This window comes from Nuphar pumila, chromosome 8 (assembly GCF_984573655.1).
Source record: "Nuphar pumila chromosome 8, dmNupPumi1.hap1.1, whole genome shotgun sequence".
In the NCBI taxonomy this organism is placed as follows: domain Eukaryota; kingdom Viridiplantae; phylum Streptophyta; class Magnoliopsida; order Nymphaeales; family Nymphaeaceae; genus Nuphar; species Nuphar pumila.
Genome location: NC_143256.1, coordinates 120,307,989 through 120,449,850, shown reverse-complemented (window position 1 = coordinate 120,449,850; position 141,862 = coordinate 120,307,989). Strand labels below are relative to the sequence as shown.

Sequence of the window (141,862 nt, the reverse complement as noted above, 5' to 3'; positions counted from 1 at the left end):
GATTCGAGAGGTTCGACTTAAAGGAGCAAAATAGATTCGATGGAGAGAGTTCAGAAAAGTCTTCTTGGAGACACACTTCTCTCAGCATGCTCGAGACCGAAAGTAATAGGAGTTTTTGGAACTTACAGTAGAAAATATGAGTTTGGTGGACTATACTACCAAATTTTAGAGCCTAGAGCGCTACTGCTCGAACTTGTTTGTGAATGACATGGGTAGTGCAAATAAGTTCATTTGGATACTGAAGGATGAACTTAGATACCAGGTGATGATCAATCGACTTTCAACTTTTCATGATGCGATTGAGGCAGCTACTATTTTGAGCGAGGAGTAGGAATGATCCAAGGAAGGACAAGCCAAGAAATCAAATGGGAATGGTGGAGGCCAAAAGCAACAATTTTCTAGTAGCAAGGTGCAACAACTATCATTCAAGAGACAAAAACACTTCACATCATCTGAGAATAAGCAAAAGTGTTGAAAATGTCATTGTGAGGGACAACAAGGGTGTAGCTAGAGGGCCTCCCGAAACAGTTAATTTTTTTTTTGTTTTTTTTTTAAAAGCCCAGTCCTAGCCCAACCCTGATTCCATATGAAATAGATTTTTATCCATTTTTGTAGCCCAGTCCAGTCCTAGCCCAGCCCTGACTGCAGCAAATAGTTTGATTTGTCCATATGAAATAGATTTTTAATAATAATTGTAGCCATTTTTTATTTTATCTCAAAAAAAAAAATCGAGGGCACTGCACCCGAACCCCCGACTATCGCACAAATAAAATTTTTTTCCTACACACCTGTTTGCCCCCCCCCCCCCCCGACTATCGCACAAATAATTTTTTTTTCCTACACACCTGTGTTTGCCCCCCACCCCCTCACATGAATCCTAGCTACGCCCCTGCTTGACTCAAGCTCGTTGAAAAAATAAATGAGTCAAGCTTGAACAGAAGTCCAGGCTCGGTGTGGATAAATGAGCCGGGCTTGATCAAGTAGTTGAGCTCTATAAGACTCACATTAGAGTATATATATAACATATTTGCAAATTAATTGATGAAAGTTGTTGTCTCTATAGTGATTAGGGTGTTGGTTTATTTTCTAAGAGGTTTTGACTTCGAACTTTACTTTTTGAAAATTTTCCTTTCTTCAACAATCCAGCAGGTTTTTACTGTATGTATATTTTTTGGGCTATATTTGAAAACCCATGCTCGGCTCATGTGCATCACTACCCACCTGGGGTTGAACTCGCAGGGCCGGGCCGTGGTCCAGTTCTCTCTGTAAGGGTTCCTTGTCATGAAGAAAAAATTCATTTGTATAGGATAACATGGTAAATTTAGCTTCATATTGAACATGAACTCGGTGGGGTACTATTTACTTAAAAAAATATAAATTTGCTATTCATATGTACTTGTAATATAATCCAGCAGAGAAAGATTACCCATCTCATCATTTGACATAGAATTGGTTTCATCCTACGTTCAATCCTAGCTGTCAAATCAACGGTTAAGATTGGTCCACATTTTCACCCGGATGTGTACTCACGTGTTTCAGCTGCTGGCCAGATTGACAAAGGATCGAACCCATCCTATGTCAAAGGATCGGATCCTTTTTGGTAGAAAAGACCCCCTTTTTTGGTACATTTTTTTTTTCACTTTTTTTTAGATCTGACATTATAAATGTGATGCATATAGTTTCTTTAATAGAAAACGGGTTTTGAATAATGTTTTTGTTATATATATGTTGGTTTTTCAAGGGCTTCAAAAATCAACGGCCAACAATATATATACCAGAACTTCATGTCTTCAAAAAAATCATATTTTTAAAGATTTTCCAAAGAATAATCCCTAATAAACAAACCTATTACATGTATGAGTTCAGATTGAGCTGACACAACTTGCACCTATGATTTTCCAAATAGATTGTACACAATAGATAGTTGCAAATATATATCCTTACTTAAAGGTGTCAAAACTTTGGGGGATTTTTAAAAAAAAATTATTCGTGGTGGATATATTAATTAGGACCAAATATTTAGTGGACATTTGTAAATTCCTAAAAATATAATTGATGGTGAAATTAAGAACCATTGATTTGTCTGCAATATTGGTTCGTCGTCATGGTAGGATAACCTTGCAGTGCATAGGACTTGATAAATATATAGTAATGCTACGGTGCCCACAGAGTACCTACTCCCATAGAGTAGAAATCATGGTTGTAGGTTGTATGTTCTTAATTAAACCTTATCGATATAGCCAACATAGTTTATTTGATAGGAATCATATACTTTGGATCATGTTTTTTTAACATAAAAATAGAATTTTTAAGTAATGAAATTTTGATACATTATGAGCTGTTGATTTTTAAAGGTTGCTATAATCACATGATTCAAAACTTGTTTTCTACTAAATAATAATGCTTATAAATACATAGGGTCTGATCAACAAAAAAAGATTAAAATTTTTGAAAATCTAAAGTTAGGTACTCCCGGAGCACCTATATATATATATATATATATATATATATATATATATATATATATATATATATACACTTTGTTATGCCCTTTCCTTCCACTATTAAATAGGATGATGCATCATGGACACTGTTTGGTCAAAGGACCATGTAATAAGTTAGGTGAAAGTTTCACCTCTCACGCCCAAATAAAACAATAATAATACCAAAATTAAGTTATTTATTAGGTTGATGTTCAACATACCAAACATTAGATTCGTTATATCAACCACTTGATGTAGATACTTCCTAAAAATACTACACTACGTGTTCTCTCAACATTTCTAAACTGAAAATTTTGATTGGAAAATCCAGAAATTTCTGTTTCTGGATATTTGGTGTCATCCAATTAGGTTGCTTTGCTAATACACACAACTTCTATGCTCGGCTGGTAAACAAGGGAAATGAACCGAACATGGGCTTGGCTTGGCTCGGGCGAGCAGAACAGAGCTCAACCTTATACGAGTCCGAGCTGGCTCATAGTAAAAGATTTGTTTTTTTTAATAGGATCTACAGTAAGAATGGAACCCCTGACCTGCTAGTTACATACACATTATCCAACTAGTTGAATTAATATGTTCTTTTAGAAGTAAATAATGCATAAATTTTATATGTTCATCTACATGAGCTGAACCAAGTCAAGCCAAACACCCATGGTTCATGTTTGGTAAACTCCGTGAACAAGCTCCGTACAAAGAATCGAGCTGAGCTGCGAGTTGCCAGATTTGTTTATCAGCCCTAATTTTATATCACGAACTCGTTCACTTTCTCATGAGATGCGTCTAGGGAAAATATCATCATATATACAAATAAAATAATATATATATATCAGCTAACCACTTTTTTTTAGCTAGTCGGGCTTTGAAAGGGTTTTTTCCATGTATTATTTAATTCTAGCTATACAGATGTGTTCTACACAGTAGATTTACTAGGAAACAACATCATTTTTTTTAATGAAAAACATGATTTTTTAAGCCTTGAGTATTTAGCAAAATCTTAGACTGCAGATTTTTTAAACCTTATAAAAACCTAACTGCATTTCGGAATTGGATGATCCAAGAGTCGATTTCTATAAAACCAAGCATGTAGAATGCATATGTATGGTCAGGTTTACGAAAAACATGAAAAAAAAACTTTGAAAGCCCAGTTAGCATATAGAAAAGTGATTAGCAGCTACCACCTTTTCTCTCTCTCTCTCTCTCTAATGTCACTGCATGCCTGCTGCCGCGAACCCTATCCGATCATGGACAACTGACTGTTTCTTGGAGTGCAGGCTTCAAGGTGTGGCGTAGGTTCTTCTTTGAGGAGTGGTGGCTTCGCGTGCCAGACTTTCAGCAGCTGGTCGGACAATCGTGGGCTCAACCTGCTACGGGATCTTGGGCAGCCATTCGCATTCATGCAAAGCTTCTTCGTCTTCAGCAACGTATTAAGGAATGACTCAACTTTAATAACCTGAACAAGTTCAGGTTCATCGGCCAGTAGGAAGCTGAGCTCTCATATCTAGCCCAACGTCAGGTCGATCGTGTTGGTGTGCCGAGGGTCAAGTGCTTCAGTTGCAGGAGCGTATTGTCGTCCTCTCTGCCCTTGTTGCAGAATGGAGAGCACTAGATGAGTTTAGATGAAAGTTGAAGGCCAGAGTTGTATGGTTGGCTAATGACGATGATAATACATAATTTTTTCACATGAACGCATCAAATAAATACAGTAAGAACTGGTTACTCTCGATCGAGATCGATGGATGCCAGTTTGGTTAGCAAATTTGGCTGCCAGCTATTACTTCTTATTTCTCCAGGCTGTATTCGGCCGACTTAGGCGTCTGGGGGGTTATCGACGATATGAGCTATAAGTGGTTGGAGGTAAACCAATTTGTTTTTCTGCAGGGTTGATTCACCGAAGTTGAGATTTCTAATGCTATTAGCGAACTCTCGAGATGGAAGGCCCAAGGCCTTGACGGTTTCCACGTCGACTTCTTCAAAGCTTTTTGGTTAATTGTTAAAACTGATCTGCTCCACTTGTTCGATGAATTCTATCGTAATGCAAGGTTGCCTAAACCATATCATGTGGCAGTCATCTCTTTGATTCCTAAGAGGCAAGGGGCGTCAGACATATCCAACTTCAAGCTGATTTCGGTGATGGGTGCTCTGTATTGCATTGTATCTAAGGTGTTGGGTAATCGGTTGAGCGCTGTCATTGATCAACTTGTCTCTCCGAACTAGGGGGCTTTTATTGCAGGTTGAAGTTTGCAAGGGTCTTTTATTTGTGCAACTAAGCTTCTTCACTCTTTACAGTCGACTGAAGCACCGTACTTCACGCTAAAATTAGATTTTTACAAGGCTTATTATAGTATGACATAAGCTTTTTTATTGAATCTCTAACAAACATGGGGTTTGACAGCAGGTTTATAGCATAGGTTAAGGAGTTGGTCACAAAATCTGTATCGTCAGTTCGCATCAATGGACTGAGAGGGGAAGAATTCAAGTTGGCTAGAGGTGTGCGACAAGGTTGTTCCCTAGCCCCTATCCTTTTAAATATCGCGACAGATGGTTTACCTATTCTCATAAAAATGGCAGAACAAACAGACTTCTTGGATTCCTTGGGCATTCCTGGTTTTGTTGGTCACATAATTCAATATGCAGACGATACTATAATATTTGGTCATGTGAATGCTAATCAAATGTCTAAGTTGTGCTTCATTATTAAAGTCTTCACTGCAATTCCAGACCTTCGCCTGAACGAGAGTAAGTGCGCTCTGGTCTTACTCAATGCTGACCCTCTTCTCCAATCAGCTGCTGCAAGGATCTTCAATTGCCCAATATCCGACCTTCCAATCAATCTCTTGGGTCTATCGTTGCACTCACTACAGCTGGCAGAAACTTCATCTTGGATGTCTACTATAGAGCGGGTGCAAGGGAGATTGCAGTCTTGAAAGGCCCAATATTTATCTTTTGTGGGACAATTGATGTTAATTTGCCATATTTTGGCCCGATTACCAGAGTTTCGCATGAGTATGTCCATTATACCGACAACAATAGAACAAACGATTAACCATTTGCTTTCGCACTTCCTTTGATCTGGGAATGTGTCTCATAAAAAGTACCTGCTTGTTTCTTAGCAACAGATCGTTCTCCCAAGGCAGTGAGGCGACTTGGAGATTCCGGCTCTGAGAAAGAGGAGCATCGTTTTAGTTTTGAAGTGGGCCTGGGTAGCTTCCACATCTCAATCACCTTGGGCTACGTTTGTTAGGCAAAAATATGGTAGTCTACCTGACTCCCTTCTTTTGACGTCCAGTTCAGTGTGTCATTCATCCCTCTGGCTGAAGTGGCAGAAGACACTTCGGTCCTTCAGTGGCAGGAATCTTAGGCCTGTTCATGGCCGCCCGTGGCTTCACTGGGCCATGGAGAGCGAAGATAGGTTCTCCATTAAGCAAGTTTATCATTCTTTGTTGTCATCCGGGATAGACTGGTTTTCCACTGATTGTATGTGGGGTAAGGGGCTCGCTCCAAGGGCAAAAGCTTTGGCATGGCTAGTGGCTCTGGATCGTGTTCAAACCCAGATTAATGTCAAGAAATAGGAGATTCAATTTTCCAACATGTGTGTTCTTTGCAATAAGGCAGTAAAGAACATGACTCACCTATTTTGGCTTTAATTGCCCGGTCGTTCTAGACTTATTTTTTCAAACTTGGGGTACACCGTCTGTTCAAACTCGTCTGAGTTCCGTTATTCAGGATCTCTTGCTTGGTCTCATGATTTTACGAAAAAAAATGGAGATTATTGTGGCGGGTATGATTGTTTTCAGCATGGTGGGTGATCTGGACTGAAAGAAACATCTTCTTCAGGGGCATCAAATTTAATTTCGGAAGACTTCACCAACGGGTCATGTCTGATGTGTATCTAGCTCTTCAATTACATAGTAGAGAGGGGGGTTTGATTTGCTTGTACTCTGAACAGTGCACAATCACCATCTAGATTGTTGGTTGTCTTACTCCTATGTTTCTCTCTCATCCAATATTTTGTTGGAAGTATTTTGGTAATGTTGAATGGTGAATGCTCTCTCTCTCTCTCTATATATATATATAATAAAAGTCTAAAAGTAGAAACATACTGCAAAAATTGTCCTTGACATTTTAACATCATAATAAAAACATAATATTTTTCAAAATAAATGCTATTTTCAAAACATCATTTTTTCATTAATATGTTGGCCTTTAAAAATACTGATTTATTTTCACACTACAAGAAACCTGTGGATTAGCGACGACCTAAATCCGTCGTTAATCCGTCGTTAAGCCATCGCTAAACAGTTTAGCGACGGCTTAGCGATGGATAGAGGCCATCGCGAATTTTTGCTCGCTAATTGGCGAAAAACTTATCTGTCGTTAGATCCGTCGCAAATTTACGACAGATTAGCGACGAACATTATCCGTCGCTAATTTGTCGCTAAATTTTAAAAAAAAAATAAAAAAAATTGATCCCTGTCCGGCGGTATTCCGGCAACAATAAGCCGGACTTATACCGCACCCGACAGACATTTCACAGACTTGTATCGTCCTCCGTGAACCGGTGCTCTCCGGCATCGCCGTCCTCCGTGAACCGGCGTCGCCTTCCTCCAACAATCGCTCAGCCTCGTCGCCATCCACCGTGAAACGGCGTCCTCCGAACTCGTCGCCGTCCTCCGTCGTCACCGTCGCCGTCCTCCGACGTCGTCACCGTCGCTGTCCTCCGACGTCGTCACCGTCCTCTGGTGTCGCCGTCCTCCGTGAAACGGCGTCCTCTGAAGTCATCGCCGTCCTCCATTGTCGTCGTCGTCCTCCGGCGTCGCCGTCCTCCGTCGTCGTCATCCTCCGTCGTCGCCGTCCTCCAACAATCTGCCTCATCGCCGTCATGCTCTCCAGCGCGCTCTTTGACGGGGAGAGAGCGGTTTAAATCGCGCGGTCGATTTAAATTTCGAACAAGGAGAGAGGGAAAATTTCGCGCTCAGTTTAAATCGAAAATTAGCAAGGGAATTTTTCCGTCGCTAATCCGTCGCTAATTAGCGATGGATTAGCGACGAAAAAATTCCCTCGCTAAATCCCTCGCTAAAATGGTTTTCTTGTATTGAGAATTAGCGACGAAAAATTGTTGTCGTTAATCTATCGCTAATTAGCGATGAAACAACTTTCATCGCTAATCCGTCGCTAATTAGCGACGGATTCATGAAAAAAGTTTTCTCTAGCTAATTTGTCGCTAATTTGCGACGGAAAAAATTCGTCGCAAATTTCCGTCGCTAATTAACAATTTTCTTGTAGTGTCAAGAATATCAGTAATATTTATGACTAAGGCTGGTAAACTAACCGAGCAGCTCTTAGCATGGATTGGTTTGGTTTGCCTGAAGCTGGTTCATCAATGTCAAGTTTTCTTGTCAAGCTAGACTCATTTAGATGCGCTTATACAGGATTTATGCATCACACGTATTAAAAAACATATGGTAGCTTGATTGGTAATTGGATAGTATGCTTGTAATCCACAGGTTAGGGCCGACTCGTACAAGCTCGAGCTTAGATCAGCTCGCATGAGCCAAATGAGCCAAGCTAAAGCAATGACTTACTTTAAATTAGCCGAGCCTAAAAGGCTCGCGTTCAGCGCATTCGGCTCGTTTAATTACCAACCCTATTTGTGACATGGGTTTCGAGTTTGGTCATGCTTTGATCCAACATGGTTCAAGATCCAGCACCATAAAACAGTTCGTGGAAATTCCACACTTCTAGATCATATCAAGTGGTCAGCGGGACCCTGTGTCAAGGTGAAGGCCTAGGATTGAATCTCGTTGATGAATTGGGGATGTTGTTGCTTTATCATGATTGGGATACATCAGGCTGGGTGGTTATGTCCTTAACCCAGAGTTTTACCTCACTAGGGATGGCAGTGGACCCGGGAGGGGGTGGAAGACAAGGTCTCCACCTCCGCCCTATCTCAAAATCCGGACCTCCATCCCCATAACGGTTTGAATTTTAACTTTCATCCCCGCCTCCATCCCCGTTTCATGTCCTCCATACCCGGTCCAAATGGAACGAGGTGGGGTGGGGGCCCATTTCACTTCAGTCCATTGCCATCTCTAAAGAAAGATTGAGGACGGGGCAGGGCAGGGCATGGCCGGGCAAGGCAGGGATCCGGACGGGAACGGGGCGGGGAAAGGCGTGGATTGGGACGGGGACGGGGCAGGGAGGGGGAAAGCGTAAGTCCATCCCCGCCTCCATCTCTGCATGGGTTTTGATTTTAACCTCCATCCCCGGTCCAAACGAGGCGGGGCCCCATTTCTCTCATGTCCAGTGCCATCTCTATACCTCACATGGAGGCAGGCCCATTAAGTGACCCAGTTCTCAGTGAGATTCACTCTTTGTTAGAAAACATACCAAGTTTTGCTGACTTAAACTAGGGAATAGTCTAAGTTAGGTCTTTGACCTTTCCAATAATTGTTTTAAAAGACTTGGGAATGCCAATGAAGCTTATTATGAGTCAAATTCGGAAACGGATCCTATCATTTGAAAATAGGATGAGTTTCATCCTAACCATCCAATCAATGGTTAGATGAATCTGTTGGATGGCTAGGATTGAATGTACGATGGAATCCATCCTATTTCAAATGATGGGATCATAAATTCTACCTGACACCCTTGACATCAAAGTTTGTGAGTCCTACACAGCAAGGTCTTGGCTGTTTGAAAAGGACACTGATATTTATTAAGAGTATGGTACCATGTCCCTATCTGTGGATGTTTACCATGTGACTCTCTTCCCTCTCCACAAAATGGACGTGTCCTCTTTTTTTTTTCCCTCATTTGATAGGATTCTAGTGGTGAGCACCAGATCTTGACACTTCCTAAGAAAATTCTGAAAAAGATCTCAAATTTTGGGGTTGGTGTGAGCTTATCCATGTGGTTGTGCACTCGTCAAATGGGAATCAATTTTCTGAAACATTCATCGGTTGTAGCGGGTAGGATTGACAATAGATCGGGTTTGTACCGGGTATCCGAACATGGCTCAAACCCGATTCTTAAGTATGGGTATAAAAAATGCCAACCAGGATAATATTCGGGTCGACTTGAACCTAGTCCAAGCAATATCTGGTCCAAGTTTAGGTTATAATTTTTGCCAAGTACCTGACCCGACTCAGCTTTTTTGCTGGGCACCCAACCCCACCCGAGTGTTTTATATGCTTTTTAAGTAAAAGTAAACTTCTGAAATTATATGGATCTAGGTTTGTGATTTCATTTTCATGATCCCACAAAACCCAAACCCAACACTTTGTTATTTGGGCGGGTTCGATCGGCCGGGTACACCTTGATGGGTCAGGTACCTGACCCATTTGACAGCCCTAGCGCCGGGTCATTGAATAGTTATGTATTATGAACATTCTCTCAAATATTATTACAACTCTATAAATAAATGTACATATTGGGCATCTTTCGCCCCAAGGGTTTTGGTGCAGTTGATGGGGCCTTGGCCACTAAAAGGTGGTCAGGGTTCCATTCTCATGAGCATCAGGCCATTGCCTTAATGAGTGTAAGGGATAAGCCTTTGCTCAGCTGAAGCTTGGTGACTCCCTAGGGGCAAGGGGTGCCCCAGCAGGCTTAGCCAGAGTGACTAAGTATGAAAATAAGAAATCTGTGGCCATCTTTCTTACTTAAGCTCCCAAGTACATATTATGGTGTACACACAAGTACCCACCAAAGTGACACATTATCAGTACCATGGAGCATGTCATTATCTCTTAGTCAAATAACCATAATTCTCTCGTGATGCAGTAAAATTTACAAAATGTTGTCAGTATCGGTATCCGACCTGAATCGTTTGGCCAAAGATTCAGCTGTATCGGGGCTCGATACCGATACTTAAGTGAATCATTCTATACAACAACAACAACTACGCCTTCATCCCAAAACAATTGGGGTCGGCGATATGAACCAAAAAAAGTGAATCATTCTATATCGGCCAAAATATAATAAAAAAACATTACATGTCACCAAGTGAATCATTCTGTATCGGCCAAAAAAAAAAAATTTTTATTATGTGTCAATCCAAATGTGACACGTGTTAAAATCATTAAATAATATTTTAAAAATATTAAAAAGTAATTTATAGATTTTTACATTTATTAAAAAATCACCATTTTTTTTAAGGCAAGCTGGGTTTAAGCGGTCCCCTACCAGAACAACAGCCACCCCATGTGTCAGAGGGATTTGATCATGGGCCTTAAGCTTGACACAGGACCCCACTCACCACATGGGATATATACCACCTCGGTCAGCAGGGTGACGTGTATCGATGAGCTAATTCAAGGGTGATGTGTATTGATTTTCTGCCCATACTTATCAGCCAATACACAACATTGATATTTACAGCTTTAACAGTTGGGTTTTGGAGAAGGAACGGGTGTCCTAGAACCCAAACCAACTACTTAACTGGATTTGGGCAGTGAGAATGGGGTGAGCAGAATCGAAAGTATGGATTGGATCCATGTCACTCAATGGTTTTGTTTGCTTTTCACATAGGAAAAATGGGCTGGAGTTTGTTGCTTCCATTTACCATATACCATATGTGAATTCAACCTACTCTCTAATCAAGCCCATAAAACTCTTTGCAGAATGGCACAAGCTCACAAGGGCTTCACTTTTCTAGCTTGGGTAGTTTGTCACTTGACATGGGATGACCATGGTTTGAAACCCGGAGGACAACCCTTGCCGCAAGGTTGAAGCTGGGTGTATTCCTTGCGGGGCAGGATGACCGGGAACGTCGTTAATGTGCAGTCGGTATTGAGGGGTTTTTTTTTCTTGGTCAAGCAAAAAAAAAAAAGTGAATCATAGTTAGATTATGGATTATCATAAATGAGGAGTAACATGTAAATTCATGCAAGCTTAATGTTCACTAATGAAAATGAGATGCTTAACTGGAAAGAATTTTCCAGCTAGGAATGGTGAAGCTACCAATGATTATGAACAAAAAATAGAGAGCATGTTGACGCCTTTGTCCTACCTTTATATGTTTCAATTAAATATCAATAAATAAATCTGCATCCATGTGATCAAACTCTTTACAGGCCATAATCTAAAGTTTTAAGCGTTATAATTAACTATGGTATGTCAACAATACTTGAGGGTACTCAAATTTAGTTTAAATAAACAATTAAATAAAAAAGGCTACTTTTTGTAGACTTTTCTATATAAAGATCAACACTTGCCGCCCCCCCCCCCCCGCGGCTAATTTAAAGAGGAAAAAATAAAAAGTAATAAAAGAGAAAGGGGATGATTATACCCTTTTTACGTTAGGTCTAGTTGAGACTTTTCAAAGATCATACTTTCAAGTATTTTTTTGCTCGATTTGTACTTTTGGATATGTTTATCATTGGTTACTTCATAGACAACTTGTATTTGATTAAGATTTTTTTTGCTAAGATGTGTATTTTAAAGAGGTAAAAGAAACAATAATTGATATTATACTAAAGTTTGATAAAAAAATATTTACTTTTACATCAAATCAATTTGAAAGAAAGCTTGTTTCTTAGTAAATAAGCAATGACAAAACACATCTAATGGTTCAGATAGAGGAAAAAATACTTGAAAATATAATTTTTAAAAGCGGACGATCCCCTTTCTCAATAAAGAGTGAGAAATTAAAAGAAGACTAAACTATCACACATGATTAGGGGTGGCAATTTCTGACACGACCCGCCAACCCGCCTCTTAGGCGGGTTCGGGTTGGGCTTAAGCCAACCCGTTTAATAAACGGGTCGACCTGTGTAACCGGTTTATTAAACAGGTCGGGTTCGGGTTGGGGGTATGCCAACCTGCCAACCCGGCTGACCCGTTTAATAAACGGGTTAGGCGGCTGGGTCAACCCGCCAACCCGACCCGCCAACCCGTCTGCCCGACCCGTCAACCCGTCAACCTGCCAACCCGATCCGTCAACCCGCCAACCCGACCCGCCAACCTGACCCGTGAACCTGAAAACCCGTTTACCCGACCCAACCCATTTATTAAATGGGTTGGCGGGTCGAGTCGGGTTCGTGTTTGCCACAGCCGACCCGTTTAATAAACGGGTCGGGTTCGGGTTGAGGTATGCTGACACGCCAACCCGCCAACCCGACCCGATTGCCACCCCTACACATGATCATGTGAAGATTCTTTTTTTCTCGTTTATTACGTAGGAACATTACTTTGGAAAACCTACACCGGGTCGGGAGACCTGACATGCTGAAAAGTCTTCATCGAGCCCTGCCTATCAAACTCTCAGTGTTCTTGAGTTTGAATGCCTTAAGCCGACCCACCTAGCCAGATGTGCAGAACTCTTATAGTCTCACATGATCATGCAAGGTTAAGTATTCCCTTGCATGATTTGGGGCGTCCAGATGGTCCCAATTGAGTGTAGTGTTTACAAAATTTTAAGATGAATAGCCTTCCAATGACTCCTTAGCAACCAGGGTAGCCAAAGCATTGACGGGGCCCACCTAGGACAAACATTTACGTTTGGTTCGATCACATGAGATTCAGATTCTCATACAAATGAGAAAGTGAATCTCATTTGCACAAGCAACCAAAAGTCAAAAGTACCCTCATGAGAAAGTGAATATAATCTGCCTTTGCAAACGAGAATCGTTTTCTCATTTGTGTGAGATTCAGAATCACAAAAGACCTGGTGAGATTCACTTTCTCATATAAATGAGAAAGTGAATCTCATTTGCACAAGAAACAAAACGCAACCAAACGTACCATAAATAAAAGAAGGGAAAGATGCCACTCGTTGTGGGGCTTCCCTGTACCAGAATTGATCCATCGTATGGAGCCCAACCATGTGCCTACATGATGATGGCCACGTGTTAGCACCAGCCTTTTCTGTAGTCTCTTTCTCATTTTGCCAAGCAACAATAATCATCCAGTTTGGCTCAGCAGTAAAAGATAACCGGACCAGCTAGCAAAGCACCAAAGGTCAAAAACAAACCATGAAACTCAAAGCTTACCACCCTCATACTTTATAAAAAGTTGGTTTAGAAATAGGTTATTAAGGGTTGAACGAGATATAACTGAATGGTTATGTCCAACTATCATAACTAAAGGGTCGTGAGTATAGTTAATGTTGAGAAGCATGGCATAAGCAAATAAGAAATGACAAGAACACAAGCACAGAATGATATAAAATCAACAGACAAGTTTGTTATAAAAGTTTTATTATTTTTTAATATTAAAAACATAGAAAGTGAGGAAGAGGCAAGGGGAAAATGTTAAGTGAAAGGGAAACGATTTGGAAAACGAGGAGAAAAAACAAGCTTCCCACTAAAGGAATCAGATTTTTCATATTTCGAAAATAGGTTTTCCAAAGTTTTCCCTCCTTTCAGGGAAGCGAGGAGTTTTCCACTTCTGAAGTGAGCTTTTCCACGTAGCAAGAAGCTTCATTCCAATCTATGTCATATGGACATGACGAAAAAGAGAATTAAAAAAATACATTTTTATGCAGTTTTTCATCAAGAATAATAATATAAAAGAAAAAGATGCAGGCTTTAACTTGAAATATACTTGTGACAGTGTTCTAATCCTACAAAGATCATCCTCCAACATAATTACCATTATCATTTTGAAGCCTTAATTATATGGTCGATAGTTCGACTGCCGACCATGATTCGGATCTCTATAGCATTCAATAGTGTAAATGCTCACAATAGGGCTGTAAAAGGGTTGGACCCACATTGGACCTGAATGGGTCTATGGGACCTGACTTTAAGTGCTAATATCGGACTCGAACTCGGTCCCAGTTCAACCAAAACTGGCTTATGCACATCAAAACCTGGTTCCAATTACAAAATAGACAAACCAAACCCAGTCAAATCTTAATGTTCTATATTTTTGTCAAAGAATAGTCGGTCTTGATAGAAACTCATGTCGGACACAAGTCCAATGTGAAGGTTTGGGTCGGAAATCCAACTGACCCAAGCCCATTTAATCAAGTTTGATAAAAAAATAATTACAAATCTGCGTCCGGTTAACCAATCAGGTCGGGTCCGGTCTTGCTTGAACAGATTCAGATCGGATTCCGGTTCCTAACATAATTTGATTTGGTTCTTATACACGTTCAAGAACTAAGGCGTCAGTGGGGACACACTTAAGACGTGAGGGAGGACCATCCTTAGAAACAGGCCCAACCCAATTGTATGATTTTGAATAAACATGCAGAAGGATTTTTTTTTATATACTAGAAATGGATCTGATTCAGACCATCAACTGGATGGGGTTCGGATTACATTTCTGTTTATACAGCCAGACTCCGATTCGGTTTGAGTTTTTTTATATTCAAGTACGAAACAACCTACATATGAGTTGCTCTCGGTCATCAACAGATCCGACCCGGATCGAAATCGGGTCATACCCGACCATCAAACAGCCTTAGTCCGAACCGTTATTTCTGTTAAAAAGAAATGGCAATCCCGTAAATCCGGTGAAACCTGAACCTGGTTCCGTAGATTACGAAGGCGATCCAGCTGTCACTCTGTCACCATGTATTTAGGAGTAGATGCCCGTACGAGCGTGCAGTAAAACTAGAAAAAAACGAGCGGTACAAAAAGACGAAAATGTGCCTCAGAGAGAGGAAAACCTATCCTGTCCAAACCTATCGTCGACGACAATACGGCAAATGCAGAGGGTAATTTCTTGAATTAGTAGGCGTCACCTTTTTTTTACTTGTCCGGGACACGCCGATTGAAAGCAAACCAAATCAAGAAAACCCAACAAATTTCCTCCGACTTACCGAATTTGTAAGATCTCGAACAAAGAAAATCTCAAAATATGCATCTGAAGTTTCGAGATAAAGGGGTTTAACAATAAAAAAGAAATGCAGAAAAAAAAAAGAACTGTAATGCTCAATCATCTCAAGAAGACGAGATCTCCGCCAAAAGAGATGGAAATCAAGTCCTAAGCATCAAGGACTATAGGGGGATGGTATATTACATATCTGGACCCTAAGATCCAGAGAGAAGTTCACACAAACAATGACATACAAGAATGATAACAAATATCAAATGGAAGAGAAGGAAAAAATACAGAGATAAAAAGTTTATTATATGTATCCACGAGAGCAGAGATGAACACTCAAACGTCAGAGAGACCGCGGCAACACGAGAGAAAAGGAAGAAGAAAGAAACAAACCAGAACTCGTTATTTCCTACACCGTCTAGAAAAAAATGAAACACAGAATCGTCATCCCTCCCTCCATCCGATCATCAGTCGCTTCTGCACACCGCTAGAACAAACGAAAAGACGCACTCCTCATCCCGAACGAACGAACGATCATAGAATCAAGCAGAAAAAGGGCGGGAGGAGAAGGATCCATCCGAGCCCTAGCAGAGGAGGTTCCCGAAGAGGAAAGCGGCGAGCGATCCAAGGATTCCGACGGCGACGGCCGGAGCGTAGGTCGAGGCGTCGGAGGTAGGGGCCGGTGCCGGAGCGCCGGCGGCGGAGGCCGTTCCGATCACGGCGGTGGCGACGAAGATGGCAGCAATGGCGGCAACAGCGAACCTGGATGACTCCATTTTTGCTTCGGAAACGAGAATAAGGTGAGTAGAGAATAAGCTTTTCTGCAAATTTCGTTCTCTGCTGTGTAGTGGAAGGAGAGAGAGAACAGGAGCGAACGGCGAGGGTTTGGATAGGGAGGTTAGAGGGCGTTTTATAGCGGCGAATCTGCCCGAGGGGAAGAGATGGGATACCGGGCAGGCTGCCCGTTGAGCAATATGGCGCAAGGGAAGGGCCTCAACCCCTCCCTTCTCGATTGGTTGCCCGTCGGTTTGACAGGTTGTCTGAACGACTGGTGCCATACAGCTGGCGCCCTGTGGGGCCCGTCTGTACTGTCGTTTTAACTAACCCCTCCTGATTGGCTGGCTTGCCGCTTGCTCCCTCCAATTGGTTTCTCCCTTTTTTTTTCCTGGTTTTTCATTCCTGCTGTTAGTTATTTTTTTTTATTTCCTTTTTTTCTAATTTATTTTTAGATTTATATCCCGAAGAAATCGCACCCACCCAGCACGAAGACCTGGTCAAGGTAGCTCAGCCTGCCGTACCTACCGGTGTGGCATAAAACCAATGTTGTCAGTATCGGTATGGGCCCAGTCCAACGATTCAGCTGAATCAGCCGATGGCGATACTAAAGTGAATCATCCAAAAAATAATAAAAACATATTACATGTCAATAAAAAACGTGGCACATATTCACGTCATTAAAATACTATTGAAATAATATTTAAATTTTTTAAGACTTTTTAAATTTATTAAAGAATAACCGATTCAGAAGTGATGAATATCCATTTTTCTACCGATACGCACCACCGATATTGACAACATTGCATAAAACTCCGAGGCTAGGACCCTGCCCCGACCACCCCTTGGTAAGGCAGGGTGTGTCTGTAGCTTTGAGAGATGGGCTAGGTAAGGCAGGGTGGTTGTGAAGCCCCACTTGGGTGGAATTGGAAATATGTTAATTCAGTGAAAATGTAAGTGGATAGGGCTTGGTTCGGATTTAAGCATTACTGAACAAAACCTAATCAGGTTCAGTTTTGGATTTGAATCCGAATGAAGAGACGGTAATATGATCTCATTCGGATCCAATTAGTTAATTGGATATTTTATATGTAATCAGGCCGGATTATCCATCGGATTTGGTTTGGATCTGGGATAGGATGCAGAACTATGTATCAAATCTAAATCTGACTATTAATTGGATTCTACATTAGCAGATATTCAACCCAAACTCAATCCATTGACATCCCAAGTAATTCTGCACCGTGACACCAAGTGCAAGCACCCTAAGTTGAGGTAACCCAGTTTTTCAAGAAGGGTTTGATTCAGCCTTGGTATTGGACCATCAATCCCCTCACCTATAGATTGTGCAAACAAAAACAGCTGACTTAGTTCTTTTTCTTTTCTTGTATATAGAGACCGATCTACATACCCCCTCCCCCCAGGTAAAAAAAAAATCTGACCCCCTTAAGAAAAAAATTTGGTTTATGTTTGGGCCCCAATAAAAGTTTCTCGGTCCATTCCTAGGATTTCAAAAATGTATAAAAATACCATAAATAAATGAGAGTTACAATATAACATCCACATTAACAAGCAAAATTATACAAGTAATATAGGTGGGGGATATTTTCAAATATGATCAACATGCAGGAAATCAGATGGCTCTAATGCAAAGTCCTAAAGAAATAAATTTTTGAAAATCATAAAAAAGCACAGACTTGCATACATTGTTTGCATTCAATCACTAGATTGAGGAGGGTTGTATTCTAGACCTAAGTCTAAGTGAGCATGAATAAATTTCCTCAATTTGGTCTTACCAAACCATGCTTAATCCTATATGCATTTAATGTCAGTTGGGTTTAATTCTTAGTTTCTATGAAAAATGCTAGGTCAGCTATACCCAAGGGGTTAGCTTAGTTGAAATTACAGGCCTCAACTATCAGAGGCTCTCATGGGTGTTATCTTCCTTGTGCAAGCCGAAGCAGGTGGTTCCCTGAGGTCGAGGGGTGCACAAAGGTTTACATCCCTGAGGGTGGTTTTCTTGTTTTTAGCTTTAAATAGTATAGAGTTGTATTTATAGACAAAGCTTATTCAGGGCATATGAATTAAAGTTGAAATTTTAAACCTTGGATTTGGATTTGGATTTGGACTTGTGTTTAGGTTTATTCATTCTTGAACTTTAACCATTTTTTTTTAGTTTTTAGGATGTTTTCTCCCCAAGTCCTTTAACCAAACCATTTATATGGATATGTATGTTTTTATATTTATATATAAAGTAGGCATCACAGCTATACATTGGTGGCAAACCATTTTATGATGGACCCCATATCTGTTGGATGATTTTTACATTTATTTAAAAAGTTGTATTTCTATTGTTGATAAAGAGTTCTTGTTTTTTGTATCTCTTTTTCGAACTTAGTTTTAGTGAGTTAATATACGTTCACGCTTGCACTCAAACGGATCTCCTAGTGCTTTGTTTGTTAATATACGTTCACGCTTGCACTCAATCGGATCTCCTAGTGCTTTGTTTGGTTAAAACAGAATCATATATTAATCATGGCATTATTCACTCTTTTTTTTTTTTGTAAATGATGTATTTTTAAAGTTAAATTTGGTGTCCTTACACGACCAAACCGGTATTTATCAGACAGACAAGGGAAGAATTTTTTTTGTTAGGCAGCACATGATCCTAATTTTTAAATTTTAATTGCTTCTTAGCAAAATAACTAATCTTCTTTGGAAACACCATCTAGTGGGCCCTTTATTGGCGTGTTAGAAAAAAAAATCGTTGGTTTGTTGAAGTATCATCATTCTTTATAACTGCTACTCAAAAGAATTCTACAGATCGGTAGCTTAATAAAGGAAAAAGAAATAAAAAGAAAAAAAAAACAAAGGCAAAGTAGCTAAACGAAAAAAACAAAAGGAGAGCCAGTGCGGGTAGGTCTCTGATCTCGGGGGCAGTTTCTTAGTGTAAATGTCAAAAAAAAAAAAAAGGAGAATGGCTGGCCAGAAGTAGCCCACCAATCATTGCATGCGATTAGAGGTGTCAATGGGCTTGGTTTACCCGGACCTGACCCGAAACAAACTGTATAGGGTCTGGGTATGGCGATAAATAAGAAGGCCCGATTAAGAACTGGGTCTGGACCCGAAGGACCGATTAATATATGGATCCAGGTATAGTTTGTGAAATTTTATACCAGACCCAGACCTGACCCAAGTTTCGATTAAGACCCATAATTTTTCAATGTAAAAGTGATAAAAAAAGTTATAGTTTTACCGGGTTTGGTTTATGTAGTTTTTATCGGGTCCAGGTATGGTTTTTCTTATAGTGGACCCGATTAGACCCGGTCCGGATCTTATACCATACCCAAAAATCTGGTTTCACCTGGGTTCGAACCAAACCCGACCGTTGACAACCCCTACATGTGATACAAAATTTGGGACTCTGTCACAGGGACACACCATTTTGGTGTCGTATCCTAGGTTACATTTTTGGACATGCTTGGACATGTTTTACACGGACACTGACATGTACAGACGTATGTTATATTAATATTTTTAATAATTTGTGAATTGTTTTAAATAACATAATAACATTTTACTAAGAATGCATATTTTATCGATTAAACATTAAAATTTTGCATTCTCATGTCCTTTTTTTTTTATAAAGTTTGTGAATTTATGCCTACTCGCTTCACATGTTGAGTGGAACCCGCATCTCTGTGACATGGTTGCCACTTAGAGGTTTTCATGGGTCAGGTTTGACCTGGACCGACCCGTCCCAAACCCTATAGGGAGAGGGTTTGGTAATAAATAAGAAGGCCCAATTAGAATCCGGGTCAGACCCGATCGGGTGGAGCCGGGTATCTTTTGTGAAATTTCATACCAGACCTGGGCCTAGCCCGAGTTCTGATTAAGATCTGCAAAATTTCAATATAAAAATGATAAAAATATATATTATATTACAGGGTATATATGGTCTGAGTCTGATTCATGTAATTCTTATAGGATCTGGGCATGGCTTCCCTTACAATGGGTCCGAGTAGATCCGGATCCCAACCACCATCATCTCAAATCACGGAACTCATTGTGGCTCCAATTTTTCTTTTGTGTTACCAACCTTTTTTAAATAAAAACAAAATTCAGGTAGCGATTTGAGCAAGTTGTTATTAATTTGTGTGGCGTTGAATATGTTGAATATTGTATGATTTATATACAGTCTACAGTGACATTGCATAGTTAGGTTGGTTTGAAAGTTTGCATGACATTGATGTAATGACACAAAGATGATGATCTGTATTACGCGTGAAGGCTGATGCTTTAGTTAGCTGACAAGATGAAAGAAGGATGCATGGTTAGGTATCTGCTAGTAAAAAAAGATATTACCTAAAATGATGATGTCAATTGCCACAGGTTTGATAATTTTATGGCATCAAATATAATATGTATAGCTTAAGTTCAAAATATTGCAATATTCTTTAGAACATTTTTTATTTTATTGTGATAGTCGTGTTTTTTATTTTTTTTAAAATGGTATTTTGTGTTCCTTTTTTTACATATTTTTCTTAATTTTTAGATTTATTTAATGTTACAGGAAAAATTGCAATTTATCGTGAGAATTTGGCTGTCGTTATTTTTCCATTTTAGATGTTGGTTACCCCAAACATGGTTCGAACCCGAGACCTTGATTTTCAATGACATGACTCTGACTAATGCAGCTGTCTTATTGGACACTGTAGGCGTCGAGGATACTTTTGACTGAGAGGAACCACGGTCATATTGCATATAACTTTTTGCCGGTTATATTTAATCTTTACCGCACATCTTACTTGTTTATTTTTTAGGGTTTTTTTTTTACTCGGAGAAACTACCTCAGGATCACACACCTAGTCGCGGTGACTCTCTGCCTGCCGTGCTTCGTTGTTATAGAAGCGAAAAACTCCAAGGACTTACCCGTCACCCCGGCACCTAGGGGTGGCAATCGTGTCGGGTTGGCGGGTCAGCATACCTCAACCCGAACCCGACCCGTTTATTAACGGGTCGGCTGTGGCAAACACGAACCCTGCCCATTTAATAAACGGGTAACCCGACACGACCCGCCAACCCATTTAATAAATGGGTTGGGCCGGGTAAACGGGTTCTCAGGTTCGCGGGTTGACGGGTTGGCAGACGGGTTGAGGGGTTGGCAGACGGGTTGGCGGGTTGATCCGCCCGCCTAACCCGTTTATTAAACGGGTCAGCCGGGTTGGCATACCCCCAACCCGAACCCGACCCGTTTAATAAACGGGTTAGGCGGGTCGACCCGTTTATTAAACGGGTTGGCTTAAGCCCAACCTGAACCCGCCTAAGAGGCGGGTTGGCGGGTCGTGTCATGTTTTGCCACCCCTACCGGCACCTATTTTTTGGGTTTTTGTTGAGAATTTTTTAGAAACTATTTTAGTTTATCACAACATTTTCCTTAGCCAAGAAAATCTCAAACCAAGATATGTGACTAAGTTTGAAAACCCAACCTTTTTTTTTTTGACAGGCAAGCTAGGTTAGGCAGACCCCTGCCAGATATCCCTTAAGCCCCATGCGGCAGAGGGATTCGATTGGAACAGGACTCGGCTTACCACATGGGATACCACCTCCATGGTTTGAAACCGCAACCTTACCTATGAAGGCTTGGTCATTAATATAGCAATTTTATCAATACATATTAAAACAAAGAGATGGTCGATAGATTCCAATAATTAGAAAATAATCTGCTTTAGACTGTTGAAACATAGCATCTAAAAAAGCTTTTAAAAGTATAACAAACCAGCTCCTAGAGACTTGTTTGAGGCCACAAAGTGACTTATTAACTAGCATCGCTCCACTTGATAGAAAACCAAGGCAAAATATGCAATACATAAATATAAATTTTCTCATCTAAATCATCAAGATTGTGCACATCAAACTGATATAAAGTTCATCTTTTGATAATTATATATAATTGCAAAAACTGCAACAAACTATAACCTTTTTTTTAGGAGGGGGGGTGATGAATGCCATTATATTGTGTGTATCCTTTGGCTACTAACCTGCATTTATATCGCTCAAATCTTAATTTTCAATTTGGCTTTGCGCACATTGTGCTTCAATAAGTTGTTCACCAAGTGGCAAAGAAGTGATAGTCTATGGCTTGATATATATGCTCTCAACTTGAAGGGCAGTATTAAGAAAAAATATCAAACCAAATTGAGAAGTTGAACAAATAGGATGAATCATGAATGGATTCAAGTCTAAATGCCAATTTTTTTATCATATATCTAAAACAAAAGAAAAGCTTCATAAGTGACCATGAGCCGGTTCATGTGATCATATATATGGAAACTTCAGGAAAATGTTTGATGAAATGTCAAAGAGAAATCCTATGGATGCCAATGTCATGATACTACTCGCCCCTGATATGTGTCGTAGGTGACGTAAAATCAAGCAGTTGAAAGACCTAGGAGAAATGTGGATGCCAATGTCCATGGTAGATGATAGTTGGACACATGGTGTCAACAGTGTTTTTTCTTATTATCGTATGAATACGACCCCGCAGAGCGGCTTTTGCTAAAACTCGAGCGGTTTCCTGAAAACTAGCTTCTGATATGAAACTTTGAGTATTCAGAGATGCTCTCGTTATTCCCAATAAGACGGCTCGGTAACAAATAGCCTTTTCCAAAGCACGACCTGCTCGTTCTGCTCGCAACAATCCGATTAATTAGTTCCCCGGGTGAAAAAACATTAGACATTCCATCTTCTGATATTTGATATCATGGTTTGCTCTTGTATCCTATCCAGCTATGCTCAACAATGAGACTAATGAAATATTCCTTCTTATCAAGTTTAAAGAAGTACGTAGATCTCAAGAGTTACCCTATCATGTCCTTTTTTAACTTAATATTTTTTTATCAATATCGTCAATCCATGTGCTCTCATGTTTGTTTTGATCACAGGTTGCTGTAGCTGTGAAAGTGATTTATGTGATTAGCATTCTCAAGCATTAACTTTCTCATGTTTGCTTTTAAGTTGTGAATTTGACTTTTGTAAAAATCTATCATATAAGAATGTGCCAAGTCATGTCAAATACTTTCACACATTTTCAGCAAAGCATTAATGCTTGTGAAAGTTTTATACGCCGTTAGACTTATATAAAACTTTCATAAGTTTTGAGGCTTCAACATTCACAGATGGGAATCACATTCACGAGTTGCATGTTTGCAATGCTCCTGTAAAAGTTCTCTCATGTGATTCAAAATCACAAGAAACCTATAGAAGTTGCAAAATCACAAGCGTTGCAAAGATGCAAGGGTCCTTCTGTTTCATAATTCCCACGACAGAGCCTTACTTTCATAGAAAGGGGTGCATATTTCTAAAAGATTCTGCCAGCTCAGCCTTTTCATGAGAAAGAGTTACGTAAAGATTTACACAAAAAGTCGTACGTGAAGGCTTTGCTTGTTTGGTATGAGCAGTTAGTGCAGGTAACCTTGTGTTAAATGTTGCAAGTTCAAAACCCAATGGTATGAGTTACATAACTGGTGGGGGTCTACCTAAGCCCAGCTTGCCTATAAAAAAAAAATGGTAGGGGCAGAAAAAACTAGGGCCCAATGTGCCTATGGCACTTTCTCATTTTCATTAATGGTGGAAAAGTAAAGGAATAGAAAAAGATTTGTCAGCTCAGCACTTTCCCATGAAAATGGCATGAAACAAATGAGCCTTAAATGTCTTAGGAAACATAAATGTGAAACAAGTCATTTTTTAGGTCATGTGAAATGGAAAACATGTATTGTGTGTGTATACACAAACTAAACTTGTTTATTAGTTGATCATAAAATATGTGATACATTTATAACTATAAAATGATCACACAAATTTGTGAATACTCCATGTAAACGTGTGTATGTTGCAGTTTCTTTAATAAAATAACAAATGTCATAAATAAAATGCTTAATTAATGCAATATAAGACTGTAGGCTTAAGCAAGTAGCCGAGGAAAGTTAGCAGGCAGGGTGAGTTGTCCTTTGTTGTGTGAGCCTCTAGGGTTGCATTGTGGAGAACCACTGCTGTGAATTAGTCAGAATGTTGCCACCATAGTGACAAATCTTGCGAGATCTATAAAAATCTCACGAGAAATTACCTAAAAGTTAAAAACGGTAATTTCTCGTGATATTAAGTTTTTTGTCAAAAACATAAATAGCACATTTTAAACATGATATTTATGTTTTGTCAAATATTTATCTTGAAGTTTTTTTTTTATATTTCTTTATAAAATATATTTTTATATTTTTAATTGATTTTTTATTAACGAGATTTTGCCAAAAAAAAAAAAACAAATTCTCATGATCTTTTTGCTGCTGATATTTTGCTGTTTTTAACTTCTGTCACTATGATTGCCACTGCCCCTAGGGGCAGCAGCTATCTTGTCATGGGAAGCAGATCAGGTCATTCTGAACATGCGCGTTTTTGCTCATGCCGACATCGTGGCCGTCTGTTTGCATTTTGGATGAATGCCACGTGGTTTTGTTGAGCTTTTTAAAATGCAAATCGGATGGCCACGATGTCGGCATGAGCAAAAACGCTCATGTTCAGCATGACCTGATCTGCTTCCCTTGTCATGAGTTTCTATGGCTCATGGCAATTGCATGCCTATTAGAATCTTTTTAAGTGTCTCACAGTTACTGTCACCCGTTTGCTATGAGCCTAATTGGTAACTGATGACATAGTATAGGCAACAGATAAAACTCCAATTAGTGGTAAAATTAAGCTCAACCTCTAGGGCTTGTTTGATGGCGCGCCGATGAACCATCGGCGGACGTTTTTGTTTTTCTTCACAAATAATCAGGGAGAAATAGTCACGCAGAAGCTGAAAAAACATGAAAGATTTCTTCTGTCCCCCAAAATCCTGAAAAAATACTGCAGCGAGACTATTTGTCAGCGCCATCAAATGTGTCCTTAGGGTGTGTTTGATTGTACATCCCACGTGTTGCGCAGGACACCATGAAAATCAAATTTTGGACGCGGCGAACGTGCGAGACGCCTGAATTGCCTGGTATCATGAGCCACATTTTCATGCTTTATGTACTTGCATATCATATGTTTTCTTAGTGGAGAATTTACCCCTTCCTCATTACAACTGTACTTAAAAGTTTGGGGACATGATTTTCTTTTTTATCGCCATTCACGTTTGTCATTGTTACATGCATAGTTACCAGATGAAGAAATGGGATACAAGGAGCAATCCACGAAGCAAGTACTGAAGATGTTTTTATTTTTTTTTTTGGAAAGACAAGTTGGGGGTTTCGCGTAGGGGTGTCAATGGCTTGGGTTTGATCCGGACACAATCTGTACCAAACCCTATAGGGTCAGGGTTTGGTGATAAATAAGAAGGCCCGATAAGAATTCGGGTCAGACATGAAGGATCCGATTAATATATGGAGGCGGGTATGGTTTGTGAAATGCCATACCAGATCCCAGATCCAATTAAGTTCCGTAATTTGTTAATGTAAAAATGATTAAAAAAAATTTATTTTGCCGGATTCATGCAGTCCTTATAGGTTATGGGTATGGTTTCTCTTATGGTGGGTCCGATTAGACCTGGGTCCATACCTGGTACCATCATCTCAAATGAGGTTTCTGGCTCTACCTGAATCAGAACCAAACTCGACCCGTTGACACCCTGATCCCATCCCACTACGCCAAAATAGGGGTGGGCAACAGGCCGGGCTGCCTGATAGGTACCAGGCCGGCCCGTGGGCAATCGAGCGGGCTTGAGTTATATATTAATTTTTTAACAATATAAAAATTTTAAAAAGTAACTATTACTAACTTGGATAACTATTATTATTTACCTAATTAGTTGCATGAAAACTTGTTATTTGTTAATTATAGCTATTTACCTAATTAGTTGCATGAAAACTTGTAATTTGTTAATTATAACTATTTACCTAATTAGATGCATGAGAACTTGGTATTTGTTAATTACTACTATTTACCTTTCTTACATAGTGCAGTGTCAACACGGTGCATGATGCTCTGTCCTTTGCAAGAATTTCTAGGCATTAAAATAACATGGGTGGATGTGGATTTTGCATCCATGGCATAAAACTCATGGTTGAATCTATATATCTCTTATTTTGGAAATATCATAGCATGATACAAAAAAGGCTTCTAAATATTTTGTGTTATTTTGAATTTTATGTTTTTTATTTAATTTATTTTTTTATTCTAAAAATTAATGTATTAATTTTATTTAAAAAAATCCATAAATGGGTTTGGGCCAGGCCAGACCAAGATTCACATTGACTTGTTGGTCCAATGGGTCGGGCCATGGGATTCTCTTCGAGCCCGAGCCCGTTAAGAATCCAATCAAAACCCTGTCCGTTAGTAAACGGTTCGGGCCAGACCCAGCCTGCTTCACAAATGGGCCAATGGTCCGGGCCATGGGCTTCTCTTCAAACCGGAAACTGTTAAGAACCAGGCCAAAACCGCTGGGCCGTTGATCGGCCCGATGCCCACCCCTACACCAAACCTTTGGGGCACATTTGTATTTATGGTTGACTAAGTAAAAGAAAATTTTTGTTGAAGTAACTATGCATTCACATGACCATTAAAAAAAATGAAAAGAAAATAAAAGAAAAACTATAGGCCCAACACCACGGATGCACATAAGGTCATAAGGTTAGTATTCTATAATGAAATTGTTATCTTGGAATGTTTGTAGCATGGGGCATGGTGTAAGACCTATAAATTTTTTGAAATTTTAATACAATAAAGAAGAATTTAAATGTGAAAATATTGATTTCTATATTTAACTTAGCTAATTAATGTTGTTTATATTTTTAAAATATAGAGTTTTGTATTAATTAACCAAAAAGATTAAACTAGTAATTATTTGCAAAATAATCTTAATTGATTTAAAACCAAGGCCTAATTAATTTTAGAGTAGCTAATTATTTTTTAATTATGGCTTAAGCTTTGATTTCACTTGAGAAAAATATATTAAAATATTTATCTAAAGTTTTTGACTTAATTAGATTAGATCAAACTAGAAGATCCAAAGTAGAAAGAAAGCAGTAAAATAGAATTTCAGAAAAATAAAAACTCAATATAGAATTTTAGAAAAATAAAGACTCAAAATGAAATTTTAAGAAAAATAATCATGAATTGAGGTTGTTAAATGAAATATTAATAAATAATAAAATAAAGAGAAAAGGTAACTAAGTAGTTAAGATAGTTGGATTAGAACTAAACCAAAAGTACAAGCAAGAGGGGGGGAGGGGGACGATTTTTGCTAATGATGGCATTGGGATTTAAAATCTAAAGTGAGTTTCACTAATCCCAAGATGAAACTCCAAAATATCCTAGGTAGAACAAAAAAAGTAGAGAACCTAGAATCTTTAGCTTGATGTAGGTTTTCATATTAGACTACAAGATGAATCTCCAAAATATCCTACATGTGATATAGAGGTCAAGGGTTATGCATGGGAGAAATTTTTTTAGAATTGAGATGGATAAATCTCAACCCTTTATTATTTTAAAAAAATCTAAGTCACACATCTTTGATATAATCATTACCTTAAGCCTATAAATACCTCATCAAATTGCAAAGAAGAGGCATCCAAGAGTTCACAAACTCTCTCTCTCTCTCTTTTATTTTTTTCTCTCCCACAATTTTAGTATTCTTCTCATCTTTCTCCACTTTAGTGTAGTGTAGGGTGTCATTAAAGAACTCTACTCTATACCAATAGTGAGTTGAAAGTTTCAAAGTGAAGTAGATCAAGCCTAGTTGCAATCATAAGGTAAGTGGATTTATGTTTTATGCATATTGAAAATTATTCAAACTCTTCTCTCTCTTATCCTCTTTTTGTCCTCAAACCATACAAACATATGTTTCATAATACATGTGGATATGACAAATGAATTTATATGTTATTATCCATTTTCTCTCGTATATATATTTTTTCTTGAACCCTACATGATTTTGGCAAGGTTCATGGTTCAAATGGAGGAGCACCAATTCTAATGGTGTTTTCTCGTTTCAAGAACCATGATCAATTATGAAAAAAATTTATTTGTTTTTAGGATGTCTTCATTCTTGAAAATTCAAGCATCTCACAAATTCTAATTTCTCTCTAAGCATACTTAAAGAATAATTATGTTTTCCACTAAAAAGTAATTCTTGAAAATCCATGTGAATGTGGAAATTGAAACTTGATTTCATGAAAATTCGTGTGAAGGTGATAAGATTCACAAATGAAAAATGCTTTATTGAAAAAAATTCATGTGAATGAGAAAATTCGAATTTGGGTTCTCAAAATTCGTGTGAATGAGATAGAATTCACAAGTGAGAAATGATTTCTTGAATGTCCATGTGAATGAGATAGAATTCAAAAAAAGAAAAATGATTTCTTGAAAACTCGTGTAAATATGAGAAGATTGGAATTGATTTCTCAAAAAATTGTATGGATGTAATAGAATTCACAGTGGAAATGTTTTCTTAAGAACTCATGTGATATAGTTGAAATTCATAAATTGGAAAAACGACTTTAGTGGATATCATGTCTAAGAAAAGCTATCCTAGACTTACTCTAATTCTTGAACCTTTGATGAAAGTAAGTGGCTAAATTGAAAATGAAGTGTTTCAAAAAAATGAAATGTGTATTCAATATACTGTTTTCAAAACCTATTTAAAGATTTTTACTTTCTAAAATTCAAAACAACAATTAGGTTTTTAAAATGCATTGACAGATTTGAAAACACTCAAAGCTTACATGTTTGAGGCAGGACAGACCCAGTCCGGACCGCAACGTGAACCAAACTAGAACTGCACCACAAACTATTCAGGTATGAACCAACCATGGGTTCAAACCTGGGTCAATTTGGTTGGCACAGACCCAACCGAACCAAGTTCGGCTGGTCTGTGCCGAGCCAGCCTGAACTGGTTGGACCGAGTGGTTTGGTCCAGCCAAGGTTTAAACCCTGGTGTTGTCTCGTCTAGACTAGCAGTCAATCGTTTCTTTCTTTGAAAAAAATTCAGAACAAAGAAAAGAAAAGAAAAGAAAACAAAGAAGAAAAAGAAAAGATTTACGAATCAAGAAACAGTTCAAGAAATCAATATCGTTTGTCTTATACAGCAAATTACCTTGTGAAAGTTTTAGTCTTCCAAGACACAAGAATAGCATCACTAGATGCTCATACACTTTCGAAATTAAGTGTTTAAAGAACAATGCAATACGAAAAGAGAATTTTTATTGCTATATGATTGGGTGTGATTAAATCAATGGTGTATGATTCAAAAATCAAATACGTATATGATTCCAACTCATGCACAATGATGTTGCACATATAGAGGCTTACACACATCTATACATAGACTTAAGACAATGCAACTTGAAAGAACTTACGGGTCTATGCGTGTGAAAGATGCATGACCAATACTCTTATAATGCTTATGACAAAAGTTATGCGACATTGCGCTAACTATGCTTATGAGATTCGCTATATGACAAACACTCACGGGAATCATATATATATATATATATATATATATATATATATATATATATATATATATATATATATATATATATATATATATGCTCACGAATGGGACGAATGCATATTGACATGGAACAATATACTTATGCTTGACATCGACACATTGAGTCATAATGTCTATGCATGGGTCGAGTGTCATATGATAACACTTGTATTGTATTATGCTAAATTACCTATGAAATAGTAAGGTGATGCAAAAAGGAGAAATGCATATGAGATATACATGCATAAGTAGCATATGTTGCATAAAAGTCTGTGATCATGATATTCATGTTTTTCAAATGAGATTATTGCCTCTAAATTTGACTATGGTGTCTTTATAAAATGATATGCATAATACTTGAAAGTAATACTTCTATTTGCGTCTGAACTGTTATGCTATGACTTGATGCATTGAAGCATGATGAACATCATTTGAGTTATGTGTGGTATGAGATAACTTTGAAATGCATTAGTGATCTAATGAGAGATTGGGTGGGCTACGACCTCACACTGTGAGAGGAAGTCTCACTATATATATAAACAATCATACATTTAAAATCATAGTTATCGCTTTCACAGACAAAGTGTTCATTTGAGAAGCACGTGATTTGGGTTAGGCAAGACCTTGTCATGACATACTGCCCTGCGAAGAGTATGAGGCTATTGAGCTTAATTATCTCATAAAATATGAGAACATGACTACTAACTACTCATAATGAAGATGGAGTGGCCCACATCACCCATTCATACGTTGGTTCCACCTGAGAGAGGGTGGTTCGGTATAACCCGAGTGACAAATGTCGCATGTAGGTGTTAGCTACATGTCATACCGACTTCAAAAATTAAGAAGCAGAGGCAGCCTTAGACCTCCGTCACTTAGAGTCAGGGGGGTCCAGGTCACCGAACAAATGGTAGGCCTTCGTTGCTGTAGCGATAGGGATTGCAATCCAGGTTATCCTTGCATCGAATATCTATCGGTACTTTGGAGGCTACGGGCTTGGGTTGGGATCCGGTCAGTAGGTACTACGACAAATATACAATTTGCATAATGAACACCATAGTATACTCTAGCTGACACGATGACAAATACCTATGTGTACCTAGAAGAGTAAGACTATCGAAACATAATAATATTAACTCTGCTAACTTATTAACATAGTTAGTTGTGATTAATTTGAGATTATGATCATGTTATTCATATTGTTATTTCATTATTGAGATTATAACCATGTCATTTATGTTGAGATTGTAAACATATCATTATATATTTGACATTATGATCATGTTAATCATATTGATATTACATAATTGAGAATATGGTAGAGGTTTTGATTACTAGTCATAATGCATGATGATTAAGTTCGCTTTTTGGTTCGCAAGTGTTTTGACCCTGTTTTATAGGGCGCAAGTGACGAACAATGATGCGGTGCGAGATCTCAGTGTGCAACGAGACCCTGATCCAACCTTCCCTAACTACGTTGTCGATCTTGGAACCAGCTATCAAGTATCTCATTTTAATGAGATATTTTATTAAACATTTGGGGATGCATAACATTTAAAACTATTTGAGGCCCCTAAAATAATATTTACTTCCTTTGGTTTGTGAGATGAATCTCAATTTCAAATACGTAACTTATTTCTGTAACCCACCGAAATTGTTCGACTTTTAAAACCCAAACTATTTTCGCTGTGCTATTTAAAAAAAAATAGAGTTAAAATTCTACATTTTCAAGTTGAAAATTTTAGAGAGTTACATGTGGACTACTATTAGACTTGTTTCAAAAGATGAGGTCCCATTGCCTGAAAACTAGTAAGAACCATCGGATTGGTTTACGATGATTAACAATACAAATGCAGAATTTTTAATTGATTGGACTGCCTATAAAATAATAATAATAATAAAATTCTACAATCCAAAAGGTCTTTATTTGTCATTGTGCTATGAAAGTCAAAAGATAAAAAGAGTACAGTTTTCATTGAACAAAGCCCTAAAGGTCCAAACCAGAAAAAAAAAAAAAAACCGGAGGCCCAGTAAGAGTTCTCATGTGAATTCTCACCCTTTCATCCAAAACACACTCATATCCTAACCTTGTGTGAGATGGAGAATTTACCTATGCATCCATGAATTAGGCTGGCATCTAAACTTATCCTATCTTTCATTTGCTCACTCACTGGAGGAACACTTCTGTACCATGGGATTGTTAGGTACCTCTGAGTGCTTCAATTGCATTATGAAATTGAAGATGGTTTGACTTTTCATCAAAACCATAATCATTAAAATTTTGATGCTGATTACCCGTGGGTTTTGAACTTGTGACATCCCATCAACTTGGTGACATTCACAAGTCGCCCCTACCAGATGAGTGGAACACTTATGGGCTTTCAATAGTTTTTTTTAATGAATTGTTTTCTAGGAAATGCTTAGTAGGATTAGGACAGAATACAACCAATAAGAAAAGTAGCACAGGGGCCATCCACAGATTTTTACAAAGTGAAGCTACTTAAGTTTAACATATCAAGGCGCAATGTACACCAAAAGAATACCTATATAATGCAATCCATACATAAAGGGATAAGAAGCAACACTACCATGAACACATTCTTATAGTGGATCTAACACGATTGCAGGTATATTGGCAACACCCAGTGATTCTTGGATTTTCTCAATATCCTATGAATGCAAATCACGATCACAGCAGTTTCTCAAGTTTGCTCAAACATGACAATGCAAAGCTGTGATTGTGATTCTCACTCGAGAATGCTCATCCCTTAAATCTTGTGATTCTTGGTCATAAGACAGACCTTGTGACCAACACACACACACACAGCTTATACTTGTTAAGATGTGATTGCTCTTCCTACCTGTGATCAAAGCAAACATGCCCTTCGAGTTTAACGTGTATATATAAATATGTACAGACTCTAAGATATGTTATTCACAATGCTAAAGACTCATTTTAGATCAAGCTGCATCTCAGAAACCATTATAGTAACCTCCAAAGCTAATCTGTGCACCTGTAAAAGGAACTCTTGCAGCTGAAAGCGCTTGGTTCAATCTACCGGCATGGTGAACCACTTGCTTAATCCTCTGCAAACATAACGTAAATTCATTCAAATGGATCCGAGAAAAAGAAGATTAAATTTTTTGGGCACATGTTTAGAGTAAACAGAACTTCAGGACTCTAAACGTGCTCGTAAAACCAAATTAGGTCTCTATGATTAAGATGGACAACTTGCAAACTAATAAAAAATTAGGATATTGTACTATAAAACATGAAAATGAATGGGTAAGCAAGCGATTACATAGATCATCAATTCATAAGCAAATGCTCATCAGGATTTTTCTTTTTTATGACGAGGTACCTGCCTAGGAACAGAGGCCATAGATTTCAAAATTATCAGTTGCTTTGAAAATGTCATGTTTTTATCATGATACTCGTGATAAAAATAGTTTTTTGCTGTATTTTTATATCGTTAATATTTTTATTTTAACATCTTTTATCTTTTTTATATTTATATATATGACAATATTTTCCCAACATTTTCTCAAAAGACCAAAATTTCCAACTTCCAAAATATTGTGAGATTTTCCGCCTTTTCCAAGAGCAAGATTTTGTGGCATTGGTTAAAAGTGACAGTTTGGTCAGGTAGAGAGACTGAATCAAAGGTGATTGGCTACCCAAGTTGGGTATTTCCAGCCGTGTGGCAACCTGCCAGGTTCGGAAGACGTCACTGCAGCCACCATTTAGGTCAGGTCCACCCAGTTGTAGAAAATTTCCTGCACCAACTTGGTCCTGTATATACAGGCTTGTTCTCCAATATGCAGGGATTGGTCCCGATCAGGGTTGAGATCAGGTGATACCACCAATGGTGTATTTTTCCAGAACATGGATCTAATAATTGTACTTTAAAAATGGATGTGTAACCCATTTGCAAAAGTAACTGGGAGCAGCCCATGAGAGCTCTCCTTCATGTTAGGCTTGACCATAGTTTGTCATCTGACACAGGACAACCGCAGTTCAAAACTCAGTAAGTTTGAAGCTGAGTGTTTCTCAATAGGTAGGGGGGGCTTAAGGGTTTTACCAATAGGAAGCCTGCCAATGCATGGTAGATGGAGTACACGGATCCCAACATCTGACATAGGATGGGTTCAATCTTAGCTGTCCTAGATGTGGTCTGAGATTCTCGAGAAATGCTAAGATGGGTTGCTCCAAGATGGAGATCACACCCATCTCCAGAAATGCTAAGATGGGTTGCTGTATGGGGGGTGCATGATGCAGTAGCGCTGCATTTTATGTACACATTGATTATTTACCCTCTTTTTGATCTAGCGAGTTTTGTATGCTCCATGACCAAGCACTCATGTGGCAAAACTCACATAGTCCGATATAAAGGATCCCTCCGATTGCTTGGAACGATGTTCCCAATTGAACAAACCAAGACGCCTTGTGCAAAATATGGAGAAGGTTAGAGACACAAACCGAGTCATCAGCATAGGCATTAAATTGAGGCTTCTGGTTCTGCTGTTGGTGGTGGTGGTGGTGCATATGCCTCTGGCGACCAAGAATTATGACGCAGATGGTGGCAGCGGTCATCCCCAACGAACACAGCGCTCCCATTCCCGTCACTCTCCACCCCCAAATCCTAAAACCCTCATCATCACCATTCTCTTCTTCAGCTAATGGATCGTTGGCAACACCCACATCTTTCTCGCCCCCAACAACCAACTCAGAACCATCTTCAAACTCATCCTTCCCATCGAAGGACTCAAGAAGCAGAGGCCCCTTGCCGGTTTCCGGCAGGGCCGCCGCGGCTTTCATGTCGACGAATTTAGGATCCTCCACCCCCTTATCAACAACAGGGATTTCTTCCTTCACCACGCTGCTATCAACAACAGGGATCTCCTTGATCTCTTCTTCCAATATGACCTGTTGGTCATCTTCAACCTTCTTCTTGAGATCAAGATCTCTTTCCTCAAAGTGTTTGATGAGATGGGAAGTAGTGTTTGGAGGAGGAGGAGGGTAGATGAAGTAATTGACATCAACTAGGCCTTTATCATCAAGACCAACCTCTCTAGAGATGAAATCTCTCCCACCATCAAAGAACCCATCCTCTGCCAGCAGTTCCCACCCATCTACATCGATCTCATCTGAAGATGGATAATAGGCCATGGTGGTGGTGGTGGTGCTGCTGCTGCTGGTGGAATAGGGGGTGGGATGAATTAGAGGGTGTTGTTTTGTGAGGGTGGTGGTGGTGGTGGTATTTGACGGAGAACATGAGAAGCCATGTGAAGGAACGATCTATACAGGCTCATACCAATGGGGTCTACCGGTTTCTAAACCGGCGTGTGTGGGGTCTACCGGTTGGGTGAACCCAAATATGGAGGGCCACCTATGAAATTCCAAGTTAGATATTTTACAAGGTTATGGACATTCAGCTTGTGAGGGTGGAACGAGCCATACCATACATTTTCCCTTAAATATATAGTAATAGTAACCCGTAACAGTGGATGAACAAATCGTTCACTGTAACTGTAGATGGGCAAATCATCAACTGTTGGGTCGGATGCACGAGCAATCAGTGGCAGGTGTGCGTTAAGGCCAAAAACAGGCTTTAGCCGCAGTCAAAGACAACTGATAAAACACTCAGATCGATGTGGGGCACGCATTCGACGTGTATCAGACATTTTTTCATCCACTGTTACGAGTTTTCGTATATATATATATATATATAGAGCTTAGGTGCTTGAACATTATGTTTGTGATACATGTTTGATGGGTTTCTCTGCTCTTTCTGTATTTTTTTTTGCAGTTCCACCCCATCAATGTGTTGGGCATGATCGAAGAATCCACACTTGGATCATGTGTTTTCGATGAAAAAAATGATATTTGAAGCTTTGAAATTGATTTTTTAACCTTATAAAAAACCACCCATGGGTCGGAATTGAACACTTCAAAAGCTGATCCTTATAAAATCAAGTACATAGATCATATCTGTACGGTGAGAATTTAAAAATAAAACACAAAAACCTTAAAAACCCATCAAGTATCTCTCTCTCTCTCTCTCTCTCTCTCTCTCTCTATATATATATATATATATATATATATATATAGTCTTTTTCAGTGAGCCAAGGCTTTGCATAGTAGTCAGGCATATATCATGATATTTTCGAAAAAAAAGAGTTGTCAGCTTTTTAAAATGTTCAATAATATTTTGATAACGTCATGAGATTATTATGTTTCACAAATATTGTGATTTTATCATGATATTTTATGTTTCTATTGGACAATATATAGAGAAAAACAGCCTTTTATTTTTATTCATTTTTATATGATTTTTTGTTATCTTTTAGTAATTTGTTTATCCTTGTAAATGTTTTGTCAAGAAAACGAAAAAAAAAAGATTTCTCACGATAATTTGGCTAACGTTATTTTACTGTTTTAAACTTCTACTGCAATGAGTCCAAGAGTAGAAGCTTAACTATGACTAGGGTGCAACTTGAAATCGTGTAGAACTGAACCAACTAAATCTAGATACAAATTGTCAAACATTATTTGTTTTTTTTCAATGTTAACCTTGTGGTCCCTTGGGATTCAAACCCAAAAGCCTTTGATTATGATAGTTCGACCTAGCCATCCAGCTATTTCATTGGACCCGGAGTAGCTCTTGAGTAACAATCTTGCCATAGCTTGCAATGTTGTGAATCGGCCGATTCGTATCGTATCAGCCAAAAATGGATACGAAACTAAACGGAGTTGATTTAGCTTATTTTTAAATAATTACTAAATTTTTTAATATTTTCTTGACATGTGCCTTTTGATTGTTAGAAATTAAGCAATCCAGTTTAGGATCAGAAACGGCCGATTCTTGAGAATCGATTCGAGGTCTGATCCGATTCTGACAACATTCAAGTAACAATATTGTCATAGCTTGACCCAATGTTATCAAATTGAACTACTTTTGTCCAAATTTGCTGGCCTCATGGGACAACCATTATGATCGATTGATCAGCTTAGTGGGACCCGATAAGGACTGTTTCTTTGGCGTTATATTGGCCCTTTGGGAGAGCTTCTCTATTTAGTAAATATAACTTTCCAAAAGAATTACAAGTCTAACTCTTACTAATTTGCATTTGCCATGAGCTATTCAGAAACTTCTATCCACCGTATTAAAAATACACCAACATGCTTAGTTAGGGCATTTTTAATTTCCACTCTTTGTTATTATTTGTTTCTTGCTTTTAGATTGCCTTTTTCAGACTTCAACTTCCATAAATAATTTTTTTGAGTTTTTTTCTTTGTTAATCTTGCATTAACCTAACCTAGCCCACAAGGGCTCCCACTCATCTGGTATGGGCGACTTGTGAATGTCCCCAAGTTGACCGGACGTCACAAGTTCGACACCCACTGGTGGAGTCCCTTGCCACAAGATCAAAACTGGGTGTACTCTCTAGTGGGCAGGGGGACCTCAAGGGTTTTACAAACCAGAGACCAGCCAATGTGCTGTCCGTGATGAAGGGGTTTTCTCTTGAATTATCCAAAATTCTTGCATTAACCAGATAATAATAATACAAAAAAAAACTTGCATTAACCTGATTGGTATCTATGTGACCATTAACTAAACATCAAACCAACTAATAAATTACTCGATTTTTTTATTTTGTATTAACATGAGTTTTTTTAATTTATAACTCTGAAGAAATTGCACCCCACACAAAAACCTGATCGCGTTGGCTCAACCTGTCATAGCTTCGAGGTTGTGCAGGCAGTGTAAAACTCCCGGGCTAGGACCCCTGCCCCGGGCATTAACATGATACTGAGTCCTAGGGGTGGCAATTGTGTCGGGTTGGCGGGTCGACCCGACGGGTTGGCGGGTTGGCAGACGGGTTGGCGGGTTGACCCACCAGCCTAACCCGTTTATTAAACGGGTCAGCCGGGTTGGCGGGTTGGCATACCCCCAACCCGAACCCGACCTGTTTAATAAACGGGTTAAGCGGGTCGACCCGTTTATTAAACGGGTTGGCTTAAGCCCAACCCGAACCCGCCTAAGAGGCGGGTTGGCGGGTCGGGTCAGAAATTGCCACCCCTAATACTGACCAATAAATTGCCTAGATTTCTTGGTTGGGGTTGCTTGTTTTAGACACTGCTGGAATGGTTGATACAAATTTAAAAGTAATCCTTATCTTTTCCCTTGATCTGACAAAATAAAGTAGTCTGTTGGTGATGCTGACCATGTTGGCAGCATGATAGATAAGCCACGTCATGATGAGATATGACCATGATAGACACGTCATGGTGGGGACATGTTGGTAATTTTGCATTTGATACATTATTCATCGGGTATTGGTGTCAAAAGATCCATTCACACCTGAATTAAATCCAATAGCATTCGGGTTTGGTAAATAAGGAAGTCCAATTAAGAATTTGCTAAAACACAGCTTCCAAAGAACATGATTTTTTTTTAAGTAAGCCATTTGGGACCCTGTACATCAATACTTTTTCCTATTCTGACACTACAAAAAAACAGTTGATTAGCGATGGAATTTAGCGACGGAGTTATATCATCGCTACTTAGCGACGGATTAACGAGAGAAATGAATCCGTCACTATATTTGTAGAATTTTACGAAACTAGCGACATATTATATTCCCTCGCAAAATTCGTCGCTAAGTAGCGACGGATTGTGCGAGAGAATATTTTGTCGCAATAAATACGGCAGTTAGCGACGGAATTGCGACGGCTAAAATTCCGTCGCAACATAGCGACGGCCTAGGCGACGGAATATTTTCTGTCGCCTTTTCGTTTTTTGAATTACGATGGCGTAGCGACGGAATTAATCCGTCGCTAAATGTCGCATTACCCCTAATCCCAGCCCTCTTTTTCCTTTCTCCTTTCGCTGCTCCCGCCCGCCGCCCTCTCCCTCCTGCCGCCCTCTTCCTTCGGCCGCCCTATACATCCCGTCGACCTCTCTGTCGGCCCCCACCGTTCGCCGGGAGGCGATCTCCGTCAACCTTCCGCTGCCGCCGCTGCCGCCGCCGCTGCCCGGAGCAACCGCAGGTATTTCACCGTTAAATGGATTGGGGGTCGACCCCCCGCTGTGTCCGGCAGGGGGTCGATTCCGACAGGGTCTTCTCAGGCTGGCACAAGAAGACTCATTCGAATAGTGTATATCGATAATCGACCGTAAGTATTTTGTTTTCAATTATTGCATATCTTTTAAATATTTTATATTGATATTTACTGTGTAACAATTCATATGCAGCACAAGGTTTGAGCCACAAGAAGTAGTACGAGAGATTAGGACTTCACTTCTTCAATATCTACCAGGACCAGTTGCTCAATAGAAAGAGTACCCAAAGGAGGTGTTAGACAGATTGTGGTCCTCATTCATGGTATACAGTTGTTTCTCATAGTTAATGTGTTTCATAGTTAATTTATTTAAGCAATGTCTACAGAATGACTGAAAATATTTATAGGCTTCGAATCGCTTCGCAACTACGGTGGAAGAAAATGATGCAAGGAAGGTGTGGCAGAAGGTGACTGCCAATCGATTTGCAGACATGCTGCACACTATGAAGACTGCAGCAAAAAAAACATCTGGCGTAGTAGATGATCCATTACTGTGGAAGGGCCATGGTCCTATTACTATCAGGAGAGATTACTGGGATGAAATGTGCGATAAGTGAGCGGGAGATGCATTTAGAAATCGCTCTGCGAAGGCTGCACAAAATCGATCGAAGATGCTCGAAGCCCATCTACACACAGATGGATCTAAGACATTTGGGAGCCACTTAAAGAAAATAGTAACTCATCAATATATAATATTACTTTTATAAGTATTATTGCAAACTTGTGTACTAAATCTTTTGTCATTTAACTTCGCAGGAAGCAGAAAAAAGGAGGCAGTGTACCATATAAAGATGTGTTTGTAGAAACACATAAACGGAAGACCACGGGAGTCTTCGTATCAGAGAATGCGAGAACGACAACGGTATGTATTAATTCTATTAATAATCATTGCAATATAGATGCAAGTTATCATAATGTTATCATTAATTATTAATGAATACTTTAAACATTATTTTGTAGGAGGCATATGAGCAACAGATGGTAGAGCGATATGGCGATGACGCTACTCAACATCCATCATTTGATCCTACAGCATGGGTGACTGCAGCAGGTGAACCCAAAAAAGGTCGCATGTTCGGGTTTGGGAGTAATATTAACACTTCACCAGTTATTGGTTCTTCCAGTTACGGCTCACCGACTTCTTGCGCCGACATAAGCTCCAAGCAGCCGACTATTCTTTCCAGTGATGATGTACGCGAGATCATTAATGAATCACTGAATAACTACTTCCAATACACCGTCGCCCCCTTTCTCCGAAATGAGATCAAGGCCGCTGTTCAGGATAGGGGAACTTCGATTCCAGGTCCCTCTCAGGTATAATCACATATTCAGTTTTTTGTCTGCCTTAGAACACATATGAGCATAATCGAATCACATATATAACTTTTTGCCTGCCTAAAAACACATATGAGCATGCTATAATCACATATTCAGTTTTTTGACTGCCTTAGAGCACATATGAGCATGCTATAATAAAATATAGAGTTTTTTTATTGCATTAGAGCACATATGAGCATGCTATAATCACATATAAAGTTTTTTTGCCTGCCTAAGAACACATATGAGCATGATAGAATCACATATAAAGTTTTTTTTACTGCATTAGAACACATATGAGCATGCTAGAATCACATATATAGTTTTTTGACTGCCTAAGAACACATATGAGCATATTATAATCACATATTCAGTTTTTTTGACTGCCTTAGCACACATATGAGCATGCTATAATAACATATAGAGTTTTTTTACTGCCTTAGAACACATATGAACATGCTATATATCATTTATGATAGAATCACATATAAATTTTTTTGCTTTGCCTGCCTTAGAGCACATATGAGCATGCTATAATCACATATTCAATTTTTTTACTGCCTTAGCACACATACGAGCATGATCGAATCACATATATAGTTTTTTGCCTGCCTTAAAGCACATGTGAGCATGGTAGAATCACATATAGAGTTTTTCTAGATGCCTTAGAACACATATGAACATGCTATAATCACATATTCAATTTTTTGACTGCCTTAGCACACATACGAGCATGATCGAATCACATATATAGTTTTTTGCCTGCCTTAAAGCACATCTGAGCATGGTAGAATCACATATAGAGTTTTTCTAGATATCTTAGAACACATATGAACATGCTATAATCACATATTCAATTTTTTGACTGCCTTAGCACACATATGAGCATGATAGAATCACATATATATATAACTTTTTGTCTGCCTTAGAGCACATATGAGCATGATAGAATCACATATAAAGTTTTTTTGACTGCATTAGAACACATATGAGCATGCTATAATCACATATTCAGTTTTTTGACTGCCTAAGAACATATATGAGCATGTTATAATCACATATTCAGTTTTTTGACTGCCTTAGAGCACATATGAGCATGCTATAATAACATATAGAGTTTTTTTATTGCATTAGAGCACATATGAGCATGCTATAATCACATATAAAGTTTTTTTGCCTGCCTAAGAACACATATGAGCATGATAGAATCACATATAAAGTTTTTTTGACTGCATTAGAACACATATGAGCATGCTATAATCACATATTCAGTTTTTTGACTGCCTAAGAACACATATGAGCATATTATAATCACATATTCAGTTTTTTAACTGCCTTAGCACACATATGAACATGCTATAATAACACATAGAGTTTTTTTACTGCCTTAGAACACATATGAACATGTTATATATCATTTATGATAGAATCACATATAAATTTTTTTGCTTTGTCTACCTTAGAGCACATATGAGCATGCTATATTCACATATTCAATTTTTTTACTGCCTTAGCACACATACGAGCATGATCGAATCACATATATAGTTTTTTGCCTGCTTTAAAGCACATCTGAGCATGGTAGAATCACATATAGAGTTTTTCTAGATGCCTTAGAACACATATGAACATGCTATAATCACATATTCAATTTTTTGACTGCCTTAGCACACATATGAGCATGATAGAATAACATATATATATAACTTTTTGTCTGCCTTAGAGCATATATGAGCATGATAGAATCACATATAGAGTTTTTTTATTGCCTTAGATCACACATGAGCACATGATAGAATCACATATAGTGTGTAATTTATTTCATTATATTTTGTTTATCAATACTGACTGTTCTTTTCTTGTGTAGGCTGCTAGCGATAATCAGCGTAGTGGAGCTAAAGGGACAGATAAAGACAATGAACAAGAATACGCACAAAATCTTGGCGATGATTAGAGGACTGTGTTGAAGAAGTTCTATTTTTTTTATGTTTCCTAATTGTAATTGTTGAATTGTAAATAATTAAACTTCTTAATTTTAAGGTGGAACGATTAATTGTTGTAGATTCTTGTTATATGAAATTTTTTGTGTGGTTTGTTTTTTATTTACAGGAAATATAAATTGTACAGGAAATAGAAATTGCTCGGTATTTAATTTTCAAATAAAATTTTTTTAATTTTTTTTCGTGTTTGCGACGGAACCATCCGTCGCTATTTATATTAATCTAGCGACGGCATAGCGACGGAAATAAATCCGTCGCCAAGCCGTGGTCGTCGTTTAGTACCGACGGATTGGCGACGGAATATAGCGCTCGTTATTCCGTCGCAATTAGCGACGGACCTGGCGACGGAATAATTTCGTCGCCAGTTAGCGTCGAAATATTCGCGACGTAAGCATACTGTCGCCTCATTGTCGCTAATCCGTCGCTAACCATGTTAGCGACGGATTAGCGACGGAATGTGGTCGTCGCTAATCTACTGCTTTGTTGTAGTGTGAAAACGTGGGATATGGATTATGACATTATATACTAGACTTTGGATCTAACTCGAGTTATGATTAAGATTCATAATTTTTATTATAAAATTCATAAAATTAATTAGTTTATCTATTATATATTAGTATGGTAATAAGAAAGGATGTTCAAGCTTGACTCATTTATTGTGGCGAGCTAGCCAAATTCGAGCGGGCTCATTTATAAATAAATTTTATTTTTTATATTGAAAATAATAGTATTTACACCTTAAGCTCATTAATTGAAGCTCAAACTGGTTCATTTATAAAATAATTGTATTATTTCAAAGCTGGGAGTAATAGGAATTGAACTCTAAACGTATTGCTTGCAAGCCAATGTTTACAAACACTGTTCTGGCAGCGGAAAACTCTGTGGGCTTACCTCTTGCCCCCGAAGAGAGGAAGCAGATCAGGTCATGCTGAACATGAGAGTTTTTGCTCATGCCGACATCGTGGCCATCCGATTTGTATTTTAAAAAGCTAAAAAGCCAACAAAACCACGTGGCATTCATCCAAAATGCAAACAGACGGCCACCATATCGGCATGAGCAAAAACGCTCATGTTCAGCATGACCTGATCTGTTTTCCCGAAGAGATGCCATGCTGCGGCTTGCGCAAGGGATGACATCTTGGGCATGGTTTTTTATGTATATATATATATATATATATATATATATATATATATATATATATATATATATATATATATATATATATTCAGTTAAGCCAAAATTCATCTCATCCCAACCCATACACACTTGAATCTAGTGAAAGTCAAACTCATTGACAACTTTCATTTGTGGTGGCAGCCCTGTAGTTATCATGAGATGCATGAGGAAGCACATCAGGTCATGCTGTACATGAGTGTTTTTCTCATGCCGACATCGTGGTCGTCTGTTTGCAATTTGGATGAATGCCACATGGTTTTGTTGACTTTTGAGCTTTTTAAAATGCAAATTGGATGGCCACGATGTCGGCATGAACAAAAACGCTCATGTTCAGCATGACCATCAGCTTCCGATGCATGAAGTATAGAGAGAGGAATGATCAAGTGTGATGTGATTGCACACTTTTAGTGCTTCGTTGCACCTGATCACCCTTCATCTTGGAGATGCAACCTGTCAGCTGTGCGGCCCAAGCAATGATGAAGGGTAATCAAGTGCAGCAGCATAATAAAAGTATACATTGCACATGATCCTCGCTTGAAGAAAGAGGGGGTAAGAGATGAGAAGACGAACACGCAAGGAAAAATTGAAGCTTCTCACTTAAGCCTTAGTGGGGGATTCCTTTCCATCGTTTTACAAAAGAAAAAAACGAAGGGCCACAAAAAAAGAGGGTGTAGCTTTTAGTGTGACTCTTTTGGGGCTTGGGAGTAACGTGGGAAAGGGAATTTCCTTGTCCCCACTCACACCTCTGCAACCCTTATTGATTCCTCCTGTGTTTTGTTCTAACATATGAAAAACTCCCTACTTTGATCCCTTTTTATTTTTTTATTTTTTCTCTCTCTTTTCTTTTTCTCTTTTTCTTTCTCCTTTTCATTTGAGACTTGAGGATGTTTCTTCCTTATGCCACCATGGATCCTTGATGTTGATGGTGACAGTTGATCTATGAGTGCATCCAAAAGCCCCACAAAATAGAGTTATCAGTAGATTGGATTTGGATCTACTTCCAACAGTTTTATATTGAGAGAGAGAGAGAGGGGCGTGAGATATATACTTGATGGGTTTTTAAGGTTTTTGTGTTTTATTTTTAAATTCTCGCCGTACAGATATGATCTATGTACTTGATTTTATAAGGATCAGCTTTTGAAGTGTTCAATTCCGACCCATGGGTGTTTTTTTATAAGGTTAAAAAATCAATTTCAAAGCTTCAAATATCATTTTTTTCATCGAAAACACATGATCCAAGTGTGGATTCTTCGATCATGCCCAACACATTGATGGGGTGGAACTGCAAAAAAAAATACAGAAAGAGCAGAGAAACCCATCAAACATGTATCACAAACATAATGTTCAAGCACCTAAGCTATATATATATATATATATATATATATATATATACGAAAACCCGTAACAGTGGATGAAAAAATGTCTGATGCACGTCGAATGCGTGCCCCACATCGATCTGAGTGTTTTATCAGTTGTCTTTGACTGCGGCTAAAGCCTGTTTTTGGCCTTAACGCACACCTGCCACTGATTGCTCGTGCATCCGACCCAACAGTTGATGATTTGCCCATCTACAGTTACCAGGGTCTGTGGGTTCTAGCGTCGAACACTTTGGAAACTCTGTGCTCGGTGAACATAGTCACCACAGTGAGAGCAGGGGGGCAACTTTGTGCACAATTCATGATGTACTGATGTCGAGATGGCTTGATAAACTAGGGAAAAAACTACTCTTATTCACAAAAATCGAGAAAAACAAAGCGAAAAATACAAGAAAAGAGAAAATAAAAAAAGAGAAACAAGATTAAAGGAAAAGAGTAACTGATTTTATCTCATTTTCATTGATGTCAAAGGCCTTAAAAAGGAAAGTTCATTGATGAGTCATTTTTCATATAACACTAGCAAATACCGCCCTCCCAATGGAAGGCTTAGATGAAGAGTCTTTCTTTATAAGTTTAGAATTTTTTTGTTAATTTATTAATAACTATTTTCTCTCTCTCTCTTGTTTAAGTAGCTTTTAAATTTATGGAAACCTATTTATATCTTCTCTCACGTTTCTTGTTTTACTCTCTCTCATTTAAGGAGTTTGGTAATTTATGGAAACCTCACTCTCTCCCATGTGAGTGACTTGGGCATTATACAAAAATGTATAATTTTATATTATAAAAGACTTGTACATCCATCCAATATACCTTTGTCATTTTTAAGAAGTTTCTTAAGAAAATCAATTTTGTGCAGGAATGCCGCTACAGAGCCGGACCTGTCAAGAGGCCAATGAGACTTGGGCCTCAGGGCCCATGGGCCAAAAAAAATTTAGGAGCCCATTTTTAATAGGGATTCCATTTTCATTAGGGGCCTCCCTGCCCTCAAACTCCTACTATTAATAGGGGCTCAAAAAATTCCAAGGCGCTGCTCTCGAACTCCTACTATTAATAAGGAGGCTATTTTAATTAAGGAGCCCATTTTTAATAAGGGCTCAAAAAATTTTGAAGCCCTGCCCCGGAACTCCTACTATTAATAAGGGGCCCATTTTTTCCCTCCGCCTCAGGCCCCATAAAACACAGGTACTGCCCTGTGCAGCTATAACATCTTTAAGAATAAGTATAGAAAGTTTTGTCTAAAAAAAAAGTAAAGAATACTATTCAGCTAGTGAGCATCATACATCTCGTAAGGTGGGACCGAGCTTGGTCTAATTTATATTTTCTTTAAGACCTTTACGTGGTAAAAATAATCTAATTGCTTACTCAGTTAGGAAAACAATACAACACGTTTTCTTGTCTTAAAAGCTTTAAAAAAATATTATTAATCCACGCATTAAATATGTGACGGTTACATTTTAGGGGTGTCAATGGTTTGGGTTTCACCCAGACCCAATCCGTACCAAACCCTATAGAGTCAGGGTTTGGCGATAAATAAGGCCTGATTAGAGTCTGGGTCAGACCCAAAGGGTCTATGGTCCAAACGGGGCAAGGTGGGGCGGGACACTATTTCTCTGATTCTTTTACCATTGTCGCCTTCTGCCGTTAGAGGAAAGAGAAGAGAGAAATGGGAGCTCGCGCGGCTCATTAGTGAGGAGAGATTCAAGAAAGAGTTTTATGTTAGGGTTAGGAATATATATAGTCGTATAATAGTAATTTTTTTAATGGAGTCAGGGATAGAACAGGATGGGGTGAGGCAGGGTGGGAGAAAGAGTAAGTTCATCCCCGCCTTCATCCCTTACGGGTTTTGATTTTAACCTTCATCCCCGATCCAAACGGGACGAGGCCCCATTTCCCCCTGGTCCACTGCCATCCCTATCTCGAAGAGGAAGAACTGCAGGGAAACACTCTTCCTATTTGTGGAGAGCGCACTTCATATTTCACAGAAAACACACTGCTCAAATTGCTTCCCTCTTGCATCCTACTTGTTATTCCCTCGTTTCTTATCGCTTTCCACCCGCCTTTCTCTTGTTTTTTTTTTTTTGGTTTTCATATTATGTGATTTTTGCTTTTCACTAGTTTCCCAGTCGTTTTCCCCTCACCTTCCTGCACGGTTTCTTTTTCACTTTTCATACGTTTTCACAACTGCTTCCACAAATTCTACTTCATGCTTTGTATTGCTTAATTTTTAACACACTTTCCCACTTTTGCTTTGCGCATTGCTTCCTGTATCCATTTCGTATCTTGGTAACTATGGTGCAGAGTAAAAACGGGGGCTCCCGCTAGGGGTCGAGCTAACCCTAGCTTGACTTTAAAAAAAAAATAACTATGGCACAGAGCAAAGACAACCATCAATATGCAACAGGTTGAATGAGGAAAGAATTGTTTGTGGTGAAACCTATTGCTTCCAAAACAGTTTTGGGGTATCAGAACCAAAGGGACATCATCTAGCCAACTAATTGCAGGAATTGGAGAGAAATTAGGGTGCAATGACTCCTATTGAAGCAGGCAACCATATTATATTAGACTAGACCCGGTCCAAGGGTTATGGGCCCTCACTATAGCACAGCTGAGACTTGACGATTTCCATTGGAAAATCATGAGGAAGTCCGCATGTAAGGATGTAAACGGGTCAGATTCAGAATCCAACTTAATCAAATCCTAGTTAACTGGATTTAGATTCTGTTGAAAAGGGATAGTACCAAATCCAGATCCGACTAGCAAAAACAACCAAGCGGATACATATTTACATATCAGAAGATTCAGATATCCAGGGGATTGGGATTTTGTTCAGTCTCAGATTCAGGTTTGAATGTAGATCCCCAAAACAGAATCCAGATTCATTTGTTGATTGAACACACTTTAACAAATCTGACTAAACAGATTATTCGGTTGGATATCCAACCCAATCTGAAATAAAGGTGGCATCCCATTGGGGCATAGACAATGCCTACAAGCAAAATGTTGCTGCTAAAAAAAGTCAGCCAAGAATTTGCAAACTGGGGACAATAGTGAAGTAAGAATATAGATGCCGCTTAAAATGCGTTTTACAATGTCTAGGACAGCATTTTAACAAACCTTCTTCAGTTAACATAAAATTATTCTTCGATAAAAAGCATGAGAAAGGGAACTTTGTAAACCATGTTTGGAGGTAGGGCTGGAAAACGAGCCAAGCTTGAAGTGTTCAAGGTTGGGATTTGCTCATTCTTGTTACGAGTCAAGTTTAAGTTCATAATGAGCACAAGCTAAACGAGCCAAGATTGACCTGGCGTGTGTACAGAAAAATACATTGTTCAGAGCTGAAAGTAATAGGATTACAAAAGCATACATTGTGTCAAAGCTGAAAGCAATAAAATTTTCTCCAAATCTATTGCATGCAAGCCAAATGCTTTAAGTATTTGCTTTATATTATATTATATGATGTAAAATATATCTAAAATATATTTATTATTACTTAAGGAGCTTGTATGAGCTGAGCCAAGTCTATGCCAGTTGGTCATGTTTGGGGTCCGGAGCCTATTTTATGAGTTCGAACAAGCTCTTTGGCAAACCAAACATGAGCAGAGCCTCGAGCAGCTCAGTTTGTTACCCAGTACTATTTGGGTAACCAAAAATAGGTTTTAGAAATTAGGTGAGAGCCATTTTTCTCAAAAAAAAATACCAAAAATAGGTTTTAGAAATTAGGTGAGAGCCATTTTTCTCAAAAAAAAATCCACATCTCTCTCTCTCTCTCTCCAACTTTTTTCTTCCTCGTCTAGCATACACTGGTGGGCCTATTGCCCTTTCATTTTCCAACATCTACCCTGGTTCATAAGGGATTTCCAGTTTGCCTTTCTAACCATTCTCTGCCTACAGAACGCCCAAAAAGGGTAGGTTTTGGGCCATCCTATGACCAAATACATGCTGAAAAGTAGAGGTTGTCAGTTGGTTGTAGTCATGATACTAATGACGATTCATGGCAGTGACGGTGATACAAACAATGACAGGGATGGTGATGTGTAAGGATGATGATGGTGGTTGTGACAAGGGGGATATGGAAGGTAAGATGTAAATGACGATCGTGATGATCTACTGAACAATAGTGTGATGAGAAAGAAGGTTAGAAAATGATTTTGATTATGGTGGTAGTAGTTACCAACAGAAAGGTATTGAGAAATGTAACAATGACAAGAAAATGATGACAATGATGATTATGATGTTGATGATCACGTTGAGTTTTTTAGAAGGCAAGCAGGGGTTGGACAGACTACCAAGTATACAATAACACGCACGCGTGCACACACACACACACGTGTGTAGCTTATATACATAATATGAAAAAAAATAGAGAATATACAATTATAATATTTGGAAAAAGAGTAGATATACATCTAAAAAATTACAGTTAGTACATGTATATGTGTGTTCCAGAAAAAAAAGACAAGCTTGGGCATAGGCAGGGACTAGTTGGTGTGGCGCCTAGTCGGGACCCTTTAAGTCGAGTACTTAACACCTTTTAAGTCGAGTACCTAGTCGCCAATTTTGACTATATAGTGACCAACTTCTTCAATCCATCTTAAGTATCCTCTGGTTTAGACTTGAAATGTACTAATGTTTTGTACGGTTCATGCATACAAATGCTTCCCTTCCAAAGTCAACCAAATCTCTAGGGGTTATTTATGCAGCATGGAGTCTTCCAATATCCGCAAGTATTTTTGGTGCAACTAGTTTTCTGTTAATTATACTAAAACTTTTTCCTGTCATCTGGATGACCTCTCTAGAGGGTGTTTGCTTGTCACGGAAACTGAGGCTTTCCGCGAAAACACATGCCTGTGGATGCCTTTCCGTGGGGCCCACAGTGGCAAAACAAACATTGGGTTCCCTTTCCGCAAGGAAAGGGAGCTCAAAATCTACGATGACTCCCATTTTCAGCGGAAAGGGTTCCTGTTGGGGGGGGGGGGGGGGTTGTCGGTTCCTTTTCAGTGGAAGGAGAGTCCGCAGAAGAGATGCAGCTGCACCCTCTTCCGTGACAAGCAAAAGCCCCCTAGAAAGTAGAAAGGGAAAAAAATATCTGAAGGAGAGATGGGATGAGAATACACAAAAGAGAGAATGCATAATTAGTCTCAACTCTCAGGGAAAGAGAGTTTCGGTTACCATATTAATCACTTTGTTTATTTCTCTTTATAACAGTTCAGGAGATTAAATTTACAAATAAATAAAACAAAGTCTATTAGTAGCTTTACTGTATTACCAAGGTAATAAAATGATAACTGCATTATATTTATTAAATAGAAATAAATTTGCCATGTTTTGGAATATTAATTAATCTAATTGTACTGAAAGAAAGATAATGTTTTGTCCTATTCTATTATGCTCCCTCTCTCCAACCAAATTGGTCGAGAAATGAAACCTTAAATAAATATTGTAACGATGTATTACCATGGTAATAAAATAATAAGTTACCATTGTAATTTATTGATTAGTACAACTACCATATTATTAGATTATCACTTAATGGGCAACCCAATGCCTCGAGAGGCAAAAAGATGAAAAAACAAAAAGGTAACATTGACAATAAAAAAGGGTTGGTTAGCAGTAGCACTAAACTAAATTCCTGATTTATATATTAATGATAACAACAAAAATAATATTATTATAATATGTTATTAGATGGATCCTTAGACTAATCTGCAAGAGCAAGTTATTCTTGTTTTTTCTGACGGGGAAGCTAGAGGATAATGCCTCGTGGGATTCAAACATGAGACCCCTCACTTATAAAAGAGCAAATTGTTCTTTAAACAACAAAAAATTAATGATATAGAAGAATTCAAATAAATAAAACATCACTAATAACAAGAACACGGTAAAAGTTTTTTGACCATTTACTTTATAACAAAGAGCATGACATGCAACTAGAAATGGCTCACATAATGCATAGCACACCTTTTCAGAAAACAACAATCCTGCTCAAGGTCATCAAAAAATCTGGTTGTGTTTGTGCTCTGATGCTTGTGCCTGGTGAAGCAAGGTAGGTTTTAATTGTACACCATGTACTTCGGTGTTGCACTGAACTTCTGGTAACCTTTGATGACTTTATTTACTGCATCGAGAAAATCTTTCTCAGTAACTGTCTTTCTTCGTGCTCTGATGGCAAACATGCCCGCCTCAGTGCAGACGCTTCTTATGTCAGCTCCTGAATAACATAAAATGTGTTGACAGTCAAGATGCAGGAAAAAAATGAAAACAATTAAAAGTATTTATTGAACTCAAAATGCAGAAAATATGGGCATTCAAAGGTCTGAAAAGTAAGATTTGTGTGAGAAAATAAGAAGGATATTTAGGATATGTTCAGAAATTACAGAAATAGGTGTTCTGTAGCAAAATGCCTCATTGTTACTAAAAGACGCCCCACTAATACTGCACTACCATACATAGTAGAACGAAGGGCAAGTCAGTCACTAGGCAATGAAGTGATGATTTTGCATGATAGTTGTTTCATTGTCCAATGGCCAAATAGCATGTTTACTCATGATTAATCATGAAGATGCACACGCAGAGACATGAATATCACCAAATTATCATGGATTTTTCTTAAAGAAAATAGAGAAGATGGCTGATGCCATTGGAATTGGTAAATTACCAGGTGGTTGGCTGTGAAGAGATAAATCAATGGTTTAATGTTTTAGGTTTCATTTTTCCTAGTCGCATGGATTCTATTCTTATAATATCTTATTTATTAAAATGTTGTAAACTTTTAGTTAAGGGAAAGATTCCTTCTTTTTATGTCACAATTTGAGTTATTAATTTAGAGAATACCTCCCATTTGCTCATGTGGTTCTTAAATTAAGATTTAAAAGAAAATTAACATTACAAAAAATACAATTAAACTGTCAATATAAAAACCTTAGCTTATTTCACTAGTTGCAACTAATCCTGATTTATTTAGCATATTTCCAATTAATTAGAATTCACCAAACTGACTAACCAAGGTTATCCAATTAACTGTGATTTCCCAATTACCATGGTTCCCAAGAAAATGCCAATGACACAACCATGTTACCACCACCACCACCACACTCCTTTATAGATAGAAATGAAATTCAAAGAAGCCAACAGGCAAGATACTTAAACAAACCAGAGGTATGAAACTCAATCAAAAGAAAACAAAAATAGAGTCTACTCAATACCAGTCGAGTTGGGACACAACCGAGCAAGGAGCTCAAACCGGATATCCCTCTCACAATTCATGGTTCTGGTGTGGATCTTGAAAATTTGAGTCCTACTTTCTAGATCAGGCAATCCAAATTCAACTTTGCGATCAAGTCGTCCAGGACGAAGCAGTGCAGGATCCAATGTGTCAGGCCTGAAATACAAAAGAAATCACAGATGTTATTAGTGAGGCTAGAGTAAGACAAAGCTAGTCTTTTCAGCAATTTGATGTGTGAACCTAATTATCAAATTCTCATGCTTTAAGAAAAGATTTGCAAATCCAATTATCATACCAGAGCTATTAAACTAATTATTTAAGTTCCAGCTGCTGAAACGTTTTTCATGATGCTAATTGGCTTGATGCATGACTAACAAAAAGCAATGAATCAAGTTCCAAACCTTGTGTTTAAACCAAAAATAGCTAATCAATTGCATATGTACCTAGTGATCAAATGTCTGGATACCCAACTAGACCAACTCATCTACAATGATTATTGACCTGTGAAGTTGGCCAATAGAAAGTCCATCAGCTACTCCATCTGCTCCAGACAAGTCAACATGGTTTTCTGATCCTGACCTTACAACCCAAGAAACATTCATGACCAGGCCCAGGACTCCTCAAAGTCCTAGGAGTAGAACTTAGCAGCAAAAACTCTGAAAGCATCATCAAGCATTATTTCACAATATGCATAATCAAATACTTTGTTTTAAAGTTCTCATAGCTTTCTGTTTGCTTCATCTTCCACGTAAAGTTCGGGCCTTCCCCTCAAGAAGCTGCCAAGCATAGCCCCATAACCATGTTCTCGTACTCGTATTCTATATTTTTAAAAATAAAATAACCTTAACAAGGAAAAAACTCCAAAGCATATGCAAGGATACAGGTTGATTTGCCTACTAAAGCTCCTAGGCTATATTCTGTTCAAATTCAGATTGAGCACGATAGAAGGGTTGTTCAACCAGTAGTATATGAATCTTTTCTGACATATTATAGCACGTGGTTCTCCGTACAACCAAGAAGGAGTCTGCCTTCGCCAAAACCGCTCTTCTAAACAGACCGAGTCTTCTAAAGCGGATTTGCAATCCTATGAACCAGTAGTTAAAGAAGCTTGGAGGAAGAAAGAGCCTCCATCAGTTACTGCAAGCAATAGATTTCAGGTTTTTTAATCTGAATCTACGCAAGTGGAGGCTGGTGATCCATGTGCATTAGTTCTCCACTCTAATCAACATCACCACCATCAGTTTCCCAGGAAGCTGAACTGAAGCCACCCCTTAGCTTTTCATCCGCTCCAGTTGCTTTGGTGCCCATTGAGAGGTCGGTTGTGCTACCAGGAATGGGCATTGTCACCGACTTTCCTTCCACATCTGATGTTTGCCCCAAGGAAACTTCTGGAACCCATCATACTCGGATGGAACAAGTATCCATTCCTCTTGAGACACCACGTGTGAGTCTGACGTGTAAAACTACTGCTGGTTCTGGAAATCCTACCCAATTGAGTAGACGTTTTGGGGAACTCCCTCAATCAATTATGTGGCACTCTATTCAGTTAAAAGGGCCAGTTGAACCTAGTATACCTGGTCCACATGTCTCTGTTAAATTATATATATATATATATATATATATATTGTTTATCATATAAATGGGAAACAAGTCAAACTGATTTGACTTTGACCCCAACGGCTAGAATTCTAGCAGTTGGGACCAAGTCAAATCAGCTTAACTTGCTCCCAACGGCTTGAATTCTAGCCATTGGAAGGCCTTTCTACCCTTTGTTATGTTCTTTATCTCTTCCCTTTCTACCTCACTCTCTTCTCCCTATTGCATATAAATATGGGTGTTTTCCGCTTTGTAAAGTTATGTTTTTGCACACTTATTCTTTTGAATAAAATATTATATTGTTTACATTGTATGCCTTATTGTGTGTATCCCCTTTGTGGGGTTTATTAGTGTGTTTCTTAGAACACTTTTGTGATTCCCTTTGTGGGATTTGTGAGTGTGTTTCTTAGAGAACACTTTTGTTATCATCCACTCAAGTTGAAGATTGGTGGACTTTTGGTTCGTGATAGAAGATCCTTTGAATATTTTATATGATATCAGAGCTTGGCTCTTTTTCATTCTCATTTAAGTGTTATTGATTGAGACATTGGAAGAGTGTTTCGTGAGATCGTGATTGTGCAAGTGCTTGTGGATCGTGATCGTGCTTCATTACGAGATTTAAGTGATTCCTTGATATTGGTGGAGTGCTCGTGCCTTTATTTTGTTCTCTCTTCTTTTTCTTCCTTCTTCTCTTTATCCCTCTCTCTCTCTCTCTCTCTCTCTCTCTCTCTCTCTCTCTCTCTTGTAAAATGGATGACAATGAAAATGTAACCATTAAACCCGTGAAACTCAATGATTTCAACTATGTAACATGGGCTTCTATCATGAAGCACTTTATTTGAAAAAAAAAAAGTTGTGAAGACTAGTAGATGGGTCTAAAGACTCTAAACCGGAACCTAAGCTAGTTCTCGCCAAGTTAGAAGGTGAGAAAGAGATTACATTAACTGAAAGTGAGAAAACCAATACCATTACCAACTATGAGAAGAAGTGAAAAGAAATGAGAACGTAACATGTCAAGATCATGTTTTGGCTTATGAGTAGTGTCGATCTTAAAAAATGTGCTAGCCTTGCAAAGTTTGAACATGCAAACAAAGCATGAGAGTATCTTAAGAGAATATATTCTCTTAAAGATGTTGAACATACATGTAACATGCATGATAGAGTTTCAACTATGACCCAAGGTGGAAAAAGTATTAGAGAATACTATAATGACTTGTCTAAACCTTGGGAAGAATTGATTCTTTTAGAGCCAAAATGGCATTGTCCCAAATATATTGAACTTCACCAAAAACAAATATATGCAATGCATTTTTATCAATTTATTAACGGTTTAAGACCAGAATTTAAAGCCACAATCTATTCTTCTTCATAGAGGAAAAGTTTCCTCTATTAAAGACACTATAGAAGAGTTGAGCATGGAAGAGAATAGGTTGAAAAAGTATGTGGCTAGAAATGAACATGACTCGGTCTTAGCCATCTCTAGACTAGGAAATTATGTTCATACATATAAACCATCTAACTTAGAAGATCAAGAAATGACCATGAGAGAAAGAAAATCATTTGTTATTATTGTCATGAATCGGGATATACTAAGCCCCAATGTTCTAAACTAAAAGAACATTTGAAAAGAATGTTGCTTTGGTTGATTCTTCACAACATTCAAGGGACATTCACACATCCCAAGAATCATCTATTGGAAGCATGTCTTTAGCTCAACTATTAAAAGTTCTTCAACCTCTTCTCAAGGAAGCATCATTTTCAACTCGAGATGTCATTTCATCTTTTTCTAACCCCGGTAAATTTTCTTGGCTCCTTGATTCCGGTTCATCGTTTCACATGACCCCAAATCATGATATATCATCTTAATATCATAACTCAAGTGTGTCAAATGTTTTTATGGCCAATGGCACATCTCTTCAAATTGAAGGAATAGAGAATTTTAAAAAAAAATCTTGAAAATCAAAAGGTGTTTTTATTCCAAAGATTTGACAACATTCATAAATTAAACCTAAATCTTTTATCTATTTCTCAAATATTTGATTATAGCCAAATGAATATTTGGTGTAGGATCGTCAGTCAAGGAAGTTGATTAGGTAAGGCCATAGAGATTGAGGGCTATATTATATGGATTTTTTAAAGATACCCAAAAATGTTTTTTGTTGTAATGTCCAAAAGTTAGATTTGAATGCATGGCATAAAATATTAGGACATTCAAATGTATCAAAAATCCAATATTTTCCAAAATTGAAAAAATTGTGTAACCTTAATGAATTCTCTTCTGAAAAATGTGTTCTTGAAAAAATAAAGAGATTATCATTCAATGATAGAACTTTTGTTTCTTCTAGACCACTTGAGTTAGTTCATTATGATGTTTTGGGTTCAACACCTATACTATCTAAAGGTGGGTATGCATACTATGTCATATTTGTGGATGACTTTACTAGACACACTTGGATATACTTCCTTAAGCATAAATCTGAAATCCTTTTTCACTTTCAAAATTTTCATAAGATGGTTAAAAATAGGTTTGAAAACAAATTTTCTATATTTCGTACTGATTCAGGAGAAGAATTTTTATCAAATGATTTTAAAGATTATCTTAAACTACAAGACATTATACATTAAAGATCTTGTCCACATACACCACAAAACATGGTTTAGCAGAAAGAAAACATAGGCACATCATTGAAACTTCAAGAACCTTACTTATTGCTAGTTATGTATCAAAGAACTATTTTTCTTATAAACAGAATGCCACTATCCTCTTTGCAAAATATTTCACCTATTGAAAAACTTCTTAAACTCTCTGTTGACTATGCTAGATTACAATTTTTTTGTCATTTATTGGTTATGCCGACAACCAAAAAGGATATCGTTCTTATGATCCTAAGACTGGAAAATTATATATTTTTAGAAATGTAACTTTTTTGGAAAAAGGTTTTTTTTTATAAAGTTCAAACTAAGGAAGTAAATGAGTACTCATTGTTATTTGATTTTTGTTCTAACCAAGATATTGATAATTGTGATTGTGATTGTGATTATGACTTTTAAAATGTCATTCAATCAAGAGATGGGGAATCTCTTGATGAAATTCCTTATAATGATCAAACTTGCTTACAATACTCTACACGGGGATGTCCCACACCTCCATGCACACTCAAAATTTTCTCTAACTCAAGTGAAGAAGAACTGCAAACTAAGAAATCATCTAAAGTCTCAAAGCCTCCATCAAAATTTGTTTTATATGATTATTTTTCATCTAAATACCAAGCATGTGGAGCTTTAATTGACTCATATGTAGAACCTTCATCTTATGTTCAAGCCAAAGAATACTTTGAGTGGTATAGAACTAAATGCATTATAAAAAGCTCAAACTTGGCATATTCAAGATCTTCCACAAGTAAATAAACTCATAGGTTGTAGGTGGATATATAAGATAAAAACCATAAGTGATGGAACGCTTGAGAGATACAAAGTTAGGCTAGTTGCCAAAGGATATGCCCAAGAATATAGCATACATTATGAACAAACATTTGCACCTGTAGCCCGCATGACCACAGTTAGAACCCGCATTGCAGTTGCTTCAATTCAAAATTAGTACATATATCAAATGGATGTTAAAAATGCAAATAAAGGTCAGTCTAATATATATTTCATTATTGCTTTTTAAAGAGACAAATTAAACATATTGGGCGCTACTTAAGGATCAGAACCTCCCCACAATGATCTATAATCAGGCCCTAAAACCTTCTCGAAACAATACAAGGCATAGTTTTCAAACAGCTATATATATATATATATATATATATATATATATGTTAAAATGTATATATTCTATACATATATATCTATATATACATATTTGAATGTGTAAACATATAGATAAACACACACACACACACACACACACACACACACACACACACACACACACACACATATATATATATATATATATATATATATATATGTTTCCCTACCCTCGTGGGTAAAGAACCCCCTAGTAAAAAATATAATATTTTTAGTTTTTTGCATATCTAACCCTCCACATGTGAACTACATGTTTGGATTAGTATAAATCAGTGGATAATGCCATATGTAAGATTTTGCAGCGGTTGAAAACTCAATGGCCTACAAATGAACCAAATTTTCAACCATCAAATCTTATTTTTACGTTGAAAAAAAATATGAACCAAGAGTCTATTCCTACTATTTAGACCATGCTGAACACATCCATGGGGTTAGATTTGGTCAAAACAACCTCTCACTGTGAGTTCCAACTAAGGGGTTCCATACCCATGAGGGTACCAAATGCTTTCTTATATCTATAATCAGCATTGCAGCAGTCAAAAATACTAATCACCCATGGTACTGAATATATACATCATAACAGGCATCATCAATCAGCAGAACTATAAGCATGACATGTGAACAGCAGTATTACTTAATACAACAAAAAATCATTAGCTCCATAACAAAAAGATGCACAAAATTCTACTTCTCAAATAAGAAACATCAACCAAAATACTTATCAAGATATTTGGATTCTATTAATGCAGAAACATATAAATGATCAATTAGCATAAGAAAATATGTGATAGGGGTGAACCAAAGCACTTGTCAACAGATCCGGGTTTGATTAATTCAGACTACTGAATGCCAAAACACATAAATGACCAATCAGCAAAACAACATATATGAGATAGGGGTGAACCTGTTGGTTGCCATTAAAACCTTGATGTTTCCACGGGCATCAAACCCATCAAGTTGATTCACAATTTCAAGCATTGTGCGTTGCACTTCATTATCGCCACCTAAACCATCATCAAAACGAGCACCACCTATGGCATCCACTTCATCAAAGAACACAATGCACGCTTTCTTTGAACGGGCCATCTAGTGCAAATCAAACAATAACCTCAACTTTTAACCCATCATGAGCTCAATAACCAAATTCAAGTTTTAGATTACATGATAATTTTGACACATGCCTCTGCAACACTAATTTGACAAGATAAATCAAAGGAACAATCTAAAACTACCACGAGTTAACAACCTGAAAAAGTTCTCGAACCATCCGAGCCCCCTCTCCAACATATTTCTGGACAAGCTCACTTCCAATAACACGAATAAAGCATGCATCGGTTCTATTGGCCACAGCTCTAGCCAAAAGTGTTTTCCCAGTTCCAGGAGGGCCATAACACAGCACTCCTTTAGGAGGATCAATTCCAAGCTTCACAAATTTCTCTGGATGAAGCATGGGCAACTCAACAACCTGTTCAACAAAGCAAGGGCTGCAGCTTAGGAGCTTAAAGGAGAAGCCAATTAAGCCAGTGTTATCAACACTAACATAATAAAAGGAAAATAACCACACGTAACTCCTGCACAGCATTAAACTTAATGTGCCCACCAATTTGATAAAGTCAAAAAAAGTAATAAATGGTTTAATATTTCCCACTACACCAATGTAGTACGACAAATGTTTTGAGGCTCTGAGCTGAAAACGCTTATGTTCCAATTAATGAAACCTGTAATGTGTAGCATAACGATCTCCATGAGCATGAAGAGATGCTCTGCTTAGGTAACCTGGAAACCTAGAATCATACTCATAAATCATGTTCTTGGGATTTTCTTGACAAGGAAAACCCCACGAATTTGTGTATCGCCTTTGGGGTAATCTATCTGAAAAATATTGGAACAAATATGAGAATATAAAAATAAAATTGATTCAAATTCAAAGAAAATAAAACATCGGGTATATCACACTAACTATTCTAAAATCATGAGCTATTGAAAACACAGGTTATAAAGTAGATTTAATGTGAATTTATCAGGAATCTCATTTTTTTAATTTATCATGTTAAAATCGTGGCGCGCTTCAAGTTACAGCAAATACTTGTGACCATTGTTGTGAAAAGCGTTGAGGCGTAGTGAGGCGCTCCACCAAAAACCGAGGTGAGGCGTAAGCCTTGAGGCGTAAAGCGTAAGCCTTGAGGCGTAAAGCGTAAGCCTCGAAATTTTCTTTTGAAAACTTTAAAAAAATTATAAAAAAAATCTAAAAATACAAATAAATAAAAAAATGATTTATTGATGAAATAACAACCAATAAGAAATAGAAAATCTCTAATAAGTACTAAAAAATATGATATTAACATATAAAAGTAACTAAAAACTGATTATATAACTGAAAAATATATGAGATTAACCAAAAAAAGTTAAAATATACTAAGAAACTGATTACATAACTGAAATAACTGGAAAATATATCAGATTAACCTACAAAAGTTAAAATATAGGAGATTATTCTAAAAAATATGAGATTAACATATAAAAGTAACTAAAAAATGATTACATAACTGGAAAATGTATGAGATTAACCAACAAAAGATAAAATATACTAAGAAAATGATTACATAACTGGAAAATATATGAGATTAACCAACAAAAGTTAAAATATATGAGATTATTCTAAAAAATATGAGATTAACATATAAAAGAAATTAAAAAACTGATTACATAACAGGAAAATATATGAGATTAACCAAAAAAAGTTAAAATATACTAAGAAACTGATTACATAACTGAAATAACTGGAAAATATATAAGATTAACCTACAAAAGTTAAAATATATGAGATTATTCTAAAAAATGTGAGATTAACATATAAAAGTAACTAAAAACTGATTACATAACTGGAAAATATATGAGATTAACCAACAAAAGTTAAAATATACCAAGAAACTGATTACATAACTGAAAAATATATGAGATTATCCTACAAAAGTTAAAATATATGAGATTATTCTAAAAAATATGAGATTAACATATAAAAGTAACTAAAAAACTGATTACATAACTGAAAAATATATGAGATTAACCAACAAAAGTTAAAATATATTAAGAAACTAATTACATGACTGAAATAACTGAAAAATATACGAGATTAACCAACAGAAGTTAAAATATAGTAATATACTAAGAAACTTATTACATAACTGAAATAACTGGAAAATATATGAGATTAACCTACAAAAACTTTGTTGATTATGTCTCAGAAATCTTGTTGTAAAATAAAAAATAAAAAATTCCGCCTTGAGGCACAGAGGGCTGCGCCTCAAGGCGAGGCGCGCCTTTTGCGCCTCAAGGCACATTTTTTATAACACTGCTTGTGACTATGCTTGGAATATGCTAAAATCATGATATGTTGAAATATGCTATAAACCAAATTTATGGTGATTTTATCAGAATCTTCATGTTCTCTCAATTTCAGGCTCATGCACAAATAAAACTCCATTTCTGTATCAGAAGTCTTCTATATGATGTTAATCATGTGTAATTAGACCTAAATATCTGAAAATATGAAGGTAGATATGTGTGAACTGGATCAACCAGGTGGGTTGACTCAGTAGAAGGGGCTACTCGACTCACTTGAATTAGTCACTGGGTCAACCTCGGGTTTTTAAACTATGAATTTCCTATTAATAGATAAATAGTCATTCCAAAATTATAGATTAAATGCAGTGATCTCATCATCTTTCCACCATAACTGTGCACAACATCATAGCCCAGCCTGTTAATGTGCATTACAGATTAAACATATTTCTGATCCAAGCCACATTGTTTACCACATAAGAGTGTTCCGATTATGGGCCATTTCCTGGCAGGAAAACCTATTTGGGAGCCTAACAAATAGCCATTGGAATTTTTAATTTAATGCAGTGATCATGCAAGGATTTTAGTCCAACCTGCAAACGCACATTACAGATCAAACCTATTTTTTATCATCCCAGATTCTTTAACATATTAGGATCTTCCAAATCTGAGCCATTTTCTAACAGGAAAATCTATTTTGCAGACAAACACAGGGAAATCAAAGCTGGGTCAGACATGAACTGAACTCAAAATGAGCCCTTCATCGTCCTTGTCAAGAATCAAGATCACCCAATCTAAGTTATTGCCACTATATTATGTACAAGTGTCATTACATGATGTACAGGAACCAACACCCCATAGCAACAGACTGAATCTGGCAACTCTAGTACTCACCTCTCTCATCTTTTCAATCTGTTCCTTACAACCACCAACATCGTTGTAGGTAACGTCTGGTTTCTCCTCTACAGTCATCATTGTAACACTTGGATCAATTTTTGGTGGCAAAGGAATCTGAATTTGATATTTATTTCGATCAACCCTGCAATGTAAAAATGATCATAACAACAATATTAGTGCATAAAAATATATGTAGGGTATCATCATAAATCCTTTTCAATTTTGTAAAAAGTGTTCCATAAGGTGTGTCGGAAAGGTCTAAGTTACATATTTATCATACCATATCATATCATAAAAAAAATAAAATAAAATAAGAATAGTGAAAAACAACTTTTGAAGGAAAGGTGAACTCTCATTGAAAGACAGAAATAAAAGAGTGACAAGCAGTCACCTCCAAACAGAAGAAAACAGAAAAATAAGACCAGACAGTAATAAAAATAAAAAAACAAGAATCAAATAGAGCTGATTGTGTGTGTGTATATATCAAGACGATGGTCTTATCCTGTTGTGTCTGATCCAACTAATATCGTGCCCACCTACTTATCCTTTAAAATAGGAAAATTTGGTATTGAATCCTGCTATTAATCACTAGAATACTTTCAGTTTTCCCTTTAAAAATGTTGTTATTTTCTCTTGCACCAGTTATAACCACCAGGCAAAAAAATCCATCAATGCCAAATAGTCTTCCATACAAGAAAAAAACAAAATAATAAATAGAAAAAAGAAGTCAGATAATAAGAATCACATATAATCAATAAAACTAATAACATCAAGCAAAACTAGATGCAGAACATGAATACTTCAATAAACAAGATAACGAGACATAACAATTGACAAATAATACATGAGATAAACATATAGAATTAAACGGGTTGAGTTCAGCTCAGATGTGGGCATTACCAAATACGATTAATCGGATGTCCTAAATCAGAACCGGATTTAGGGATGTCAATGAATTGGATTTTATCTGCTATCCGAAAGAATTTGATTCTGTTTAGTTGCATTTGGTAAGTCAAAACCATATATGATTACATCGGATGCATATATGGTTTTGACTTTTTGTTATTGAATACGACAAATATCTGAATTTGCTGGATATCCAAATCTGTTTACATGTAAAAAAAGTGGATCTGCTATGAGCTTTCCAGCATTCAAATCCAAAACTGAATTATAATCCATTTAGCCAACATCAGATTAGTCAGATATGATATTGGCTACATCCGATCTGAATCTGAACCATTTACATCCCTAGACTGATTCAGATTCAGACTCGAATGAGAAATAACTAAAACTGAATCCGAGTCCAACTGTGAATTAGATAACTGAATCCGAACCAAAATCCGCTTAAATATGTAGATTGGGTCAGATCCGCCACTGGAGTTTATGTAAAACATCTTTCCAAAATATTACACAAGTGTGGGAGTGGCCATTTGGTTGTATGACAGTGTTCAAAGACGTCAACATAGTAGAGGTCATACATTCGAGTCTCATGGGTACCTCTTCTTTCTAAGACATGAAAATCCAATCGGATCGTAGTAAAAACCGAATCAATTTGGATTCTATCATGTTCTACCAAATCCAACCCGTTTTCAAAATTGGATTCAGTTTCTTTAACCAAACCCAACTAATCTGGTTCGACTCGGTCGGATATCCAATCCAAACCCAAACCATTGACATCCCTAGATCAACAATAGCAAATTCATAATTAACATATATAGGATACTAAATAAGTCAAACCATGCATAAAACTATAAATAATTAAGAGCTCGCTTGTTTCATGCAGTTTTCATGGGAAATTGCTAAGCTAGCATCACTTTCCCTCCCTTTTCCACCATGGGTGAAACAGACACCCAAGCATCAAGTTGGGAAAATGCCATACTAACACAAATGGACCCTAGTTTTTCCACTACCTTCTTTTTTTCATGTGTAAAATCCCTTCATACCTTCCCCCATATGAAAGAACTTTCATGGGAAACTGAGATGGCAGGACTTGTTAAGAATCTGTGCCCCTTTTCATGAAAGACTCTACCCTTCCATGGGAATCAAACAAATGAGCCCTACGTATAAATGGAATATCATGTTAAGTATCAGGTTAAATGGTATTTTAATTTTATAACAGATCATACATGGCATCATAGTCACAAATATCGTCGATATTTTGAAAATATCACGATATTAAAGCTAGAAAATGGAAAATTTATATTAAAGGTAAAATATCGGGATATTTTCAAAATATCGGCAATTTATATATATCGCGATATTATCATTGCCACGCCCAAGCAGCAGTTGCTTTTTCAAAACCGTTAGTGTAGGAGTGTTTCGGGATTTTTGAAAAAAAGGGATACATATATCGTTATTGGTTTTTTAACAAGTTACTTTTGGTACAAATTGTATAACTTTTTGCTTTATGGCTTTAACTTTAAGGCTTTTAACGTAAGGGGGTCTTTTGACCTTGACACCCCATAATCAAATCCTGCGGCTGCGACAGGGAAAGAAAGAAGGAAGAGAAAGAGGAAGGAAAGGAAGAGAAAGAAAGAGGAAGGGAAGGAAGAAAAGAAGGAACGAACGAAAGAGGAAGTGGGTTGTCAGTGGCTGCTGTGCGACAGGGGAAGAAAGAAGGAAGAGAAGAGAAGGAAGAAAAGAAGGAAAGTAAAAGGGAAAGAAAAAAAGAGGAAGGGAGCCGTTGGTGGCTTCCCTGTGACAGCAGAGCTGTCGTTTTGTTTTTTAAATCCCGAGAGATTTCCCCGAGATTTATTGGGAATATAAAACACCAATATTATACCTCGCCGAGATATAGCTGATACCGATATTTGTGACTATGGATGGCATTCATCCAATAAAAACATATTCTAAGGCACTTTGATATAAGACAAGCTTTGCATTGACAAAAACATATGTTGCAAACCTTGTTAACCTGCTATCAACTTTATGTCATTTGTAACTCTCTCATCAGGTTTAGTGCCCATGTATGATTATATGTGAACTTTGTAATTTTTTTTTTTTGCATGTTTCAACAATATAGGACATTCCATCTATTTCTCCAATCTCAAGTATAAAATCGAAGTAATGTGTTGTACATGGCACCACTGCACTTAACATGGATCACTTTGCCAGTTGCTTTGAAGTTTGTTGCACTATCAAATAACAAATTGAAGTACATTAGAAGGTCCAACTTCTTTTACTACCTCAAATATCTCAGCCAACTCATGTTGTCTTTGGCCCATCTAACATAACGGTCAAATTAAAAAATATCACTCCCTTACAATATAAGACCAAAAAGTTTTATCGAATTCCATTCTCTCAATTATCCTACAAACAAAAGAATTGAAATTTTATCAAATAATCTTTCATTTCCTTTAATTTTATTAACATTATACAAAAATAACTTTCAAAATGACATATTTAGACCTTTTATGTTTTAAGAATAAACACAATCATTGTTTGTCCAACAATTTTTGTGCTAGAATTTTCAGCATCTTGATATCTCATCCACAGATGTCACCCCTTGTGGAAGAAATTTAAGGAATCAGCATATTAGTTATTAACTTTACTGATCAATATTCTTAAAGCAAAATGTTATTTTCCTTGTCTTTTCGAACTTAATGAGAACTATACAAATATCAACTATTCAAAAACTCAATCAACTAATTTTTTTTTCAAGATTTTCTACAGTTTTTTGTAATTTCACCTAGAGTAGCATTTTAATAACTACTAGTTAGCACTTCTACAAGCATCATAGGAATTTAATCTTCCTTTAGGAATTGGTCTAAAAATGTTCCTAAAGTTAATCTCAAGAACATCATTTTGTATTTTTTTGGAAATCAACAGTGAAATAAAGGTTATTAGGGACATCTATAGGAAATAAAAGGAAAGACAGTAAGTGTAATGATATTAATGAGAGGATCTATGGATATATGCTGAATTCAAAAGGAATGAAAACTAAAATGAAAGGAAAGAGTTTGTACACCCACCCAACACGCATGCCTTCTTCAACATCGGTTGGTGAGACCTTGTCGCCTAATCCAACAACAAACTGCATCCAAAAAGTGCTTCAGAACCCAATTAAAGATCCCTATCTTTCAAAATTATTTGTACAAAAGGGTTAGGTGTGAATAGACCTTGGCAATCTGCTTGACATTTATAACATACTTGGCATCCTCAGAGTTCTGGTTGATTATCTTGGAACACCTTGCAACCTATTTGCAGAATCAGACTAAGATTTAGTAACGTTTGTAAATCAGAAAGTGCAATATCAACCTTGAACTAACATGTAGTTGACCTAAAGAGCAACTAAGCAAAGAAAAATTAAGACATCATATACTATAGTCACCTGTAGAGGTTGCTCTTCTTGCATCATCTGCTTGTCAGAAACAAGATCCCACTGGCTGGGTGCAGCCAAGCCTGTATCCGACTCTTTGATTCCTGTTCGAAAGAGGGGAAGAACACATCTAAAATGAAAACAAGAATAAACAAGCACTTTTTAACTTTCAACCAGAACAGAAAGTTATAAACAACAAAGGGACATATCCAAACACGCAAAGAGAGAGAGAGTATGTATGTGTGTGTCACATGAACAACAGCATGCTTCTTAAAAATAGCATAAGAATAGGAGTGACAATCATAAGGTAAATGCATTCAAAACCTCTTTAGTTAAGCAGAATCAGTAGAAATATACCAAAACAATGGGTTTATGCCTTCGATCATGCATGTTAATACCTTTATTTTCTTTCAGAACAATTGTTTGGATATAAAAGTATCCACTCCAACAAGGAATCAAACAACAAAAGCACAATAACTTCTAATTTCTAAAATAAAGCCGTTCATAGGTCAATAATTTGTACAGATATTCCGAACATGGAGTCCACAAGTGAAAAACTCATGGCACTTGGTGCCTGTCCATAGATGAATTCAGAGGAAAAAATAAAGGACGTAGCACATAATCCACAAGCCATGACCTATGTGACCATCCATAGTTAGGTCTAGAATCTAGATTCTTGGAAACAGAATGAGAGGCTAAGTGCTTGGCAACCTACAACCCCGACCTTCTGTTGGTGGACATGGTTATGACTAGATTCCAGCAAATTATGAGGATGAATATGCAGAACACGACTAACTGAGTTAGAGAGAACAAAAGCTATATAAAAAATCATTTATTGATGACAAAAAGCAACTCTTACCACACAGATCATTAACCTTCTTTGCCATCTCTTTGATCTCCTTCTCCACTTTCTTTATGTTGTTGGAGTAAGGTCCAAGACCCTGCACCCAAACAACGCATAAGGCAAGTCAACATTTTTTTTTCGAAAGAAAGTCGATGATGCTCCTAATAACACAAACAAAGCAAAGGAGAAAGCGACACAACCAATGTCATTTAAATAAAAGAACAAAAACGGGAGAGCTGAAGCACAATCAAGATGTGCAAATGAAATTTGCTAAGAATGAGCTAACACTATCCGAAAAAGAGAGAACTTAACCAAAGAGATATTAAGCAATAGACATTGGTACCAAACAAATCTGAACCCAAACCATGACGTGCCACAAGCAAATAAATTCACGACAGAGATAAACCAAAAAAAATCAAAGTAAGGCCAAAAAAACACCAACAGATTAGAAAAAAAAAAAGAAATTTTCCCCTTTTCTTTTAGTCGGAAGCCTCAGCTAAACCCCTGAACCCGATACCAACGCTAGTTCGACAAAAAAAAAATAATGACGGTTCCCGACTTCTTTCGAATAAAACGTGCAATAAAAAAAAGCAAGATTCAACGCGAACAGACCAAAAAGAAATCACGAAATCGCAAAATCTATAAACGATCCTGAAAAAGATCCTGATTCCCAGCTCGATTTCACTGAAACGGATAAGTAAACAGTTCGTGCAAGAAAAAACTCACAATTCTACCGATAACAAATGCATCATCAAAACCCTAACAATAAAATCCAACCGAAAGAAAGATCGGAACATCTTAACCTAAAAAACTCCACAAAATAAGGTAATGTTGCGATTTCTTTCCTAAAAGATGCAAAATCTCAACTTTCCTCGTTGCGTTTGACGATTTTTTTACCGATAACATAATCATCGATGCGAAGATTAAAACTAAAAAAATATATATGATGAGCGAAATCAGGAAACTTACGTAAGTCTTGAGGAGGGCGATATCGCCTTCATCGAGAGGGCGAGGATTCTTCTCGTTGAGTTCCTCCTCTGGTTCGGGCGCCATCGCTTCTTCTTCTTCCTCTTTCCTCTTTACTCTTTCCTTCTGTCTGCTTCTCTTCACTCTTTTTTATTTATATCCAGATTTTTGAGCGGAGCCGAGCTTGGGTGATTGGAGCTCGGCTCAAGCTCGAGTCGAGCTTGGCATAAGTTATGACACATGACACATTACGTAAAAAGACACGATACGAAAGTAAAAGTGTGATCCTTGCGACATAACCTTGAGTGCTCAAGTTCGATCCCTCGCATTCTAGTTTCTTCGACCAGGGGCAACTGACGGCGAGTGCAAACGGGTCGGATTCTGAACGGATCTTGCTGGACCGAAATCTGATTTCCAAATACAAATAGTAGATCCGAATTTGGATCCGAAATTGAATAAAATCAGATGAGGTAATGTTGAATCTAAATCCGAAATACATGTGGTAATACTGGATCCAGAAAAAATAGATCAAAAACTCTCTCTCTCTCTCTCTCTCTCTCTCTCTCTCTCTCTCTCTCTCTCTCTATATATATATATATATATATACTACTTATGTGTTTGTGCCCACCCTAGTTTAGATTCTTAGATTTCTATAATCAAGGCCCCAAAAAAGTCAAATATATTAAGATATTCAATTCGAGTCCAACACGTTATTTCCAAAATTTGTAAGAGCCACATAATTTCAAAAAATTTAATGAAAAATTATTGATAAATGAGAAATTCTGATTTCTGGTTTGATTTACCTATATGAGTGATTAAAGATTTATTTTCATTTTTTGACTTGTTTTAGTAAGGTTGGCAATTGTTGGTTAATTGATAGGTAAAATACAAATAATTTATTTATTTATCAAATAAAACAAATTATTATTTGTCTGGTTAAATTAAATTGGTTAGGATGACTAAATTAGTTAAACAATATAGCCAATATATATAGAGAGAGAAAAATCATAGATCAATTGTTTTAACATCATTGGTTTGGATTTGAACCCAATTGAGTCTTAATTCAAAATGGGAATCCAACGAGGAAGGATGACCCAAGTCTTGAAAAGTCAACACACACACATATAAAGAAACAAAATAATAAAATATAATACAAATGGGGTTAGAGCTTGGATTTTCAGTTGGGTTGGGATTGAACCCAACCCAATCCAAATAGGGGGGTCGACTTTCCCATGTATAGACCTTCCCTATGCCATGTGCACATGGGAAAGAGAGGCGCTTTGAAAATCGCATGAGAGGATCCTCCTCGTGCACATTCTTCTCACATGCATATTCTAAAGTAGGATCTCAAGGCTAATTCCAAAGTGGATAAAGCATTTTCAAATACCTATATCATGATTACCATTTCGATAAAATTTATAAAAGTTGTTTTTACTTGAAAAAATGCATTTTTGATGGGAGGGTTTGACCTCATTTCAATCATCTATCTTCTTTATTCAATCCTAGACATACATCACCAATTAACCCTAGGCTAACTCTATATAAGGATGTCAAAAAGGTGAAGAGGGGTTGTAATAACCTCATTTTTTAAAATCTTTCTCTCTTTAATCTATTTTTCCCTTAACAAATTTTACTTTGGAGTTGTTTTGAAACTTGGGTTTGAAGTACCAAAAGGGACTTCACACAATACGATTTTAAGGAGATGGTTTTGCTTGTTCTTGTGATATTGTGGGGTTTGATCTTCAAATATGTAAGTAAATTTACCACTAACTAGTTTGTTCATGCTTTGATGGTCATCCATCATACATGTATTTATTTTGTAATACATGTAGGTATGACTATGAATATGCATGAAAAAAACCCATGTACATACTTTTAGAGGTCATCTATAATTATTTTGTAAACTAATTAGAATTTTAATGGTGATTTTCTATTTTTAATACATGTTCATGTTTAGTTCTCATGTATTTAGATTTTAAATGGTGATTTTTTATTTTTAATACATTTTCATTGTTAGTGCTTATGTATCTTGATTTTTAATGGTGGTTTTTCATTTTTTATACATGTTCGTGGTTAGTTCTCATGTATCTTGTTTTTTATGATAGTTTTTATTTTTAATACATGTTCATGGTTAGTTCTCATGTATTTATATTTTTAATGGTGTTTTCTATTTTTAATACATGTTCATAGTTAGTTATCATATATCTAGATTTTTAATGGTGGTTTTCCATTTTTGATACATGTTCGTGGTTAGTTATCGTGTATTTAGAATTTTAATTGTGGTTTTTTATTTTAAATACATGCCCATGGTTAGTTCTCATGTATTTTAAATTTTAATGATGATTTTTTATTTTTAATACATGTTCATGGTTAGTTCTCATGCATATTGCTTTTTATGATGTTTTCTCATTTTTAATGCATGTTTATGGTCAATTCTCATGTATCTTGAATTTTAATGATGGTTTTTTCTTTTTAATACATATTCATGGTTAATTATTTATGCATCTTGGATTTTAATTGTGGCTTTCCATTTGTAATACATGTTTATAGTTAGATCTCATGTAATTGAATTTCTAATGATGGTTATCCATTTTTAATACATGTTCATGGTTAGTTCTCATGTATCTTACATTTTAATGGTTGCATTTTCATGTAGATGCATGTTGGTACATGTTAATCATCATGTACACACATGTATGAACCTTAAAAAAAACTATAATATATGTCCTTTTTAGTAGGCATATGTGCATGTGCAATACACAAATACGTTGGATTCAAGGATGAACCGAGAGCAGGTTTTAAATGTGAAACCGCACAAGAGTTATAGGATCCAACTCATAAGGTATTGTCTTTGTTAAAAGGAAAATATATATAATATATATGTATATCTTAGCAGTTTTTAAATATGCTATGTTTCAAAGGAAAAAATATTAATATCATGTTTTTTTTTGTTTGCTAGCAAGGTTTAGACTATACTTAAATCTAGTTCGGTTCAGGTCAGATCTAAACCCAGGCCAATTCAGACCAAACCTAAACCTGGTTTAGGTTTAGATAAAGTATGAACCTAGGTTAGTTCGAACTGGACCTGAATCTGGTTTCAGTTCAGATCAGGTATGAACCAGTGAACCCTGTTTGAGAATGCGGTTTAAAAAAAAAGATAGAAGAAGATGAAAAGTATATATTATACCGTGTCCTTGGAAAATTCCTAGCGTCTTTGATAACTAAGCTGGAACAACCTTGATGGGATTCAAAACCAAAATGGTTATGATAATGCAACTAAACTGTCCAGCTATTTCATTCAACCCTGGGAAATTTCCCAGCTTGCATATAAAAAATCAAGAGAAGTAGCTTAATAACTAATAAGAGGTAAATGTGGCATTCAAAATTATGATGCTTCTAGTTGGGGAGACTATGATCATAACAAATTTTGGATTTATTTACAAATACATACCCTGTTCTTTTTTCATGGATTATATATATATTTGAGATTGTATATATTTTAACTGCTGTTTTTTTGTTCTTTTTCTTTTAAATGCGACTACAGATGTGATCTATATGCTTCGTTTTATAAAGACCAGCTCTTGAATCATTCGATTTGATGCATAAACAAGTTTTTTTAAGAATTTAAAATGAACAGCTCATAATCTTCACAAATATTCAAGCATAAAAAAATAGCAAATTTTCATTGAACAAAGAAAATCCAACAGTTGATTCCTAGCAAATTCACCATGCAGAACACATATACATGGTTGAATTTGCAAAAAAGTGTTGAAAATGCCCGGTTTACATGTTAGTTCTTATATTCTAGTGACTATATATTTATTTACTGGTGCAAACTTGGTTTAGACGTGCAAAATTCAAAAAACGACATTCAGCAGTGGTTAGAACTGTTGCTAAAAGGGGTTTTCGGTGACAATCAGTTTTAACCACCATTAAAAACTCCCTTAGAGGTAGTTTTGACTTCTACTAGAGGTCTTTATTTACTTTGATCTGCAGCTATTAGATGTTGGCACCTACACCTCTCACTCTCTCTAAAAAACAAAAAAAAGCAAGATTTACTATTTAAACATGTAAACAGAGTTTGTGTTTATTTATAATAATGACTTCTAAGTAATTTTTTTGTAATTATAAAATCAAAGAAACAGCAGCAAATATTTACCCTCATTGGGCTTATATTTGATAGTAATGAAGGTGCAGAACTAGTGAGCTAAAAATCATAGGTGCAAGTTGTATCAACTCAATCCAACCACATAGATATGTTTAACATAGTCTATTTCTCAGAGAACGAAGATTGGATCTTTTTAAAAAAAAAAAAAATTTGAGTTACAAAATTTTAGTACATTGTGGGCTGTTGATTTTTGAAGTTTAAAAAAAATCGGATCACATGATTCAAATACCATTTCTAATCTGACCTGTTAGATCACATCCATAGGGTCTGATCTTAAAAACAAAAAAATCTAATAAATATGAAAAGAAGGTGATTTTTATTCAATCTTTTCATACTTTCATAGTACCAAATATTTACCCTTCTTATCTTTATAAATAAGGGGAAATGTTGGCTACCCACATGGATTCCAAAACTCCCAGTTTCGAAACTCATAGATGGAGGTTGTTTGTCCAAATCTGATCTCATGAAAGACCATGGACAAAATAGTAGGAATTGAACCCTGAATCCTATTTTTTTGAACATAAAATATGATTTTTAAGAGTTGAAATTCAATACTTTGTAAGCTGTTGATTTTTCACCCCTTTGAAAATCTGGCATGTACATTGGAGAAACATGATCCAAGTGCCAGTTTCTACTAAACCAAACATGTCCAAAGCGTCCAAGTGCGCAAATAAAAAATTCAAATAAATAAATAAATTATAGGTTTCCATTAAAGAGTTTGCAACACACGTGTAACGAACATTTTTCCTGTAAATAACTTCTGTATTTGTCATCGGCAGACATTATATAGAAACTCATTCAAACGAGGAGTTGGGATCCAGCGAGCGCCTAAGTGATCGGCGATATGACATTAGCTAATCACATGACAGCATTGTATTGGGGCACGAAGGAGCACCCAAGTGACCGGTTACATGACACTAGCTAATCACATGACAGCATTTTAGGAGGCATGAAGGAGTGCCCGTGACACTAGCTAATCATATGTCGGCATTGTATGTAGCTAGCGAAAAAATGCTGCCAATAAAAAGTGCAAATTATTTTATGGAAGCCGATATTCGAGGATTTATTTTTGAAAGGCCAGCTGAGATTAGGCAGACCCCTACTAGATATCTCTATGTGGCTGAGGGATTCGAACCGGGACGTCAGGACCCCGCTTACCACATGGGATACCAGCTCGGTGGTTGATCTTCAAGGATTTGCCAAGGACCTAAGTCACAAGGACTCAACTTGAAGGTCGACACGTCCCAACATGGGTGCGGACACGAGTGCATCTTTGGACACGGGGTGAACACGGTCAACGAAGAGTCATACTTGGTCAATGCACCGGGGCCGAGTCTGTTCATGTTTTGGACTAGGTCAACTTTGACTAAGTTTATTTTTGTTCATTTTTAGGGCAAAACCCTAAAAAATTGATATATATATATATATAGTGGAGTCTTATTATTGTTATATTTTGGTAAGTTTGTGTTGTTAAGAATTATTTTTTTTATTTTTGCTTTAAAATGTACAATCTTATTATTAATATATATATATATATATATAGCCGAGTCCCCGTGTTCAAAATTTTTGAAATTGCACCGCACCCGTGTCACACCCGCACCCATGTGACATAGCCAATGACACGTTTTGCTACTATTGGCCAGTTAGCCATTTGATTGAGCTCATGTTCGGCTTAGATGGCCAAATCCAGCTCTAATTCATGCTTATAGCTGGCCAAGATGTGAATGTTTTGAACAAGTTTTTCTTTATTTTTTGTTCCTTTTTTTCTGAAATTTATTTATAGGCAAGCTAGGAGGTATCTCTGATGACATTGGACCAAAACCTACTACAACACTTTCATTTATTTTACTGTCCGTGTCACAGGGACACGCCATATTGGGGGTGTGTCCCTGATGACACAAGTGGAGGCATTATGAGACTCGGGCATGGACACAGACACGGACACATATGGCATTATTTTAATATTTTGTGATATTTTTAATAAGACATGTAATTTTATTATTAAAATATCAAAAATAACTTTTTATTGATTAAAAAAATGGGGCCCTCATACCCTATTTTCTGAAAAACTTTTGAACTTGCGAGTCGAACTCGCATCATCTGTCATCGTGCTGATGAATCTTTGTGACATAGGTCACTGGAGCCCTTATGTGATCGGGCCATTTTCCAGCATGATCTGAGGGACACCTAGACGTTTATCTGTATATGGTCCAATTACTATCCACTTTAGGACCCAATTACGCCTAAGAATGCCAATTTCAGACCTGATCCACCTAGATCTGTTCAGTTTCTGATTTATTTATTATTTATTTTTTGTGGATATATAACCAATGAAAACCACCTCTTTCAGTCTGCTTTTGCCCACCAGCAACTACACCCAGCTTCAGCCTCCTTGCAAAGGATGCAGAGTTTATATGTACTCTTTGGATGCTGTTTGGCACCCTTTATTGCTAACCATTGGGCTGGGCTAAATTTGGCTTTAACAAGCTCTCTCTAGCTTATATGAGCTTTCTCTCACTCTCTCTAATTCCTTACCTACCTCCCTCTTTCCCATTAGTTCAAACCTTGACTTAGTCAAGGCTATGCCCAAGTTGAGCCTAAAGTCTAAGAATTAGTTCAACCAAAAATCTACCTAACCGAGTCAAGAGGCTATTTAAGGCAGTCTATAAGAAGTTGATTAGTCTCACCTAGTGCGAGGTACAAGCTGACATGTGAAAACTTAATTATATATCGGGAGCAGAGTTGCATGAATACCCATTGCATCAAAGACTTGATCCTAAGTAGAACAATTATCACTTTAAAGATAGTGCGTCTAAAGCGTGCCTCAAGCATACCAGGTTAAAACTCAATTGCCATATTCACAGGTTGCACCTACCAAATAAACAGAGCTAAGGCTAGGCAACATGCCAAATGAACATAGCTAAGGCTCAGCTCCTTCTTATGGCGAGCCAAGCCAAGCTTGAGCTCATAGAGCACCCAAGCTAAATGAGCCAAGTTTGATCTGGCTCATTTACAAAAGGATTCATTTTTGCAAATATGAGAAAAATATAATTTGGATCCTAAATGTATTGAGCCAAGTTCAAACTAACTCCAATTACAAGATTAAACATTGTTTTAAGGGTGTAAGCAATAGTATTTGAGTTCTAAACTTATTGGCTATAAGGAAAACCCTTCAACCATTTAAACCCTATGATACAAGAGAGAAGGGGATGGTCCTGGTTAATTTTTTGTTAGGTCCTGTTATGACCCTCTAAAAGTTGTAATTTCAAGTATTTTTTACTTGATTTGAACTATTAGATGTATTTTATCATTTCTTGTTTACTAAGAAACAAGCTTTCAAATTGATTTAATGTAAAAAAATATAAATATTTTATCATCAATTTTTAGTATAACATCAACAACCATTTATTTTTTTTGCTTCTTTAAAATACATATCTCAACATAAAAATCTTAAGCAAATACATAATTGCTATTGAGTAAACAATCACAAACACATAACGGTATAGACTGATCAAAAAATACTTAAAAGTATGATTTTCCAAAGGTCCTAACCATACCTAATGAAAAAGGGGTAGAACCATCCCCCTTCTCAACATGGATATATGTAAAAATATAATTTATACTAATTAATGAGCCTAAGAAGCCGAGAAAAGCCCAACATTTTGTTATTCATGCTTTGGCTTACTAAGCCTGCTTCACTAGATCAAATGAGCTCTTTACAAGCCAAATACATGAGGAAGTCAGATCAAGTGCAATCACATTGCATACTTTGAGTATGCTGCTCGTCTCACACACTCTATCTTTAACTGACAGCTCATAAGATGGGGCCCAACAGCAGATAGAGAGGGGCAACCAGGTGCAGCGGCACACTCAAAGTATGCAATGTGATTACACATGATCAGCCCTCTGTCACGATGAGCCGTTCTAATTTTTCAGCCCTATTAGGCACGACCCTTAAACCGGAGAGAATATATATATATATATATATATATATATATATAGAGAGAGAGAGAGAGAGAGAGAGAGCAACATTACCACTCATGAAGATCAACAAAATGTTGAACCTATGAACCGAAACAATATATATATATATATATGTATATATATATATATATAGAGAGAGAGAGAGAGAGAGAGAGAGAGTTGTGCGTGAGTCTTGCTTGAATCACCCTCCCCACATCCACACATTGTCTCCCTCCTCCCCCGCTAAAATCCGCCTCCACACACACACACGGACTCGGTCATTTTGCTTCACAAATTTGTGGAAATAGAAGAACCAACGAATAAAATAGAAACACATTACCTAGATACCCTATGCCATACTAACTTACCCAAATAAATTTTCATGCTCTACCGACTAGATCCATCGAAATTTACCAAAACAAACCAAGATTGCCACTTTCTGCATCATTTTTAAGAAAGTTGGTACTTCAAAGTTCATACTTGAGGAAATTAGCAAGTAAATTTCCAAGCATCACATCAAGAATGGCCATATATAGGGCCATAACTTAGTTGTTTCCTATATAGAACAATATTGTAAGACCCATTTATAGGAAAATCTTCACAAACTCACAATAGACCCCAATCAATAGAGACGTGACTCCGTTGGATCTAGGCATTACCAAATCCGTTCTAATTGGATATAGCATAATCAAATTCGGATTCAGACTTGGGTTTAAATTCATATATGAAAATAAGTTAAAACTGAATCTGGGTCCATCTGATGTTTACATGTATTAAGAAACGGATTTTAGTCGGATTCATGCTTTTCTCAGATTCAAAACTTGATACTGCATCGGTGTCCGACTATTAATTGGATTTGACTTTGTCTTTTGAATCCCAATTCATATTGGACCCAGGATCCGACTTGAATCTGAACCCTTTACATCCCTACCAATCAAGGTCCAGCCAAGATCAATAGCACTACTGAATAGACATCTGAAGGGAATGGCTATGACAGTAATTGCATTAAAATCAACCACACCACAGTGCCCTCCGCTCTCCCATACTTGTTTTAGTTCCTTTTTTTTTTTTTAAGTTTAAGGTAGAGAATTTTCTGTTGACCAAGCAAGCCTATCGTTCATCCTTTAACGTGCATCCCACACCTCCACCACCTTCTTTCCTTTCTAAAAAAAACTCTCTTTCCTTCTTTCCTGTTTCTCTGCATTTTCTTTTCTTCCATGTAAAACATGGAGACGAACATGTTGTGGTTCGCTTTCCATTATTTCTCCGCAGTTACACGGTTGGCCGTGACTCCTTAGGCACGTAATTAACAGACAGTTTCTGTTTGCCAGTACGTGACTATTATCATGTTATTCGATCGGACAAGAGTCTGAATCTGAAAGTGGAGCGACCTGTCTTTTCGGTCGCGGGGACATGACATCCCTGTCACACAACCCGTCGAAGAAGGGTTCGTCGCTGCGGAGTCCCAAGGGTTCCGGGGGCACGGCGCCGCGGAACAATTCGGGCCAGACGGTGAAGTTTGCGAGGCGGACGTCGAGCGGGCGGTACATCAGCCTGTCGCCGGAGGACCTGGACATGTCGGGAGAGATCGGCGGGGACTACATGAACTACACGGTGCACATGCCGCCGACGCCGGACAACCAGCCGATGGGGGAAGAGTTGGTGGCGACGAAGGCGGAGGAGCAGTACGTGTCGAACTCTCTGTTCACTGGAGGGTTCAACAACGTGACGAGGGCGCACCTGATGGACAAGGTGATCGAGTCGGAGGTGAGCCACCCGCAGATGGCCGGAGCGAAGGGCTCGGCGTGCCAGATGCCAGCGTGCGACGGAAAGGCAATGCGCAACGAGCGCGGCGAGGACGTCGACCCCTGCGAGTGCAGGTTCAAGATCTGCAGGGACTGCTACATGGACGCGCAGAAGGATGGGGGGATGTGCCCGGGCTGCAAGGAACCCTACAAGGTCAGCGAGTTCGACGACGACGTGCCGGACTTCGTCGGGCAGGGAGCGGCGCTTCAGCTTCCGGCGCCGGCGTCAGCCGGGCAGAAGATGGACAGGAGGATGTCGCTGATGAAGTCGAGCAAGTCGCTGCTGGTGAGGAGCCAGACGGGGGATTTCGACCACAACCGGTGGCTGTTCGAGACCAAGGGGACGTACGGCTACGGGAACGCGTTCTGGCCCAAGGAGGAGGAGATGTACGGTGGTGGGGAGGGAGGGCTCGGCGGGCCCATGTCGGACGTCATGGACAAGCCCTGGAAGCCCCTCACCCGCGTCATCCACATGCCTGCCGGCATCATCAGTCCCTACAGGTATTAGTTGTGCACTGACCACCACGTCCCCCAACCCTCTCTCTCTCTCTCTCTATATATATATAAATATATATATTATTTATTTATATATAATGCTAAGCACAATAAAAGCTTCACATCTTCAAAATTTTGGAGTTTTTTCATCGATCAACCCAAATGCAATGATTATTTAGTGTAAAACAAGATTTTAATCATTTGATGATAGCATAGGTTTTTTAAGATCATAAAAAGCAATGGCTCACGATACCTATAAAAGATTATTTTTATGTCCGATAAATAAACTATGTTAATTACATCTATGAGGTATTATTTACAACTATGCTTTCTAGTAGGTGTTTCGGGAGCACGGTAGTATATATATATATATATATATATATATATATATATATATATATATATATATATATATATATATATATATATAAAGTGGTAGCTGCCTATCACTTTTCTAGCCTACCGGCAGTTGACCTGTAAGTGTTGGGCATGATGGATAAAATGATACATGGATCAAGTTTTTTCAATAAATGACATGATTTTTAAGACATAAATATTTATGAAGTTTTATAATATTGATTTTTAAACCTTATAAAAACCTATCTACATGTCTGAATTGGATGATACAAAAGTAGAATCTTATAAAATCAAGCATGTAAAACACATCTGTGCCGTCAGATTTAAGAAAAACAAAAAAAGATCTTTGAAAAGCCTGACAATCTAACGATAGGCCAAGAAGTTGTAGGCAGCTACCACATAGTTATATATACACGATTTAGTAGCTTTGAAGATCCAAAACTTTATAGATATCCAAATCCTTCTTTTTACCTTTGGGGGTGTATTTTGGTTGAAGTTGGGTTTCCATAAGAAAGCGGGTGATATGTCAAAACACATTTTTTGTGTGTGTGTGTTTTGAAATCACCACCGTCCGTGGCCTTTCATCTTTTTTGTTCAATGATGACAGCAGTGCATTTGGTGGGTTCCACTGTTTGCACAATAAATGGTGATGATGAAGGCCACGGACAGTGGTAGTTTCAAAGCACAATAAAAGAGTATTTTGACATATCACCTGATCCCACGTCTTTCCGAATTCAAGGATCTGGATGAAGCGAAGATGTGGTATTACAAAATATGATTTTATATATATTTTGGATTTTACCAGAATTTATTCATCACAGTTCCGGCAATTATCATTTGTTTTATAATTTATTTGTTACTAATTAATGCTACAATACCTCACATAAGAACATTCGTCCAGCAGTTATACTATATATTAGTCTTTGAAGTGGATGTGCATACCATAAACTTGATGTTGATGAGTGGATCTCATCTCCACACTTCCACTCATCCACACTTATTTTTAAAATGATTTGACCATCAATTGATTAATGTGCATTAAGCTGTTGACTAAAATGTTTACATAGTAAAATATATCTTTAAAAGACAAAGTTGGATGTTCTAAATTGATCTTAATTGCCATACAAACTAATGCAAAGCATGAATAATTTTAAAAATAAACCATGTTAAAATAAAGCCTAACAGGTTTATTATGAGTTGGTAGGATCCAACTTAGCCATAATAAATAAGCAGCATATTTGTACATGTATTGATAGAGCTGGTAAATAAGCTGATAGAACGATAGAACAGAACACAAGGGTGTGAAAGGGATGAGACAAGCTCGAGCTCTAAACGATCCCAGTGCAAAAGATAAACACTTTTTTAAAGTTGAAATTAATAGAATTTACACTCAAAACCCTTGTGAGCCACTCGATCTTGATCATTTAAAGGATAAACATAGTCTTAAAAGATATACGCAATAGAATTTGAACCTTAAGCTACAGTTTAAGATTTGTACTTTAATGATATATATATATATATATATATATATATATATATATATATATATATATATATCATTGCGGCAACATGTTTGGTTGACAGCCAACCATCTTGGCATTTTTCGAGATTGATGAGATATCTATTTTGAGAAATGTTGAGATGGATGGTCCGAAGTAACGGAGGGAGGTGCATAAAATATAACCGGCACGGATACAATTCTAGCCATCAATCAATGGGTAGGTGGTTGATGAAACTCATCTTATTTCATATGATGGGATCGGTTTGTTTTTCTTGATGAATGAATGAACTAACGGGTAGCGGAACAGGCTGTTGATAGCGGTCCGGCTGGTGGTGCTGGCCTTCTTCCTGAGGTGGAGGGTGCGGCACAAGAACGAGGAAGCAATGTGGCTGTGGGGGATGTCCGTGGCGTGTGAGATCTGGTTTGCATTCTCGTGGATACTCGACCAGATGCCGAAGCTCAACCCCATCAACCGCGCCACCGACCTGTCCGTCCTCAAGGACAAGTTCGAGATGCCGTCGCCGTCCAACCCGACGGGCCGGTCCGACCTCCCCGGCATCGACGTCTTCGTCTCCACCGCTGACCCGGAGAAGGAGCCACCGCTCGTCACGGCCAACACCATCCTGTCCATCCTCGCCGTCGAGTACCCCGTCGAGAAGCTCGCCTGCTACGTGTCCGACGACGGCGGCGCCCTCCTCTCCTTCGAGGCCATGGCCGAGGCCGCCAGCTTCTCGGACATCTGGGTTCCCTTCTGCCGGAAGCACGACATCGAGCCGCGTAACCCCGACAGCTACTTCAACATCAGGGGCGACCCCACCAAGAACAAGAGGCGGTCCGACTTCGTCAAGGACCGTCGGAGGGTGAAGCGCGAGTACGACGAGTTCAAGGTGAGGATCAACGGGCTGCCGGACTCCATCCGCCGGAGGTCGGACGCGTTCAACGCCAGGGAGGAGATGAAAATGCTGAAGCAGATGCGGGAGAGCGGCGCCGACCCGTCGGAGCCGCTCAAGGTGAAGAAGGCGACCTGGATGGCCGACGGCACCCACTGGCCCGGCACCTGGGCCGTCCCCTCCTCCGACCACAAGAAAGGTGATCACTCCGGCATCCTTCAGGTACGCATTCAATCTTATTAGACGACTATTAGACCCTTTCCTTCCTCATTTCTAGTCGCTGTAATATCCTTCTTGAGGTGTGTGGTACAGGTGATGTTGAAGCCGCCGAGCAGCGACCCGTTGATGGGCTGCGCCGACGACGACAAGCTCATCGACTTCACGGACGTCGACATCCGGCTGCCGATGCTGGTCTACGTCTCCCGCGAGAAGCGACCCGGCTACGACCACAACAAGAAGGCCGGGGCCATGAACGCCCTGGTCCGCGCCTCGGCCGTCATGTCCAACGGGCCCTTCATCCTCAACCTCGACTGCGACCACTACATCTACAACTCGATGGCGGTCCGCGAGGGGATGTGCTTCATGATGGACCGCGGCGGAGATGACATCTGCTACATCCAGTTCCCGCAGCGGTTCGAGGGCATCGACCCCTCCGACCGGTACGCTAACCACAACACCGTCTTCTTCGACGGCAACATGCGCGCGCTCGACGGCCTCCAGGGCCCGGTCTACGTCGGAACCGGCTGCCTCTTCCGCCGGGTCGCCCTCTACGGCTTCGACCCGCCGTACATGCGCCAGAAGTCGGCCGATTCCCGGAAGAAACCCCCTCCCGAGTCGGACACCGCAGCCCTCCGGGACGACTGCGACGGCGGCGACATCAGCATGGACATTCACCCGAAGCGGTTCGGCAACTCCACGATCCTGGCCGAGTCGATCGTGGTCGCCGAGTTCCAGGGTCGGCCTCTGGCGGACCACCCGGGGGTCCAGAACGGCCGGCCGCCGGGGGCGCTGCTGCCCCCTCGCGAGCCGCTGGACGCGTCGACCGTCGCCGAGGCTGTCAGCGTCATCTCGTGCTGGTACGAGGACAAGACCGAGTGGGGCGACCGGGTGGGGTGGATTTACGGGTCGGTGACGGAGGACGTGGTCACGGGGTACAGGATGCACAACCGCGGGTGGCGGTCGGTCTACTGCATCACGAAGCGAGACGCCTTCCGCGGGTCGGCGCCCATCAACCTGACGGACCGCCTGCACCAGGTGCTCCGGTGGGCGACCGGCTCCGTCGAGATCTTCTTCTCCCGCAACAACGCCCTCCTCGCGAGCTCCCGCCTAAACATCCTGCAGCGGATCGCGTACCTCAACGTGGGGATCTACCCCTTCACCTCTATCTTCCTCATCGTCTACTGTTTCCTCCCCGCCCTCTCCCTCTTCTCCGGCCACTTCATCGTGCAGACCCTCGACGTCACCTTTTTGGTCTTCCTCCTCACCATCACCATCACCCTCATATCGCTAGCCATCCTGGAAGTGAAATGGTCCGGGATCGGGCTCGAGGAATGGTGGAGAAACGAACAATTCTGGCTCATCGGAGGCACCAGCGCCCACCTCTACGCCGTGGTTCAGGGTCTCCTGAAGGTCATCGCCGGAATCGAGATCTCGTTCACGCTAACCTCCAAATCCGCCGCCGACGACAACAACGACATATACGCCGAGCTCTATCTGGTGAAGTGGACCTCTTTAATGATTCCGCCCATCACCATCATGATGGTGAACTTGATAGCCATCGCGGTCGCCTTCTCGCGGACCATCTATAGCGAGATACCGCAGTGGAGCAAGCTGTTGGGTGGGGTGTTTTTCAGCTTCTGGGTGCTGGCGCACCTGTACCCATTCGCCAAGGGGTTGATGGGGAGGAGGGGGAAGACGCCCACGATCGTGTTCGTATGGTCCGGGTTGATCTCGATCACCATCTCGCTGCTGTATATTGCCATCAATCCGCCCAAGGGGGCGACGTCTGCGGGAATTGGTGGTGGTGGGTTTCAGTTTCCGTAGCTGAAATCGATCGGGGGTTGGGTTATTATGATGATGGTCGATTAAAGACCACGAAGAAGAAGAAGAAAAATGTTGCAGAGTTTCTTCTTGTTATTATCTTCTTCTTTTTTGTAGTGATGGTATTTTTTCCCCTTTTTTTCTTTGATTTATTGGGGTTAGGCAAAGGACATTCAATCTGGGGTGGGGGTTTTGCGGGGGGTTGTCCCTGAGAACATATTTGGAAGATCTTGAAAGTATTTCACTCCAAGAGAAAAGATGGGTTGTTGTTTGTTCATTGTGATGCTTATTTTCTTGCCTAGGAAAACAAACAGTTTTCGTTTCCTGCCAAATTGAGTAGAACTGTGTATTTTTTTTAAGGATTTATGTTATTAATTAAATTTTTTCTTCTTATCATTTTTTTCTCTCTTTGTTATTATTTGGTTTTTGATATCCGCTTTTATTTTCTTCTTTGAATGCGAGTCCGTGCCCGTCAACCTGTTCGTTCAAAACCCTGACAATTTCAGAGTGTCTTTTAAAAAATTTATTTGCATGAATGTTTTGTTTAATGTAAGCCCATAAATGTGATTTATGTTTTATTTAGTAGAAAACATGTATTAGTTTAAGTATTTTTTATGTTTAAATGTGTTTTTATCTCAGCAAAAAACGACGGTATATATCACACAAAAAAACTTGATTAATTAAAAATAAAAAATTCTTGTCAAATTAAATGGATCCAAAGCATTGCTTTTACTAAATAAGCACGTCTATATGTTTGGATTAAATAAAAAACTTATGCAAGTATGCTTTTTAAAGAGGTCTAAAATGATCTGACAGATAAATTGTATGTACTTACACACATCCATGAAATGCACCGTTGAATGCATACACTTTGAAACAGATTTTACAAGTACTGTTTGTAGTGATATTGTTAAGGTGGATATCTATCACCTCAAAACACTAATTCTTCTTCTATTAACTACCTGAGATTAGTTGGCCATTTTCTTTGTTCATTTCTTTATTTGTATATTTATAGGTACCTTAGTAACAAGAGACGTTTGGAAAAAGTTATAGCTAGCAAACAGGCCTCCGATATAGGAAAATTGCGGCACAAAATCTACTAGCTGGTTTGAGAATAGGGATGGCAGTGGATCGGGAAACGGGGCCTTGCCCTGCCTCTCTTTGTTTGGACCGAGGATGGAGGACATGAAACAGGGATGGAGGTGGGGATGAACTTATGCTTTTCTCCGTCTCACCCCAGATCCATGTTAGTAAAATAACTAAAATATCTTTATGGATGGCAGTGGACTGAGAAGAAACGGGGCCCTTCCTCGCCTCGTTTTGTTTATGATTTTTTAAATGCTTGGCAGTTGCAATACGATGTATTTGTTAGATAATTACAACTTATATTATTTATTGTTTATATATATGTTTTATTTTGTCAATGATGACATAAATCTTAGTTTTTGATAAAATAAAAATATATAATTACATTTTCGCTTTCTTTTCGATTCTTATTCGCTTCCCTTTCGTTTCTCACTCGAATCTTATGTCGCTTCTTTCTTCACTTCTTAGGTCGCTTCTGGTTCACTCCCTAAGTCGCTTCCGAGACACTTGAGATGTGGTGGGAGAGAAGACCTTGTCCCCCACCTCCACCCTCGTCCACTGTCATCCCTATTTGAGAAATGATAAGTACTCATAAAAAATTAAACAAATACTGGCCCTGATCACGTATCACAGTTACCACACATCATAAGAAGTGTCACTTAACAGTAAATTGCCCATCATATCCTAATGGACGGGGAAGACCCTGTTGTCTAGTCAGCTAGAAAAGGTCATCGTATGGTGTCTTTTGTTACACTGTAACAAACAGATGACACAATATTAACAAGCAACAACACAGTGCAGTACAACACATTGTCCAGGAAAAACAGAATTGACTTGAGATGTGAAATTTCACTTTTCCTAGACCAAAGGTACGTTCGGTTCCTTCCCACAGAATCGCTTTCTCAGGAGAACCTGAGAAAGTGATTCTAAATGCCTGAAATCTCATGATTTGATTTCGAATCATTCTCATTTGAAATCATGGCAACTCGTGACATTTCAAATCTCACGGGTTGCCCTGTGGAATTGGATCAGAATGATTTGAAATAATTCTGATTCCAAATCCCATGCGAGTTGAGGCACCTGAACATACCCCAAGTGTTCTGAAAACTGTTTTCAAAACCTCCAAACTAGTAGCAAGCTACTTCCAACACTAGGCTATGGAACACTTGGGCACTGAGGTACAGCAGCGCTAATTTGTTTTCTCCAATTCCTTACAGAACAAGTTTTCATTATAGACAAAGGTGTCTTCATCAAGGGATTTCACAGAAAAGTTGAGAACTGAATTCCTTGCTGCTAACTGTGATGCAGTAACTCCAATATTTACAGAATGAGCTTCCATGTTTCTGGAATTCTTTATTTTCTAAACAAAAAGAGAAGGGAAAATATTAAATTGTTTTGGTCTTTATAAAGAGAGAAATCGGAAAACACACCCAAGAGGCAAAAGTGCTTTCCCATTGGGGAGGTATGAGCCTCATTTTGACAGGAAAGTTGCTTTTTTTTTTGGGTTATCATGTGGGTCCCACCATTTATTTCTCGACATGTTTGTTTCACCCTGTGTAGGAAAGAGATTTTATTTTATATGAAAGAGCATAGGATTTCATAGGAAAGGGCATGAAACAAACGCCCAGGAAAGAGACCTGTTGCTCAATATTAGCCTTGGATCTTGAACTTACATGAGAGAGAGAGAGAGAGAGAGAGAGAGAGAGAGAGAGAGAGAGAGAGATCACATAAGCATCAGAAACAGGAGATAGAGTTGGGTAGAAAGTGCCCTCTTTCTCAAAGAAGAGGAATTTGAAACCTGCAAACGAAGGAACAGTTTCAATTAGCCACTCCTCATCCTCCTTTTCCATTACTTTATTCTTCCTTCGGAAAGAACAGAAAAAAAATGGCGACCCTCAATTCGTTTCTCTCCATACTAACCCCATTTGTGCCAAAGCCCATCGCCCATCCATCAATCCGCCTTCTCCCAACCTCAAGAAACAGCAGCAGCAGAAACATAAGAAGAAGAAGAGGGCACATGACGACGGTAGTGAGGTGCCTGTTCACGGGCATCGTGGAGGAGATGGGGCGCGTCGAGGCGCTCGGGCCCTCGCAGTCGGGGGGATTCGACATGAGGATCGCGGCGAAGGTGGTGGTGGAGGACGCCAAGCTGGGCGACAGCATCGCCGTCAACGGTGCCTGCCTCACCGTCACGAGCTTCTCCCCCGCCGGCTTCACCGTCGGCCTCTCGCCGGAGACGCTGCGCAGGACCTCCCTCGTCGAGCTCTCCCCCGGCTCGGCCGTCAACCTCGAGCGCGCCCTCCTCCCTTCCTCCAGGATGGGCGGCCATTTCGTCCAGGGCCACGTCGACGGTACCGGCGAGATCGTCGCCATGGAGGCCGAGGGAGACTCCCTGTGGGTGAAGGTCAGGGCGGTGCGCGACCTCCTGCAGTACATCGTCCCCAAGGGGTTTATCGCCGTCGACGGGACGAGCTTGACGGTGGTGAAGGTGTTCGACGACGAGGAGTGCTTCAATTTCATGCTGGTCGCCTACACGCAGCAGAAGGTGGTGATTCCCTTGAAGAAGGTGGGGCAGAAGGTGAATTTGGAGGTCGATATTCTCGGCAAATACGTCGAGCGCCTTCTGAACAATAGTGGGACCAAACATTCATCTTGATCAAGGTGAATTCTTTTTTGCTCATTTTGAAGTTGAAGAAGAGATGATAGAAGTTTTGCTTTAGATCCATACTTTTTTTTTTCGTCCATTGTGTAACAGTTGGGAATTTGTTGATGAATCGTGGGTTTAATGTATGTCTAGAGATTTTGATAATGTCTTGGATTCTATCGATACCTTTTAAGGGTTTTTCTTTCGATTCATGCTTCAATTCGTGGCGTATGTTGCAACTATTGGGATTTGATGATGGCTGTGACAATTTGTTTTGATTCGTCATTGGTCTTATTGCTGATTAAATTCTTATTTGTAAATTGTAATTGAATCTTCAGTGATACTCTGTTCGTGAGAACTGTATGTTGGTGTGCATTTGAGAAAATCCTATTGTATTTCAGCACACTGATGTGAAGTAGATTTTCATCTTCGATCACTCTTTTGGAAATGCATGAGGATTTGGTAGTTATCAGAATCGCAGAAACTGCAGAGCAAGAAGTCCTGAAATAGGTCTTGAAGGAGATTGCTTTGTGTTGTATTAATTACTTTCCTGTTCATTTCCTTTATTTAGTTTACCACCATAAGGGCTTGTCCTGCTAACTGTTTGAATTTTTTGTGATGAAAAGAGATCTCTTATCTGGATGCAGTCTTTTCAAATCTCAGCTTCGGTTTAATTATTTTGCACCTTATGAATCGATTGCTGAACTCAATAGCTAGTTTCGATCTTGATTTCAACTTTTTTCTTTTTCTTTGAAATAATACCCATATGAGATGATAGCAAAAGAGGTTTGAAATTGTTTAAGCCTCATGTGCATCCTCTTCTCCTTTATTGTTCAATTTTCAGGGATTATGTGATGGTTGGTTAGCAAGATCGATTGAAATTGTTCCTTTTGTTTTCAGAGCCCCGTGCATTGACTTCTAGTGTTGTTATTTCTGCTGTTAAAGAAGCTACTAGGCAATGCACCTCTTGAAGCATCGGGTGTTCATGTTGAAGGCATCTAGAAATTGTTTCTTATATTTGTTTAGGACTTCAAAAACTTTAAGTTGATTAGAATCTTGAGCAGCAGCTGGAATATGTTGTTCACATGAGTTATATCTCAAGTTGAAAAGAAATACTCTCATACTAAATTATTGAGTCATGTATTTTTTCTACGTCTTAAGAAAAACAGTGGCGGAAGATCAACAGTCATCAAGATTCAAGAGGCTGAATTAGAAGATGCATACAGAATTTTCAGTGATTTATCGGCTTTGGGTTACCTGAATGGGCATCATTGTCAATTTCTGCAATGCAGTCCTTCAGACTCCTGGGCTTCTGCTTGGATAATCAGCATTAGTTTTCACTTTTCCCTTCGGAACTCTAGTCTTGTTCCCAAAATCACTTTCTGTAACAGAATTTGCTTTTATCTTTTCCAGAGTAAGTGAAATCTGGAAGCAGTAACCTGCTAAAATCTCCAAAATGGGTTCCCTTGATTGTTAAAATATAGTTACCTGTTATTACATATATATAACTATATATATCAGTTATATATATGTGTATATATTTTTATATAGATAAGGGTATTTTAGTCTTTTAACAGTTGCAATAGGGACAGCCTAGTAGGGATGTTATGTAATTTTTGTTTTTTATGTTTTATGAAATATAGCTGTTGGGCTTAGCCCAAGGGGCTGGTCCAACAGCTAGTTGGATGTGTATCTTTTTGTGCCTATTTAAAATCACTCCTTCCCCCTTCCCCTTGTAATATCAATGCTTTTCTAAGCATTTTTCAAGTGAATATATAATTTTTTTTATGTGTTGTGCTTGCCCTTAGTGGCTTTTGTATGAACTTATAGTGTTCTTGTGATTGTTCTCACTTAGATATTGTATTGTCCCTTAGTGAACTAGTGTTTGTGCACTCTTTATTGTTATTTGTTTTCCCTTAGTGGGTTTTCTATTGTATTTTCACATGTTTCATTACATGGTATCAAGGCAAGAAACTCTTGGGATTGTGTAAAGGTTCTCCAAAGTTCGTAGTTGCAAAGAAAGGATCTTCTACAAGTCTTGTTTCTCTCCATCAATATAGACAAAAAAGGATTATGATAGTGATAGCATTCAAGCTAAATGAGTCAAACTATTTGATGTGGGCCGCCGCTATGGAGCACCATCTTAAATGTAAAAAGTTATAGGGGTATGTGAGTGGTACTACATGTGAACCACAACTCATACTCACCAAGAAGGATGGTGATCAAGTTAGAGTTAAGATTACTCTATCCTTTTTGTATATATACTGAGCGCAGTCAGGAAAGGCCTCTAGATAGGAATGTCAATGAACACGGGATTTTATCTGATGTCTGACCGAATTCGATTCCATTTAATTGCATTTGGTATAACAGGATGCGGATATGGTTTTGATATTTTGCTGTTGTGACAAATATCTGAATTTGATGGATGTTCAAATTCATTTACATTTAAAAAAGCAGATCTAGTATGAACTTTTTACCATCAGAATTGAATTCAAACTTGAATTCATTTAACCACATCCGGTTAATTTTTTTTTTACTTGGAGAAACTGCCCAAGGATCAAAGACCTAGTTGCGCTGATTCTGCCTGCCATACTTAGGGTCTCTGTCCTGACAGCATAAAACTCCGAGGGCTTACCCCCATGCCCCCAGGAAGTCACCATGCTTTGGCTTAAGCAGGGGGTGACACCCATGGGATTTGAACTTACACCACCCGCCTAGTGGCCTAGGCCCCATCTCACTGCACCCAACCCCTTGGGGCTTCAACATCTGATTAGTTGAAAATGGTATTGGCCACATCCAATCCTAATCCGAGCCATTTACATCCCATTAAATTTGTGTCACAATTAGGGAAGGCAAACGTGTATCTAAAACGTACCAAATTAGTAACTTGGAAAACCTGGAAATGTTTCAGTGAACCTAGGAAAGTAGATGGATACATAGCCAAACTCGGCCACTGCAAATTCCTCAAAAAGCGTTTTCACTGGGGCAAATCTAATAACAAGGACTCTAATGATTAACCAAATTAGGTCAGCCTCGGCATGTGGATTCCTCAGTAAATCATGATTAATCAGTAAAATAAAAAAATCATGATTAATCAAAACCAAGGAAAGTAGATGGATACATCCATGCAATAAACATAGTAGCCAAATTCACTGCAATTTCCTCAAAAAGTGTCATCGGGGCAAATCTAATCACGAGGATGATAAATTGCTAATCATGATTAACCAAATAAGATCAGCCTTTGCATTTGGGTTCCTCAGCAAATCATGATTAATCAGTAAAATAAAAATAATCATGATTAATCAGTACAAAAACCGTTATTCACATTGTAACACTAATCAAGCAAAAACTAAAACCAAAAAATCCAAATATTAAAAAAGCCCTGCAAGTTTTGCAGTTGCTCATGAGAAATCCCTCTTCACTCATTTGCTAAACCTGTAACTTGAAAGTCTGGAACTATCATCCATGTACCATAAAGATAATTGTCCAATGGTGGTGTTACATGCCTACAACTGAACCTGGAATTTCAGCTAGTCATGCCTTGTACAAAATCAGGTATGTCAGCCTTACCAAAGAAATTGGATGCTTGGGGAGACAAGTTTCATAGCTTACATGTGCAGAAAAGAGTTGGAGTTGTTTTGGGGTTTAAGCTTCATATTTTCAACGTGTCCGTCTAATTCTGTTAAGGGGTACTGTATTGAAGTTCTGTGGATTTACACAGTCGATGTGCTGGGGCTTGTTTAAATTGCTGGGACTTTGTGGAAACGATCTGAAAATTTGTTCGAGAGCTTTATATAAGAGTATTGACTTAAAAAAACAGAATGCTATAGATGCAAGTATACAATTGACATCAACAGACTATGAAATGATGCAAGACTAATAGCAATACAAAGCTCTAGAAAGATGCAGAAGCCATGAGCAGAACAAGGGTTCCCATTTACCCAATTGATGACCAGCTGGTATGAATTCCCCTTTCTTATCACATCAAGGAGCACTGAAGATCTTTAGATATGTCAAAGTTAGAGAGCACTGTAATTTTTTAGCTATGTCAAAAAAATGACGACCATATCCAATTGAGGTAAAGATACAGACGGGAAGAATACCTCATAGAATTAAGGGTTTTTGACACATGCCATTAGAGATGGCTTTTGTAATCTAAAAACATCAATGATCACCCCCCAACAGAATAGAACAGGCTTCGCAAAGAAACAAATCAACAAAAAATTAGAAGCTCGCGTAATATTTGTTTGTAGAGAAACATGGCTAAAATAAAATTATGTTGATTTTATGTCCAATCAATGGTTTGCTAGGAAATCCCTAAAAAACATGAATTTTCAAGCAAATTGGTGGTTTCTTTCATGATTTTCTTACCTTTTCTGGGGAAAACATATTTTCATTCATGGTGAGAAATCACAATTTGCAGCAGTCAATTTAACGTCCAACCTCTGCTCAAGCGATTCATCTATAAAATCATTGGCTTTACCCCAGCTGTAACTTGAATCACAACACCTTGGCTATTTACCCGATTCATCGCTAAGGACATCTACACGGCAATAGACAACTAAAACAAATTTGGGATGACCATAAAACACCTGTGGGCAATGGCCATACAACACCTGTGGGCACAAAGATGTGCCGAAACATAGCCATCATTATGATCATCATCAGCCCTTCCCAACTGCATAAGGTCGGCCAGAAATGTGCTCAGTATACATGTGCAAGAAGATCCTTCATTAAAACAGGTGTCACACTAATAATAAACCAGAATACAGATGAAGAGTCAAAGGCACCATAGGCGTTTGATGAACCATGTCAGTATCTCCACTCCATTGAAAAAAGCAAAGCTAGATTTACCTGCAATACTGTCACACTTCACATAAGGGCATGAAGGAAAACTAATACATCCTACGGTGACACGTTTCATGCTAAGATTACTGGCCGAAAGGATAGTTCTGGGAAAGCACCCCTTGTTAGAAACATCACTTTAAACAAATAAAATGTGACGTTCTAGAACTCCATTGAGTAAACAAAGACATAAGATTACTCCACAGTTTCCTTGCTCCCTTTTTCAAATAATAACCACTTTAGTCACCCAGTCCATCCAATTCAGAAATAGATGCAACTCTTCCTACACATCTGACTGCTCATAAGGGGCACGAACAAACAGTTGTCCATGAAGAGTGACCACTGCTGATGTTTGATGTGCATCTATACGTGAAGGCAAGGTGATAATCTGCAATAAGTTCGAGGCATTTGATAATGACACTGATAAATAGGAAAAAGAATTAGTGAAAAATTTTTAGGCAACAAAATCCACCTTTTTGAAGGGGGTGACACCCCACGGGTTGTCAAGCTGCTCTGGCTCACCAGATATGAGCACGCGTCCTGCTGGATCCGACTGAAGACGCACCTATCCATCAAATATTGGTCCATAAGCATCTAAATGAAAGAGCACAGGCATTTATTCTAAAACCAAGTAGAGATCACATAGCAAAGGTCATAAATCGGAAGCACACTCTTGCTCACCATCTTGACAACTGATAATCATTTGGTTTCTATGGTTTGCTTTCTGTTTACATGCTGCACTCAGTTTTTTAGCCATATGGCTCCGCACTCAACAGTCCAATTTTACATGGATGCTGGCGTTTGAACCTTCCTAATGAGCAGATGGTTCCACTTACCAATCTTCAACACATTCTCATGTAGGGTTCTGGTCAAAACAAGTGACCATATTTCCATAGACCAATTCTATTTTACTTTCAGCAGGATTTGTGTTTTTCACATAACCTCCATGTCTCCACAACTCATCATTATTCAACCAGTCACTGTTCATAAGCAGGCACGTCCAATCAATCTTAATAGTAGCTAGCCATGTAGTCAAAGGTGCCTAGTCGAGGAATCGGCTGGATTCCTAGTTTTCCCTCTTCAAGGACACCAATTTCCCCCCTAGGTGCCTAGTCGGTCCTTGCCTAGGTGGGAAAATCGGTACCTTGCAACTTGTTACGTGCGTTTTTTGCTTTTTTTTTAATTAATTTGGTATGTGTGTTTGTTTATGTAGATGTGACATTGAATTGTTATGTGTGTTTGTTTATGTATGTAGATGTGTCTTAATTTTTTGTCAGGTTTTGTAATATAACAGGTTTACTGTGCAACTATGCTTCAAGATAGTGGTATTTTGTACTTTGTGCATTTGTTGATTAATTTTATGTTTAGATACATCTTTGTTGTTAGTCTTAATAATATTTGGGCAGGTTTTGTAATATAACATGTTTACTACGCCTGACGACAGCAATATCTTATGCTTTGTGCATTTGTTGTTGATTAATTTTATGTTGAATACATGTTTGTTGTTAGTTTTAGCACTTTATTTTAAGAATTTAGATTATTTTTAAATTATTTGGCATTTGTTGATAGTTGTTTGCTTTGCTTATTCAATAGTTTTTAATATTTGGGCAGGTTTTGGAATGTTTAGACGTTTTTTTTGTTTATTGCTTATTGTTGATTGATTTTATGTTGCATACATGTTTGTCACTAACTTTATCAGTTCATTTGCATATTTTTATATTTTTTTAATTAAGGTACCGACTAATCCGCCCGGTCCTGCCTAGTCTCCTACTAGGGCTTTTTAGGGGTCCACTGACTAGGCACCACCTAGCGCTTTTGACCCATATAGGTAGCTAGTGCATAAGCAATTAAGTTTTCAAAGGCTAAAGGAGAAACTTGCACATGCCTGTGCTTACTCAGCATCCTTATCAGTTTTGTTGCACAATTGGGATCTCAAAAAATTAATCATGTATCATGTTGTTCAAAATGGGTATAAATACACATGCTTCAATATGCATGGCCATAAGACAGAGAAACATGTGACACCATGATCATGCACTAGGTTCCACAAATCCGATTGATTAGACCAATACCTGCTGAAAATGATTGAAAGCTTATGCAGATCATGACATGACAACAAATGTACTTACAATATCACATGCAAATGACCAAGACAGGCACGCATGCTGCTACCAATTAAATATTTGTGCCGCATTAACCCTGTTTGATTAACCGTTTTGATCGAGAAGCAGAAACTTCCAATAAAATGGGAAAAGCAAAGTTTTGTTTTCTTGAGTAACCTGTACTTCAAATCTAATCCTTGACAGGATTATTTTCTGGAATGACGGTTAGACCAAGTTATAACCATGCATGTAGGACAAAGGATTTACTTACCTCTTCACGCAGAAGCCCAGGAACTAAAGCGTAAACCTCAAAGCAGTCCTTCTGTCCAAGATGTTAATAATTATTAATTGAGCAGAACATCAGCATAGATAAGCTCTGTTCATCAACAATCACAGAAAAGTTTTATTCATGTCTTGGATATGCAACTTACAGTTCTCTTCACATTAATCTTCACCCAATCTGCACTAGGCCCAATATCAACAACTGTTGTGTCCATCCTGTAGCATTCACGACCAAACATCCAGGTCAGTCTAGATGAGATATTACTAGCAATCATAAAATTAGCATTTTTCCGAAAAAAAAGAATTCCTTGCAAGTGATAAAGATAGATGGTTCATCTAATCAACCATATGTTTTTGTGCAGAAAAATTCATTTGGCACAGCAAAATTTCATAAAGGATAAAGGTTCCTTCCTATGGATCACCAGTGTGGTTCCTCTAATTCTATACATACAAGGCAAATTCTTTCTGCAAGGCAATTAATTAAGGGAGGTTTATTACTTTATTAAAACTATCATGGAGCTCAGAAAGAAGCATCAAGTTAGCAGAATCCAATCAAATTGCAAACGAGCAGTAAAATCACTATCACCCTACCATCAGTATCCATCTTCCGGACAAAACAAATAAATCGTATAAAACCAAATCTTCAACAGTTCAGCACTCAGGGCACACACACACACATACAGAGGACTTTGAATGAACTTAACTGTGGCTTAGCTCCTTTTATCCGTGAAGGTTTAGCAACCCTCTCAATGGATGGCTTCTTGCGTTTAAGGACTCCTAGATAATAATGGATTTATTGTGAGATGAAGGATGAGGTAAAGAAGCCACAATATAGATGAAAGAAGATTACAAGAATACCAAGGCTTTTCAGTTGCTTTTCACGCTTAGACAAGGAAATTGAACTCTTATCCTGCATAACATGAATAATAAAATTATGGACATGAACATACAGAAGCAGTAGCCTAAATGAGAGCATATTTTAGACATGCAATGCACATAATCATAGAGTTCTTAAGAGGCTTTACAAAATTTCACCTTTATAATTGGGTCGCCAACCTCACCGTTACCAAGAAGACGCCGGGAGTGCCAGCCCTGCATAGCTCGAGCTGCTGCATCCCTTCTAGTCCTACCAGACCCAGGTGCTTGGTTTCCACCACCCTAAAAATGCATGCTCATCATCATTAAGCAACAACATAACTTTCAAATGCCCCTTGCATACAACTTTTAGGGCACTTTTGCTTGCCCCCCACAGTTGTGAGCAAATGATTCTCATTTGCCCCATTTTTCATGTGCAAGCAAATGTGAGAAAATGGGGCAGTGAGATTTGGAATCACATTTGGGCATATTTACCCACTTCTCATGTGATTCCAAATCACATTGTCTGCGTCTGGATTTGGAGCAGGGTTATCGGAAACACTATAGGACTCAAGGAAGCGTGCTTCCCCGAAACACGTTTCAGAAGCGCGCAAAATGCATCACTTCTGAAATGTGCGGGGAAGCGACCCTTTTAAATAGGAAGCACACTTCCCATTTCGCTTCCTGCTTGCTTCCCACTCTCTTCCCAATATCAAGAAGTGAATTTTCTTTTTTTGAGAGGTTTGGAGCCTTTAACAAAATTTTTTTGCCCAATATTGGACAACACGATTCCTATTCCTAGGTTGCTTCCCTCTTCATTTCCGGGTCGCTTCCCTTCTCGCTTTCGAGACGATTCCCGGTTCGCTTCTAAGTCGTCCAGCACTTCCCACTTCCTGAAATTTTAGAAGTGCCTCGCTTCCCGAATTGCTTCCTCGACTGGCAACTCTGATTTGGAATATAATTGCATGATTTTTTTAATCGAATGAGATGCACGCAAAATGTGCCCTTTCAATACCCCTTGCATAAGACAAGTTGAACCAAACGGTTAAAGAATTGCCTGGGCCAAAGGTATCATAATATCTATGGTAACCACGTTTCACCATCTACTGATATGTATTATACATTTCAGCATAGATCATAGATTAAAATACAATGCATTTATTTCATGTTTCTGTACAGTTTCAGACTTTGTTACAAGATGTCTACTAACGATGTTTTTTCACCAGATCAAGATGTTTGATCTTCATGTGGATACACACATGTATTGTGTCTCAGTAACCATGTATTTTTGCCTTAGAATAGACAGTATACTCCATAAACAAAGATTATGCTCCGCATGCCTTAGAACCAAGCAAGTGTTAAAATGTATGCATTTACTGTTAAAATGTACACTCAAAATCAATATTGTAAGTATAAATATATATACTTATATTCATAGAGATACGTATACATATATTATATGTATACGTATCTCTATATATAAGTATATATATTTATACATTTTTCTCCTTTTTTACCCGAAAGGGTATTCTTGTCATTTTACATTTTGCGCATATTCCATTTGGAATATGCTGTAATTTTTCATTATTTTTGTAATTCTTTTATGTTTTTATTTTTTTCTTTTTTGCACTCTCAAAAAGTGCATTGGGGGTCTCCCCAATAGAGTCATTGGGGAGCCCCCAACGGTCACAATTGTGACCGTTGGGAGCTCCCCAACGACTCCTTTGGGGAGCCCCCTCTTGCACTCCTTCTTTCTTGTATAAATAGGGGTGTTCCCCCTTTGTATTTCCCAAGCTTGAGAGACTCAAGCATTTGTTTTTTATGAAATACATGCATTATTGCATGTTTATTATTTATACGCTTTTTGCGTATTTTCAAGTGTTGTGAGAGTGCTTTTGTGCACTTCTTTTTTCTAAAGTATTTGCGCATATATGCGTATTGTCTCTTCGTAGACAATTTTACATGGTATCAGAGCTCGATTGGTGATCAAGGATCGTGGGATTCTTCTTTTTTCAAGTGCCTCGAAAACCGTGCCTTCGGATTCTTAGAAGTAGAAGTGGTGGATCTCGCTTCTCAAATATTTTAGAAGGATCTTGTGCAAGCTAGAAGTTGAAGCATTGTGTTGGTACGCCTCCCTCTCCTTTTCTTTACTCCATAATGGGTGAAAAAGAGTCTCACTTCGCGCTTGGCTTCAAGTTGAATGGGTCCAACTACCATATTTGGGCCGGGAACATGGAGGCTCACATAAAAGGTAAAGGATTATGGGGTTATGTGCAAGGTTCAATTCCGGAACCGGAACCCAAAATAACCATGATGGACGGAAATGAAATCAAGATTCTTGAGGGAGAAGAAAGGATCAAAGCTCTTGAAGAATACTCCAAAAAGCACGACGAATGGGAAATGAAGAACTTCAAGATTCTTTCTTGGTTCTTCGCATCCGTCGAAACAAAGATTAATGCCAACATTATCAAGTTCAAAAAAGCATCGGAAGCTTGGCATTATCTCGAGAAAATGTATACATCAAGAGATCTTTCTCATAAATATTACCTTCAAAAGAAGGCTCTCTCCCTTACTCAAGGTGAAATGTCCATTAGGGAATATTATGCCGACCTCTCCTCCATTTGGGATGAGCTTTCCATGCTTGAACCAAAATGGAGTGGAGAGGCAATTGAACTCCGCCACAAGCAACTTGAAGAAGATCGGTTCTTCAACTTTTTGAATGGGTTAAGACCGGAATTTGAACAAATAAGGTCATCACTTCTATCCTCATTTACCCCGCCATCTCTTGAAGATGTTCTCACCAAATTAAGTGGTGAGGAAACTCGTATGAGTTTATGTAAACAAGGACCAAATGTTCTTGTGGTTCCTTGTAATCATGAAGAAAACAATGAGGTTAATGCCGTATCAAGACCCGGAAATAATGTAAAGACCTATCGTCCTCCTCATTTTAAATTCCAAAATCAAGGAGGAGATGGTGGACAAAGAGGAAAGAGGGACTATAGCAAGACTATTTGTCACTTTTGTAAGGAACCGGGGCATATCAAGCCCGTTTGTCCCAAATGGAAGAGACTTCTAGCTATGGCCACCACTGGTGTACCACAAAAGGAAGAGGCTTCATCAAGTGGGTCACTCTCGTTGAATCAAATAGTGGAGGCCCTTCAACCTCTTCTCAAGGGAGCTACATCCGGCGCCGCCGTATCTACCTCTTCCATTCCAGGTAAAGTCTCTTGGCTTTTGGACTCAGGTGCATCTTTTCATATGTCCCCAAACATGTTTTCACTTTCCGATTTTTCAAAACATGCTTCTCCATCCTTTGTTTCCACTGCGGATGGAACCGCTCTTGAAATTAAAGGAATAGGTAATTTTGAAACTCAAGATTTTTTCATTCCAAAAATTAGATTTATACCTAAACTTAACTTAAACCTTCTCTCTGTTTCTCAACTCTCGGACCATGGCTGCGATATTAAATTTTCATATGACAAATGTTTAATACAGGATCGCCGGTCCGGGAAATTGATTGGGGAAGGCTTTAGAAAAGGAGACTTATACTATATGGAATCTCTCCAAGTTCCAAAATCTTTTTGTAATGTTGCCCGGAACAAAGATATAAACATATGGCACAAAAGACTTTGTCATCCTAATGTCACCAAGTTATCTTATCTACATTTTGCAAAGGATCTATGTAAAAGTTCTTTTTCCTGTAATGATTGTATTCTCGAAAAAATGCAAAGTTTACCTTTTGAGCAAAGAACTATGTTCTCATCTAAAACCTTCGAAATTGTTCATTCCGATGTTTGGGGACCCGCACTTGTTACTTCAAAAGGAGGCTTCTCTTACTATGTTATTTTTGTGGATGATTTCTCCAGATATTCATGGATATATTTCCTAAAGTACAAACATGAAGTTTTTACATGTTTTAAAACCTTCCACTCTATGATCAAGAATCAATTCAATAGTAATATAAAGATTTTTAGAAGTGATTCTGGAGGAGAATATCTATCCAACCAATTTAAAACTTATCTTGAGGATCACAGAATTATTCACCAAAGATCTTGTCCTAAAACCCCTCAACAGAATGGATTGGCCGAAAGAAAACATAGGCACATCATTGAGACCACTAGGACCCTGCTTATTTCTCAAAACATTCCTAAGAACTTTTGGGCTGAAGCAGCCCTCGCTTCTGTTTATCTGATAAATCGCTTACCATCTAGGATATTAGGAAAAATATCCCCTTTTGAGATCTTGTATAAATTTGAACCTGATTATAATAGGTTACGTGTTTTTGGATGCAAATGTTTTATACTTACGGATAAAAACGACAAGCTCTCTCCCAAAGCTATCCCCTGCTCTTTTCTTGGGTATTCCGAAACTCAAAAAGGGTTTCGTTGCTATGATCTTCGAGATGATAAGTTATATGTTTCTAGAAATGTAACGTGTTTAGAAAATGAGAGTGGATTTGAAAAAAATGTTTCTCAACAAGAAAATTTTGATTACTCATTCCTTTTTGATTTATTGGCTAGTAACGATGATATATCTAGTGATGATGATGTATCATCAAACCACGATGAGGATGATGATGTTGAAGAACATAACCCTCTCAATGATCAAGAAAACAGGATTTCAAGTGATCCGATAACCTACTCCCGTAGAAACCAAGGCACCTTTAGAAGTGCCATTGACCAATATAGTGAGCTTGTACCTACTCTCGATCACCGAAGATCTGAGAGAAATAGGAGACCGCCAACTCGGTTTGTCTCTTTTGATTCTTTTTCACCCCGGTATAGGGCTTGTCTTAGTGCCATTCATTCTTATTTTGAGCCAAGGAATTTTGAAAAAGCTAAAAAATGTATAGAATGGCAAGAAGCCATGCAGAATGAACTTAGTGCTCTAAAAAGGGCTGAAACTTGGGATTTCCAAACTCTACCCATGGGAAAGAAAACTATAGGTTGTCGATGGGTTTTTAAAGTTAAAACTAAAAGCGACGGATCCCTGGAAAGGTATAAAGCTCACTTAGTTGCTAAAGGGTATGGGCAAGAGTATGGAATTGATTATGAAGAAACGTTTGCTCCTGTAGCCCGAATGGTTACAGTTAGATGTCTCATTACTATTGCATCTATTAAAAATTAGAACATTTTTCAAATGGACGTGAAAAATGCTTTTTTAAATGGTGATCTTAACGAAGAAGTATATATGGATGCCCCACCAGGCATGAAGATTCCTGAAAATAAAGTTCTTCGTCTTCGAAAGGCTCTCTATGGATTGAAACAGGCTCCCAAAGCCTGGTATGATAGATTTACCAGTGTAATGTTGGAAAATGGTTTCTCCTCATGCTATACTGACACTGCTCTATTTACTAAGAAATCTAAAGCAGGGATTGTCATATTATTGCTCTATGTTCATGATATGTTAATTACAGGTGATGATGTTCAAGGAGTCAAGGGTATTAAGTCCGTCTTGACTTCAAAATTTGAGATGTCAGACTTGGGTTTTCTGACATATTTTCTTGGAATTGAGGTTGCTTATTCGCAACGTGGTTATTTTTTATCTCAGTCTAAACTTGCTTGTGAGATTATTGACAGATCCGGGATTTCTGATGACAAAGTATGCGAAACTCCTGAAGTTGTGGGAGCAAAAATGAAAATTGACGATGGTGTTCCCTTAACCAATCCTACCCCTTACAGGCAGCTGGTAGGTTCGTTAATGTATCTTAGTATTACTCAACCTGACTTATCACATGCTATACACATCGCCAGTCAGTTTCAGCACGCTCCCACAACCGTTCATATGAGTGCTGTTCTTCGCATCGTCAGATACTTGAAGGGCACAGTAAATAAGGGAGTATTTCTATCTTCTTCTTCTGATTTAAAATTACTTGCTTATACTGACTCAGATTGGGGAGGTGACCCTAGTAACCGTCACTCCACCACTGGTTTTTGTGTTTTCCTAGGGGAATCTTTGATTTCATGGCGGTGTAAAAAGCAACAGAAAGTCTCTTTGTCATCCACTGAAGCTGAATACAGAGCCATGGCATCCACTACCATGGAAATTGTATGGATTCGACAACTTTTGAAAGATATGGGAGTACCTATCCGAGAACCAACAAAGCTGTGCTGTGACAATAAAAGTGCAATCTATATTGCCAAAAACCACACCTTTCACGAGCGAACAAAGCATATAGAGATGGACTGTCATTATGTCAAAGAAGAATACCTGAAGAAGGTCATTGATCTACCATACGTGACGTCTGAGTATCAACTTGCGGACTTCTTCACAAAATCTCTTTGTTCGCCTAGATTTCATTTCCTTCTGGACAAACTTGCGGTTATCACACCGTAATTTTGAGGGTGGGTGTTAAAATGTACACTCAAAATCAATATTGTAAGTATAAATATATATACTTATATTCATAGAGATACGTATACATATATTATATGTATACGTATCTCTATATATAAGTATATATATTTATACATTTTTCTCCTTTTTTTACCCGAAAGGGTATTCTTGTCATTTTACATTTTGCGCATATTCCATTTGGAATATGCTGTAATTTTTCATTATTTTTGTAATTCTTTTATGTTTTTATTTTTTTCTTTTTTGCACTCTCAAAAAGTGCATTGGGGGTCTCCCCAATAGAGTCGTTGGGGAGCCCCCAACGATCACAATTGTGACCGTTGGGAGCTCCCCAACGACTCCTTTGGGGAGCCCCCTCTTGCACTCCTTCTTTCTTGTATAAATAGAGGTGTTCCCCCTTTGTATTTCCCAAGCTTGAGAGACTCAAGCATTTGCTTTTTATGAAATACATGCATTATTGCATGTTTATTATTTATACGCTTTTTGCGTATTTTCAAGTGTTGTGAGAGTGCTTTTGTGCACTTCTTTTTTCTAAAGTATTTGCGCATATATGCGTATTGTCTCTTCGTAGACAATTTCACATTTACGTATTCCTATGTGTATATATATATATATATATATATATATTAACACAACCCTCAGGGGTATTTTTGTCTTTTTAATCATATGTACTTAGCACAGTCCATTAGGGACTTTTCTCTTTTTTATTTTTTTACATTTTCTATTTTTCACTTTTTGACTTTTGACCATGGACCAAGGTTGCCAAACTAGGAAGTGGAAGCGAAAAACGATATGGGAAGCAGAAGCGGAAAATGATGCATTTTAAAATATATAGGAAGCAGGAAGCGAGGAATAAAATATATATAAGAATTGAATGAGAATCAAAATAAAACACAAATAAAAACTAAAATAAAAGTGACTAATATTAAATGTCATGATTTTTTAGTGTAAGAATTAAATTTTTAACAAAATCTAACAATGATGACTTCCAATTTAGCGAAAGCAAATGAAAGTAAGTGAGAAGAGTCAGAAAAAACACATAAAAAACATAAAAAATTGAGTAAGAGAACATGTAATAAGAATAAATGAAGTGTGTGGAAAGCATAAGAGAAGCATGAAGGAATCGAGGTTCTCATCAAGTTTCTAAAGCGAGGAGTATCGCGCTTCCGAAGCAAGTTTCTGGGAAGCGAGCTTCCCACCTATCGAAGAAGCTTTTGGTAACTCTTCCATATGGACTAAACTGTCCACCTTTTAGGACTGTTGGACCTTGTCCCTTCTTGTATCTATGGCTCTTTAGAGCTTTTTCTCAATAAACTACATTATTTTTGTTATGTTCTTTTGTGCTCTCTTGTGCTATTGTGCATAGACACCTTGTGACTTTATCTATCTAGACCATTAGTGGCATGTTATTGTGTGTTTAGGGATATCCCGCGTGATCCCTCATTTCATTACAGCAAGTTCCATGATGCACAGAGTTAAACCAAGATGTAATAGCACAACAAATAGCTTCCCATGTCTTCATCACTGCTTGCTAACATCAACTAGCAAACACCTTTAAAGATCAACAGGAATTAGCGGTTTATGTAACAAAGGCCAAAGTTATATAAGTAACAAAGTGCAAATGCTACAAATTTTCAGGAAATGCTAAAGAAACGTTCTGTGACAAAGCATGTATACTATGCTCACAACTAGATGAAGAGAAACCCACTTGACTTTCAGGAATAGGCATTGAGGGCTCAGGTACAGGAGCAGAATTTATCGCATTCTCATTGCCGCGTGTTTTATGTCGTTCATAATCAAGGAGTGCCTGTTCAAAGAACCGATTAATGGCTTGTATTAGAGAGATGTTGCACATACCAAAAGCTTCTTTCTGCCATCTAAATGAGGCCATGCAGAGACAAATAGTTAACCAAAACAAATGATGCAATGAACAGGAACCCGTCAATGCCATTAAACCTCATCATGAGAGGATGACAGCATTCATTAACGCAAATACTTCCCAAAGGAAAATTAAGTAAACTATAGCCAAAGCCAAACTGTTTTGTTTAGGCAGTGACCCATAATGACAGTATTCCATGGAAAATGTAGCCGTCCAAAGGAATTCAGTTTGTAATCAGTTCCATTTTTGCAGAAGTATGAATATGCCATGTTAATGATCACCAAGGTTATGGTTCTGTTGGGCAGTCTTCACTGACATCACATTACACAGGAAATGTAGAGATCCAAAAGAATTCAGTTCTTTCCAGTTGTACAGAAGTATAAATATGCTACACTAATGAATCACCGAGATTATGTTTATGTTACGAAAATTACTGTGATTTCTGACAGTTATTAATTTATGCAAGGATATTCAAGAATCAAGGTGATTATCCTTCTATGAGTACATCTATGAGTTATGTTACCATGTTTTTAGATTCCTTAATTCCATCAGAAACTAAACAAGTGCATAAAATACAAAAAGGCCACTCAATTCAAATATGAGGCAATGGTGAAAAAGTATGACTATGTGAGTGCAATACTCAAGCAAATTGAGTGCCATCTAGTCAAAAGCATCACCAGCAACCAGTAATGCTTGCCTAGTTGCCAAAGAAGAGTAGGCAAGTGACTGGGTGCCTACTCGCCTAGTGAACCTAGTTTTTATAGAATGACTGATGACCAAGGTTTTAAAACCCGTGACTCGGAACTCGACTCGTGACTCGGCGGGTCAACTCGGTGACTCGGACCGGGTTTTGTTAACTTTTGATTTTAAAAGAAAAACAATATGTAATTTGTCTGAAACCATGTTTTTGAGTAAACATAGTCTCCAAATGTCTGTAAGAATATAAAAACAACTGCAAAGAGCTATAGAGGTTTGCTTGAATAATTGAATTTGATATCTATACAAGCACTTTGACTAATTCATGACTTGAATTAGAGGATTTGGACCATTTGGTCACCATGAGTTCAGTCTGCTACTACCTAAGGTTCCTAAAATGGCCAATCATATATGCTAGCTTGTTTTAAAAGTTTTAATTCCCTCTCTAACAAATCCATAAATGTAAAACAGGGATATATGTGCATATTGAAAGTTTACAGAATGCCCAATATCAACATAAATAAGCAATTTTCTCATGTATAAAACTATGCAGGAAATATATTAATGGCACAACTATAAAAAGACTACTAATATTTGAATATGTACAATGCTTGTTCACATAACAAATGGATGATGAAACCTAAATGTGACTTCCCATAGGCACAGTTGACCCGCCATATATAGTGAGAATCATTTCTTTAAAATATTTTGCTAGAATAAGTTGGTAACAGTAACACAGGGTGAACAGTAGTTCGAACAACATGGCGATTTTATTCTATGGATTTAAATGCTTTTTTATCTTTAAATGATTTTTATTTTCTTTTTTATACAAAATCTGGGGGTAACCTTTGTTAAAATATATGTACTTATATATTTCGAAACTGTAATTTGAAACTCAAAAAACAAATTTCAAACATCCCAAAACTCGCCCGAGTCAGGCCGAGTCAAGCCCGAGTTTTGGCAAACCGAGTTTGCCTTGCCGGGTTGACTCGCTGGAGGGGCGAGCCGAGCCAAGTCAACGAGTTGACTTGGCGAGTTTTAAAACACTGCTGATGACATGAGGCATACAAGTAGGACAACTTTTCGTATTTATCACTGTAATAAACAGCAGGAAAGAATAAGAGCCTAAAACAAAACCCACTAAAGTGGTCTTTTGATTGAAATACAACAGCTGTGTCATGCAATAGTTCCCAAAAGAAACAGAAGTCCAAAGTAATCATGAGAAGCATATAATATTATATTAGCTAGACATGATGATAGTGCTCCACTAACTAGCATGTATAGTAACTAATAGATACATATTTACATGGACACTCCTGGCGATCTGGCATGACTGTGTTCAGCTATGCTTGGCACTGACAACAATATTGATACATCTTGAACTGGGTTGAATATGGCCATTTTCGTACTTCAAAGTTCCAACACTATTGAATATTACTCTAGTGCTATATCAATTACACATACACAACATGGGCATACAATTGCATACATTAACATTGCCTACTTAAACAAACCTATAAGCATATAGCATGCTGCAACTAGTTCTAAATCACATTTTTGCTAATTTTGCTCTTTTGAGTTGGATGGCTCATAGTCTACAATTCCATGCCCTTGGATATATCATTGTGCATTCATCATGCTTTAGACTTTATCACTATCCTACTGAAAGTAACTAAACACTTGGATATTCATGTCTTGATCTTCCACTTTTTCAATGCACCAAATATCTTTGAATATTGTTTATGTATTGTGTGATCATTCATACCCATAAATTGTAATTTGGCAATCTGTCCACAATCATGAATCATGCTCTTTACAACTTTGCATTTGAATAACAATTGATAATTGGCAGAGAATGCATACAAACTATAAACATTACAAAGTCCAAGTGCACATACAAAAGGCTTTTTCACATGTCATAAATAATAGAGGTATCTCAGAATTATTTAATTTTCCATATTTCCATATTTTTCTTTCCTTCAGAAGTGATTTCAAGCAATATCTATGGCCCCAGCCTATGAAGGAGAATTCTGAACTTGAAAATCTACTCTTTCGTGCAATTCAAGGTCATGTAATAAATGTAAGATCCAGCATAAATATAGATATTTGATTTCAAGATTGACAAGCCAAGTAACTGGCTCATGGAATTGTAAACAATGATAAAACCCTAGTGATTGATGGTGGCCTTAGGTTAAGCATAATGGGTGTTTGGACACTATAAATATGGTTAGGTCATTAAAAGTGGTACAAGATGCAGCTAGATACGCAATGAATTAGAATTTCCCCTGAAATATGTGTATCTCCAGACAAGAAAAACAAAAGAAACAGAATACACACACACACTGACAGTTTGCTACTGAAGACAAAACCATAAACTGAATGAAAGGCATCATATGATTATTGTTATCAAGCTATATTATATCTGTCTCCACCTACCCCAAAAGAATGAAGACCATTTTAGATTATCTTAATCATGGGAACAAGGTTACATTAACTACTTGCATAAACCTCTATGCAATTATGGTAACGATGGCCACCATGTCATGTACTCATAATGAGATGGTCTTCCACAGCTAGCCACAGAAAAGTCCTTGGCTTTGAAAGAGTCAGACCACTTCCCCTTGCATCTTCCTTGTGCATAAATTTTCTATTGGTCCAAACAAGGCCCGATTATGCATCTCAGAGAATTTTTTATCATAGTAAGAATTCCATGAAGTACTGTCGCTGCTTACCAAAAGTTTTGAACTTGAAAGCAGATTCATCAGCTTTAAGCAATAAAGAAACTTCAGATTTGGTAAAACAGAACCCAAGCACCATAACTCAAATAATAAAAGCCAATTTTATAGCTAGAGAAAACAATCATGTGGCAAAAAGAGAGCCAAAAAACTCCTCCAAATATCTCTCTTTAATCCAAATCCAAATGCATCCATTTAACCCCTCTGTAGCCAAAATACTCTCCCCAAAAGAAAAATTCGGGCTACCTATTATACAACTCCATACCACTAATTGACCTTTAATTCGTCCCTTCCAAACATGTTCAGGGATCCAGACATATTATAAAATCGAATGAACTGTGACTTTATAATCAAACCTTGTTCAAAAGCTCGGCACTTCTAATGTCCAAGCCATTTGTGCAGGTAGCATAATAGTCTTTCTAGTTCACTAAAGACATGATCTTAAACATCCTCAATATCAGCCATTTGGACAGTTGTATGGAATGCTTCAGTCCACAAATATAAAGGGATGCATTCGTCATGCATCATAGCGATGGCACTTTCTATGATATGTATGTGTTTCCTCTCAGCAAGGCCACTTTGCAAGGGGTTCAGGGACAAGATACTCTTCGATTAATTTTATTTTTGTTAAGGTATTCAATAAAATCATTTGAAGAGTACTCACCTCCACTATCATACTGGAAAATAACAATGGACAGTGAAAATTGATTGCGAACAAAAGCATGAAAGATCGTAAATATTTTGAGAAATTCATGCTTATGTTTCATAAAATATATCCAGGTATATCGAGAATAATTATCAATGAAGATAACATAATATTGACTTCCAGAAGAAGAAACATTGGGAGCTTATCCCCATACATTAGAATGAACAATATCAAATAATTTAAAAGCTCTTTTATTAGAAAAAGTAAATGAAAGTGCATGACTCTTTGAAACTTGACAACTAGGACATTTTATTTGACTTGTAACTCAAACTGGACAAAGGAACTAAACCATCAGATACAAGTTTCTCAACAAAAGCCTTATTATGACTCATTGACAAAACAAGAAGATAAAGAGCTTCTAGATTTTCCTGCAGGTTTGCCCAAAACTTGAAGTAGAGGATTCTCCTTGAGGAAATATATATTCCCTCGTCTCTCTCCTTCGGTGAGCGTCCTTTTCATGTGAATATCCTTAACATAATCATAAAGAGCAAAAACGATACAAGAATTTATGTCATCAACAAGTTTAGAAAAAGACACAAGATTTTTTTTATATTAGGAACCAAAAACACATTTGATAAACAAAGATTAAAATCAGACATAGGAATGACAACTTTTTCAGTGCGAGTGTGGGGTGGCGAGTTCCATCTCCAGTAATGACTATCTGATGCAGCGAGACACCGGCCTTCACGCGAGCTTGAGTGTGTAGTTGAAGAGCACGACTCCCACGTCGTGCAATGAACAGAAAGAGGCTCAAATAATAACCCCCCCGAAACACAGTGGTATGAATCTTTATTTTTATTTCAGTAGAGATCAATCGAAATAATGAAATCGGTCTTAACAGGATACGATACGAATAACATTAAACTAAAGAAGAAACAAGAGATGAATGAAGAATGGCTGACAGAAAGAAAAGCAAAACAACAGACAAAGCTGCTGCAATATTTTTATCTTCTCTGCGCACAAAACCCTAGGAGATGGTATTAATAGGTTGCGGGTGGACCCGGGTCTCGGGTCCAGTCATGGGCCCGAGACGTGCCCCAAATCCTCCTTTGGCTGGATATGTGGTGTTTGGATCCGCACTCGCCTCGAGTAAGTACGCAGCATGTCCCTGCATTGGGTCACCTTACCTGCGATCAGATCCAGCTCCTAGGTCCGACCGTCCATCCTCTGAAGTGGATCGGGTGCCTGGGCCGAGTCCGGGTCACGTGGTACAGACCCAATCGGGTCCTGCTTTGCATCACTATCCCTGCCAAAATAAAGATTCAAAACTTTAAATTTACCTTCATCCTCAGTTATACGATCGGCTACCCCAGAATCAACATAACACACTTCCTGGTTATTTTGCTTTAAGTTCAACCTTGTTGTGGTAGCCAAAAGAAGTTGTTTATCCACTAGTAAATGTACTTGGTGCCCTGATCCTCCAGATGAACTTGACGCATTCTTTGTTTGAGAGTTTGTCTCCATGGAATATCTCGGGTCATCTTTATACCAACAGTTAGCTTTAACATGACTCGACTTCTTGCAGATATAACAGGTGGAGATCCTTCTTTGTGAGTAACGAATGGGAGGACTAATAAGAAGTGGAAGCAGTCCATGACCCCTCTCTGATTTCCTTCTCGCCCTCTGCCTCGTCCTCCTCTCATATCTCCTCTTCCTCTTCCAATTTGGGTATTCAACATAAGCATCCGATAATTATCTGCAGGACCTGATGAACTTCATTTATACATGTCAAGCTCATTTCAAATTGAAGAAACTTTAGCCACAAGGCTTCGAATGTACAAAGAATATTGAAACAAGATAAAGTAGTATAAAAGACACTATATTCAGTCCTAATCCGTTTAGGACATGCTGCACCTTATCCTTGTCGAGGACCTCATATCCGATCATGGCAAGTTGATCTGTAATTTCTTTCATCTTATTAAGGTACTCCATAATGGAAATAAAGCCCTTCTTAAGATTCGGAAATTCTTTTTTTAAAAATAGGGATGGCAGTCAACCGAAGGAAAACGGGGCCCCACCCCGCCTCACCTCGTTTGGACCAGGGATGGAGGACATGAAACGGGGATGGAGGCAAGGATGGAGGTTAAAATCAAAACCTGTGCGGGGATGGACTTACGGTTTCCCCCACCCCGCCCCGTCCCCAATCCTTCTTTAGGGATGACAATGGACCGAGGGGAAACAGAGCACCGCCCCGCCTTGTCCCATTTGGATCGGGGATGGAGGACATGAAACAGGGATGAAGGTTAAAATCAAAACCTGTGCGGGGATAGAGGCGGGGATGGAGGGAAGGATTTTGAGACGGCGCAGGGGTGGAGACCTTGTCCCCCATCCCTACCCCGGTCCACTGTCATCCATCCCTATTTAAAAACATCACCCTTGCCTCTGAAACTTGTGAATATGTCTACAGTAGCTTACCCTATAGTTTCATGGTTGTGCAGTCATCAAGGATACAACAACAAACAACAACAACAACAACTACGCATTCATCCCAAAACAATTGGGGTCGGCGATATGAACCAAAAAAGAAAATCATTCTGGGTCTTCCACATGAATCCTTCTCCTCTAATCATTTCTATCCAATGCCATGTCCTCGGTGAGGTTCAAAGCATTCATATCCTTTCCTATCACCTCCATGAAAGTTTTCCTTTACGATGAAAGCTTTTCTTCACGCTGCACCTGCGATGAGAAAGAGAATAGAGAGAGAGAGAGAGCAGTTACGGCTGTCACGATTTCAGTAATGAAATCGTGACCTAAACTTAGATATTTAAGTTACATTACAGTATGGGTCCGGGTCTGATGTATCCAGACCCGATAAACGAAAAACAAAAGTTACATGGTTACGTTACATGTTACATGGATTGGGTACATGGATCGGGTCAGATCCTATGTACCTTTTTCACCCCCCCTCAAGTTGATTATGGTTTTGAACCATGAACAACTTGCTTTTAAGCATCCAAAAGCGGTCATTGGTTAACCCTTTGGTAAATATGTCTGCAACCTGTCTTTCAGTGCTGACAAACTCAAGCTCAATCTCTTTTTCTTCAACCTTCTGTCTCACAAAGTGTTGGTTGATCTCAATGTGCTTGGCACGACTGTGATGTACTGGATTGAAAGACATGTTGATTGCACTTTGATTGTCACAGAGCAAGGTAGTGTGGGAGATCTTTTCTCCTACTTCAGTAAGAAGATGCCTGATCCATGTGACTTCAGCAGTGGCAGCAGCCATGGATCTATATTCAGCCTCAGTGCTTGATCTAGCGATAGCTTTTTGTTTTCTACTGCTCCAAGAGACTAAATTTCTTCCAATGAAGGCACAATAACCTGATGTAGATCTTCGTTCGTCAGGATCCCCTGCCCAGTCTGCATCACAATATACAGTAATTTGGTGCTCGTCTTGGCCATATGACTGTGGTAAATATATCAATCCATCTCCAATAGTGCCTTTCAGATATCGAAGGATCCTCTTGACTGCTTCCATATGTCCAGTACGTGGCGCATGCATAAATTGAGACACTTGATTGACTGAATAAACAATATCAGGTCTAGTGAATGTGAGATATTGTAACATTCCTATTATGCTACGATACCTGGTGGGGTCATCACACAGATCTCCATCATGAGTGCTAAGTTTTTGGTGAAGTACACTCGGAGTTCCTAGAGGTTTGCAGTCTTTCATGCCTGCCTTGCTGAGAACGTCAACGGTGTACTTGTGTTGAGTGAGTGTCAAGCCATGAGCCTGGTTATCAACTTCTACACCAAGAAAATAGCGTAGAATTCCAAGATCTTTCATTTTGAACCTTTGACCTAATAAGTCTTTTATTTCTTGGATGTGGTCCGCAGAGTTTCCTGTGATGATAATATCATCGACATAAATTAATAATAGAGTGGTCACAGGCGGGCTTTTAAAAATAAATAATGAGTGGTCCAGCATGGAACGTGAAAATCCATGTTTCTGAATCTCCAACGAGAAGCTATCAAACCAAGAGTGAGATGCTTGCTTCAGGCCGTAGATGGCTCTTTTTAGCTTGCATACATGGGTTTTACAATTTTGTTCTTGATATCCAGGGGGTTGTTCCATGTATACTTCTTCCTTAAAATTCCCATGTAAGAATGCATTTTTTACATCAAGCTGACTCAAATTCCATCCATGTTCAACAGCCAGGGAGATGATGATTCAAATCGTTCCCATTCTTACAACCGGACTAAAAGTCTCATCATAGTCTTGCCCAGCTTCTTGAGTGAATCCTTTTGCTACAAGCCTTGCCTTATATCGTTCAATTGTTCCATCTGGCTTGTACTTGATTTTGTAGACCCATTTGCATCCGACAACATTTTTATCAGGTGGTCTGGAAACAACTTCCCATGTTCCACATTCATGCAAGGCTTGCATTTCATCATTCATGGCTTCTACCCATTTCATAGAAGCGGCTGCCTAATAATACATGATGGGCTCTTCGTCCTTATTGATGGCAGTTAAAAACAGTTGAAGATCCAAGGAGAAGTTGTTATAACTGACCCACCTGTCAATAGGATGTCGTATGCGGTTTGATTTTCTGGCTGCAAGAGTATGAGAAGGCACAGGATTGGCGACTGAGACATGATCTGAATGGCTTGATGTTGTCGGCCTCTGTCTAGAATAGACAATACCTTTGTATTTGCCCGGTATTTGTATTTCTTCTGCATTCTGTGACTCCGACGTCCCAGTGTTCTCAAACACCTCTCCTTCTTGTTGCACACAGTCTGAGGAACATGCTTCATTGGAACCAGCAAAAAGTTCTGAGCTCAGCCAAGGATAATAAATTTCAGTTGGCATATTCGTTGTGTCAGCTCTGTGATCAAAATTTTGTTCATCAAAGACAACGTTTCTTGAGGTTCTGATGCGTTTGTTGGTGGGATCATAACACCTATATCCTTTGTAGTCATCTGCATATCCCACAAATCTGCACTTTTGGGCCTTGTCTTGAAACTTGTTTCTCAGGGACTGATCGATATGTACATAGCAGACACAACAAAAAACACGCAGATCATAATAACTAGGATAAGTTCCAAAAAGGCAGTGATAAGGAGACTTATTTTTCAGAACAACCATAGGCAGTCTATTTATCACATGCACGGCAGAATGAAAAGCTTCTGTCCATAAGTTGATGGGAAGATTGCTGTCATGGAGCATACTCATGGCACTTTCAACGATATGCCTGTGTTTTCGTTCAGCAATTCCATTTTGTTGAGGGGTGTGAGGACAGGACACCCTTCTTCCTATACCGTTATTTTGAAGAAAAGCAATAAAATCACGGGATGAGAATTCCCCACCTCCATCACATTGGAAAAATTGAACGGACTCAGAAAATTGATTTTTGACAAGGGAAAGAAAATTTTGAAACAAAGAGAAGACTTCCGACTTATTTTTTATGAAATATATCCAAGTGTATCGAGAATAGTTATCGACAAATATTAGATAGTATTTGCTTCCAGATCCAGAGGCAATTGGAGCGGGTCCCCATACATCAGAACAGATTATCTCAAAAGGTTTTGAAGTTCTCTTATTAATGGAATGAAAAGGCAATACATGACTCTTGCAGGAAAGACAACGGGAACATTTGTGACTTTTCTCATCCCTATTGAGACTTTCTTTTGGAATGAGATTATTAGATACAAGTTTCTCAATAAAATGACTCCCACAATGTGCTAACCGACTATGCCATAAGAATGACTTATTACATTAAAAAATACTAAAAACATTAGCAGAAGAGGATGAACACGACTCTAATGAGGGCTTTGAATTCAGGTGAACTGGACGAACAGCATGACAAGGAGCTTCTTCAAAGACATACATATTGCCTCGTCTCTTTCCTTCAGCGAATGTTTCCCTCGTGCATAGGTCCTTGACCTGCACAGAGAAGGGAGTGAATTCAACTGAAGCATTATTATCATCAATAAGTTTGGAAACAGAGACAATATTTTTCTTAATGTCAGGAGCATGAAGAACGTCTGAAAGAGTAAGAGTGGAATATGACATGGGAATGACAGTTTTTCCGACATGAGAAACAGGATGGTGGGATCCATCTCCAGTGACAATCTTACTTTTTCCAAAATAAGGAATGGGATTAGAAATCTTACCTGCATCACCTGTCACATGAGTCGCTGCTCCTGAGTCGACAAACCAAGTACCTTCATCACTCTGCTTCAATTTCAACTCTGACAAGGCAGATATTAGCAGATCTTTAATCTCTACACTATTTGATACCTTCCTTTTGTTTTCTGTTTGTGGACCCTTTCCTTTATTCTCTGGATTATGCCAACAATTCGCCTTGATATGCCCCTTTTTGTTACAAAAGAAGCAAGTAGGAATGGTTCTTGATCCCTGCGCATGAGCTGACGTATTTGGAGTGGGAAGCAGACCACGCCCTCCGTGTCCACTGCGCCATTGTCCTCCTCGTCCTCGTCCTCTACCATAAGTCACTCCTGTGGCAAAAACTTCTTGGGAATTTGTGTGAATGTGAGATTCCTCAGAGAACCCTTTCAGAGTCATCTCATACTGAATCAATTTTGCTCGCAACTCATCAAAGGTAGGAAGGGCAGGGAGACACAATAGTGAAGTGATGATCATATTGTAGTCGGATCCCAATCCACTCAGAGTCTGTTGCACCATATCACTGTCACTCACCGCGCATCCTATAACTGCAAGTTGGTCTGTGATAGTCTTCATCTTGTTTAGATATTCCATGATGGTCATGGAATCTTTTCTCAGCATTTGAAATTCCCTCTTGAGAAAAACCATTCGTGCCTGCGAAACTTGTGAATATGTTTGAACCAATTTTTCCCAAAGTTGCAAAGCAGTACAATTGTCGGGAATTGCAACAAGGACCTCTTGGGACAAGGTGGAAGTGATATATGCAACCACCGACTGATCTTTCCTTTCCCAGTTGAGGTACTCTACATTCTTGACATACACAATTGAACTTACTCCTTTGTCATCTTTTTCTTCTCTCGTAACAAATTCGAGTGGAGCGAGAGTGGTTCCATCAAGGTGACCTAAGAGACCTTGACTCCTTATAAAAGGAATGATTTGTCTCTTCCAAATCAAGAAGTTTGAGGTAGTTAACTTTTCAGAAACGAGTTGAGTGAGAAAACTTGAAGAAAGATTGGATGAAGAGGAATGAAGATCCATGAAGAAGAGTTTTAACAAGAAAAAGAACCCCTTTTTGTGTTACCAGAGTACCCACAGAATGCTCAGTCTGCAGCCAGAAAGATTTGCCCTTTTTTTTTTTTACGACGACTGAGAAACTAGAAAATTGGTGACCAGAGGCTGTCAAAAGAAATGCAGACTGTATTCCAAGAAATTCAATGTGAATCTCACTGTATTTTTTTAAGGTCGGATATTTAAGCAATGAAAAGAAATTCAGACTGTAATTTTAACGTGGAAGTAATGAGGAACGAAAGAAAAAGAAGAGAAACAAAATCCAGACTGTATTTTCAATGTGAATCCCACTGGTAACAGTCAAAAGGAATATAATACGAGAAAGGGGTTCTGAGAGTCGACTCAAAGAAGTTATCACACAAACAGCAGGTTGGACATCAAAGGGATTTAGAATCCCAGAATTGATGTCGCAGGTCTGTGCCGAAAGCACGATCAGACTGCGGATCCAGCCCAGTAGAAGAAGAAAAGACTGAAGAGATTTCACGTGATTCCCTTACGTGAACAGCTTAGGGATTCACGTGAGGTGTGAATCCACTAAACAGGAGAAGAAAAGACTGAAGAGAAACAGAAAAAAAAGGAAAAAAAACGAGAGATAGAAAGGGAAAACGATAGATAGAAATTGGGGATGGAGGTAGAGAAAAAAAATCTGAAGAAAGAAGATGGGAGATGAACGACCTCAAACCTTTGATCTGTCGCACCTTTGGAATCCCCTTCGACCCCTAGATGGATCTAATGCTTTGATACCATGAAAGTTTTCCTTTAAGATGAAAGCTTTTCTTCACGCTGCACCTGCGATGAGAAAGAGAATAGAGAGAGAGAGAGAGGGAGAGAGAGCAGTTACGGCTGTCACGATTTCAGTAATGAAATCGTGACCTAAACTTAGATATTTAAGTTACATTACAGTATGGGTCCGGGTCTGGTGTATCCAGACCCGATAAACGAAAAAAAAAAAGTTACATGGTTACGTTACATGTTACATGGATTGGGTACATGGATCGGGTCAGATCCTATGTACCTTTTTCACTCCATCCATGTCTTCCTAGGCCTACCCCGACCTCTTTTAACTAATATATTTTCCCATTTCTCCATCCTTCTAACTGGAGCATCATTAGGCCTTCGCCGAATATGTCCAAACCACCGTAAATGATTCTCTCTCATCTTATTTTCAATGGGTGCAATGCCTACCTTCTTACGTATCTCCTCGTTCCGAATTTTATCTTTTATTGTATTTCCACACATCCATCTCAGCATACGCATCTCAGCTACACTCATTTTTTGAATATGTTGTCTCTTGGTAGCCCAACATTCCGTACTATATAGTAAAGCAGGCCTAATAGTCGTCCTATAAAACTTTTCCTTCAACCGCAATGGCATTCTACGATCGCACAACACTCCAGTTGCACTCTTCCATTTCATCCACCCAACCTTTATCCTATGATTTACATCCCCATCAATTTCTCCATACTTTTGAATGATAGATCCCAAATATTTGAAACAATCATCCACCGGTATTTCTTGCTCACCAAGCTTCACTACACTCCCATCACTACTTCGTTGCTTACTAAACCGACATTCCATGTATTCTGTCTTACTCTTACTCAACTTAAAACCTCTTGCTTCTAATGTCTCTCTTCATAATTCTAACTTAGCATTAACCCCAGCTCTAGCCTCATCAATCAAAACAATATCATCAGCAAACAACATACACCACGGCACATTTTCTTGAATTGATCTCGTAAGCTCATCCATCACTATAGCAAATAGGAAAGGGCTTAAAGCAGATCCTTGATGTAACCCAACTGTTATAGGAAAATTGGTTGTCACCCCTCCACAAGTGCGGACATTGGTTACTACTCCTTCATACATATCTTTAATTATACTAATGTACTTGAGAGAAACACCTTTCTTCATCATTGTCCACCAGAGAACGTCCCTAGGTACGCTATCGTATGCCTTCTCCAAATCAATAAAAACCAACTAGTGCTTGATCTTGTTTCATCCAAGTAACGAAATCCGGATTTCGAATATGGACTGTGGCAACCACAACCCCTTTTACATCTTACTCAGATGGGATCTTGACCGATCCATCCAGGTGTCCAAAGAGATCTTGGCAATGAATAAAAGGAGTTATTTGATGTTTCCATGACAAAAAAATTGATGTCGTCACTTTTTTTCAGAAACTAGCAGATTAAGAAAGCTAGCTGAGATAACAAATGAAGATGAAGAATCCATTTCTGGAAATTTCAAGAAAATAGAAATTGATGATGATACCCACAAGTCTGACTGCATTTTTTTTTACAAATCAAAGATGATTACAAATAATAAATGTTATTAGCAACAAACAGGTAAGACGATAATAAAGCAGATACGAAAAGATTTGTAACGGAAAATGACAAAACTTTGGGATAATGAGAAAGATTTGATTCATATCTGAATAAAATAAAGACACTCAAAGATTAGATTCAGATAAAGAAAATACTGATTTTATTTATTTATTTAAGAAACAGAATAAACCCAAATCAATATTGGGTTTCCTTTTCTTTTTAAAACTGGCATCCTTTAAAGAAGATCTAAATGACATCACTATAGAAGAGATCAAGAAAAACTCGATTTTGAATTTACGATGATCAGAAAAAAATGAGTAGGATTTCTCTAAAGAAAATAGAAAAATAAAATATAAAAAGAAAGATGAAGAATAGAAGAAAGAAGACATTTAAAAAAAGATGAGAAGAGATACGAGATGAGAGAGGACAAGAAACTAAGGAAGAGCCAAGTATTTTCTGGACTTACCATGGTAGAAGATTGAGATCCAATTGCTACCATGTAAGAGCAGAGCATATCACCAAGAGCAAAGGAGGAAGAGAGGGAAGATGAGAGAAGGGAAAAATAGGACTGCAGGAAAACTGATTCCATGCAGCCCATTGTGGGTTGTGGATGGCTATATATCAATAATATTGAACTAGTACAAAAATACCCCCATTTAATATACATGTGAATATAAATAAGATAGAGGCAATACAGGAAAGATAAAACTAATTAAACACAACTATTACAAGCATTATAAAGACGTCATCATAGGTCTGGATCCAGATTATGATCCAGACCCAAAACCTCATGTTCCAATAGTTACATGATCAGAGTTACCAGAAGCTTCATGGATAGGTGAGAAGCGTGGTTCCTAGAAACTAGCTTCAGAAGTACGATTCTTCTCGCTTCCGAAACTTGAAGAGCATCCCAATTTTCCCACGTTTCTCCTAGGGGAAATAAAGGAAAGATAAAACTAATTAAACACAACTATTACAAGCATTATAAAGACGTCATCATAGGTCTGGATCCAGATTATGATCCAGACCCGAAACCTCACGTTCCAATAGTTACATGATCAGAGTTACCAGAAGCTTCATGGATAGGTGAGAAGAGTGCTTCCTAAAAACTAGCTTCAAAAGCACGACTCTTCTCGCTTCCGAAACTTGAAGAGAATCCCAAATTTTCCACGTTTCTCCTATGCTTTTCACACGTTTCTTCTCTGTTTCCTTACATGCTTCATATGTGCTTTTCTCACGTTTCTTCTCATGTTTTTCATGTGCTTCTTTTCACTTCTCACTCACTTCTCATGTACTTTCTTTAAACTGGTGATCATCAATTGTAGATTTTGAGAAGAATTTAATTCCTACACTACAAGCTCATGAAATTTAAGAAGTCATTTTTATTTTAGTTTTTATTCCATTCATGTTCGATTAGTATTTCATTTCCCATTTGATCCCATTTTACTTCATTTTTTATTTCTATTTTGTTTTAAATTGATTTCTTGCTTCCCGCTTCATATAAATTTTAAAATATCTTGATTCTCGCTTCTGCTTCTCATTTCGCTTCCCGCTTCTGCTTCTAATTTCGTTTCCCGCTTTTGCTTCCTAGTCTGGTAACCTTGAACAGGATTTAGTTTATTAGAGTTATAACTTTCCCTATAATAATTACCCTCCAAAATAAATATCAAGGCCTGTTACAGATAGAAATATAAAACTGCTTTTAAGGGCTCATGAAATGAATGGCATATGTAAAACAGTGCACATCCATGATAACTTCAGGCAAGTCTCATCATCATCACCTTTTCGTAGAAAATCCGAAATGACCAGGAGATGGTAGTGCAAGTCCTGAAATTAGTGAACCAGACTTTATATACATCATTCGAGAAGAATACAAAGAGTCAATATAAACAAGATAACAAATATCTCAACGCATTTGTACATGAGATCCTACAAACTTGAAGCTAGAATACAAGAATATCTACATAATGCTCATTTGTATTTTAAACTAAAATTCCACATATATAAGAAATGATTAGAAATGTGATAATTGCAAAAAATAGATAACGAGTACAACATGTTTCATTAAAATAACTATTGCCAGATCTAACAACAATCGATCACAGTTTCTTATTCTAAGGTATAAAATGGATATCGAAAAGTTTGAGTAAAGAAATAAAAATAAGCTTTGACATTTTTCACTTCAAACAAGGTGCAAAAGATGATCAGAAAATAGAGGAAGCATGTTAGATACATACACACACATGCATACATTCACAAGCAGATGCATGAACACGTAGATGCTGAGAAGGAAAAAAGAATTAAAAAAACAAAAAAGAACAATGAATATGTGTGTATAAGTCTCAAAAGGGATAGACAATCAGGCTAAAACTTCGGCATTTCAATTTTTTCAACTAAAAACCATTAAAAACAAAGTTGGCAAGAATGAAATCACCTAGTAGTTAGGGATGAAGCTCTTTCACTTTCATCCACTTCTATCCCCAAGAGATACCTAAGTTGGCCTGAATATTTTACCTTAAAGTTATCGACAACATCCACTCTTTATCAATTAACGTCATTAAATTATTTAGTCCTAAAAAAAATCTTATCCACATGAAGTATAATGATTACAATGCAGTCCGTGAAGCTCCAGAGGATATTAATCACAATCTCCTACAATCTGACGATGGACCCACCATCCGAGAAGTTGCGAAGGAACCACACCCACCCCTCCCAAACCAGGTTGAGCCTCACTAACATGCCCTCCATCACCAATTACTCAGCTACATTCTCATAGGTTGTGTCCTAGATTTCATAAGTGATACCTGCATCAGCATGAGGTGGTATCATTCTCAGCAATTCCCTACTACACTGCTAGATCTCAACAAATGTCATGATGTAGCACCTCATCCGAATGGAGAATGCTAGCAAGGTAGTCATGTCTCAAGCACAAGACCAGCCTGCTCCCGAGCAAAATTTTCAACCAGCTCGATGACCCACAGAAGGCTTCCTAGGGAGCCCTCATTGACAAACACATGTCTACAGCCCTCCAAAGCCATATCTATCCGAGGTCAAAGTTAAGTAAACAAATATAATCAGTCTGGGCAAAAACTGAAAAAATCCTGACTAATTTCGCTTCTAAAAAATGGATAAAGTGTTGGGTCAAGCCTGACTCAATCCATATTCGATCCATTTTAGTTCCTCACTGTGAATGGGTTAAGTAAACTGTATTGAAGTACAATTTTATCTTAGGTTTGGGACTTTTGGGTGGTTCATGTAAACAATATGAAGAAGTAATTGGATTTATAGACTATAACAGGTGGTCCACAAAAGTACCTGAGTGGTCCACAAAAGTACCTGAGTGGTCCACAAAAGTACCCAGTCACACTGAAATCTAGATTGACTATGGTCAGATAATATCACTAACTTTGGTCCAGATAAATTTCTTTCCATTACAAGAGGCTTTGCACAAAACTGGTAATAGAGGAAATTAGTACCAGAAAGAAGAGATATGGATCACTGCAATTTTGTATGATCTTAACATATTCTAGTGTCCATTTTCGATATTATCAAAACCTGATGTGTGATGCACTCTTTCAATTCAAAGTGAAAAATAGTAAATAAGTAACAGCAATGTCCAAAGTGATCTGGCTCAATCAAACAACATATTTATCTCCACTATCACTTCTGCCTATTGTTCCAGGACCAGCCAATGACAGTCTCCACAAACATAGACATTTTTCCCATTCAAGAGGCATGAACAGAATTGGAAGGATGAGAATTTATTCCCGAACAATTTGCTTCTTGCAACCACAAAACAGAGAGCAGTCCCCGTCCTACTTCTAGTGGCATCACCCCTCGATATCCGTATCATTCCATAAACTACCAATTTCATCACTTCTTCGACATCCCTCGTTTTGGTGGTCTACATCAGCAGGCACTAATATGCATATTTGATGCACCTCACTAATCAAAGACAAAGCAGCAATCACATAAGCACTTAAAATCTCATTCCCAAGATTGCACAACTGCAATAATTGATGATGGTTGCCTTACCATGCACAACTTATAGCAGCTACAATGTCAACTTGTAGTTGCAAAAGGTAGCCACAAAGACAATATTTATGCCACCTAATTAAGTATTGATCATCTAGATTAACTATTCACATTCTTTTGTCTTCTAAAATCACAATGCTCATATGTCCTTGCGAATTCAATAAGTTTGACGCTTGTTTAGTTAGTACTCTTCTATTTTAATTATTTTGACATACTTGAATTATACTTAAATTATGATCATGGTCTATAATTGTCTTTTTAAAACAACATAAGTTTAATTTGATTAAAAGTAGATCTCCTTGTCATAGTTAACAAGAAGTTGAAAAGGCATGATATTTTTCTTATAAGAACAAAATGATTTTTTAGAGGAAAGCAGCATTAAACTCAATAATGATGGGTCCAACTTCAATCATTGGGGAAAAATTATCGTCATTGAGACAAAAATGAAATGACAGGATTTTTTTGGTTAATATGAAAAAAAAATGAATTTTGCAAATGGATTCTACATGAATATCCTTATACTCCAAGTTTTAATGAAATATTGGCCATAACAAAAATAGAGTGTCTGTTAAGGACAACTAGAAGAACAAAATGTTCCTTTTAATACATAGAACATATGAAAATTTCTATTAAAGCATTCTCTTATTAGGATAGAAGCATAGACAAATGGAAGAGAATAAATTGTGTTATGGACAGAAGATTATGAATGACAACATTAGTGTGAGTCGCACAGCTGTTGGGGATGCTAACATCATGTCTGGGTTGGTTCAAGTATATATAACATAAAGAGCCAAAACTTTTACCCTAGCACACACGAGAGCCATGGACAGTCAAGTGAAATTAATCCATGAACAAATTTGATCTATGGACAGCATCATTATGGTAAAGTCGTAATGCTAGAGGAATCATTATCGCAGAGCATAGAGGGGAAAGTCATAAGTGTCTATACCATAGGAGCAAGGTATTATAATGTAGAAGGTGAAACCGCCATTTCTACTACCCCATTAGTGTATTTCGTCACCCCCCATTCCTAGAAAGTTAAATATTTGTAAGGCAGTTGTAGGAGTTTATAAGATGATAGGACGTCCCAAGAAGAACAGTTTTGGGACTCCTCTTTTCCATAACGTGTGAAGTCCCTCTCTCTCTCTCTCCTTCTCCTATTCTTCTACTCAATATCTATTGTTTTTCTTTTAATCTACTGTTGATCTATGGCAATTGCAACAACATTACAGTCACTCGAACCTGGAGAAGAGAAATTCTTTATAGAAGTTCCCCACGGACTAATATTTTAGAAACACTCATACACACATGTCCTTCACACACTATTCTCACTCCTGGCTGGCTCTTAATCATCGCTGAGCTCTCACTGTTAGGTTTCTTGACTAATCATATTTGAGCTGGAACATGCGTTTGTGAACTGCTCTCAAAAGTATGTCTAACATCAATATTTAGACCCAAATTTCTAATCCTTTTGGATGATATGAATGATTGTGGAGAGGGAATAGATCACAGGCGCCTAAGTTTCAAACAGATTATATCTCTAAGGTTTATAATAGCTTTTCGACCCAAAATCTGGAAAACAGATGCACGTCACTACACTGAAGCTGCAAAATAGTTCTTAAAATCATGTCAAGAAGACCATGCCCAATAGATCATATAAACTATAGATGAACACATGCAATTCAACTCATTTCCAAGAGATTGTATAAACAATAGAGCAAGACATGACAAGAAGCATATCAATGTTCACAATAGAGCAAGACATGACAAGAAGCATATCAATGTTCAATAAATCCATAAAACAGTAAACTTTGAAACAAGACTTTAACAATTTTGGCGTGATCACTTACTTTGGCGGCTTGAATGATTCACCCACTTGACGCCACAACTTGCATGTCGTCACCTGCATATCGGTAAAGAAAGCAATTACATACAAATAGAACATCTAGTCACAGCTCTCAATAAAAGGACACAGACGCAGCACCTTGTTTTCATACCTGATCATAACCACCCAATCTAGTCACAGCTCTCCAAAGCCTGTCTCAAAATAAGAAAAAAGAGCATGGTGATGCATCAATCAAGATGGTCATTGAATTCAAAAACAAAAAATGAAGAAACATGATTGCATTCGAAGAAGAGGGCGAGAAGAGCTTACTCACTTGAGGCAATTCAGGCCCACCCCGTAGAACTTCGGGGTCTTAAATTCCAAGTTCTTCTCCTTAAAGAAGTTCTCCAGCTCCTTCATAAACGCCGCCTGCTCTTCCTCCGAACCCGACTCGTCGCCCTCAGCTATTCTCGCATCGACCGAAAGCATCTGACTCGACCCATCCGTGCTCACAGGGCACTCTTCGCCCGCCTCCTGCTTCAAGGCCGCCCCCAACGAGCGATTCTCCTCATGTGGCTGGCCGACCTCCACCGTTGTCGGACGATCCAGTGCCTTGCCACCGTTCTCGCACTCAGCGCCGCCCGTTCCGTCCTCATCTTTGGCATCCTGACGGCTCATTTCCTCCATCTCACAGCCAGCCTGAACAACACCTTCGTTCCTCCCGTTTCCCACCCATCCATCCGTGGGATTCGAAGAGTTCACGTCGCGAACAGCACCATCGGTGCCGCAATCGCCAGGCACTGCCAGACAGCCATCGCCCGCCGGTGCTGCAGCTGGAAACTCTCCGTTCTCGTGGCGATCGCCGCCCGCCGCTTCGACGTCAGCTGCCGCATAGGCTTGCTCGGTGCCCCGAGCATCAAGAAGGTCTTGCCCCAATTCATCCCCATCCTTCATCGTAGTCCACAAAACCCCCCCAATAAGCCAAAAAAACCCTAGGACAGCGAAACCGTTGCAGGGAAGGAGACAAGGATTGGACGGTGGAGGGGAGAGTGGGTTTACTTTTGGGGCTTTCGCGAGGGGATGCAGAAATGTGGGCCTCTGTAATAGCGGGCGCGCGCGCGCGCGAGAGAGAGAGAGAGAGAGAGAGATTGTGGGTTGTGTCAGTCCCAGGATACTGGATCATGTTTGATGTCGTCAAAACGCCGATTGATCATGATTCATGAGATTCATGGGCAGTAGGTGTCCAGGTCGGTTTGGTTCGGAGCCAGATTGAACCAAACCTAAACCTGATTTCAGATGCTGGTATTGGGTCCAGATCCGAGTCCAATCGGATTTATCATAAGAGAAATCATACCCGGATCATATAAGGATTACATGAACCAGACACGGACCATACTCAGTAACTTTATATTTTTAATCCTTTTATATTGAAAATTTGAGGATCTTAGTTGAAACTCGGGTCTGGCCCAGGTCTGGTATGAAAGTTCACAAACCATACCCGACTCCATATATTAATTGGATCCTTATGTTTCGACCCACACTTTATTCGAACCTTCTTATTTATCACTAAACCCAGACCTTATAAGGTCTGGTACTAGTTGGGTTTGTGTCAAACTCGACCCATTGACACCCCTAGATTTATGGGTGTTAATTGGCCAGGTTCGACCTAAACTGGGACTGTACCAAGTCCTATAAAGTAAGGGTTTGGTGATAAAAGAAGGTCTGATTAGAATCTAGGCTGGACTGAAAGGAGTTTGATTAATATATGAAGCTCGGGGTATAGCTTGTAAAACTTCATACAAGGTCCGGGCACATCCCAAGTTTTGATTAAGATCCACAATCTTTCAATGTAAAAAAGTAAAAATTTATTATTTTATTGGATATAATTTGGGTTTGGTTCATGCAATCCTTATAGGACTCCGGTATGGTTTCTCTTATAGTGGGTCCAACTAGACTTGAGTCCGGACCTAGTATCGGCAGCTTAAATCAGATCGGGGTTCAATCACAGTTGGCTTTGGATCATAGGTACTGCAAAACAGAATCTGGGTCAAAAAATGATCATGTTGTCAAGTCGATGGGCCAAGAAGGTACTGCAAAATTGGATATGGGCCCAAGTTTTATGGATCTAAGTTGGATTTCATATTGGGGAAATTATGATGGGAGAGTCGCATAAAGTGCGTTTGATTGCCTCAAATCATATATCCAAGGTTACATGAGATCATAGGATCTCTAACTATAGGATTTCAGATCATAAGATTTTAGAACAAGATTTAAATACACTGTTTCTAAGGACCTAGAGAGAGGAAAGAGATGGAGAATGTGAAACCATCTGGCCCTGTTTTTTTTTTCTTTTTAAGCAAAAAGATAACCGTAATTGGAAGTCAAGCCCAAAACCTTTGGATAATGATATTGTACCTAACCATCCAGCTATTTCATTCAACCCAAATGCCATTGCCTTCGACAGTTCTACTCAAGAATATTGACATGTGCTCGGATATTTTTTATAGGTAAGCTGGGGTTAGGCAGACGCCACGCCCACCAGTTATACAACCATACAATTGGGTTTTGAACTTGCAACATCCCAACATAAGGTGACATACACTAACTGCTCCTACCAAACAAGCTAGCTCCCTTTGGTAACTGTGCTATGCTTATGTACAAGGGTAGAACAGAAATGTATACTAGACATATACATATAATATTCTTATAAAAACCGTTGATTTTTTTAATACATGTATACTAGATCATTGATTTTTTAATCTTATAAAAACCTAACATGGTGTTGGAATAAGACGATCCAAAAGTAGATTCTCACAAAACCAAGCATGTAGATCACATCTGTACGGTCAAATTTAGAAAAAATAGAAACAATCTTTTCAAAACTCGATAGACACAAAAAAGTGTCAGACACCTACCCTTGCTATATATATATATATATATATATATATATATATATATATATATATATATATAGTAAGAGATAGTAGACAGTAGCTTTAAACAGTCTATCGTAAACCATTCTAGATGCTTTTAGAAAAGTAACCAGCATGGCTTCCTTCCATGCGTCAATCACTACAAAAAAATATAGAACTAGCGACGGACGTTAGCGACGAAATTATTCTGTCGCTAACTAGCGATGGATTAACAAGAGAAATAAATCAGTCGCTAAAATGAATACTATTTACGAAAATAGCGACGGAATAGATTCTGTCGCAAATGTTGTCGCTAATTAGCGACAATTTTTGCGATGGAAGGTTTTGTCGTAATAGTCGCGCCATTCAGCGACGGAATCTATTTTGTCGCTATTTAGCGATGGATTTAGCGATGAAATAGATTCCTTCACTATTTTCGTATTTTGATTTACGACGGCGTAGCGACAAAATTATTCTATTGCTAAGTTGTACCTAATTGTCGTGTAAATCTCAATTCCCAGCCCTCTTTCTCTTTTCCTGTTTCGCTGCCTCTTCCACTGCTCCCGCCCGCCGCCCTCTCCCTCCCGCTGCCCTCTTCCTCCCGTCGGCCTCTCTTTGGCCCCCACCGTCCAACGCTCATCGGCCGCCGCTCCCCGTCAGCCTCTCGCCGCCGCTCGGCGACGCGCAGGTAAACATTTTTGTCGGCAGGGGGTCGACCCCCTGCGTTTCCGGCAGCAGGGGGTCGACCCCCTGCGTTTCCGGCAGCAGGGGGTCGACCCCCCTGCATTTCTGGCAGTAGGGGGTCGACCCCCCTGCGTTTTCGACAGCAGGGGGTCGCCCCCTGCGTTTTCGACAGCAGGGGGTCGCCCCCTGCGTTTTCGGCAGCAGGGCGCAGGGGGTCACCCCCCTGCGTTTCCGGCAGGCAGGGGGTCGCCCCCTTTGCGTTTCCGACAGGGGGTCGACCCTCTGCGTTTTCGGCAGGCAGGGGTCGCCCTCCTGCGTTATGTGAAACTGTATCATTCTGTGAAACTGCGAATGACTCATTAAATCAGTTATAGTTTGTTTGATGGTTCTTGCTACTCGGATAACTCTAGTAAAGCTAGAGCTAATACATGCACCAAAGCCCGACTTCTGGAAGGGTCGCATTTTTTAGATAAAAGGCCTATACAAGATTTTTTCATTTGCCTCAGTTTTTTTTTTCGGCAGGTGGTGACTTCATTTTAACACAATGTTTTTTGCAGATTTATCAACGGAACTTGCTTGTGCCCTGCCACCCGTGGTAAGTAAGTGACAAAAATAATGCAAATTGGGTAAATACCTGTGGTGAGTAAGTGATGCAAGCGCATTACATGTTATTTAATTTACTGAATGAAACACTTTATTATTCATACACTCACTTAGTTGTTGATATCTAGGATTGCTTTGTTGGAGTTCAGAGATTATGCTGAGCATGATTTTAATGTATGAGAATAGAAGTGTTCTTATTTTTTGAGTACAGATTTCATGTTAGGCATGGTAGTAGTTAGCGGGATATTAAAGTGTGTCTGCTGCAGGTACATGTTTGACATTTGTTTGATATGAATGCTTTCGTTGTATTATAATGTTTGATGTGATTGTATTCATGCTTGCATGTAGTTACTTTCAATTTGATTATGGCTTCCATGTGAAATTGTATAATGAAAGCATGCTTCAAATGAATGTATCGTGTCATGAATAGTTTACACATAAAAATATTAAGTTATCAATACATGCATCATAATTCTTGTGATTGTATGACATCATATATTGCATGATAAATTTGTTATTTTCTTCATCATAGCATTCTGATGGTTCTCTTTTAACTGGTTAGGATACTATTCGTAACATCATACGACAAAATGAACCATGAATGAATGTACCGTAGGATAGTGGACAATGAGTTATCGCATGAATATATGGATAGTGTTGAAAGTTTTATTGAATTTACAACGACAAGTATCAGTAAAATGAATCCCACAGGTCAGATTAGGTGTCCCTGCAAGATTTGTAAGAATAATCGATTTGTAGAACCTCATGACGTTAGACATCACCTATACAGGAAGGGTTTTGTGAGTGATTATCAGAATTGGACGTTTCATGGTGAAGAATTTAGAAACAATTTTGATGCACGGGTGAATGTGGTGCACAATAATCCATATATGAATTTGATATTTGATGCCGCAGGAACAAAACTGGGTTCTGCTATGAGTCCTAGTGATGTAAAAACTGCAGTAGATGGAGAATCACCAAACGATGCAGCTAGTATATTTTATGATTTACTTAGAGATGCTGATGAGCCACTTTGGAACGGTTGCGAGAGTCACACTATCTTGTCTGCAATTCTTCAACTAATGAGTTTGAAGTTCGAGTATAATTTGAGTCAATCATGTTTTGACTGTTTGTGCATGATTGTGAAGAGTATGTTACCCAAAGATGAGAAATTGCCACAAAATTTCTATCGTGCAAAAGTTATGGTCAACGCTCTAGGTATGAGGTATAAAAAGATTGATGTTTGTCCAAATCATTGCATGGTGTATTTCAAGGATCAGGAAAATAACATATCATGCCCGTCATGTGGGCATTCTCAGTTCAAGCCAAAGACAAGAGGCAATGGTAGCACGAGATCAAAGGAAGTTTTATACAAGTCGCTCCGCTATTTTCCTATCACTCCTAGATTGCAACGATTATATATGTCTTCAAGAACAACTAAATACATGAGATGGCATGCAAATAAAATTCGATATGATAAAGACAAGATCATACATCCTGTTGACGCTGAAGCTTGGAAGCACTTTGATCGTACTCATCAAAACTTCGTAATGAAAGTGAGAAATGTTAAACTCGGTCTATATACAGATGGATTTAATCCATTTGTGGGTAGATCAACTTCATACTCATGCTGGCCAATATTTGTAACTCCATACAACCTTCCACCAAGCTTGTGTATGAAGCATTCAAATCTTTTTTTGTCTTTGTTGATCCCTAGTCCGACCTCACTTGACGAAAATCTTGATGTATATTTAAGGCCATTGATTGATGAACTAAAAGTATTGTGGGATGACGGTAATGCCATGTATGATGCCCACAAAAAACAAAATTTCAATATGAAGGTCGTTGTTCTATGGACAATCAGTGACTTCCCTGCATATGGTATGTTATCTAGTTGGAGCACACATGGAAGGTTGACATGTTCGTACTGCATGGAGAATACAAAAGCTTTTAGATTGACGTATGGAAGAAAGCCTTGCTGGTTTGAGTGTCATCGTCGATTTCTACCCAGCGACCATCCGTTCTGACGACAAAGGAATGCGTTTAGAGCAGGTACAATTGAAATGGAAGGTCCATCCACAAGTTTGTCTGGCATAGAGATTCTAAGAAGATTGCGATACTTTTCAGATGTATTAACAGATGCCTGCAGTCCTACACCCTTCTGTGGATTTGAGAAGGATCACAATTAGACAAAGAAATCTATTTTTTGGGAACTACCATATTGGCCAACCCTATTGATACGACATAATTTGGATGTAACGCATGTGGAGAAAAATATATTTGATAATGTGTTCAATACAATAATGAATGTTAAAGGAAAAATGAAGGATAATCCGAAGGCTCGTATGGATTTAAAAGTAATATGTAAAAGACCAGAATTGGAATTCAAAGAGTATAATGGCAAATTATTGAAACCAAAGGCAAAGTACGTGCTTAGATCTTCTCAAATAAAGCATGTATGTCAATGGTTGAGACAATTAAAATTTCTAGATGGATATGTCTATAACATTGCTCGGGCTGTGAAGATTGACGATGGACAGTTATATGGGTTGAAGAGCCATGATTGTCATATCTTTATGCAACAATTGATACCCCTAGCATTCCATGATATGTTAGACAAACCTATATGGGGGGTATTGTCTGAGTTGAGTGGATTTTTTAGAACATTGTGCGCATCGAAAGTCGTAGTATCTGATGTAAAGAATCTCGAGGACTCTGTCATCACCACAGTTTGTCTGCTAGAAAAGATTTTTCCGCCAGCATTTTTCGATGTTGTGGAACATTTGATCGTACATTTGTCATATGAACTAAGGGTTGGTGGCCCTGTGCAATATCGATGGATGTACCCATTTGAAAGGTATATGTTTTCAAATGGGTATATGTCTTCAATGACAGATATTTCAAATCTGAAATATATATTTTTGACAGATGCATGTTTGACCTCAAAAAAAAGGTTCGTAACAAAGCAAGAGTAGAAGGTTCTATTTGTGAGGCGTATACTTTAGAAGAGATTTCAAATTTCTCATCTGTGTACTTTGAACCTCAAATTTTAACATGTTACACATGCCCGCCTCGAAACGATGATGGAGAACAAGTAACTGTAGCTGACAAGCTGTCGATATTTCAACCACTTGGGCATACATTTGGTAGTTGCAGATCAAGGCTCTTGACAAATTGAGAGAAAGACGCTGCACACATCTATATTCTTTTTAATTGCTCAGCGATCGACCCATACATCGAGTAAGTATATGTAGACGCAACACAATTATAAATCATTTTATGTTCTATACATGCATACATGGTTCGGTAATATAAGTATTTGTGGTTTGCAGACGATTTGATCTGGAGTTGCGAAGAGAAGTTTCACATCTCATTGATGCAAAAGTACAAAAAGAACGTAAAACTAAGTTTGTAGAGTGGTTGAAACAGTTGGTAAGGACGCTAACATAAATTGTGTACTTGTAAACAACACTAAGTTATTTAATTGGTCGTGATCACAATCATTGTTTATGTTTGTGCGTAGGTCCGGCATGGTGATGTTAAAGATCAAGAAATATGTGATTTAGAAAATAGTCCGACCAAAGTTGTGCAATGTTACAACGGGTACATCGTAAATGGTTATCGATTCCATACAAAAGATTATGGTATAAACAAATCAATGATGAATAGTGGCGTGTGTGTCAAGGGTAGCAGCTACGATGAAAATGAACATGATTACTACAGTGTTATAGAAGAAATAATTGAGTTGACTTACTTAGGCATAAATAATATGGTAACTTTATTCAAGTGTCATTGGTTTGATCCAACTGCAACAAGACTCAACAAATCCTCAGGCATTGTGGAGGTGAGTCATAAATCAAGGTTTGCAGCATATGAACCATTCATATTAGCCTCGCAAGCTCAACAAGTTTATTATACTTCATATCCGAGTACAAAAAAGTCAGATAGAAATGAATGGTGGGCAGTTTGCAAGGTGAAGTCCAAACTATACCCTGAGTATGATAAGTTACAGAAAGACAAGTTAGCTGAAGTCAGTGATTACTATCAATCAAATGATATCTATGACTTCTCTTATGGTCACGATGTTGCGCATGATATGCATGTCATATCTCCATTGGCCGATGAAACATTCATAGAAGAATGTAATCCAAATGATATACCAAGTGGATGGGAAAACAATGAAGAAGAAGAAGAAGAGGAAGAAGAAGAATATGAAAGTCAAACAAGTGATGAGGAAGAATTCTCAAGCTAGTGAGCAAAATCATGTAATACAAACCTTTATTTGAATGTATTGCAATACTTGTTGTGAATGATTTGATTCATTTGAATATATTGTAATACTTGATGTGAATGATTTGAATGTATTACAATACTTGATGTGAATGATTTGAATTATTTAAATGTATTGTAATACTTGATGTGAATCATTTGAATGTATTTCAATACTTGATGTTAATGATTTGAATGTATTATAATACTTGATGCGAATGATTTGAATATATTGCAATACTTGATGTGAATGATTTGAACTATTTGAATATATTGTAATACTTGATGTAAATCATTTGAATGTATTGTAATACTTGATGCAAATCATTTGAATATATTGCAATACTTGATGTGAATTATTTGAATGTATTATAATACTTGATTTGAATTATTTGAATGTATTGTAATACTTGATGTGAATCATTTGAATGTATTGCAATACTTGATGCGAATGATTTAAATATATTGTAATACTTGATGCGAATGATTTGAATATATTGCAATACTTGATGTGAATGATTTGAATTATTTGAATATATTGTAATACTTGATGCAAATTATTTGAATGTATTATATGCCATTTTTTATTTGTTATAATATGGTTCGTGGAGCTTACAGTGGACGTTCATCCAGTAGTAGCCAGGCCCAGCCTTCATCTTCACGGGCTCTTGTGATAGGTATATCATTTAACTAATTGGATGCTTGATTAGTTGAAATGCGTATTCTAAGAATTTTTAACGTATTTTTTTACAGATGATGTTTCGCCTGTACATGACCCACCTACACTAGTTGATCACACAAGTCAGGAGCCAACACAAGATGCAGGGTCTTCTGAGTCTGGCATAAGAAGACTCATTTGAATAGTGTATATCGATAGTCGACCGTAAGTATTTTGTTTTCACTTATTGCATATCTTATAAATATTTTATATTGATATTTATTGTGTACCAATTCATGTGCAGTATAAAGTTTGAGCCACAAGAAGTAGTACGCGAGATTAAGAATTCACTTCTTCAACATCTATCAGGACCGACCGCTCAATGGAAAAAGTATCCAAAAGAGGTGATAGACAGATTGTGGTCCTCATTCACGATATACAGTTATTTGTCATAGTTAATGTGTTTCATATTTATTTTTTTTTAGTCATGTCTACTAACTTTTTGAAAATATATATAGGCTTCGAATTACTTCACGACTACGGTGGAGGAACATGATGCAAGAAAGGTGTGGCAGAAGGTGGCTGTCAATCGATTTGCAGACATGCTGTACAATATGAAGACTGCAACAAAAAAAGCATCTGGCGAAATAAATGATCCACTACAATAGAAGGGTCATGACCCTATTACTATCAGGAGAGATTATTGGGAGGGAATGTGCGACAAGTAGGCAGAGGATGCATTTCGAAATCGCTCTGCGAAGGCTGCACAAAATCGAGCAAAAATGCCTGAAGCCCATCTACACACAGGTGGATCTAAGACTTTTAGGAGCCACCTGAAGAAAATGGTAACTCATCAATATATAATATCAATTTTATAAGTATTGTTGCAAACCTGTTAACTAAATCTTTTATCATTTAACTTTACAGGAAGCAGAAAAATGAGGCATTGTACCATATAAGGATATGTTTGTTGAAACACATAAACGGAAGACCATGAGAGACTTTGTATCAGAGAAGGCGAGAACGACAACGATATGTATTTATTCTATTAATAATCATTGCAATATACAAGTTATCATAAATATTATAATTCTTAATTATTAATGCATACTGTAAATATTATTTTGTAGGAGGCATATGAGCAACATATGATAGAGCGATATGGCGATGATTCTACTCAGCATCCATCATTTGATCCTGCAGGATGGGTGACTACAGCAGGTGAACCCAAAAAGGGTCGTGTGTTCGGGTTTGGGAGTAATATGAACACCTCACTTGTCATTGCTTCCTCCAGTCATGGCTCACAGACTTCTTTCGTCGACATAAGCTCCAAGCAGCATCTTATTTTTTCCAATGATGATGTACGCCAGATTGTTAAGGATACAATGTGCGACTACTTCCATGAAACTATCGCTGATGTTCTCTGATCTGAGCTCAACAGTTTTTTGCTGAACAGGGGAACTTCGATTGCAGGTGCCTCTTAGGTATGAAAGTTTCATGCAATACATTGCATGTCGTTAGATTTCATGTAACTTTGATTGCCTTAACTTAGGTGCATTGGATATAATTTATTTTAGTATATTTTGTTTATCAGTACTGACCTTTTATATAATATTTCAGTATAATATTTTTACTGCCTTAGAACACATATGAGCATGATAGAATCACATATACATCTTTTTGCCTGCCTTAAAGCACATATGAGCATGGTAGAATCACATATAGAGTTTTTCTGACTACCTTAGAACACATATGAGCATGATATAATCACATATAGAGTTTTTTTTACTGCCTTAAAACACATATCATTAATGTTAGAATCACATATAGAGTTTTTTGCTTGCCTTAGAGCACATATCATTCATGATATAATCACATATAGAGTTTTTTGCCTGCCTTAGAGCACATATGAGCATGATAGAATCACATATACATTTTTTTGACTGCCTTAGAACATATAGTTGCATGTTATAATCGCATATTCAGTTTTTTGACTGCCTTAGAACACATATGAGCATGATAGAATCACATATAGAGTTTTTCTGACTGCCTTAGAACACATATGAGCATGGTAGAATCACATATAGAGTTTTTCTGACTGCCTTAGAACACATATGAGCATGATAAAATCACATATAAAGTTTTTTGTCTGCCTTAGAGCACATATGAGCATGATAGAATCACATATAGAGTTTTTTTACTGATTTAAAACACATATGAGCATGCTATAATCACATATTCAGTTTTTTGACTGCCTTAGAACATATATGAGCATGCTATAATCACATATTCAGTTTTTTGACTGTCTTAGAACACATATGAGCACGATAAAATCACATATACAGCCTTTTGCCTGTCTTAGAGCACATATGAGCATGGTAGAATCACATATAGAATTTTTCTGACTGTCTTAGAACACATATGAGCATGTTATAATCACATATTCAATTTTTTGACTGCCTTAGAACACATCATTCATGATAGAATCACATATAGAGTTTTTTTATTTTAATATATTTTGTTTATCAATATTGACCTTTCTTTTCTTATGTAGGTTGCTGGCAATAATCAGCGTAGCAGAGCTGAAGGGATCGATCAAGGCAATGAATAAGAAGACGCACAAAATCTTGGCGATGATTAGATTAATGTGTTGAATTTGTTCTACTTTTTTTTTGTTTCAAAAATGTAATTGTTGAATTGTAAATAATTAAAACTTGTGAATTTTAAAGTGGAACGATTAATTGTTTTAGTTTCCTTTTATATGTAATTTTATGTGTACTTTGTTTTTTATTCACAGGAAATATAAATTGTAGCGCGAGAATTTTTTTTTCGATATTTAATTTTCAAATTTTTTTTGTTTACAACGGATATATCCGTCGCTAGATGTATAAGTTAGTGACGAATTAGCAACGGTTGTAAAGCCGTCGCCAAATTGAGGTCGTCATTTAGTAATGATGGCTTTGCGACAGACATTGTCGTTCGTTATTTCGTCGTAACTTAGCGACGGAACTGGCGACAGATATATGCTGTCGCTTATTAGCGTCAAAAAATTTGTGATAGAAGATATCTGTCGCTAATCCATCGTTAAGCCGGTTAGCGACGGATTAGCGATGAATTAGCGAGGAAATTAAGTCATCGCTAATCCACTGATTTGTTGTAGTAAATCTAAAAGATTTTGTATCCTCCATGCAGCACGAACATGTCAACCTCCCATGTGTGCCCCAACCAGATAACATAGCATATGCAGAGAAGTCACTGATTGTCCATAGAATAATAACCTTCATATTAAAGTTTTATTTTTTATGGGTATCGTACGTGAGAACATTGTTATCTCATGGTATTTTCAGCTTATCAATCAATGACCTTAAATATACATCTAGATTTTGGCCCGGAGATGTCGGACCAGGGATCAATAAAGACAAGAAAAGATTTTGATACTTCATACATAAGCTTGATCTACCCCCAAATGAATTAAATCTATTTATACATAAACCAAGCCTAACATTTCTCAATTCTATTGCGAAGGTCTGATGAGTACGATCAAAGTGCTTTCAAGCTTCTACATCAACATGATGCGTGATCTTGTCTTCATCATGTCAAACTTTATTTGCATGTCATCTCATATGTTTAGTTGTCCTTGAAGACATATATAATCGTTGCAATCTAGGAGTGAGACGAAAGTAGCGAAGTGACTTGTATGACACTTCTTTTGACCTTGTGTTATCATTGCCTCTTGTCCTTTGTTTAAACCGAGGATACCCACATGATAGACATGATCTGCTATTTTCTTTATCTTTAAAATAAAACATGCAGTGATTTAGACAAGCATCTATCTTTTGATACCCCATACTTAGAGCGTTTGCCATAACCTTCATACGATAGAAATTTTGTGGCAATTTCTCATCTTTGGGCAACATATTCTTCACAATAGAGCACAGACAGTCAAAATATGATTGACTCAAATTATACTCGGACTTCAAATTCAGTAGTTGAAGAACTGCAAAGAAGATAGTGTGACTCTCGCAACTAATCCAAAGTGGCTCATCAACATCTCTAAGTAAGTCATAAAATCTACTTGCTACATCATTTGCTGCTTCTTCCTCTGCCCTAGTTGTTATATCACTAGGACCCATAGCATAACCCAGTTTTGATCCTGCGGTATCAAATATCAAATCTATATATGGATTATCGTGCACCACATCCATCCGTGCATCAAAATTATTCCAAAATTATTCACCATGAAGCATCCAATTCTGATAATCACTTATAAAACCCTTCATGTATAGGTGATGTCTAACGCCATGAGGTTCTACAAATCGATTGTTCTTACACATCGGGCAGGGGCACCTGATCCGACCTGTGGTATCCACTATACTGACACTTGTTGTTGTAAATTTAATAAAACTGTCAACACCATCCATATATTCAAGCGATACCTCATTGTCAATTGTCCTATGGTACATCCATTCACGGTTTGCAGCCATTTTGTCCTATGATGTTACGGATATTATCCTACCAGTTAAAAGAGAATCATAAGAATGTTATGGGGTTTACAAATCTTTTAAAAATTCTTGTTTGATGATTGTTGGTGAGCACTTTTTTGTTTCAGTTAATGCACAAAGTTTCTTCCTCTCTCTACCACAAACATGTTTTACATGAAATGCAATTTCATGAACTATTATACATGCATTGATAATTCATTATTTTCGTGTATAACACCATAACATCATATTTATACAAATCACAAAGATATTTAGAAAGATAAAATCACATTCACAAACATGATACATTCAATTTAAACATGTTTTCATGATATAATTTTATATGAAATGCATAATCAAATCCAAAATAACTTCATGCAAGCATGCATACAGTCACATCAAACATTGCAATACATTCAATTGTTTATATCACAACAATGTCAAACATGTACCTGCAATAAACACACTCCAACATCTCTCTAACTACTATCATGCCTAGCATGAAATCCGAACTCCAGCAAAACAGTTCTAGATATTCACAACTAAGTGAGTGTGTGAGTAGGAAAGTGTTGCATCCAAGAAAGTAAATAACTTGTGATGTACTTGCATCACTTACTCACCACGGATATTTACATGATTTGCATGCATTTGCATTTTTCTTTTTTATTTTCACATGACATTTTAAGTCGCATGCGATGCTTAGCATTAAGCATCATGCATTTTGCTCTGCTATGCACCTGCAATGACAAAGACTGTCAGCCAAAGGCAAAGACACAGGCAGTGAGCTTCGCTACGCCTTGCCTGACGAAAGGAAAACATGACAGGGGTAGAGTCCCCTCCCCCTATCGGCAGAAGAACCACTCAAGTAAGGGCTTCGCCCTTCCTGCCTAACGAGAAAAGACAACAGTCGATCGGAGAAACAAAGTGGACAGAGGGCGGAGGGGCTCCACACCCTGCCGACTGAAAGAACCAAGGACAGGGGGCTCCACCCCCTGTTGACTGAATAAAAACAAAGAAGGTATGGGGGAGGGGCCGAACCCTTCCCTCGTAACTCAAGCAATAGGGAGGGGGTCTTGGCCCCTCCCTTACCATGAAGGAGAAATGGGAAGGGGCTGAGCCCCTTTGTCAAAACCAAGAAAAATGAGGCAGAGGCCCGAAGCCCCTGTTAAAAATTTTTTCACAGGCGGCAGGGGGTGTCTACCCTGTCGACCTATCAAAAAAACTGGCAGGGCCTTAAGCCCCTGCGGGTCAGCCATGGTTTGCCGGCAGAGAAGAACGACAGGCCCCTGCCGATCGACAGAAAAAAAACAAAAGGAGAAGAAGAAGTAGAAGAAGAAGACACAAGAGAAAGAGAGAGGGGTGAGAGGTTACCTAGAGAGGTGAATGAGGGTTCGACTATGAGAGTCAAGCGAGGGAGAGGGTTCGACAATATAAGTGAGGGAAGAAGTAACACGGCGGTCGGCGGTGGCACACGACCATCGGTGGAAGGAGAGTGGGTTCGGGGAAGGTGGGTGAGGGTTTGGAGTCGGTGGTCGGCGGCGGCGACAGAGATGGAGTGAGGGAAGAAGTAACACGGCGGTCGGCGGTGGAACACGACGATCGGTGGAAGGAGAAATGTTTCTAGGAAGGTGAGTGAGGGTTTGTGGTTGGTGGTCGGCGGTGGCACATGGCGGCAAGAGAGACGGAGTGAGGGAAGAAGTTACTCGGGCGACAGGTGGCGGATGAAAAGAACTCAACCGGCGGACAGCGAGAGGTGACTGCGTGCGAGGAATGAAAAAGAAAGCAAAAGAAAGGAGCTCACATTAGGGATTTATGGGAAAATTAGCGATGGATTAGCGATAAAAAAATTCTGTCTCCTAATCCGCCGCCAATTAGCGACGAAAATATTATGTCGCTCATCCATCGCTAAGTTGCGATGGAGTTTGAGACAAAATTTTTCCGTCGCTAATTAGTGACAGATTTGGAGACAGAATTTTTCGAGCACTAATTCCGCAACTAATTCTAAATTTAGGGATGGCTAGTTTTCTCTAGCTAATCCGTCGCAAATTTGCGATGGATTATTTCTGTCCCAAATTTCATCGTTAATTAATATTTTTCTTGTAATGTTAGTATCCGTTGGAGTTTGTCAAGTTAAGAACTTAAATTGAGTTACTTTAGACATATACATGCATTCAAAAGCAATGGTCAATAAAGGGATTAATGTTAATCATGCATCATACATTATTTGGTACATGCATCTTATATGCTTTGATTCCTGTACTACGTTTAAATTGTTTTATGGTGAAAGCATATCTGAGTTGTTTTATGTGCACAAATATTTTCTAAACTTGATGTTTGGTTTATTTATGCTTTATTCTTCATTGTTAGATTATGTAAGATTCCTTACGAGAACCATTGATTCTCACCCAGTTATTTAAAAAAATTTAGATGTTGAAGCTTAGGCTTAGTTGAAGGGTGTGATGGTGAAACTGGCTTGCTGAAAAAGACATGATTTATGGATTGGTTGTTGGGTTCTAACTTTTTGGGGATTGTGTCTAACTTTGTAAACTTAAAGTTTGAATTTTATCAAGTTTGATCATGGTTTGATTTATTCCATTTTGAGTTATGGTTGAAAATGCATGGTTATTGTTGGTAAGTAAATTTGTGATGGATCCTAGATCCGTGGAATATTTTCAGCCTTTATTTAAAATATTGTATTTCATGTTTTGATAAGAGGTTTTGTTCGTGGTGTCTCATTCATGAACTTAGTTCTAGTGGGTTAAGATACACTAGTGCTTGCGCACAAGTAGAACCCTTAGTGCCTAGTTCGATTGGAGCAGGACTATGGATCAGTCCTAGCGTCATTCGCTACCCTTAAAAATATTGCGTATTTTAAGGGATGAGTTTGGGGTCGTTACAAGCAAGAAGCAATGCCAAGCTATGATAAATTTTTGTCCCCAAGTTTGAATATGTGACGTTATTGGAACATCTCTTAAGTTGGTTGGGACATTCCATTGTGGAGTGGCAACTTTCCAAACCAATTTGAAGCACTCTCTAGTAAATTCATATTCCTAAAATAAATCTAACAATGATTCTTCTTCCTTCCTATATAGAATGCACATGCTTGCAATATGAATACCTCTTGATTTGAGCACTTAATGGGTGAGCATCCAGTTGTGTAAAATCAACCATGCATTGATGGGACCACGAATGGGAAATGCAGTGTCCCATAATGACTTGGTGGGCAGTCAATGCATCATTGGATCCCCAAGCAACAGATAGCATGAGTCAATGGTAAATTCTCTATTTGAGGAATGCTTCTAATCCAAAGAGTCCAATGAATCAATTGGCCTTAGTGGAGTCAATGTTCACATTAGACTCATCCATTCTTCTTCCTTTTGTTTTTCTCGAGTAATGATGTCCCATGAGACCAAATGTGTTTCTTTCTTTTTGTGCTTTTCCAAACCAAATAAAGACTTGAAAAGCTCGATTAATTCTTTTTCTTGTGTTGTTTGGGATGCAAAAGATTTGCACGAAACGAAGGAAATAAGTGTTGAGAACATGTTTCATCATGGCTAAATTGAACCCAATTTAGCATCCAAAAATGATAGATGCAGATAATTCGGTGGCTCCCCCACCATTAAAAGGAACAAGGCTTGATTTAAGACCATTGATAGATAATCCAAAAAGCTCAAAAAACATATGCAGCAAGACCCACAAGTTCTCTATGTTGGGTTTGGTAGCCATGCTGAAAATGAGAATTTCAGGCAAATAAGATATAAGATCTTTTTTTTTTCTTTGAGAGCTTATAAGGACCAATATATTAAGACCTGATCACAGGGCCTCAAAAGTATTTTAAGCAAATATGCTTGTGCTTGGCATAGGCCCCCGGGGATGAGGGTCCTAGCCCTAGTGTTTTACGTCGCCAGGATGGCAACATTGCCTCTATCTGGTCCTGGATGTGGTTTTCCCATGCAAAATATGGGAAAAAAGCTATGCTTGTGCTTTAGTAAGTGAGAAAGTGAGATCCGTGATAGACATAAATCACTTTTTTTTTAAGAACATGCATAGACATAAATCTCGTTAAGAAAATATCGACAAGGAAAAATCTCATGATAATCATGAAATCCTGGATTTTCCTGGGAAGAACTCAGGAAAATACCGATAAATATAAAATATATAAAAAATAGGATGAGTGGCAGGTGTGGGAGCTTACAGTGTGAATACTATAGTTTTAGATTTCAATGTTTTATAGCATGTTTTGCAAATCAGACCCTACAAATGTGTTATCATAATTTACTTCGAGTACGTGCAGTAGATTAGAGATTTTCTTTTATGTATTTACATGTTTCTAAAATCAGAAAATTTTACAATAAAAAATATAAGTTTTATTGGTGAGGTACATCCTTGGAAACCACTTGTAACATTGAAAATTGAAAGTGTCCACACCCTAAGTCCAAGCCTCCCAATCATCCTCAAAAAATATAAATAGAAAAAAACAAAAACTTTGCTAGCCTTTTTACTACATTAGTATCAAAATAGAAACGCAATATTGTGAGTATAAGTGATATTTTGAAAATATCAGGGTTTTCAGGTATAATATTTCAAAGAATCAGCAATATCTGTTAGTAGAATGTGAACAGGCAAACCTATTTGACATTGAGCTATGTTTTGTTTTGTTTTTTGAAAGAAAGAATATTCTTCTTTGCTCTATGCACGGCACGCTCTTGATGGGCCTTGGCTCGATCTCATCTTCTTCTTTGGCAATCTAATCAACACGGGCTCCTATTAATAAATGAGTCGACATATATACAGAACAAAGGAACCAAACAAAAAATCTTCATTAATGGTATCTTCAATAAACATCAATCTAGAGAAAATCAGAAGCGCTTCAATCTAACTCTCATATTTACTTCATATCATGGACTGTCCGAGTCGGAGCTCGAGATCGAGGCCCCCTACGATCGAATTCTCCGGCGACTCGGATTGCCTCCTCATCTTGGCGAGCCTTGTTGGTTTAAGATCATGGCCTCCATCATCATCATCGTTACAACTGGCATCCACCTTTCCTCCTCCTTGCTGATGGTGGTGAAGAAAAGTAATGTTGGACGGGTCGAAGATATTCGATTTGTTACAGAAAAGATGACTGTCAAAAGCCCAGAATTGATAGCTGGACAAGGGGTCGGAGAACAAGCTCGGCTGTAAACTTGTTCGGAGGCGGGCGCGCTCTCGCCGGTGGAGGTTCATGTGGCCTCCAAGCGCCTGCGCGGAGGTGAATTTGCGGTGGCAGAAGGTGCAGGAGAAGGAGCGGTCTTGGAGGAGGGAAGGAGCGGTCATGTTGGGCTTTGTTTGGGAGAAAGAAAGACGACTTTGAATGGATGACTACACTTTGATAATTGGGCAACACAAGCAGATCTATTTATTTAGAATGCTTTGTACTTGTGGCCGTTGGGTCTCCAAGACTATTTGGTTGCAGATTTTTCTAATAGTTTTACTGGCAGGAATGTTACCTATCGTCACATATAGACTTTTGGTTAAAGAAATTCAGTGCAGCGTGGAGAATTATTCAAGGGTGTGGTTACTTTTATAAGGGGATGGGGAGAGTAGTTATTATTGTATATATATATATATATATATATATATATATATGACGTTATATTCAATCACTGCCACACATCATGCTCCACTCTGACATATCACAAGGTTCCCAAGTGTGATGTACGGTGGGGATCGAATATAATATCATATACAATATGACAATAGTGCAATGGATTTTGGAAAAGATCCATGGACAAGCCCACCAAGGCTTAGGCTCTCTGTTTGATTCGACTTCACTCAAACGAGGGATCTCGGATCCAAAGATATGAGATCTCCATTTTAGGCATTTTTTTAGACTAGATCCACGGATGGATGCGAGGGTCGGAC

The 141,862-nt window shown here is 38.2% G+C and overlaps 5 protein-coding genes and 1 long non-coding RNA gene across 7 annotated transcripts; 3 read left to right on the top strand and 3 right to left on the bottom strand.

Moving 5' to 3' along the window:
• Nucleotides 1–32,408: 32,408 nt before the first annotated feature.
• Nucleotides 32,409–34,842, bottom strand: LOC149830436 (uncharacterized). Its single transcript, XM_090015813.1, has 2 exons — nucleotides 34,055–34,842; nucleotides 32,409–32,661 (listed from the first exon to the last, which is right to left on the bottom strand). The coding sequence occupies exons 1-2, from the start codon at nucleotides 34,742–34,744 to the stop codon at nucleotides 32,548–32,550; spliced, it is 804 nt and encodes a 267-aa protein (XP_089871939.1). The 5' UTR covers nucleotides 34,745–34,842; the 3' UTR covers nucleotides 32,409–32,547.
• A 4,936-nt stretch (nucleotides 34,843–39,778) lies between these two features.
• LOC149830435 (uncharacterized) lies at nucleotides 39,779–42,120 on the top strand. Its single transcript, XR_016433664.1, has 2 exons — nucleotides 39,779–40,015; nucleotides 41,886–42,120. It is a non-coding gene; the product is annotated as an uncharacterized LOC149830435 (long non-coding RNA).
• Nucleotides 42,121–50,332: 8,212 nt separating this feature from the next.
• LOC149830434 (26S proteasome regulatory subunit 7-like) lies at nucleotides 50,333–67,692 on the bottom strand. Its single transcript, XM_090016515.1, has 10 exons — nucleotides 67,570–67,692; nucleotides 66,616–66,697; nucleotides 65,769–65,860; nucleotides 65,557–65,634; nucleotides 65,410–65,471; nucleotides 61,436–61,580; nucleotides 58,446–58,664; nucleotides 58,104–58,285; nucleotides 51,774–51,949; nucleotides 50,333–50,779 (listed from the first exon to the last, which is right to left on the bottom strand). The coding sequence occupies exons 1-10, from the start codon at nucleotides 67,651–67,653 to the stop codon at nucleotides 50,622–50,624; spliced, it is 1,278 nt and encodes a 425-aa protein (XP_089872641.1). The 5' UTR covers nucleotides 67,654–67,692; the 3' UTR covers nucleotides 50,333–50,621.
• A 9,418-nt stretch (nucleotides 67,693–77,110) lies between these two features.
• LOC149830433 (cellulose synthase-like protein D4) lies at nucleotides 77,111–82,788 on the top strand. The gene is made up of 3 exons (XM_090015812.1): nucleotides 77,111–78,003; nucleotides 80,163–80,967; nucleotides 81,058–82,788. The coding sequence occupies exons 1-3, from the start codon at nucleotides 77,111–77,113 to the stop codon at nucleotides 82,786–82,788; spliced, it is 3,429 nt and encodes a 1,142-aa protein (XP_089871938.1).
• Nucleotides 82,789–85,552: 2,764 nt separating this feature from the next.
• On the top strand, nucleotides 85,553–88,301 carry LOC149830432 (riboflavin synthase-like). 2 transcript variants are annotated; one of them, XM_090016512.1, is made up of 2 exons: nucleotides 85,553–86,532; nucleotides 87,677–88,301. In XM_090016512.1, exon 1 carries the CDS (start codon nucleotides 85,757–85,759, stop codon nucleotides 86,525–86,527), a length of 771 nt encoding a protein of 256 aa, XP_089872638.1. In that variant the 5' UTR covers nucleotides 85,553–85,756; the 3' UTR covers nucleotides 86,528–86,532; nucleotides 87,677–88,301. The 2 variants fall into 2 exon arrangements, with proteins under 2 accessions (XP_089872638.1, XP_089872639.1); XM_090016513.1 differs by lacking the exon at nucleotides 87,677–88,301 and adding an exon at nucleotides 87,416–87,656.
• A 2,929-nt stretch (nucleotides 88,302–91,230) lies between these two features.
• LOC149830431 (AT-rich interactive domain-containing protein 5-like) lies at nucleotides 91,231–123,490 on the bottom strand. The gene is made up of 12 exons (XM_090016514.1): nucleotides 122,686–123,490; nucleotides 122,524–122,563; nucleotides 122,377–122,429; nucleotides 118,273–118,318; nucleotides 102,662–102,760; nucleotides 94,780–94,902; nucleotides 94,603–94,654; nucleotides 94,449–94,521; nucleotides 93,894–93,960; nucleotides 93,734–93,784; nucleotides 91,833–91,925; nucleotides 91,231–91,748 (listed from the first exon to the last, which is right to left on the bottom strand). The coding sequence occupies exons 1-12, from the start codon at nucleotides 123,303–123,305 to the stop codon at nucleotides 91,644–91,646; spliced, it is 1,422 nt and encodes a 473-aa protein (XP_089872640.1). The 5' UTR covers nucleotides 123,306–123,490; the 3' UTR covers nucleotides 91,231–91,643.
• Between the last annotated feature and the right edge of the window lie 18,372 nt (nucleotides 123,491–141,862).

Excerpts from the sequence above, each read along its gene's own strand:
- LOC149830432 (XM_090016512.1), top strand. The coding sequence starts at position 85,757 with ATGGCGACCCTCAATTCGTTTCTCTCCATACTAACCCCATTTGTGCCA.
- LOC149830431 (XM_090016514.1), bottom strand. The coding sequence starts at position 123,305 with ATGAAGGATGGGGATGAATTGGGGCAAGACCTTCTTGATGCTCGGGGC. Across the intron at positions 122,564-122,685 it reads GTGGGCCTGAATTGCCTCAA|GCTTTGGAGAGCTGTGACTA; the intron begins GTGAGTAAGCTC and ends ATTTTGAGACAG. Across the intron at positions 91,926-93,733 it reads CTGGGCTTCTGCGTGAAGAG|GTGCGTCTTCAGTCGGATCC; the intron begins GTAAGTAAATCC and ends TTTGATGGATAG.
- LOC149830433 (XM_090015812.1), top strand. The coding sequence starts at position 77,111 with ATGACATCCCTGTCACACAACCCGTCGAAGAAGGGTTCGTCGCTGCGG. Across the intron at positions 78,004-80,162 it reads GGCATCATCAGTCCCTACAG|GCTGTTGATAGCGGTCCGGC; the intron begins GTATTAGTTGTG and ends GTAGCGGAACAG. Across the intron at positions 80,968-81,057 it reads ATCACTCCGGCATCCTTCAG|GTGATGTTGAAGCCGCCGAG; the intron begins GTACGCATTCAA and ends TGTGTGGTACAG.
- LOC149830434 (XM_090016515.1), bottom strand. The coding sequence starts at position 67,653 with ATGGCGCCCGAACCAGAGGAGGAACTCAACGAGAAGAATCCTCGCCCT. Across the intron at positions 65,861-66,615 it reads GAAGGTTAATGATCTGTGTG|GAATCAAAGAGTCGGATACA; the intron begins GTAAGAGTTGCT and ends TCTTTCGAACAG. Across the intron at positions 61,581-65,409 it reads GAAGAAGGCATGCGTGTTGG|GGTTGATCGAAATAAATATC; the intron begins GTGGGTGTACAA and ends TTTACATTGCAG.
- LOC149830436 (XM_090015813.1), bottom strand. The coding sequence starts at position 34,744 with ATGGCCTATTATCCATCTTCAGATGAGATCGATGTAGATGGGTGGGAA. Across the intron at positions 32,662-34,054 it reads ATGCCTATGCTGATGACTCG|AGGATTAAGCAAGTGGTTCA; the intron begins GTTTGTGTCTCT and ends TTATGTTTGCAG.